The 144,179-nt window shown below is 42.3% G+C and overlaps 2 protein-coding genes across 2 annotated transcripts; one reads left to right on the top strand and one right to left on the bottom strand.

Annotated features, from left to right (window-relative positions):
• Positions 1-27,554: 27,554 nt before the first annotated feature.
• On the top strand, positions 27,555-103,485 carry GRIN3A (glutamate ionotropic receptor NMDA type subunit 3A; the record flags this gene model as incomplete). The annotated part of the gene is made up of 9 exons (XM_082013570.1): positions 27,555-28,184; positions 60,868-61,472; positions 66,915-67,962; positions 83,616-83,761; positions 85,135-85,250; positions 87,611-87,762; positions 98,607-98,771; positions 99,524-99,597; positions 103,149-103,485. Exons 1-9 carry the CDS (start codon positions 27,570-27,572, stop codon positions 103,483-103,485), a joined length of 3,258 nt encoding a protein of 1,085 aa, XP_081869696.1. The 5' UTR covers positions 27,555-27,569.
• Positions 103,486-108,773: 5,288 nt separating this feature from the next.
• On the bottom strand, positions 108,774-130,459 carry RNF20 (ring finger protein 20; the record flags this gene model as incomplete). The annotated part of the gene is made up of 19 exons (XM_082013812.1): positions 108,774-108,950; positions 109,189-109,290; positions 109,646-109,786; positions 110,858-110,983; positions 112,104-112,316; positions 113,270-113,419; positions 114,913-115,030; positions 115,615-116,012; positions 116,344-116,465; positions 117,146-117,281; positions 117,477-117,656; positions 118,933-119,052; positions 119,361-119,438; positions 119,626-119,772; positions 120,616-120,734; positions 129,434-129,616; positions 129,763-129,910; positions 130,029-130,196; positions 130,331-130,459. 19 exons carry the CDS (start codon positions 130,457-130,459, stop codon positions 108,774-108,776), a joined length of 2,955 nt encoding a protein of 984 aa, XP_081869938.1.
• Between the last annotated feature and the right edge of the window lie 13,720 nt (positions 130,460-144,179).

The following is a 144,179-nucleotide window of genomic DNA, read 5'->3' as shown; positions in this document are numbered from 1 at the left end:
ATTATTGGTTTGTTTGCTGGAGTGGTTGTCGTTTGTTTATTTGGTTATTTGGTTTATATGATTCATCTACGATCAGCTCATATTTTGCTGCTGTTGAATTCAAAAAACCAAAACATTCTTCTCTCCCGGGACTCAAAAGGAAAGCCCAAGACAAAACTGCAGGTAGGTCCCCAGGAGCCAGAATTTCAGTCATTATGGAACATCGTTCTTCCTCCTACTTCTGCAAAATCTTACTGTTGCTATCAGTAGCAACCTGTTGTTCATGTTGCTACTAGTACATCAAGTTCAGCTAGTATTTTTACACCTTTTGGTCACGTGTCCTTCCTATATTACCATGTGAGTGTATACACAGCCCTGTAAAACCAGAAAGTGAAGACAAAGTAGAGACAGGGAGAAAATGATCAAAGATATCCTTAACAAGTACAGCTTCCTGAATTATACCACTAACAAACAGTAAAAACTACCTTGCAAGTGTCCAGCCATTGCGTCTGAAACACCCTCCGGCCTGTAAATTCTCCTAGCAATTCTCCTAGGACGAGAATGAAAAAATCCACAGCACCTGAGAAATAACCTCCTGATCTTCCAACCACCAAGGTCAGCAAAAGAAGAGAAGCGTCTGGAGTATATTAGATAGGTTGATAGCATCACTTTCAGAGACAGGTAGTCAAACACTCGTCCTGCAGCCTCTATATGTTGCTCAAAGTGCAGGACAGAAAGGTAGATAAGCGTCCAATCCAGTGACTAGTATGAATCGGTGGTCTTTTACAGAGTGAGTGCTCCCGCGTTACAGAAACATAAAGATACTTGGTCTCCATCCCACACCTGCCCGAGAGGAAGTTTTCTGTTCATCCCTGTCTCCTCCCAGTCCTCTTGATTTCACACATTTTAGCACAGCCGCCAGCCTCAGCAGTCTCACAGCCACAGAAACGCAGTTGTCACACAAGTGTGTTTTTGTGCTTCTCTGTGGCTCCCATCATTTTGATTCAATTACACTTCGGTGCATAGATAAGAAGTATCAGCAAGAATTGGCTTCTAATTCTGTCACTTATGACAGAACTGCTATTTGCTGCATTGTGTGTGCCAAGCAGCCTTGCTTTATTGCAGTTCCTTTTTATGATGATCTAGGACAAGCTTTAGCAACAAAACAACTAAATTTCTGTTCTCATCTTTCTTTATGATCTGAAAGAAAATTGGCACTTGATATGTCTAAAATAAGTTCTATAATGGCAGAAAAATGGCTTAAATACATTCAGTGTGCTGAAAATATCAGATAAATGGCAGGCTTGGCTCGTGTCAACAAGCTTTGCGATTTTTGTGTTCTTTTCATCTGTGAAAAAATTCAGCATTTACCAGCCATTAAGGTTGCATTGTGCAAGTCAAAAATGCAGACAGATATTCTGAGAGAATTTTAATCACATAATCACTGTACAAGACATTCAGATACTGTGTGCTCAGATTTTTTTTCTCCTCCTAACAAAACATGCACATAGACAAAGTCAAGAAATCTAACAGAAACGATTTAATTTACGTGCATCAAAACAGCTGTTTTGAAGACAGCAGGATTGATGGCATTATCAGGGACCTCACCAACCAAAAAAGTCATGTCCCAAAGCAGTGAGAAAAGATACATGTGATGGGGTGTTTTCAACTCCAGAAATCTACAAATGATGCCAGCAGTGATTAGAGCAACTATATTATAGCAGTCTGCACAAGCAGGTGCTGGATATGCCACTCTTTAATTGCTGACATTCAGAACAAAACCTGCCTGAAATGAACAAACACAGCAGTTGTCCCCTCTTGCAGTTATTGTTTCTGGTTACCTGCCTATTCAGACTGTCAGCATGACAGTACATAGTACAGGCCCCTTCTTCCTATGGACCTGGGAGAACAAAACAGGACCTTCAGAAGAGCTCACCCAGTCTAAATACAAGAATAGAGCCCTGTCCAAAAAAGCAAAACCAAAGCGCTCTCAAAATCCAGAACTAAAAGTTTTTCTCCATAAGCAAAAAGAGCCAACACCAGAAAGCTCACAAGTTAGGCTGTTTTCATATCCTTTTCAGGTCAATGAAAAAGTGTAGATAAGCTTCAGAAAATTCTCGATTTCCAGAGCTCTCAATTTCTTCCCCTAAAGGAAGGAGCCCAGATATTAAAAAATTCTCAGGGAATAGGTAACTTTCAGCTTTTCTTCAGAGCACTTAAAAGGCCAGTCACTTTATCTAAATCAGGAGCACAGCTCCTCGCAAAGCTTTTCCAGCAAAGCTTTCACTGTTTGCTGAGCCCAAATATGTGGCTTTCGCAACCTGGTACCTGCAGCAAAAGCAAGAGCCAATATGTAATAAATGTAATGTGTGTAATATATTATTATGTAATAAAAGCGATGTTTATGAGACAAATACCTGCTAGGGATCAGAGGGACAGAAAACCAGAACCACTGGACCCCAGTTCTGGCTGTGAGTTTGCTGGGTTTCAGGATTATTATTCTGTAAGGGTGCTTTCCATCCTGAGATCTGAGAATTTATTAATCTTAACTGATCAGTCATTACAACATCCTAATACTATGACAGGCAAGTATTATGAGACTCTGAAAAATTACAGGTGAAGTAGAAGTGATGAGAATTTCCTTTTCTGCTATGATTTCAGAAGTTATCTTAGTTTCCTGGGTTAATATGAGCAGTAAGACAGAGAGACATACTTTGTCTTTCTTAGGAGTACATTTTTTTGGATCCCTGTCATAGCACTGCAGCCTGTCTTTATAGGACTGGTTTTAGCCAATGGCATGGGTTATATCAGGTGTTAGTTTCATCTTCATTTTCTTTAAACTGAATGATTTTTTACCATAAGGATTCCTAAGAAGTCTGTTCACATTACAACAAATGTCAGTGAACATCCATGAGTCACTGCTCATTTGCTCAGGCTATCGGCCTCTGGCTATCTCAGCTCCTGACATTTCATTAGCCACATGAAAATATATGCTCCCATTCCTAGTGCATTTCTAGAAACCCATCTCTGTCTGACTCTCCCGGTTAACAATCTCACACCTCATTCAGTAGCTTCATGAAAATCATGGGAATTACATAAGGAAGGTTTCTCTCATGGAGGGTATATTTAAACCCTCCTACTTTAATCCAGAACAAGCCCAAAGAAAGGACAAGATTTACAAAAACACACCTGAAATCAACATTCTGACTTTTTTGTGTCTATAGCAAGAAGGGTAAGAAAACGGATGGGATAAACCTATGTATTATCTTATAATTTCCTTCAAGATTCCATGTGCTCCAAAACAAGGGAAACAAGCTGTACCATGTTTTTTTTAATTCTGGTTTTGTCTGAAATTCCTGGTTTAAGAACCAGGTTGAAAGAATACATTAAATTCTAACTGCATGAAAAGCTGTGCTGTAAATTCATAGCCCAACTTTTCCACTTGTGTCAGCATGTGTGGGGCATTTATTTAAAGTAGACTCCAAAAAACTAAGAGTATTCTATTCTCTCTTTGCCTCAGCATGAAATCTGAATGAACCGGCACATCAGTGGTCAGAAGTTAATAAAACTTAACCAAAGCATCTGCCCTGAGAAGCTTCCAGCAGATACTGTCAGAAAGCTTCCTAAATCACCATGGCCTTAATAAGCTTTGCCAGTTGACCTGGGAAGACCAGGTCAATCACACTCTGTGCTTTTCTTGACTCTTCAGTGTCTTCAATTTGCCAGTTACAAAGGTGCATGGTCAGACTCTCCTCTCGGTTTCCTTCAAGTAATGCCACTGACCACAATCTCTGGCTCATGCCCAGTCTAAAATTTGACCTTTCACAATATGGAAAATGTAAAACACAGCTTTTGGTATTTTCCCTTTGAATGGCAGAATTTCATGTTTTCTCCTGTACTCTTTCTTGTATTGTTACCACACTTTATTTCGCATGATCATGACTGAGTATACCGAATTGCTGTTTTCCCATTAAATTTATAATGAACACAGAAAAGTCATCTTCAATCCCAGGCCACGTGGACAGACTAGGTGTAGGAAAATATTCTGAAGTGTAAGAAAGGCATATGATTCTAAGAATACATGTCCCAGAGAACCAGGATTTTTTGTTTTGTTTTGTTTTGTTTTACTGGGCTCACCATAAAGAAAAAAAGGGAAAAAAATATACACAAGTTTAAGTCCAAATCTAGATGTGAATTGAGGTTGGTTCCTAGTCAAATTTTGCTTTGATTTCTGGTTTCTAAGTAAAACTCTGTCACAAGTGCACTCTGTACACCAGCAGAAAATATGGCTCTGGATATCTGCTTCTACTAGTGGGTGCCATATGATAAGCCTTCACAAGACTGAGTCCTCTTCACAAATGAACGATTGAGTTTAGCTAACTTTATACATATGAGTTTCCTGTCTGTGACTTGAGTAACAGCCATGAATAATTCATGATGGAAAATTACAGATTTATGGTGCTTTTCCGTCATTTTACCACTAGGCTTGTACTCAGCACACTCAGATAAAATCATTCCTAGAGACTTAAGTCAGGCAAGGCAACATACTTCTCATGTAAGAAGTAGTTGTTTGGGTAACACCTGACATCTGCAATGCCTTTCTTCCAAATGCGCTCGTATCTGCTTGAATTTTGGCAACACAGTAATGGACAAAAGACTGAGAATGAAGACAAGGATGCCAGACCCAGCTGACTTTCGTAACATCTTTTGTGTGCATAGTTATTCAGTGAAGTACCTGCAGAGCCTTGAGTTGCAGCAGTAGTGCAGGCAGGTGTGAAGGAGGTCAATGCATGACCCCTCACCCAGACATCTACCAGTCTTGATGGAAGTTGAAGTAACAAAGCCCAGAGCCTGGTCAGAGTTCATGATCCCCTTGTTAAGCATGAAGAGACATGGCGTGTCAGCAGCAGAGACCCAGGACCAAATCTGCTGCGTCATCCCCACTGCTTTGTTCCATTCCATTCACACATGGCAGCCGTTAATCCACTGTAGGTGCAATTTGATTCACATGCAGTTTATGGCATGGTGAATACAACATATTATTGCCTAAATTATCTGAGCGACATGTTTCACCTGCCCTGTCTCACAGTCAAGATCACCTATGACACAGGGCAAACCACAGCACTTCCTAGAGGGCTTCCTCTTGCAAAAGAGTCATTTCTTTCACTCAGTTACTTGCAGTAGACAATACAATCCTTAGTGGACAGGCTTTTAGACAAAATGCACAAGTGATCCTCCTCCTCTTCAATAGCAGATCATGCCATTCCTCTGGTATCCATCACTTTTCCCTCTTTTGTACTGTTACCAGAGGCTATCCATAAACCCTGTCTCTCACTGCAAAAAGTCAGTATGCTTATTCTGAATTTTCAACTGCAGCCATTTTGCTGTTTGTGTGTTGGCAAAAATCTAGATATGCCAGTGTGCTATATAACTTCAGCATACAACACCAAGTTGGGTGGGAGTGCTGATCTGCTGGAGGGTAGGAGGGCTCTGCAGAGGGCTCTGCAGAGGGATCTGGACAGGCTGGATCGATGGGCTGAGATCAACTGTATGAGGTTTAATAAGGCCAAGTGCCGAGTCCTGCACTTTACTGAGAGAGTGTTCAAACATTGGAACAGGCTGCCCAGGGAGGTGGCGGAGTCACCATCACTGCAAGTGTTCAAAAAACATGTAGATGTGGCACTTCAGGACATGGTTTAGGGGGCTTGGTGGTGTTGGGTTGATGGTTGGACTTGATGATCTTAAAGGTGTTTTCCAACCTTAATTGTTCTGTGATTCTGTGATTCTGACACCTTTTGATTGTTTTGTTGGTTTTGTTGGGGCTTTTTCTCTCTCCTAAGATGTTGGCTTTTTCAGCAAAGCTCCAAATCTTCAAAATCAGTTAGTAATTTTGGAGTCCCCATTTTAGTGGGCATCCACATCAAATATATCAATACTACCTCCTTTTTTGAAAGAGCTCAGTATTCAGTCTTGGAAAACTGGACCTTCAGGATAATCAGTCACTAATCCTCAGTTCTTATTCAACTCCCTAGCCCCTCAGCCACAAATCTCTTATTGAGAGAGAGAGTGCCTGGATTTGTTTCTTTAATGACATATTAATTTACATATCAAAGAAAAAAAGAGGTGAATCAAGATAGGATCAAAAACAAGTAGCAGCAATGAACCGTGAGTCAGACTATACTGAGCCTGCAAGGAATGATTGTCTGGTATTGGGCTCTGCTACTAAATCTAATCCATCACAGATTGATGAAGAACACCCTCATTATTGCCTACAGGAATTTTTCTAAAAGGATTTCAATCCAGAATTCACGTTTGAGAAGGAGGAGGAAGTTGGTGAGTCATAAGGTTTTAATAAATCATCTTTTGTTGTGTATTTGCAGGATGATCTTACTTTCTCTTGCTTTGAATTAATGAAAGGAACTGAACTGTCCTTGACAAGAGCCCGTCAGGACTCTAAGTTACACCTTTATCATTGAAGATCTTTAAAAATTACCATCTATTTTGCATTATTTAAATAAATTAAACTAATGTGGACTATTACTTTTCAAAAATAACCTGCAGAGCCCTTTTTGTGTCTGGGTCTTGTCATGGTTTAACCCCAGCCAACAACTAAGCACCACACAGACGTTCACTCACTCCCCCAACAGCCAGATGGGGGAAAGAATCGGGAAAGTAGAAGTGAGAAAATTCGTGGGTTGATATAAAGACAGTTTAATAGGGAAAGAAAAAGCCACACATGCAAGCAAAGCAAAACACAGAATTAATTCACCACTTCCCATCAGCAGGCAGCAGGAGATCATGCATAACGGTTACTTGGGAAGACAAATGCCATCATTGCGAATGTCCCTCCTTTCTTTCTTCTTCCCCCAGGTTTATACACTGAGCATGACATCATATGGTATGGAATATGCCTTTGGTCAGCTGGAGTCAGCTCTCCTGGCTGTGTCCCCTCACAACTTTTTGTGCACCCCAGCCCACTCATTGGCAGGGCAGTGTGAGGAGCAGAAAAGGCCTTGACTCTGTGTAAGCACTGCTCAGCAATAAAGAAAACATCCCTGTGTTATCAACACTGATTCCAGCACAAATCCAAAATATAGCCACATACTAACTATTGTGAAAAAAAATTAACACTATCCCACCCAAAACTAGCACATACAGTATACTGGAGAGCCTGGAGTACCAACTGTCAGGAAAAGCAAGAGTGTCTGCCTGAGTCTGACCTTCAAGGAAAAGCTGATAGTCAGCCATCACCATCCTTTGCCTCTGGTTGCAAATGTTCCACAAGGCAAAATATCAGAGAGGAAAACAGGTGTCATGAGAAACGTGAATATTAGAAAAATTATGTGCAATAGCCGGGCGGATTTCAACCTCAACAAACAGACCTGATGTCCTTGTTTCAGCTGGGATAGATTTACTTTTTTTCCTAGTAGCTGGCATAGTGCTGTTTGGATTTAGCATGAGAACAATGTTGATAACACACTGATGTTTCAGTTGTTGCTGAGCAAATCTTACATTAAGTCAAGGACTTTTAAGTTTCTCATCCTGTCCTGCCAGCGAGGAGGCTGAGGGTGCACAAGAAGGTGGGAGAGGACACAGCCAGGACAGCTGCCCCAAACTCGCCAAAGGGTTATTCCATACCATATGACATCATGCTGAAAAAAAAAGGGGGAGGGTGTTGGCAGGGGGGTTGGTGGCTGCTGCTCAGGTATTGTCTGGGCATCAGTCAGCGGATGGTGAGCAATTACATCAAACATCACTTGTTTTGTATATTCTTCTATCATTATTACTATTTTCCCTTCCTTTTCTGTCCTATTAAACCATCTTTATCTCAGCCCACAAATTTTGCCTTTTTTTCTGATTCTCTCCCCGCATCCCACTGGGGAGGAGTGAACGAATCGCTGCCTGCCAGGTTAAACACATCATCTGGGAAATCACCAACTGGCAGTTCACCTCCAGAAAAATTACTAGGAAGCTGAGACTGTGTTTGAAGCAGACACTCTGAGTATTAATAGACAAACTCCTACTTGCAGCTGTCAAGTCAGGACCCAATATGGAAGAAACAAAGGTGCCCAAAAGAAACTCATACAAGACTTTTCAGAACAGGACAGCGTACAGAAAGCAAAGGGCCTGTGAAGGAAATGGAAAACAGGGAGAAGTGGAAGAGATTTGGATTTTGTCCTGCAAGCCAGAGTTGTTGCAAGAACAATAAAGGAATGAACTTTCTTCAAAATTTTGAAGCAAGAATGAAGGTGGTTATCCGTGAAGGCAGTATAACAGCTTATGGACCAACACTCATGGTGAATAATATACTTAAAACACTTTATGATTCTTTTTGAAGGACCTAGTCTGTCTTAGCTACCTTCATTAACCTAGTACTTCAAAAAGTTAATGCTGATGATAAATGTTCTCCTACAGGAGCTTCAGGTTTATAAGATCCAGGTAAAGCACAATTAAAGGACCCTTACAACATTGTATTTGCATCTTAGTATCAGAAGACCCTGACAAAATTAGATCTTCAGGTAATTATCACAGACCATGCCAAGAACTCTTTTTGACTACGAACATCCTAAGTAGCAAACTCCGTCTTTAAAACAAGTTCAGTTCTTCTTACAAAAATGCCTGGGTTAACACATCAAAAAGACTTTATGCATAGAAGCATAAACTGGTTTCTCTTATTCAGAAAGTTATATTCAGAAGGAAGTTATGTTCAGAATCTGTAATACCTGTTATATTATATATGTAAGTAGTTTATTAGTTTCCATCACCTGATAACTTCATAGTATTGAACTAGCAGAAGCCAAATAGAGCGTTACAATTGTTTCAATATGTACAGGTGGATGAAATTTCTACTGAGAATGATCCATCATCCCTGTTAAAGGGAGTAAATAGGAATCCATATCCTATTCATTCGCAATTCCCAAAAGAACTGAGCTCAGATAATAAAATAAAAGCCAAGTAGTTAGTCAAGGCTCTATGCAAATTATGACATAATAAATTTACAAACTCCCTTGTTTTATTGTTTAGAATAAAAAAATCGAGGAATCATTGCATAAAATCAGAAAGGAAATAAAAATCGATATAAACAAACTACATGAGTGTCTCTTCAAAAGTTCACCTCTGACTGGAAAAGAAATCTCACTTCAAAACTCATTATCATGATGGTTAAAGTAACTGAAACTATTTTAAAAGATGTCAAAACCCTATGCCCTGTACAGAGGAGAAGAAACAGACCATTACTCATGGCTTTTGAAGATCCTTCCTCTGAACATCTCCCCCTGTGTGGGATAAAAGGATGGTTGGATTGAAGTCAACAGGACTATTAATTTTCCCAGTTATGCACGTGGATAAGCTCCTGAGTGAACTGAGACTTCACAGTCTAGCCGGGATGAAATCAGCTCTGATTGGTAATTCTTGTCTATGAATTACACATAAACTTGTCTATTTCAGGTCCTTTAAAAGTTGAATTTACTCAAATAACAAAGGTGAACCTAACTTGCAAAAAAAGCCAAGCTTATACAGTATGTGTGTTTAGGAGATTTCTAATTCCAGTAGTGAGCAAGTCTAATCCACCTGTCAAACAATAGTTCTTCCAGGACTATCTCTGGATGTGGTTAGAAAAGGACTAAAGTATTAAGCAATCTCATATAGGTTGGGCAGAAATAGAACATTAAACAAATATATAGGTTTCATGTAAAAAACATGTCTTGAGAGTTTGCAGGTTTTCTCTTTTTTTCTTGAAAGTGGAATCAGACCCACCATCAGAGTCAGATGGGTAACATCTGCCCATCCTTTCTCAGGAACCTGCTTCCAGCCACCAGGGCCTTCCCAAACCAATGGAAAGCAACTGCACGAGGGTATCAATCAACTGCCTTGGTGCCTTTGGGTGCACCTTTCTGCTCCCATGGGCCAGGGTAGTAATTCCTTTCTTGGTTTTCCTCTCTTTCCCCAGAAGCTAAAAACTCTGGTCTTCTCATGGTCACTGTGACCAAGGCTGCCCTCCACCCGTACTTCCTTGCCTTGCTAAAGTCAAAGAATACAACATCCACAGCTCTTTCCTTGTCACCAGAGCCAAATACCTCAGCAAAAAAAGGCAGTCAGGTTGATTGGCCATGAGTTGCCTTGTATTTCCAAACTTGCTGTTGCCTACAAGTATCTGCTGTCCTGAAGCTTGGGGAAAAATATCAGTATTCCAGCTTTCTTGGATGGTAATGACCTTGCCTTTTTTTTCCTCATTTCTTTGTATTTCATTTCCTTTTTGATTATAAGCCAGTGTCTTTTTTTCACCTTGATTCTTTAACTTGTGTGGGGAATTCCATTTTTAGATTAGGTGCTGAATGCCATCCTTCACCTACGCTGAAGGTAACTCAGAGAGAAAATGCACAGGTCTGCTTCAAAAGTGAAATGTTCAGGTTTGGAAAGTAAAAAGGTAAAAAAAGTCTTCTAATATAAGACCACTACAGATCTTTCATGACTGGGAGCTCCTTCCATAAAGTGGCAGAAGTTAAATAGGAAACATTTTAGTAAAAAAAAAAAACTAAAACCCAAACTCTTTCTATCTCCCAACATATACACTCTTCTCAGTACTAAGTCCCAGAAGATGTAATGTTCTAAAATATCAATCTGTTATGAAATGTCAGAAGTTAATATCAACATTCTTCATCTGAATGTCTGAAAGTTGACTTTTAAGTAAAAATCTCTTAACTGCTGGAAGGGATTCTATCAATTTCAGAAGTTGTTGTGGAAAGATGTAAAGTCCTCTCAGGGTTAAGCACTTAACAGTAAATTCAAAGTGCTGCCTCTTCACACTCCCAGGTGTGTAAATTTTGACTCTAAACTCTAAGCTCAAGGTTTTCTTGTCTTACAACAAATCTTAAAAACATAAAGTAAGTGTAATGTGTAGATCAGTGTAACGTTAGCATTTGCAGCTCTTCTGTTTCTACTAAAGCAGTTATAAATCATACTACTGCAGAGCCATCATTCCTCTAATTAATTAGCCTATTAAATAGGCCTGCCCAGATTAAACAACCCAATATTCACTGTTGCCTCTCTAAAATGAGGCAGAATATCTTGGTAATGCCAATAATAACATGCCTGGCATTAGTCAGTGTCATGAAACAGAAATAAAAACAAAACATCTACTGAGGATACTGGAAAACTGTTATACAGAATCTCAGTTCAGTCCTTGTAATCATGCATGGGTGATAGTCACTCAGGATGTAAGAGCTGCATAAGCACCTCAGGCATCTTTGGGAATTTGATCTTCAGCCTCTTGAATTACCCAGCACAAGGAGTTCTCCCTCTAGCAGTCCCTCCTTGAAAATAACAATGGGTGGGAGAAACACATTTGACACACAAAATTTTTCCATTGCACAAAAGGCTGCTATGTGAAGATCATTAAAAAAAAAGAGAAACAGAGAGGCAATGAGAAAAAAAAGGAAAAAATTACTGGAGTCTTACAGACGTTGAGATAGCATGGGGAAAATTGCTTAGATAAGCCTAAGCATGTCCTAGAATAGGCTAGAAATAAATAATATTTACATCAGGAGTCCATTCTTTTGCCATTTTGTCAAATCAATAGGCTTGGGATTGATTTTGTTCATGTGTCTCTTACGTCTAATACAATGTGTTAGTGGACTAAAAATATATTTTGTATGGTGTATTTCAGACACAAAAATACTCCAGAATTTTTCAGGCATACTTCACACAGCTGCAAAAATTCAGTGAGCACATACTCATCTGTGCAACTTTGCTCTTGTGTCATTTGGAGTAGAATTACCAACTTGCTTAAGGTTTTCAGAGTGGTAGAAAGTTGATACATGAGTTCCAGACAAGATAGAAAAAGAAACATTATTGTCTGAGGGGTGACTACTGATGGTGCTCAGAGGGAGGAAGAAGATTTTAAGGCAAAGTGCTAAAAGATGTCGGGCTGTGGAGATGCAGACAATGACATAACAAATGCTGAATGAGAAAGAAACAGAAGAGAAAGAAAAAATAGGCTGCCAAGCTCAGCTGCAGCAAGTCTCTGTTGTGTTTTCAAAATACATGCAGACATACTTTCTCTTAAGTGAGAAAATATTTGACCACCACCCCCCCCCAAGGTGCTACTAAGTTCATCAGACCTGGAGTGTGTAAGGTGGTAGTAAGTAAGTGGTAGTAAGTAAGGTGGTATTCTGAAATGCCTATGAAACCGGTGTACTGTGATTGACTGACAGAAGGCAAGAGGCCAGCGTGGCAGAGTCGAGAGCTGCTGGGCAAACTAAAGGGCAAGAAGCAAATGCACAGGCAGTGGAAGCAGGGCCAGGTCTCCTGAGAAGAGTACTGCGACGCTGCCCGGTTGTCTAGGATGGGGTCAGGAAGGCCAAGGCACAGCTGGATCTGAGCTTGGCAAGGGATGCAAAGAATAATAAGAAGGGCTTCTACAGGTATGTCAACCAGCACAGGGATGTCAAAGAAAGTGTACCACTCTTGATGAGCAAGGCTGGCAAAGCGCTAACAACGGATGAGGAGAAGGCTGGGGTACTCAACAACTTCTTTGCCTCAGTCTTCCCTGGCAGTGTCTCTTCCCACACCTCTCAAGAGGGTGGAGCACAAGATGGGGACTTGAGAAGCAAAATCTCTCCCACTGTAAGAGAAGATCAGGTTCGAGACTGCCTGAGGAACCTGAACCTATGTAAGTTGATGCGACCTGATAAGATGCATCCCAGAGTCCTGAGGGAATTGGCTGATGGAGTTGCCAAGCCACTCTCCATGATAAGCCATGGCAGTCAGGTGAAGTTCCTGGAGACTGGAAAAAGGGAAACATTGCACCTGTTTTTAAAAAAGGTAGCAAGAAGGACCCAGGGTACTACCAGCCCATCAGCCTCACCTCTGTGCCTGGGAAGATCCTAGAGTAGATCCTCCTAGAAGGTCTGCTAAGGCACATGAAGGGCAGGGAGGGGATTCGAGACAGCCAGCATGGCTTCACCAAGGGCAAGTCCTGCCTGACCAAACTAATGGCCTTTTGTGGTGGAGTGACCACATCAGTGGAAAAGGGAAGAGCTATGGATGCCGTCTATGTGGACTTCTGTAAGGCCTTTGACACAGTCCCCCACAACTTCCTTCTCTCTAAATTGGAGAGAGAGGGAATTGATGGGTGGACTGTCCAGTGGATGAGGAATTGGTTGGACGGTCACACCCAGAGGGCAGTGGTCAACGGCTCAATGTCCAATGTCAGTGTCTCCAGACTGGAGATGAATGGTATACATCAGGGGTCTGTACAGGGACCAGTACTGCTTAATATCTTCATCAATGACTTAGTGGGATCGAGTGCACCCTCAGCAAGTTTGCAAATGACAAGCTGAGTGGTGTGGTTGACACGCCTGAGGGATGGGATGTCATCCAGAGGGAACTGGACAAGCTTGAGGAATAGGCCTGTGTGAACCTCATGAGGTTCAACAAGGCCAAGTGCAGGGTCCTGCACCTGGGTTGGGGCAACCCCCAGTATCAGTACAGACTGGGGCATGAAGAGATGGAGAGCAGCCCTGCTGAGGACTTGGGAGTCCTGGTGGGTGAAAAGCTGGCCATTGAGCCGGCAATGTGCACTCACAGCCCAGGCGGCCAACCGTCTCCTGGGCTGCATCCAAAGCAGCGTGGCCAGCAGGGTAAGGGAGGGGATTCTGCCCCTCTACTGCGCTCTGGTGAGACCCACCTGGAGTCCTGCATCCAGCTCTGCAACCCTCAGCACAGGAAAGACATGGACCTGTTGGAGTGGGTCCAGAGGAGGCCACCAAAATGACCAGAGGGATGGAACACCTCTCCTGTAAGGACAGGCTGCGAGAGTTGGGGTCGTTCAGCCTGGAGAAGAGAAGGCTCTGGGGAAACCTTACTGCAGCCTTCCAGTACTTAAGGGGGGCTTATAAGAAAGATGGGGACAGACTTTTTAGCAGGGCCTGTTGTGACAGGACAAGGGGTAATGGTTTTAAACTAAAAGAGGGCAGATTTAGACTAGATATAAGGAAGAAATTTTTCTCAATAGGGTGGTGAAACCCTGGCGCAGGTTGCCCAGAGAGGTGGTAGATTCCTCATCCATGAGAACATTCAAGGTCAGGTTGGATGGGGCTCTGAGCAACCTGATATAGTTAAAGATGTCCCTGCTCATTGCAAGGTGGTAGGACTGAATGACCTTAAAAGGTCCCTTCCAACCCAAGGATTCTATGATTCTATGATTGATTGATTATTTACTTACTTAGGTTCTATCACTGATCTTACTTCCATCACTGAACTCCAAAACCTACATGTCGTGTTCAAACACCTAGATGGAAAGAACTCTGTGAATCCAGAAGGCGGCCTTATCAGCAGGAGATAAAAGCATAACCACCAGCAGAGAGCAAAAACAATCTATTGTATTTCTATGTGAAGTGTACAAAAGCACATGGATCAGAGGATGAGTAGGATTTTTATTCTTTCAGGTTTTTGTCTTGCCTTCCTCTGAGGAAGTGTCATGTGGAACTCAATAAGGGTAAAACCAAAAAGATTCTACAGAGATTAAACAAGTTCTATAAACATGGCTTTAGACATATTTGTGGGATTTTAACATACGCCACATAAGCACATATCAAGATACCAGACTGATTCAGTGAGACAACTGTGCATTCACCAAGGAGTCACAGAATCAAAGAATCACTAAGGTTGGTTGGAAAGGACCTTCAAGATCATCAAGTCCAACTGTTAACCCAACGCCACCATGCCCCCCAAACCATGTCCCGAAGTAGCTGGTGAGTCAATACCAGCTACTCCATGGCACTCCCTTAAGGAAGCCATTCCTATTAGAAAATGTCCGGTCTAAGAGCCACTTTTCCTTCAACTGCCATAATAGTTTTGGTTCACACCACTCCCAAATGCTTGCCTTTTAATAAAATCTTTATCCACATCAGTGTGAATCTTCAAATGAGATAGCACTCTTCAGCAGAGTCAAAGAACGTTTAACCCTGCATGCCAACAAAAAGACATGGCAATTTGCTGTAGTCCTGCTTCCCTCTATCATCCAGGTCAGGCAGCCTCCCTGTGCACACCTTGGGTCCTCTCCTTCTCTCATGCCAGGGTTTCTTCAAGAGAATACACAGTGTGAGGCACAGTGAGCACCCAGCTCATCCTCAGCTGCAAGAGCCTTTCCCCAAAGTACCATCTGTGAATCATCATGATGTTACTGTCTGCCCTATGAAAACCCACAATAGGATCATATGCTGCTTCTAAAGTTTTTAAGAATCTTCTGCATCCCTAACAAAAGATTATCTTTTCTAAACTTCTGAACTTCACATGAACATAAAAAATAGCCCCATTTTATATATAACTGTTTACTTAATTAGAAAGCTTCCCTGGATCTAACACAAAGAAAAATGGCATTTAAAGCATTTCTAACTCATTTGGCTTTCTGTTCATTAGCCTTACACATTTTTCACCTGTATTTTTCATTACTCACAGTAAGTCTATTTTTACAAGAGTATTTTGACAACTTTTTAACTGCAAATGCTCACTGATTTTCTCGCAGTCCTCTGCAGAATTTTTCTCAGGATATGATTCCCTGGCATGGTACCAGTAGAACTCAATGTTTGCTCTTCCAGCAGTTTAACTCAGTGTATGAATATTTGGGGGGGGTGTTAATCTTTTAAACTACCCAGTCCTGTTACTTTGTGCTGTTACTTTGTACAACTACATTGGTTCAGTGGAACGACAGCAAATAACGTGTCATTGACTTTCCCCACTTCACTTACCATTCTACCATTCTACTGTTATTACTAGTTAGTTGGTTTGACCGCAAGGCCTTTGCCTGAGATAATGTGATGTGTTCAGCATGATTAAATCATCACCACACTCATACGCTTATTCCTCCCACAGCTGGTGACTTCTTGCTGTCAAAGTAGGGGGGGGCAATTTCTGTTGAGTGCCTATTGGCTTTAGACTCATAAATGCATTTAGGTCTAATATTATATCAACACATGATTCATCTGTATCCAACCTAACTGCAAACACAAGTTAACAAACTTAACCAAAGCATCTGTCCTGAGAAGCTTCCAGCAGATACTGTCAAAAAGCTTCCTAAATCACCATGGCCTTAAGCTTTGCCAGTTGACCTGGGAAGACCAGGTCAATCACACTCTGTGCTTTTCTTGACTCTTCAGTGTCTTCAATTTGCCGGTCACAAAGGTGCTGGTCTTACTCTCCTCTTGGTTTCCTTCAAGTAATGCCATTGACCACAATCTCTGGCTCATGACCAGTCTAGAATTTGACCTTTCCCAACACAGAAAATGCAACATGCAACTCATCTACAAATGTAGCTCGCTCTTGGCTTAACATACTGTCAACATGTACACTGTTTTATCTATTCACAGATGATTATTACGGTTCTACTCCTTAACGTAAGAGTAGTAACACAGACATCGCAATCTCAAGTTATGTAGATTAGCTGCTATTCCAAATTTTTCTACAATTTTCACAGAAAAATGAAAGGATTGAGCAAGGAACAAATAGCACTGCTTTAAATAAAAGTGTCATTTTAAAAATGACTTATTTCAACCAGTCTGGAGAACTGCATAAAAGCACACATTTTTTAGTCTGAATAGTGATTATTTTAGATTAAGATTGTTTCCCTTGGTTTTTAGCACCACTGTAACTAACAGTTACTATATTAGGCTAAAGAGATTCAACTTCTGTACACAGGTTTAGCCCCTTGACAAACTTGCAGTGTTCCATATCAGCTGTGGGTTGTTAACAATCACAGAAGAGAGGACATCTAGCCCAATAATTTTGACTGTTTTTTTATTATTATTAGTCATCAGTGAATAATTCATAGCAGCTTTAGTGAATCTCGTTTCTTTTTCTGTTCTGCAATCAGCCTATGCTTCTTTCCAGAATATTTTTTGCTCCCCAAATTATTTGTCAAATACAGTCTCAGATGGCAGATTTATCGAAAGCAGCTTCTTGCAAGTAGTTGATAGACAGAATTCAAATGCACGATAGGTTTCATCAGGCACACTGAGCTCAGGACAACTTTCTTATTCTATTAATTGCAAAACTATAACTGTAAGACATGGATTTCAGTTAGAACTCATTCAGTTAATTAATCAGGTGGGGATTTACTTCAGAGACTAAGGGAATTTTAGCTTCTTTCTTCTTCCCACTTTAACAACACATGATGCAATCATGCAGCTTCCAACCAATCAATATAGTTTAGCATTTTTATGAGCCCTGAAGTGATGAAATATTTATTTTTAACAAATCTATTCCAAGAAGTACATTGTCCTTATGGAATATCCTTTCCTAATTTCTTAGGATATCTGCAGAAACAAAGAAAACCCAGAACAAAATTATTCAACTTATATGTGTAAATAATTCTAGGGGACAAAAGACAGAGTTCACTCAGTTGGAGTAGCTGAATTCTGTTACACACAACTGAATCCGCTCCTGTAAACAAACCAGTGGCTTAATCAAAACCAGAAAAGTTTCCTCCAAATACTATCTGCAGAAAGCACCTACTATTTTTGGTAGACTCAGGTCATATTAATTTGTCATAAGGCTGTTCAGTACTGGATTTCCTTCACTCGCTTTTCTCCTGTACAAAATACTTGCAATCCCTTAACAGAGAGGAATTTTCTCTAAGTCACATTACATACTTTTTTTAGTTCAGTAGGTGCATTTCTAGTTTTATCTTCTCCTTTTGTTCCACTCCTACCCAAACCAAGTAGTTATGTACTCCCAACTTACAGTTCCACATGAGATATCCCCCATAGCTGGGTAATGCTTTGGGACATTTAAGTAATGCATGGGGCTTAGCTACAGCTCTGCTTTCCTCCCTATATATTTCAGTTCTGCTTTCCTTCCTAAATTATTTATTCAGGTTTAGTTCATGAACATTTTGTGTGCATGTGGAAAACAATTCAGTTTGCTATTGAAGATGAACTCTCCATGGCAAAAATGACTCAGACTTCAGAACATCCTTCTCGTTTATACTGAAATTCAAAAGCTAAAACAGTATCTTCCCAAGTGATACTCCCAACGAGTTTCCTATTGTCTGCAGAAAAAGTCTGAGGTAGGAGACACTGAGCACTTGAAATCTGATCTGCAGTCCAAACAGCCTCCAAAATTTTCATTTCTCATCAGCCTTTGTCAGACATAAAAATACTTCTGCCATTAAAGCTAGGAGCAGCCAATGCCCAGCTTGCCAGCTGTTAATGTCACTGACACACTATCAGAAATGCTCCGCTTGCTCCCTTTTCATAGTGCCTAACCACCAGTACTCCCACGGAGGTCCACGTGCCACAGGCAAGCAGTGCACAGATTCAGCATTTGGCTTTCAGTGGTGGGTCTGAATCTTATTATGAAAAATGAGCATAATTTTGCTTCTCTAGAAGCATGTGAGAGAAGCACCTAAGCTCAGGGTGCCAGTGAACTCTGCAATTTCTTCTTTATTCCTAGAGGCATGTGCTGTCTATAGCAGATTCCCCCTCTCTCTCCATCAGCTCACTTTACAGAGGCTCCTCTGCTGTGGAAATAACTAGGACAAGACAACGGCTTTCTTCTTGGAGGCTTCTCATCTAAACTGTCGATGGTCATATTAACCCAACCAACTTCTAACATAGAATTCCTTTTAAAATACAGAAGGCAAAAAGGCAAGCTATCTGAAAAGCCTTATTTAATAATTTACCTTTCCAATGCATCAGGTTGCTTTGCCTTCCTTTTCAGTACTTCTAATAAAAAACAAAAATGCATTTTTGCCATAGCTCTTTGTTGAGGGACAGGGATGCACAAGGCTTTAGTCACCAAAAAAACAGTAATTAATTCATGTTCAACATGTTATGATTATGTCTCCATTTTTGATGCTTTGGGGTCCTTCCTGGAGATTTACACATCAGTGGTTAGCCACAACATCTGTAAGGGTTACAGCTGACATTTGTTTATTCTCCAGGAATGCAAACAAAAGACAGAAAAAATTTACTTTCTTGCTTCTCATCACAGAGCTCTTAGGTGTTTAAAGCAGCTTGTCAAAAGGATGCTTCAAGAATCTCTGGTGGTACAAAAGTAGTGCTCTGTTTTCCCAAAGATGTTTCCTTCCCAGTCCCTTCTGTCTCCCTGTGAGGGGCCAGAGCTGTGCTGAAGTCTGTATTTGATAGCAAGAGATCAAAACTCAGTTAGGACTCATGGAGTGTATAACAGAGCTGGGAAGCACATCACAATTTTGAAGCCCAGGACTACATCATAAACTTTGAGCTATCTTTACTCTTTCTTTTCATAGGATATACCTATCCACTGCTATCCAGAACCATTTTAAAAATACTTGAGCTTGCTCCAAGACAGCCCATTTGTACAATGGGAATAATTTGACCCTGGCATTAGCGCTTGGGAATTTCATGAGTGTGTTGTTAAAGGGAACTTGTGTTTTTAAAAATAGCCTCTATAAATATCAGACTTCATTTTTATTCAGCAGGTGTGTAAATTCTTCAGTCCTTTGGTTGCTTCTAGACCATGATGAACCCTTTGTCATATGTACATGTCTGATTTAAATAGCGCTTCTTCTGTGCTACCTTACCAGGACAGTATCCAGCATCACATTATTTAAAGGCTCCCTGGAACAAAAGCCACACATACAGTTCATCTCTTTCCTTCTAAAACCACGACCTTGGGTGAATGCCATTCTCACTTGTACTTTATCTCATGTGTCAAGGTTTTGCAGACATTTCCCTTCTGCCAATGCAATCTCCTACGTGAGCCTAATCCTGCCAAATTTCAGTATTATTTAGCCTTCTAAGACATTTACTTGTTTTCCACATTTTTTCTGATATCATTTTGATGGGGGTTTAGTTGTTAATTTAGACTATATTGCAGCTTATACCCCTGCTGGGTAGCCTAGTCTTGAGCTTAGATGCATAGGAACAAACTGCTGAATGCCTCCTTGATACAGAAGAGTCTTACCTCCATTCATGCACACACCCTTATCAGGGCATTTGCCTCAGAAAGATAGATCGGATCGCACAGCTGACACCTAGGACATCTCCTACCGAAGCAAAGAGCGAGCGAGGTGTGCAACCTCTCCCAGGGCCTCCCCAAGTCATTAGCTCAGCACTACACCTCGGCACAACAGAGTGTGCGTGGGTTTGGTTTTTTTTGTCAGTAAGGCATGTCTTAAGGGCCATTTCAACAAGAAGCATCTTTAAAAGAATCAATTATTTGTTACACACGCACACCACACACACACATGCATGCCAGTGAGCTAATATTGTGCAGGAAAGGCAAGTTATTGGAAAGGCCAGCAAGCCGCTGCTCAATAATAGAGCCACGTAGGGCTCAGTCAACAGTTGTGGGCACCACACACCTGCCCAGGGGCTAGAAAACATTCTGTGCAAACACAGGACATTCTAGGAGGGAGCTCTGCATGAGGCCGGGATCCTCAGAGAGACTCACACCTCTTTCAGGGCAGCATCCCTCAGGTGTATCCCTGGCAAGCTGCATCTTCTGCCGTGCAGCTTCCGGCAGTGCCCAAAGGCACAAATGAGACCACAGACTTTCAGGAAGGCAGTTGTCATGGCCGCGGCTGGCAAGCCATATCCTGCCCAACTCAGTTTCACTTGGACCAGAAATCTTCATTAAAGCCAATAATATGAGTAAGGTCATCCCAACTGCTTTGAGTAAGGGTTTGCAAAACCAGTTCTTTGAACAGCAAACAGAAGGGTTAAACCCATGCTGCCTCTGTGCTTCTCGGAAGACATGAGGCAGTTTGCCAATTTTGAGGCCTCAGTAAACTTGACAGAATTGTTTAGCTGGATGAATTGGGTGAATTATCTCTTACACAGATGCTGTTGTGGCCTTTCCTTAGTTTGCTTATTCAGTCTTTTCCTGGTTTTTACACCATCTTTATAATTTAACTTTGATAAGCACCCATGATTTCTCACTCTTCCTCCTCCTCTTTTACCCCCAACTCTAAGTCAGAGGGAGCAGGAGGGAACAAATCGTAAAAGGCATGTGATCTTTCCAGGGTCGCACAATGTGGGGTGCCCTGCTACCCTTGTGGAAATTGAAGTCGTCACCTGCAAGTTAAACAGTCTTTTTTCATCTTTATTGAGCATTTACACCAAGTGGCCTTTTGAAGCCAACCAAAACAGTGCAAAGGTTGCACACAGCCTATAATAATTTTGTATTTGCCGCAGAAGCAAGGGGGAAATGGTATAATGCAGAGTGTACCATGATGCCAGCAAAGCAGTACTGAAATTTTTTTCAGAACTATGGGTTTTCTCTGTGAGAAGGTGCTTGTCTGACCTTGCTACTCATGACATTGATGTGGGCAACAATTTTGATACTGACTTCAAACAGTTTTTCTCTTTTTTTCTCTTCCCATCTCCCAAAATTTTCACAAGCGCTCAACTGTCATCATGGAATGAAGAAGCAAATACGTACAAGGAAAGCTGCATTAAATCCAGCTTGGTCCTACAAAGGTCCATGGAACTGCATCCTGTTTTCTTGGGGGATGGCCTGAGCAGGGCCATGATAGAGGACCTCTTACTACCTAGAAGAAAAACTGGGGAAGGGAGTACCTGCCTGCTGACAAAAAGTCAGAAAAAAAATCGATGTACTCACAGTAATGACATAAAAACACATGCACACATCACCCTAGGAACCAGTTCCACAGTCTCTGCTCAGGGCTTGCCAGCTCAGGGAAGCTGGCCCGCAGTGGGGATGACTTTTGTTCCTCAACAGCTCCCTGTGCACACTGGGATAACACATTTCTGGCATATAGCTGGTGCTTTTTCAGTAGAGATTAAAGACCCCTGGCCAGACCTCTCCTGTACCTTCAGGTCTGGAGTAGTCAGACAGCTCTTTCCTGTGCAGTTGGCTCTACCAGACTTGGACTCCAGGACTCAAGAGGGAGGCTTTACATTCAACCAACCCCTGGATTCCCAGATAACTATCAACCTAAACTGACGGTCTTCTAAAGGCTCTCTGTGGCACCCATCATGATGCTGTTAGCAGTGCTGGGACCATTCCTGTCTACTGGAGTTGTCTTCATCACTGTCATATTAACTATGAAGGAACAACACATGAGATGTGACAACAGAATGGAAAAGACTTAAAAATAAGAAACAAGTACAGGCAGTGGCAGAAACTTCAAGTAGCCTCAGTACGAGAGGCTTAGTACCCAACTGAGTCATTATGGTGCTTCTCTACTAGTTGTAGCCCTGCCCAGGATTAATATATCTCAAAGGTGAGAACAATGGGGAGCACTATAAAAGGAGCAGCAACGAGAAAAACATGACTAAGTGTCAAAATCAAAATATATGGCATGAACAAAACATGTGGCATGTGGGGATCTCATAAAGGTTTATAGCTACTTGTTTGGGAAGATATACACCACCGCCTCAGACAAGGAGCAATAAAAATGATCGATGGGATCGCTCACATTAACAGAGAGAACAGCACTTTCACCTGCAACTAAACTCTTCCTTACTCATTGTGGCAATGGAAGCAGGTCTCACAGTGAGAGTATATTCAGCCTACTTTAGGCACCTTTATACAGTTCCAGTGGTGGAAAGAAGCTGTGACTGAATACTAGTCACTTTTTTTTTTTTTATCTATAGGTACCTGGAATGTCCTGAGATCTTCCTGTGATAGCATCAGTTTCAGAGAGGAGACTACCAAAATCAGAGAGGTTGGTGGGCTGTGTGCCACTATCTGGCAATATTACATGATCTCCATTTCCAAAAGGGACCAAAGATTTAAAGTGGTTCACTGTATGTTTTCCTGACTCTTTGAGCATCCTCTGACAGTATCAGAGTTTGTCTGGATTTATGTTGCCAGAAGAAACAAAATGGGGGTTCTGTTTAGGGAGCAAGATCTGTCTCAGCCTCTTTTCTGAGGCAGGAAAGTAGCACATAGCCTTCACTGGTGAAAATCAATTTGACTTCAAAGCGATTGTTTGGATTCAACATCAGACCTGCCCACAGGAGGGTATTTGCAGGCACAAGCCTGGAGTAGTCAGTGCACTGTCAATTCACACCAGAGGAGCACTACAGTGATGTGAAATTATTCAAACATAATACCCTGCTTAACTTTCTTAATGCAGTTCAGTTTTAGGTATCTGAAAGCATTTGCAAATTTCTTCTGGTTGGGAAAAGAGTGTGGAGGACAGAAAGTAAGGAATATCCAGATGACATTTCCATCTCCTCTGTCCTTGAAATGGCAACACAAATGAAAAACATAGCATTTTGAAATGTTTGAAACTGCATTTAGGTAAACTGGGGCACCTAAATAGAAACAAAATAGTTTATTCCTAGTGAATGAAAGAATTAGTTTAACCTCAATGGTTTATTTTACACTAATTCTCATTTTTCAATGATGGTTATGAAAGGAAAAAAAAAAAATTCATTCCAGGCTGAGCCAAAATAAATCCCTTGCCCTCTCCAAGGCTAAAGAGACAGTGTGCGGTGCCCTGCATCTCAGCTAGTGACTTGGGCGTTGTGAAAACTGTAAGTGGATAAAAAAGGGGCAGATGAACATGCGCTTCAGCAATCTGGCTATCATGCTCTTGCAAGGCCAAGAAGCTTCTCCCTCAGAGCAAGGGGAGCAGAGCAACACAGACATGAACAGGAGCACAGCGATAACCTACTTCCAAATGAGCCAAGTTGCTCAGAGAGAACAACCTTTGCAGAAGCTTGCTGTGAAACACAATTGTTCTGCAGCCCAGAAAGCAAACAAACCAACCTTACTTCAAAGAAATGACAATGAGCCAAGCAAGCGGAAAGAGCAGCAAGAGAAATACGAGTGATTATTTTAATCACATTTCCCTACCACATTTTTCATTGCTGAAGGGTTTTCACCAGCTTTAACTGTGACGCTCCACCACTGATCAAGAATGAACAGTTTCTGTGGTCACCACTCCCCAGCAATCAATGCCACCTGTACTCATGGTTACCCAAGGTGACAACCAATTCAGAGGAGGTCCATCCACTTGCCTGGATCTGCCTGTCTTATTTCAGTTGAGTATTTAACTCAGAAGAGCAGAGTGGACATTCCAACTGCAGCAACCACCATGAGAAAGGGAAAGGGGGAGGAGAGAAGGCGGCAGCCAGACCTTTAGCTGAAGATGAAACAAGTCAACAAAAGTTTATTCTGCCAGCAGCCTTGGAAGAGGGACTGTAGTGTTGCTAAAAAGCAGAGTGCAGTTGGCACACACTCCAATTTCTTTATCAGACTAAAACAATCGTGCTCTTTTCCACATGCCTATTTATACAAATAAAGCAGATGATAGATAAATGACACAGCTTTCAAAATGTTACATGTGTACACTGTGGTGTGGTTTATATTCTTCTTCAGATCACTTTCTGAAAATACTCCAGTCTGTTACAGAGCAGCACTTAGGGATTTAAATGACTTCTTTAAAAAAGCCTGTGTGTAAGCACATACTGGTATATCAGGGGTATTGCAGAGAACTTTATCAACAGGAATGTTTGAGCAAAGATTAAAAATAAACACAAATTGCACAGAAGATAAATTCTTTATTTGGTTTTATAAGTAATCAAGCTGAAAAGATAGCATCAAGAGCTAGAGCCATTTGAGTCAAAATTTTTACATCACCTGGGGAGTTTGCCCACTCTGTACAGTTCAGGTTTCTAACTGTGATGACATGCTATGACTTGCTCAAAAATGAGCTCCAGACCAGGAATTATTTACAGCACTGGTCCCAAGAGTGATACTGCATGATCACCAAAAAAGAGCAGAGATTGCAGTCTGGTCATAGATTATCCACAAATAAAAAACCAAAAGATGGAGGTACTGAATGATTTCTCTTTATTGATCGATTTCTTGTGTAATTTTCAGAGCTGTTTCAATAACAAGTTCGATTACATTTTCTGAAACACTTGCTTTTTTAAACTAGTGTCACCTGTGCCCTAAAGCCAGAGAAAGATCCACTCCTATAATGAAGCTTCAAATGAATGACAATTTGGGGCTGTCAGTTAAGACACAGAAGAGTAACCGTTTCTGATAAAAGTAACTCCCACATGAAAACTACTAATTGCCTAAGGCACAGCAGAGAGGTTAGATGCTTACCAGGTTTTTCCAAACTTGAGAAAAAGGATGAAAATACAGACAATGCCTGTGGAGTTGTACAGATCTCAAGTGAGCTCATTCTCACAACCTGAAAGCTAACTCCTGTGGTTTTGGGAGAAAAAAAAAAATTTCTCTGCACTGTGTGAAATTTATTATATTCAAAGCCAGTTCTCCCAGCCAATAATTCCTTATTGCTAACAGAGAAGGCTTTCAATACCTGTGTTAATGTGATCAATTTCTTCAGAAGAAATGAGGAAAAAGAACAGGAGGAACCATGGTTGATCAGAGAAGAAGATACGAAGAAATAAAAATGTGACTAGAAGACTAGAAGAAAAAGGAAGAATAGGGGAAATAGGAAATTGTTATTAACTCTTAAACGTTAAACTCTTTACATGCAGCAGCTGGTATTGTCAGTCTTGGCCTACAGACCACCACTCTGCCATTCCCAGTTTTCCACCTAGGAACCAATTTTGCAACCACGTATCAATTTAGAGAGAGCGGTATGAAAGAAACACTGGCTTTGCATACCCTTTGGAAGAGTGGCCAGGTATGAATGATGAGGTGCTAATATGATGGAGATAAGGACATAAGAGACAGAGAAATATCAGAACAGCTACACAAGATCTTGGTGAGACCTCGCTTTGAAGACTGTGTACACCTCTGGTGACGTCCCCTCAAGAAAGGTTAATTTAAACCAGAAAACATGCAGTTCAGACCTGTTGGAGAGTAGTGACCACCTCTTTTATACAGCATGATGAAGTGTTTCCCTTCTACACAGATTTTGTGCATACCAAATGAAGAAAGAGAACATAAAATGTTTCTTCATAAGTAGCTCTGAAGATATACCTCTAAGAAAAGGGAAAGAAGATTAATATTCAGAGGAGAAGAGTTCTTCAAGTTAAAGAATAAGGCTAGCACTAGATCAGGGTAAGCTAAGAAGTTACCATAAGATTCTAACCACTGAAACTCTTTCCACGCAGGACAGCAGACAGCAGGAAATCGCACTGCACTCAGGCAGGGCCGAATCAGCCAGGGAAAGATGCCAGGAGTCCCACAGGCAGAAAATACATTCACGTCTCTGCGGGTCCCCCATGCCGGTAGGCAGCCTGCCCCTTGATGCGAGGCGAGGCCATGAGATGATTGCCCGTCGGATGGACAAAGATGGCTGTGGGAGAGGGTTTCCTCCAAGGATGAGGGCGCAGAGACACAACGCCGAGCCCGTCAGGGCCCCGATCAGCGTACTAAAGTCTCCCACCTAGCGTTAGCGCGGCTCCCGGCTGCCCAGGATTAAACCCATTGCCGGAATCCAGACAAAGGACGGGACTTTCCACAGCTCCGTGCAGACACTCACACAAACTCTGCTGTGCCCTATTTTCTCTTAGGAAAAGGATGGTCTATCATAAAAGCAATTTTAGAAAGTGTCTATGGTTTGCTGAGCAGGGATCTCGGGTCCCGCATGCCGAAAAATGATTCGGTTAATGAAGCAGCAGCGCCTGCGAAAGGCGTCGAGCACAGCCAGCGCCGGCCTTCTCCACGACAGCGCAGAGGCGGCAGGGGACGCCGATCCCCCCCAGCCGAGGGGGCGAGGGGACGCTCCCGCCTCGGCCCGCAGCCCCGCAAGCCGGGGCGTCTCTTCTCGGCGCCGGAAAACTGTTTCACTTCTCCGGCGTCGTGAAGCGGCGGGGTGGGAGACCCGCCACAAACAGCCGGCAGGAGCTTTCCGTCGGGGCTGTCCCGGGACAGCTTTCCCGGCGGAGCAGCAAGTGGGCGATCCCCAGAAAACCCTCCTTCCTGCCCCCGGGGCGGCCCGCGGGGGCGGTGGTGACTACAAGTCCCGGCTGCCCGGGGGGGAGCCGGCGCGGAGCTGCCGCCCGCCGTCCCTCCCGCCGGGAGCGCAGCGCAGCCCAGCGACCGCCCGCAGCCCCGCCGCGGCCGTCCGGCAACTTTTCTCGCCTCCGGAGCCGGGCAGGGGAGTGCGCCGAGGGCAGCCGGGCGGGCCGGAGGGCTGGAAGAGGGAGCCAGGCGTGCGGGCTGTGGAGCGGGAACCTTGCGAGGCAGCCGGGGACGGGAGCGCGGGGCTGCGGAGGGCAGGTGGGCTCGGACAGGGGAGGCGGGCTGGGCCGGGCCGCCTTGCAAGGGACCTGGGCTGCGGAGAGGAGCCGGGCTGCGGAGGGGAGCCGCGCCGCGCCGCCTCGCACCGAGGGGGGTGGTTCTCGCTCCGAGCAGGGCCGCGGAGCAGAGCGAGCGCCGGCCGGTGGCGGGGCCGGGCGGGGGGCGGTGCGGGGTTCCGCCCCGGGGCCGGGCCGCTCCAGCCCCGCCGGCCCGTGGGGGCGGGCCGGGGGCCGAGCCGCCCCTCTAGCTCCGGGGCGTGGGCGCGGCGGGCCCATGGGCGGCGGTGGGGGCGGCTCTGCGCGGGGTCCGCCTGCCGCGGCTGGTGCCGCTGCCGGCCGCCCGCGGGGCGGCTGAGGCGGGCGGCGGGGCCGGGACCAGGGGGAGGTGGCGGCGGGCGGCTCCCGGCCATGTGGCGGCCGGGGGTGCGCGGGCTCCTGGGCCGGGCGTGCCTGCTGCTGCTGCCGCTCTGCGCCCTGCTGCTGGCGGCGGTGCCCGGCTCCGCGTCCCACCCGCAGCCCTGCCAGATCCTGCGGCGCATCGGGCACACCGTCAGGCTGGGGGCCACCCACCTGCAGCCCCGCGCCGCCGCCTGGCCCGGGGGGGCGGCGGGCGGCAGCCCCGGGACAGGGAGCGCCGCGGGGCCGCGGGGCTGGCAGCCGGGGGGCGGCGGGGAGCGGCAGCCGCCCCCCTCGCCGCGGGACGCGCTGCTGTTGGCCGTGGCGAACCTCAACGGCGTGGCTGGGCTGCTGCCCTACAACCTGTCCCTGGAGGTGGTGATGGCGATCGAGGCGGGGCTGGGCGACCTTCCCCTCTTCACCTTCTCTTCCCCCAGCGCCTCCTGGAGCAACGACCCTGTCTCCTTCCTGCAGAGCCTCTGCCACACCGTGGTGGTGCAGGGGGTCTCCGCCATCCTCGCCTTCCCGCAAAGCCGCGGGGAGGTGCTGGAGCTGGACTTCATCTCGGCGGCGCTGCGCATCCCCGTGGTCAGCATCGTGCCGGGAGAGTTCCCCCGGCGGAGCCCGGTAAGGCGCCCGGGGGCGCGGGCCGCGCTCCCGCCGCCCGGGGCGAGCGGGAAAGGGCCGGGGTCCGGCCGGCTGCCGGCTGGGCACTGCCGTGGGAGCCGGGCGGCGGTCGGGCTCAGGAGGGACGCTGCCCGAGCCCTGCCCGGGGAGAAGTCGGCTCCGGGGCCGCCGGAATCGCTTCTCTGGTTTTCCCTCCTCTTGCATCCTCTCCCCTGTTGGCCCTTGCGCTCAGCCCTGGGCTGGAGGGAGACGAGTATCCTCTCTGTGGAAAGGCAGAGCGCGGTGGCAAAAACGAAATTGTGAGCCCGGAGTTGTATGCCGCGTTAAGTTGCAGAGTTGAGAGGACAAAAGAGGGTCCAGCACATCCCCCGGTGAGAATCTGCTCTTCTGGAGGTCCTTGGCTTGACTTCTGGGGAAGGCCACGCTTCCCTGACCAAAAGAAGGTTGTTAGCTTTTTTCTTTTTTTTTTTTTTTTTTTTGGCCAAAACCAGCGTTTGGGGTGTTTAGCTATTACTGGTCTCAATGCTGTGCACTGTTCGTGTGTAGGCACGGCAGGTTGTTCACCAAATGACACTTCCCGGGGAAGTTGTTCACTGTAAGTTGACCTAGCATCGAGCTATCTAAAGCATTAGGATTGTCGTTACTTGTAGTTCATGCATTGCTGCTAGATCAGATTTTTGCTATATCTAATTGCCTAACTAAAGTCTTGACTGCCTGTGTTTGATTGTGTAGCTAAAATAGTAGAAACCAAAGTTACTGTGTTTGACGCTTAGGCACGAATAGTAGTATCCAAGGAGAGCTAAATTTTATATTGTCCAGAGATGGCAACATAGTGTTACACACTGTGGAAAAGGTGATGGTTCAATATCGTGCAAATGTGTGTTTGATGCCAGTAATCATTTTCAGGCAGAAGAGTTGGAGGAAAATGCTCTGCATGGTCCATGCAAGGCAAGTCCTGAGTAAAATGGCAGAAGCTGCCATTTAAGTAGCCAGGAGAAATATTTTTTTTGTATAAAAAGAGATAGCTCAACTCTGCTTTCAAAATCTAACCAGAAAAAAAGATTGCCAACTGAATTTGCTTTGCAAAAGCAAATGTAAGACCCATCCTGGATCGCTGTTGGGCTTCTGTATTTTTTTGTGTTAGTTTGTAACTGAAAAGGTAGGAAAAGAAAGTCTGTGCTAGGCAGCTCCTATTCTGTAATGGAAGGTGTGACTGCTGTATGCTGCTCTGAACTCTGATAGTTTTCTCTACCTCAGCAAATCCCGCATAATTCAGGTTTCTCTAGATTTATGTAGAAACTCAAGAGTAATCAGTGCCACTGAATCCCACTGTTGATGCACATTTGGTGCCAATAACATACATACATTGTCTCAGTTACATCTACCAGCCTTGCAGCTACACTGGCAGTTGTGCTGGAGCCAACAGCCAAAGAACCCTGAAGACCAGAGCCTGAACCCAGCATGTCCTTGCTCTGTCTGTTAAAATCAGAATTATTTTCTCTTCCATCTTAGTCATGGGTTCATCCAAAGCTGCTGGAGGACACAAGGTGCGTTAAATGCATGCAGCACAGGGTTAGAGTCATTGCTTCTTTCTGCAGACATCAGTTGTAAAATTAAGCAGGAGCTTTGTTTTCATTGGGAGCCAACTGGATGAATTTGTCCAAATCGGGACTTCGTTCTTAAACAGGCAAATTTAAGTGTCACTGTCTTCAGTGACGGTGAAACCAATGCCTGACATTGAACCTGTGCTGAATAGAGCCTGTTGGTTTTTTTTTTTTTTAAGCTGAGCTAAAAAAAAAATCACTCTTCAAGGCTCTGTGGCTTTAAAAAAAACCCTCAGCCTTACTCAAAGGCCAGCAGATAATACATTAGTCTTTCAAGATTGGCTTGCTGGGCCTGACATCTTTCTGAACACTCTTTTATCATACCTTCACATAATAAATACCATTTTAAGGCTAACTCTGGAGGCAATGCTCCAGCAACCTTACCTCACACTCTCCCAGAGTTACAGGATCCAACAGCATCTTGGACCTGGGGGACCCTGGAGATGTTTGGCTCAGTAGCCTCTGTGTTTTCAAAAGTTTTGTGGTTGCTTGAGCACCTTTAGAAGTCTGTTTCTTATTAAATTCTACTCTCCTGAAGTTAAAAAAAAAAAAAGAGCAAAGAGTCTTCCAAGACAGCCACCATCACAAAATGTGGTACAGCATTCATTCTCTCACAAGCAACAGCTTTTGCTGGAGGTTCAGGATTTTTGTGGCAAAGTGCACACGTGGCTTCAAGGGGTGCTACTCGGAGTAAGAAGTGACATTTTTCATTTCATTTGTATGCGTGATTTAATGACTAACATATACTGACAGTAAATTCAGATGCTGTTGTGACCTGAAAAAAGCTGTTTACTTTTCAGAGTTTACTGTCACTCCAGTAAATTTTCACACTCTGGGTAAGCAAAAATAACAATTTATCACTACCATTCAGCAAGCAAAAAACCACTGGATATCTTTACTACTGACACGAATGCAAATTGCACCAAAGCTTTGACAGATCATTACTTTGGAGACAGCAGCTCACAAACACTGATGCCATTTAGGCAAGGCTTGTCACGTTACATATGTTTCGATGAAGAAACACACTTTATTTTTTCATTCCAAGACTGCCAACGTCATTAATAATTTTCCCAGGGATGGAACAGGGAACATGAACCATAAATAAATACAGTGATATCACTTCTGGTAGTATAGTTCTAGAGAGTAGAGCTCCTGAGACTTTGGAAAGAATAGCCTGTAATACCCATTTTATAGGCAAAACTATCAGAAACACGGGGGAGATAATGTTTGCAACAGCATCCTCTGAAATTCAGAACTTAGGGAGTATTTCCAGTAGGTCTCTGATAAATCAGTAGCTCTGATGTCTTTTAACGTGAAAAGGAATCTTCTCAGAGCAACGAAACAGAATAAAGTAAACCTGAATCACCAGTCCCTGCATAGCCAGTCTGTGCTTTATCTGGTTTCCAGAGGATCTGGAATTGCAGCACTGCTGATTACCGCTATGACTTCAGAGACGGTCAAAAGAATAAATAAATCAAGTTAGAGTTTTAGGTTAAACAGCGAATTTATTGGTGAAGTAGCAAGCTCAGCCTCAGAATGGATGCTGTAAAAAGAAACTGACCATTAATACTTAAATTTTTGTTTGTTTCTAAAGGAATTAAGCTTTATTTTGAAAACAGCTTTACAGTTTATATGTATCAAACCACCCTGGCTGGGGAATTATACATCTTCCCATTTTGGAAATAGCTAGGAATACTACTGTGTGTACAGTATCCCCAGAAGTCATACTGACCTGCAAGACACTGGCTATGCAGAGCACCAACAAGGGCAGGCAGAAATTACAGCAAGGGAATGGAGATGTGGAAAAGCTGCTCTCCAACTAAGTGCCCAAAGACAATTTTTTTCCTCCTTAAAGCCAGAATTGCATTTTTGCAGAAAAGTATTTTTGACTGGCAAAAGAAAAAATGAAAAGAAATTTTAAAATCTGATTTTCCAGGAGAGACTGTAAAACACATACTTAGCTGCAGGCTCTGGTAATTCAAACTGTCATTGCTAATCTGACTCAGACCAAATGTTAAAGTTTTTACTAGTTACTGTGTCGAGAAGGAATATGTATTCAGTCTTCGCTGCGACCACCAACCCTCCTCATCTCACACTACATAAATAGTATGGCATATACCTTTTGTGCCCTTCAAGAGGGTTTATGGGAGCTGCCTTAAGGGGAAAAAAGAATGACAATTGAAAGGACATGTAAAGGAACGTTGAGCCGCTTCTCTTTCAGTCAAAGGTCTCTGTGCAGTGAGCTTTTGAAACTTGCACAGTTTAGGCCACAGATCTGCTATAAAGCGAGAGTCCTTTTACATTGCCAGCGAATGTGAAAAAGCTTTGTGTAACTAACAGTTTTGCTCTGTAGCCGTGTATCCTGTAGAGACATTAATTCTTTTAAACACAGATTTTGGAGGCCTAACTGACGCTTTGCTGGCAGTGTTGTGGTCCTAGCATCACGCAAGAGGTCTCCTCATTTTAACAGTCCTCTCTTAGAAAGCAGTTATGCCGTATTTGCTCACTGAGCCAGTCTCCTGCCTCTCACATGCTTTTCCCCAATATCATACGTTGTCCTCAGGTTGTTAGTTTGAAAACAGTTTTACTTCTGTTCCTGTGCTGTGTTGAACACTGTCAGCTATAAGAGCAGCACAGTTTTCATAGCTCACTGTGTTGTCAGCTGAAGCCAATCTTTGTTACCTTTAAGTTGATAAATGATGTGTGTTGAAGGGAAATGAGTCCTTGTTTGTATTCTTGTCCATGGTCAGAAAGCCCTCAAGTTTTGTGAAAGTGGTGTTGGCATAATGTTTGGGAGTTGTATTGGCACCTTCTGTATTTTGATTTTTTTCACCTTGTTTAATGCTCAGGGTCTATTTTCTCTGCATGTTGCACATGGATGATATAAGTCATCTGTGTCCCCTAAACTGCCAGAGTTATAATAAACGCTATTTAAAACACCACAAAAGGCATCCAATCATGTAAAACAGAATATTGCAGCCTACCTACCCATGGGGACTAGTTAAGGATAGTTCCTCTATCAACAAGGTTTGCATGCTCAGAAGCATGGGACAATGAAAAGAAAATGAAAAGCTGTTACCGGAAAGGTCAGCAAGAAAACCCTCTATACACGTAGTTTGACGTTTTAGAAGGCAGGCATTCTTTATTGCAGCGCTGGATGCACGGGGGATCGCTCCACCTAACGTGCATGCCCTGAAACAAAAGTTCATCCTTTATATACACCTTAAAGACATGAATATTCACACATTTTCTGAGAATCTCCTACATTTACGTAATGCTGGCATTGCAAAACTACGCTACGCATGCGCGAGGGTCTCGGGTGGTCGTCGGTGGTCATTTGGAGAGTTAGCCCCCCACTCCTTTTTCCCTGTTATGATCATGGGTCTCTTGAGGATAATTTCTTCTCCCTGGATGTTTGCCCCTTCTGTTCTCCAGCCAAGCGATTCTTTCTTATCATCCTTGTTTGAGCACTCCTGCTAGGATGTTTCTATTCTCAAGGTTAAGATATCTTCTCTGTACTCATTAATTTCTCAATCCTTGCTCTTAACTCTTCTTTGCTTTGATTTCATGAGGCCTCTTGGTTAGCATTGAGGCAAGTATAGCCAAAGAACCATGAGAGTAGGCTGTTAGTCACACATTCATTAGGCTAAAGAAGTCTGTACAAAAGTTAAACTAATCATGTAATCGGTAACCCTCCAGAAAGTACATAAATGTATCAGAACTAGTCTCTTTGTTCCTATTACAGTGTTTAAGGAGGCTTCGGTTCATCATGACTGCAAAAGATCCTTTTTCAGAATGTGGAAAAGTGACGAGAATATTTTTACTTTCAGTTCTGTCCTCTGGATCCTTAATTTTAACATCCCATTGAGACAGAAGGAGCCAGACCTTTGCTGGGGTGAACTTTTCCAAGTAGCACCTTTCACTGCAATCTCCAACCCCTCTCCTTTGGAAGAAAGCCCCTCAGAAACCCATTGAATTTACTATCCTGCCACTGGGGCTTTTGAAATTAAGGGATCGTACAGCTTAAAATATTTTAGCTTGGTATATGGTAAATGTATATGACGCTTCAAGGTATGAGAATGTATTTTATTTTTCCATGTGTGTTGTTGCTTGTGGAGGAGCAAATTTTTGAGGTAAAGAAGTGTTTTCGAGCGTATTAGTTCAGGACTCGTAAGTTCTTTGTAATACTGGAAAGTTATTTAGTATTCCTTACCACGCAAGTCTTGGTGAACTCTTACAGCATGCTTCTGTTTTCAACTCCCCTGAGTTTCTTCAACACTTAGCTTAGCATAAAAGTGTTCTTTTTTATAGGGTTTGTAATTTGTAATGTAAGTCGTGAGGCTTGGTTTTGACAACCACCATTCACAGCGTCATTCAGCATCTATAATTTTGTATATATTCTTCTTTTCCTTTTCCTGGCAATTACTATTTAAAGAAATGTTGGACATGCCACAGTTTGATTGTCTGCTCATTTCCAAGTTAGGGCAATATAAGTACTACATATTGATCTAAGACTTTGAAAACTGGGTAGTGCAACATTATTTGAAATAGATACACCAGAGCAATCTATCTCAAATAGACCAAGGATTTATTAACCAGATTTAGAATGTTCACTGGGTCTATAATTATTTAAAGTATATGACTCTGGGAATCCTAAGATAAAATTATGCCAATGATCAGTTTGTTCTTGAAGTACATCCAGTTCTGCCAAGTTTTATCAAATCACTTAGCTTTATAAATTCTATTGTATGTTCATTTATATCAATTCCATTTGAAAAGGGTGGTGAAGAGTTAAGATTTGGGAAGGGGATGGAGGGAAGGTGATTCTTGTAGTTAAATACTATACCAGTAGGCATTTCCTACAGAAATGAAAAACAAATGTCTGTATTGAATTGATATGAAAACTCAGAATCAAAGATACCTGCTTTGTAGTTTGATTTATTAGTCTCCTGCCTTGCTGTACTCATGATATCATACTAGATTCTGGAGAAAATATCTGAGCTGGCTAGTAACCAGATTTTCTCATTCCTCATCCTGTGCTGCTTCTCCGATGCAGAAAAAGCTGAGTTAACGTTGAATTCAATAGCATACATGATGTTTTCTTCTGTGTTTTTTGCTATTCTGGGTATTCAGAAAACAATGTCTTCCTCATTGCATAGCCTAAAAGAGGTCTTTAGTAATACACTGCACAAACTCATGTTAATAATGAGCAATTAAACTATGACAGGGTTAAATCATTAACTATTACTTTACTGACATGCATTATTAGACAAAACACCAAAGAATACTTAGCTGTATTCACCAAGTAGAAATTAAAATTTGGCCAAAAAAGACAAATTCAAAGACACTTTGCTAGCAGATACTACAAGAATACAAAAGTTATGCTATCAAACAGATTATTAACAAAGAAAACACTCTCTCGAAGTGTAAGTTGGGATGTTCAGTATAACTTTCCCCAAGAATTTGTCCACAAAAGTCAGAGAAAGCACCCAGTCTTTCCACTAAAGCACATGGCAGACCTAGGTAAGCAGAGCTATGGAAATTAGAAAACAGCCAAGGATCTTGTCGTGCTATGTGTTACTCAATTCAATGCTCACAATTAAGTTAAAAGACTACTTAACAAATGTTCTCATCTAGGGTGTATTTAATGAGCTACTTATTGCTTAAACGTGTGAAATACTGAAAACTCAGAACATCAGAACTTTAGGCTAGGTTGGATTTAGTTACAGTTTTAAGTCATCAAAGAAAAATGTTGTATCTCATGTTCTGTTCTTTTCCACTGTGGATTTCCATGTAATTTTTTAATGTGAAAGAGATCCACGCATAGCATGGCTAGAATTTATCTATTTATTATAATTAGCAGAAAACTGGAAAAAGCACAGTTGGTTTTTTTAAATTCCAGATATGTCTTTCAAAGAAGAATCATGCTATAAATCTGTGTGTTTCTGTAGGTCTTACTGAAGAGCTTTTAAAGTGGGGAAGGATCATCTTCTCAATTTGGTTGAATAAGAGCCTCATTGCAATACCCGTAGCTATGCATTGGAGAATTTATTTTGAAGAGCTAAAAGGAGCCAGAGAAAAGGGGGGGGGGACACAAGAAGAAGAAGTAAAAAAACTAGATGCACAAATGTCAGTGAGCCAGGGAGAGAGAAGGAGAAAATAAACTGAATTGAGAAAAAAAGGAAAAGATGCCCTTCTCTGTCTTCTACTTTTTGTGATTGCAGAAGTGTAAAAACGAGGGAATAAAATTTTACATGAAAGCCCTGTAGAAAGAGCTGCGATCACTAAAGCGAAACCGCTTGCCCAAGTCAGGCTTGAATTAGCAGGGCTGTCTGGATCCCTAGCTAAGGACAGTTGCTTCCAGTGTGTAATGCTTTCCCAAAAAATGGTGCAGACCTCCCAGGGAACTGCTAAGCCAACATCTGGGAAGCAGTGAATGGAATAGGGATTAGATCAATGGTAGGTAGCAGGTTTTTGCTGCTCTGGGTGTGCTTCTTGCAAAGAGTGTGAGGTCTCCGTGTGGATGAGTGTAATTAGTGGAAACCCTTTTTTCTCCTTTGTGCTGAGAATTAGAAGGAGAGAGATGTACCTGGGTATCTCAGGACACAGCCCCACCTGATGCTCTGGTACCTGGGGTCAGACATCTTCTCGTCTGCATTTCAGAGTGCCAGGACACAGACCAAGGTCGCTTGGATACACCCAGTGTCATACCAATAGGTGCCCAAAAGGGATTTCCTAAGAAATGGGGGCAAGTTCGGGCACAGTGGCTTCAGGATTGCAGCTTTGGACTTCAGTGACTGTTCCCTGCTTCTGGTCTGGCCCTGAAGGTTTCCGTTTTCCCAAACACCCCATCCATCAGCAAAACTGGTTCTCGCCATCATGGGGAGAGGATGTGCAGATGGTGGAAGTAACAGCAGAACTGGGAGAAAGATTTAAGCTTGAGTAGGCAGCAATGATAGATGATTCATTTATTAAGGGAGCTACACTCAAGCAAAGCCATTTGTGCCAGAGACTCCTTGTCAGTGTGACGAAGAAGTTCACAATCTGGCCCTGAGTGCTTCACAGCTGTCACATCAAGGTACCAGCATTACTCGTGGTAATTAGGGACAACTACATGAAGAAGTGAGAAGGGACTTGACAGCGCGGCGCACCACAAACCACAGTAAACCACAGTAACTGTTGCGTGCTGCCTTCGCAGGGCATTGCAGCCAAGTGCTTATGTGCAGATGGCCTCGGGACTTGGTTTTGGCTGCAGACAGGTTTCAAAACATGTCTCTGTTCAGGCTTGATGTTCACCACCGGGTCCTGAGCTTACTGTATCCTTTCCCCACAGCGTAGTACAGTACAGCCATTCACGAGCGACTTGCATCCCTGCAGCATATATACACCCGGCTGGCGTAAGAGAGAGCGCGTGTACCGCTGCAGTGCCAGGCAGCCATCCCTGCCTCTGCCAGGTATGTCAGCATGTTATTGGCAAGTCGAGGGGTGATGCTGAACCTCTGGGATGCGTCCGGCTGCACGGCTCTCCCTTGCAACGGGCTGCACCAGTGGTCAGCTGGGGGAGCCCCGGGAGCAGGCTTGAAGGTTTCTACTCGGCAGCGGTTTGAGATCTGGTGTGCAGCGTGCTGGCTGAGGAGCTTCTGCCTGGAACGGTTCAGTCACCTGAAGCTGCGTGACGGCAGATGGAGAGGCAGAGAGGCAGCGGGGGAAGAGTGAACGTGAACACAGGTGCACCCTCAGCTGCCCCTAAAGCACAGTAAATGGGGAAATTATTGTGATGGTTTGATTGTTGTTATTATATAGGAGAAATCACAGGTTAGGGAATTCAGAAGCAGGCACCGTTTTGTCCTTTTCTTGCTACAGTATTTTTATTACTTTTTCTTCACCAGCTTTTATCTGTGATGATAGTTTCCAAAGCCTGTTTTACAATGTGGAAAGTATTTGAAATGCATTATAAAAAACTATGAATATGCTGCACAAGCATATTTTAAACTCTCAGTATTTCCCTAAAGGCATACTATTCCACTTCCAGCTTTTTTAAGACTGAAGGAAATGATTGCCCATGCTGTTCATAAGACATTTTACAAGGCTTTCTAACTTAAGACAGAGTTAAAAGGTGAGATAGATCTTCAAGCATAAACTGAGGTTTTAAAAATGAAGCTTTGCATTTGTTGCAAGGAAAGAACTATTAGACATAGCAATTACTAGCCAGAAAGAGCAGCTGTATTATGCACCAGGCTCTCTCAAGGATGCTACTGATAAAGCAGTTATATTACACTCATCTTAATAGCATACTCACTCAAGCCAGCTTAAAAAGAACTTTTTTTGCAAATCAGATGAAAAGTCAGTATTATGGCTTCACAGTTCAATAATTTTCCGGTGCTATTTTAGATGAAAGCATAATTATTTATCACTCTCTCAGCGTTTAAGACTCACATATCAGTAAAATAGCTCTCTGTAGGAGAACAGTTGTTTTTAAGAATTTACTGTATTCAATGTAAGCATCAGAATGTGGGAAAAACAGATGTAGCCTTTATTTGAGCAGAGAGCTGCCCTCTTTTGAGTGTGTAAGGGAACTGTTTTAGCTGTGGTTTACATTTTTAGTACACTAATACCGTAGAGTTGATTTTACTCCTACATTAGAAGGGCAGCAAGGTGAGAGTTATGTGCCTGGGCTTCCTCTGTTTAAATTGCATGTGATAGGCCATAAACTGTAGAGCTCTGAGGGGACAAATATATACTCAGTTAACAGCCTTGAAGCAAACACAGGTAAATAGTTAAAGGGAAAAAAGCATTGATTATTTTTGGTTTAAGCTTTGAGATGTGAAAACTTCAGATGTAACTGACTCATGTTTCACTTGTTGAACAGGAGTTTCCAGGAGCTTATTCTTATTTCCAGAGTACAAATTCAAGCAACACACTGAAGGAAGGCTCTGCTCTTCTGCCGTCTCTCTTTCCCCAGACGTCCAGCAAGCACGTAACCCACACCAGGAACATTTAGTGATGTTTCCTTGCTACGGGACCGCAGAAGGAGGTGGTGTGGTGGTCCGTGAGCCCCACGTCGCCTCCTCATTGCCAGTTCTGCAAAACCAGCTGCACTGCCTGGTGTGGCAGGCAAACAGTCTGCTGCTCTTACCAGCTACTGTCCAACCACAGAAGGGCAGCTCGGGCCAAAGTCCCCCTTGCATCTCTAAAATTGTCTACTGCAGAGATAATGGGGGGAATGATAAAACATGGCATCAGTGTTTCTTCCTCAGAGATTCCGGGGAGAAAAAAAAACAGGTATACATCACCTCTGTAAAAATTCGTATCACAATATATCAGTATAGAAATATGCTGGATAGGCTGGTATGGTTAACAATACTCTTGTGGCCTCTGATTAGGAATCTTGCATCAGCAGTCAATGATTATTCAGTCATCCTTATGATCATCTTTTTATATACATTAATTATTTACATAGTACAGGGTACTTACACTCTTGTTAATTAAAACCTCTTTTTTTAATTGAGTTATACCCCTAAGATCTCTTTAGAGCATGTAATCCATCTAATGGCATTTATTTCACGTTCATTATGCCATATTTTGTTTAATGTTATCTTTCATTGTATAAATAGAAAATCCTTCAGTGGAGAATACTTTTGGGATAGGATTCCTTCACACTGAGAATTTCTTTTGAGAGAGAGATGGGCAATCCATCTGTTTTGAATATTGATGCCCAGAATCCCCAGGAACCCTCAACTTTCATTCATCTACACCATTTTCTACCTACTTTTCTATTTTCAGTGTGGTATGCTCATTTCACCCTTTCTTAATCTTGCCCATTGGTCTTTGCTCTGAGGTCCTGTCTCCCACTGTAAGATAATACAGATCCTAAATTAACAGATTCTTGACTCCAGAAAAAGACCGCAAGGCTCTATTGTGATACAAATGATCAGCAACATAAATTGCTCATCACTCACTGTTCGTCATATTCTCTGAAGAGCACCAAAAATAAGACACTTATTTATAAATAGCTCAGCCTGCTAGATTCGAGTGAAACTGAATTTCGTATCTTCCCACCATTTTGACAGTGCATATAAATATGTAACATGTAGTTATGTGAAAGTTTGCTGTGCCACGATGTCCTCCTTGGGCATTCACAACCCTTACAGGTTTACAGCGAAAGAATAAATTGCGAATTGAGACTTGTGGTGGGATGCAGCATACCACCTGATTAGCATAAGAAAGGTGCTTTTCGTGACAGAGAATGAGAGCTTGTTGCCCAGATCATACTGCTCCTGTATTCCTCCCCAGAAGTGTACTTTAAGAGGAAAACAAAGTGAGAATTCACGGTGAATAATACATCTGATAATTAAAGATTTTTTTCCTGTCTGAAAACCACCTCAAATTTTTGGAACAAGCACAAGCAACCCAAGCATTAGGAATAACTGCATCCCAGAGCCTTCCAAAAAATGTATGAAAAAAGCGCTACATTTTCCTTCACCAGCTTTGCATAGGGGCCAGCTTGAGCTACAGTTTTGGTTGTTTGGCTAAGCAACATGATTTTTTTTTTTTCTTTTCCAATCTGATAAAGACAGGAATTGAAGATACACATGGAAGGTGGAACTTGCAAATACTGCAAGTGTTTGCTTTTGCTATTCATTTTCTATGAGCATTTGTCCTAGTGTAATTTGATTATGGGAATGTTCATGAAAAGCAAATGTTGAGGAGAACAAGAACAGCTGAAGCAAATAATTTCATTCATGTGAGTATCTGTGTTGTTTCTGATGTGATTACCATCATGAAAAAACCCAATATATTCAGACTTCCTGTTCACTTAAGTGTGCTGTGGCTTTGGTTAGGATGAGGAACGCATCCAACAGGGTGTGTGGCTTCTTGCTGCAGTATTAAAAATATAGTAATTGTTTTATGTGAATTAATTCACCTTTAATTTTACCTGACTTTACCTTTTTTTCACCAGAGAGTCCCCCTCACATAAAAATCTGTAGAAAGCCACTCACTGACTAAGATTAAGGATAATTCAGACAATTCATCTTTTCATGGATCTGTATTATGGCAGCACCATGTGAGCAAATGCATTTCTTCCGAGAGTCATACAAATATCTTACCATCTTACTAGAGAATAATAAGCAGAAAAATGCCTTATTACTGTCAATAAGAGAGGGACAAACGAGTATGCAGTCTGACCATTGAACAGGGGACTCAAACGGGAAATTCAGTCCTCTCCAACACACTTGAAATCATATGGGAAAATACGTATGAGCTGAGTGCTGTTACTGGTCTTGCAGAGGACTTCATTTGACCTGAGCGGTGCTTCCAGTTGCACGGTGTGCGCCAGGAGACCGACGCTGCCTTCCTGGTGGGGTAATTCCCCTTGGAATTAAAGCTTGGATTCCAGCAGCCTTTGCACCTCTTTGCCTAGTCGTTCCCCGCCCTGAGTTTAACGGTCCACATGTGTGTAAATCAGTATGCTAAAGCATGTATAAAGTCTTCAGTCATTTCAAGACTGATCCCTTAAACAAATGTTGCTTACCTTTCAGAAAAGAAAAGCAAACCTTCCACAGAAGATGCTGCTTTCTGTGAGTGTCTGTCTCTCCCTTTTATTCGCACAGCTGGCTGGCAGTTTCACTCAGATTTATTAATGATACATCCTGGTGTTCTGTGTGGTACCACCAAGGGTTTTAAGCTGGGCATTTTACAGAGTATTTTAATTCCCTTGCTCGGATGGGGCAGTGCAGTCTCCATGTCGATGCAAAATATCAAAGCAATATGACAACAAAATTCAGAGCTTAGGGTTTTTTACCTTCCTTAATTCCATCCCAGGTCACTGAAGTGTGTTGAAGTATAATTCATGTTTTGGAAAACCAACCAAGACTTGCATTCAAGTGCTAGCATCATGTAAACAGAGAAAAACTGAAATGGGGAAAGAAAAAAAAGTACATTCCTATTTTTTCAAGGAATATAGATTTTTTGTGATTTTTTTTATTTTAGGTTCTTCCTGAAGCAGTACTGTTTCCTGCAGAGAGAGACCGCAGCTTTGATCGTATGCTCTCACCAAACTCCTAGGAGTGGTGGTCTGTTATCCCTTTCTTTCAAGTTGTCTGGGGGAATTAGATACTCCTCTACTTCTCCTTTTTCAGAGAGTTAAAAAGAATCACGGCACCAAAAATAGTGAATGTGAATTCCTCGTCCCCAGGCTTGGTTCACCAGACTCTGCAGAGTCATTGCGGATTATTTGCATGGAGATGGATAGACACAAACATCTTGCTGCGATCAGTGAGACATGACGCTTTCGTGTTTTATCACAAGCGTTTATCCATGTTAAACTCCCAGGGCGTGCTTCATTTTTGCTGGTTCTTACCCTCTCCTTTAGGAGGATACAATCACCCACTCAAGAAGCAGAAATAGTGCATGACTAACTATGTCATGGAACAAGTGATTAACACTAAGTAGTTTGTGCTAGCTGTTTGCAAACAATCCACGTGCCGACAATTATGCTGAAGCAATTTTGTGAATACCTAACTGGGTGTATTTTGCATAACTCAAGACTGGCTCCCAGATCATTAAATTAATAACTTCTGTCTTGTTGGTTAAAATCATAAATGTCATTACTTATTCTAGTCTGTAGAGCTGTTAGTGCTAGACTCGGCTGTGATATTAGCCTGTGACGCTAGACTGGTGAAGGTTGTAGGCAGTGTGGTGGCTCCGATGGTGCCGTTCAAAATGAGTTACAGCTGCTGTGCTTTAAGAGTTTATAAGCCACAAAGTGCAGAGGAGGGCAGTCATACGCGGCCAGATCGGTTAATACATGTGATGCTTTCGGACTTCGCGGTTATGCAAATAAAGATGCTCTTTGCCACAGCTGCACCGAGCCTACTGCAGACAGCTTGTTCTGGCTGCCCAAGTGCGTCAAAAAGCTTGTAGAGTTCATTTTCAGGAGCTGAGGGCCTCTGCCTCAGCTGCGGTCACTCATCGGCCACCTGCTGACGTCATGGTTAAAGAGCTGACCTGGAGAGCGCATAGCATCCTTACGCCTCATTACATGGTGAAGGCAGGAAGAGCTGAGCTGTGAGGAATAAAATGTCTTGTATGTCAGTAGGAAGCTCAAGCACAGATAAGAGTTTATTGATTTATTTGAGAGCCTTTGGCTCTCAGAAATATGCAGCCTTACCAGATCCTAAAGTACAAAGCTCCTAAAATAAAATACCCAACGTACTTGGGTGGTTGGTGCTTTGCAGTGAGTGTAGTGGTTTTCAGTGGTCACAGAGTTTGCGCAAACCCTACATAACTTTAAGGAGGACATAATTATTTTATAGGAGCAGGGTACAGACACAGTAGAAATTGAAAGGAATTGCAGCAAAGAAAGTAGAGCCAGTATCGGAAAGAAAACTAGACTCGTAGAGGCCTTTCCCCTCATTTGCATGCTGCAAAGCATAACATCCAGCCTGTTAAATTGTTGCTGATACTTTCATTACCTTCTCATAAACGAAGCCAACCCTTATTAACCTGCCACAATAGTTTTTCCCTTTTCCCCTCAAGAAATATCAAGTAGCGGTACAGATAAGTTTTTGCATAAATAAGTAGGATGAAGAACTTTATTTACAATGAGCAAATTTGGTATTTAATTCCATCACAACAGTTTATCCAGCTACTCCTTACTTGTTTTTTCCACAAGGATAAAAAGTATATTAAGCTTCCCCACCACCAAAGATTTTGCTGGTAAGAGCAGTACGCTGAGTTATTTTTGTCCATACGCTATTGAGTTTCTCATTAACAAAAGAAGATGGTGTATTTCTTTGATGCAGTATGGATTTCCAGGTTTTTTTTCAATGCCGTGCTGTTTATGGAGCTCTCCAGCCTCGCCAGTGGCTGCGGTGCTGCCCTCTGCTGCAGAGCGTGCCCCCGGGCCGTGCATTGAGCACCGGCGGCACAGCAAAAAGGGAGGGGAGGCTGTAAGGCAAAAAGCTCTCTTTTCACCGTAGAGCTGCTGCAGCCAGGCAGTTGTTGGGGTCTGTTGTCACCAGTAGTGATTTGTCCCTATGGTTCTTTTGTGCAGTTGCAGCAGGAAAGGGACCTAGAGGGGAAGGCTGACGAGCTTCTCTTGGTGGTGTGATACTGGGACCAACCACACTTGCCACAGGCAGAACCGAAGGAAAAGAGAATTACATGTATTTGGCCAGCGCCAGTGCCTTGTGATTAGTGCTAGCTTCTGGTGAGCGATGGTGCCAGCAATATGAACCTTTGGAACGGCCAAATGGTCCCATCAAGTATGGCATGCTGTTTTTCCCAGTATGTGAGGTCACATATTTATCTTCAGCCCGTGCCCACTATCACATACTATATTACATACGGATGGACGCATTGCTTGAAGCCTACGAAGTATGAATTGCCACTGTTCCACTGAGTCCAAACTCAGTGGCCAATAAAAAGGAGGGGTAAAGTAAGTATCGTTCATATTTTATAGTCATTGACAAGCTCTGCAATCACTTTGTTGTTGGTCTAAATGTCCATGCTAGGTACAGAGTAAAAGAAAAGCTGGTAGCACTAATTATGCAAATATTTGTGAATAGTAGAGAGGTGATGATATTGTGTACTTTCTGTCAAGTATTTAGATGAGAGCAGAAAATTGAGTCAAAACTAGGAGCTGTACATGTTCACTTGACGGTCTTGCACATGTAAATCAAAGGATGAATCATGGGTGGTGATTTTTGATATTTTCTCCCAACTCTCACCACAATACTTGCTGTAAACCACTTTCTGCTCTGTGAAGTACCTACTACAGTAAGGTGTCATTTCATGACTCTGTACCCAGGACTCTTTTGGAATACAATGGATAATTAGCAAGTTGCTTATCCACTTAAGACTAATTAGGAAATTACAGTATCCAAATGCTTGCAGACATGGGGTCCTGATGAGGCAAGTATCAGTGGGATGGGTAACACTTCCAGGTGAAGAACAGGCCAGTGTGCTGTGAGTAGTGTAGTGGTATAAATGCCCAAATAAATTAACAATAACCCATAAAATAAATGTCTGCTTGTTACTTTGCACATTCTTTTATCTATTGAGGCAGTTATGTCTAGCACGGGAAGGAACAGGAGATCTGAGCCCTAGATTCTGCTTCTGGCAAAATCTTGGTATATTCTCCAAGAGGTGTGACTTAACCTTTTTTTTTTTTCCCTCCCCCACCCCTTCCCTCCCTTTGTAAAAGGGTATGAAATATTTATCTTGCTGTAAGCCTTAAGACAGTCAGAGCCATTTCACAAAGGAGAGAGAAGCTTGGCCCTGCCTCGGTGATGATCTGTACCCCACAGGGCACTGCAGAGCAGAGGTTTTCCCCATTTTACAGAGAGGGGTTTGCTTGCAAAAGGAGCACAAGATGAGGCAGGGATTTCAAACTGGATCACTCAGTTTCTATATTTGACAGCCAGCCAGGGCCCCTTCCTCCTCCTCCTCCTCCTCCTCTCCCTGTGTGCCTTGGTAACGGGCTCTGCGCAGTCACACACTTTTGTGGGTAGTTGCGACATGCTTTATTGAAAACTCAAATGCTTCTGCCTTTGGGGGCGGCTGGTAGGCGCCTCCTGATTGCAGGATCATGCCTTATTTTGTGTTTTGCATGCCCAGAAAAGCAATTTGCAAACATTGCCACAAAACTTCTAAACTGTATAGTTGATTTTGGGGTTCATTTTGGGGTTTTTTTGCTTCGTTGTTTTTTTTTGTTTTTTTATGACAATTGATTCAGTGTTGTGAAGAAAAATAGGGAGGAGTGATTAAAAATTTACAATGAATATAAGTCACTAGGCTTTGCTGCATTTTCAAAAGTCAAATTCTTCTATTGAATGATAGTAAATCTGCAGCCGACGAGCTAGCAAACATCACACCTCCCAGTTTATTTATTTTTTCCTCATGCGGCAGCTGCTGGTGTTGAGCCACACTTGCCCTTGAGCTATTTCTTAGGCAAACAAACTGCATCCTGCTGAGGAAGGTAGCTTCAGCGCGTGGTGCAGTTAGCGAAAGGTGCCCAGCAGAGTGAGGATGGCCGTGCAGGAGGAGACCGTCCTGCCGCGGCTGGTGGCGCAGCATCGCGGACTTTGGGTGGGCAGAAAGTGGCATTTCGTGGCCACTCAGGATGGTGTGCCATGGCGGCCAGTCCCCTCTGTCAGCTCCCTGCCCCACCGCACACAGAGTGTATGTGTTTTAAAAAGATTTTTTTTTTCCCCCTGCTAACCCCCTGCCCTGAGAACCAATTATAACTCTTCTTTCTAATTTCCCATCTTTCTAATTAAATCCTTGGTGTATTAAATGAGAAACCTCAAGAGGAGATGTTTAAATTCTGTTCCTGATTTTAAGCCAAGCAAGTACATACAAGAATTCACCTTAGAGCCATGATTTAAATGTCTAGCCTCCAAAAGATGAACCACTAACTTAATCTACCCTGGCCTCATTTACTAGAGTTAAGATATCAGTCTTTGCAAGCTTAATTCTCGGCTTTCTTTCATACGAAAAATCAATATAGAGCAAAATGCACCTGTAGGTAAAATTAATCCTGTGGAACATGCCTGGAGCAAGGCCCAGCAGAAGAGGATGTGGTGACGAGCTGGTGCTGGCTTTCTGAGGAACGGGACGTGGATCGAAACTGATTTCTCCCGCTGTATTTACCACATGCAGCTATCATTTCAGGGACTGCTCCGTGCGCAGCTGCACGCAGCACAACCCGTGGGTATCTCTCCGACAGGCAGGCACCCGTAGCGACAAAGAAGCTAATTTGGACGCTGGTCATAGTCCTCGAGGAGCACCCAGTGCCCAGCAAGGAGTGCGGGGAGTCCCACAGCGGCCGGGGCTGTCCTGTGCCACGAGGTGCTGCCTGCAGCAGGACAGCCCTGCACACCCCATCCTGAACGTCGTTGCACAGCCTTGGCTCAGGATGCACGGGAAGGTTTTTTTGTTGAGTTACCACCTCCTTCCCCATTTGTCTCCAAGATCAAATGACCTGGTTTCACTCTGCTGAGCTACAAACACCAGGCAAGCTTGCACAGCCTGTTGGTAGGCACAGAATCACACAGAATCACAGAATGACTAAGGTTGGGAAGGACCTACAAGATCATCAAGTCCAACCATTAATCCAGTGCCACCGTGTCCCCTAAACCATGACCTGAAGCTCCACATCCACACGTTTTTTGAACACTTCCAGAGATGGTGACTCCAGCTCCACCAGCTCCCTGGGCAGCCTGTTCCAATGCTTGACCACCCTCTCGGTGAAGAAATTTTTCCTAATATCCAATATAAACCTCCCCTGGCACAACTTGAGGCCATTTCCTCTCGTCCTATCACTAGTTACTTAGGAGAAGAGACCAACACCCACGTTGCCCCAACCCCCTTTCAGGTAGTTGCAGAGAGCGATAAGGTCTCCCCTCAGCCTCCTTTTCTCCAGACTGAAAAACCCCCCAGTTCTCTCAGCTGCACCTCATAAGACTTGTGCTCCAGACCCCTCACCAGCTTTGTTGCCCTTCTCTGGACACGCTTAAGCACCTCAATGTCCTTCTTGGAATGAGGGGCCCAAAACTAAACACAGGATTCGAGGTGTGGCCTCACCAGTGCCGAGTACAGAGGCACAATCACTTCCCTACTCCTGCTGGCCACACTATTGCTGATACAGGCCAGGATGCTGTTGGCCTTCTTGGCCACCTGGGCACACTGCAGGCTCATATTCAGCCGGCTGTCAAACAGCACCCCCAGGTCCCTTTCCGCCGGGCTGCTCTCCAGCCACTCCTCCCCAAGCCTGTAGCGTTGCATGGGGTTGTTGTGACCCAAGTGCAGGACCCAGCGCTTGGCCTTATTAAACCTCATACAGTTGATCTCAGCCCATCGATCCAGCCTGTCCAGATCCCTCTGCAGAGCCCTCCTACCCTCCAGCAGATCAACACTCCCACCCAACTTGGTGTCATCTGCAAACTTACTGAGGGAGCACTCAATCCCCTCATCCAGATCATCGACCAGCCCCAGAACTGAGCCCTGGGGAACACCGCTTGTGACCGGCCGCCAGTGGGATTTAACACCATTCACCACAACTCTCTGGGCTCGGCCATCCAACCAGTTCTTTACCCAGCGAAGAGTAAACCCGTCCAAGCCACGAGCCGCCAGTTTCTCCAGGAGAATGCTGTGGGAGACGCTGTCGAAGGCTTTACTAAAGTCCAGGTAGACAACGACCACAGTCTTTCCCTCATCCACTAGGCGGGTCACCTGGTCATAGAAGGAAATCAGGTTGGTCAAGCAGAACCTGCCTTTCATGAACCCATGCTGGCTGGGCCTGTTCCCTTGGTTGTCCTGCACGTGCTCTGTGAGCACTCTCAAGATGAACCGCTCCATGATCTTCCCCGGTACCGAGGTCAGGCTGACAGGCCTGTAGTTCCCAGAATCCTCCTTCCGGCCTTTCTTGTAGATGGGTGTCACACTGGCAAGCCTCCAGTCTTCTGGGACCTCCCCTGTTAACCAGGACTGCTGATAAATGAAGGAGAGTGGCTTGGCAAGCTCTTCCGCCACCTCTCTCAGTACTTTCGGGTGGATCCCATCAGGCCCCATAGACTTGCGGGTGTCCAGGTGGCTTAACAGGTCCTTAACTGTTTCCTCCTGGATTATGGGTGGGTTATTGTGCTCTCCATCCCCGTCTTCCAGCTCAGGGGGCTGAATACCCTGTGGATACCTGGACTGGCTATTAAAGACTGAGACGAAGAAGGCATTAAGTACCTCAACCTTGTCCTCATCCTTGGAGACAATGTTCCCCGCCATATCCAGTAAGGGATGGAGATTCTCCTTGCCTCTCTTTTTGTTGTTAATATATTTGTAGAAGCATTTTTTATTATCCTTTACGACTGTGGCCAGACTGAGCTCTAGCTGGGATTTTGCCTTTCTAATTTTGTCCCTGCTTGACCTAATGAGATCCTTGTACTCTTCATGAGCTGCCTGCCCCTTCTTCCAGATGTGATAAACTCTCCTTTTTCTCCTGAGTCCCAGCAAAATCTCCCTGTTCAGCCAGGCCGGTCGCCTTCCCCGCCAGCTCTTCTTACAGCACATGGGGACCGTCTGCTCCTGCACCTCTAAGGTTTCCTTCTTGAAGACTGTCCAGCCTTCCTGGACCCCTTTGCCCTGCAGGACTGTCTCCCAAGGGACTCTCTCAACCACTGACCTGAACAGGCCAAAGTCTGCCCTCCGGAAGTCCATGGTAGCAGTTTTGCTGACCCCTCTCCTTACTTCGCTCACAACTGAGAATTCTATCATGTCGTGGTCACTAAGCCCAAGACGGCCTCCGACCACCACATCTCCCACCAGTCCTTCTCTGTTTCTAAACAGCCTGTCCAGTAAGGCACCTCCCCTGGTGGGCTCACTCACCAGCTGTGTCAGGAAGTTATCCTCCACACACTCCAGGAACCTCCCAGATTGTTTCCTCTCTGCCGTGTTATACTTCCAGCAGATATCCGGTAGGTTGAAGTCCCCACCAAGAACAAGGGCCAGCGAATGCGAGACTTCTGCCAGTCCCTTATAGAATGTCTCATCTGTCTCTTCGTCCTGGTTGGGTGGTCTGTAACAGACTCCCAGCAAGATGTCTGCCTCATTGGCCTTCCCCCTCATCCTTACCCGTAAGCACTCAACTTGGTCTTCACAATCATTGATTTCTATACAATCAAAACACTCCCTAACATACAGAGCCACCCCACCACCTCTCCTTCCCTGCCTATCCCTTCGGAAGAGCTTATAGCCATGCATTGCAGCACTCCAGTCATGAGAAGCATCCCACCATGTTTCTGTGATGGCAACTACATCATAGCTGTCGCGCTGCACAATGGCTTCCAGCTCCTCCTGTTTGGTGCCCATGATGCATGCATTTGTGTAGATGCACTTGAGCTAGGCTGTCAAGTTCAACTCTGGCACGCCACCCCTAGGCTCATCTCTAGTGAGCCTGGTTTTATCCTCTTCCCCCTTCAAATCTAGTTTAAAGCCCTCTCGATGAGGCCTGCCAGCTCGTAAGTGAGAATCCTTTTGCCCCTGCTGCCAGGAGGCCCGGTGCCGTGTAAACCGCCCCGTGGTCCAAAAACCCAAATTCTGCCAACGGCACCAGCCCCTGAGCCATGTGTTGATCCGGTGTGCTTTCCTGTTCCTTTCAGGGTTCTTCCTGTCACTAAAGGGATTGATGAAAACACTGCCTGTGCTCCTACTCCATCGACCAGTCGCCCCAGTGCTCTCAAGTCCTTTTTGACTGCCTTTGGGCTTCTTAGTGCAACCTCAACCTCATCGTTGCCAACCTGCATGACCAACAGTGGGTAGTAATCAGAGGGCCAAACCAGGCCAGGGAGTTTCCTGGTGACAACTCTCATCCGGGCCCTGGGGATGCAGCAGACTTTCCTGTGGGTTGGGTCTGGTCGACATATTGGGCCCTCTGTACCCCTCAGAAGGGAGTCGCCCACGACAATCACCCTCCTTTTTTTTTTTAGTAATTTGTAAAAATAGTGAGACACGGGGGCAGAACTGCAGAGGGTATGGGGATGCCAGAAATGCCACCTGGGTACCCCAGGTGCATACCGGAAAGGGCAATAAGCTGCTTCTGTGAAATGGGATCAAACTTCTTTTACCTACATAACATGAATCAGTCTTCTCCGTACTCCATCTCCTTATAGTCTATGTTTTCTTCCAGAATTAATTTTTTTGTTGGGCCAGGATTTTGCTTTTGCCTAAAAGCTTGGTCATACAGAAAGTGTGCTCACAGCCTGTTGTGCTTGTGAAAAAGTAGCATTTTCTAGTGATACACTGCAGCATGTCCATCTTGCTGACGGAAAGGTGGAAGCTGCTGTAATGGGGCAAGGAAGGGACTGCCATTGCAAGAGCTCTTTACACTGAGGAGCCTGGCAGGGATGACATGCCAAGGAGCCCACTGTGGTGTCGTGCCTGGCAATGTGCATTGTAATGACAACCTCGGCTGCCAAAATTTTCTGTCAACTCTTGCCCTGTGTTAATGGTAGTCCTCAAAAGCAAGGCATCAGAGCAAACACAGCATGCAATTTACATGAGCTTTAGAAACCGATACTATATGCAAAGCAAATAATTTATTGTTAGTCTAATTAAAGTCCTAGTGGTCTAATCAAAGTAGTATTATTGGTCCCAATGATGCTAACACTTACAGGCAAATTATGCAAGTACCACAGCTCACGCTCAGTAATGATACGGTTCAAATTGTCATACATGCACTTCCTGTATCTCTTTTCTCAGGTGTTGAGCTCACCCTTCCGTGAACATCTGGATCTTGAGGTTGGCATCACAAATCTTCCTTAGTGAGACAGAGCAAGTGTGTATGTGTTTTCAGGGGGTGGGAATTTGCTAGTGGCAAGTCATCTGTGTCCCAAGATCTCTAAAGGGAAGATTATTATGTTAATGGTGGGAGTTTTTTTCTCCTCTGGGTTTGCTTTTGGTCACGTTTATATGTTCGTTAATGCTGTCTGCATCTCTGCTGCATTTACTTGCCCATTCCTCACTCATTTGCAGTTCCACCTTATATCCACATTTGCAGTATCTGGTACATATTACATATGGGATATTTGTTCTTTGCCCTCCCTAAACCCAGTTTTACTCATCTCCAAAGGTTGAAATCTAGTGATGAGTAACTGACCATTGGTGAGTTGTGATTTTTAGCCATGGCACCTCTGGTGCCATACTGTGCTTGCAGTGTCAAGGCTTCTGCTGTCATCTTGTGATAGCATTTCTGGGGATCCTTGATACCTCCCCATTTGTTTTTTTCAGTAGCCTTTGAACTGTGATTTCTTGATAATCCAAATAACATTTTACTACTGCAGCCTGATCACACCTATATCCTTGATCTAGGGTTGTTGGTAATCACTCTAAAAGATTAATGAGAGATCTTCCATTAGCAGACACACACACAGAGTGCTCTGGTAGCTACTTAAATAATTTTCTTCAAGTTAAAACAGCACCACTGATGTGTTACCAGAATTTCTTGACACCAATAGGGTTGTTCCGCATCGCACCTCAGACAAGAGGAGTGCCAGGACCAAGGAGGCAGATCTCAGCAAGCCCAGAGTGCATCCACTCTCCGCTCCCAGGTGCTGCCATGGTTTTGGCTCTTGTGCAGTCAAAAGTTCAAGAGGGCTACCTGCCCTCATGAACCAAAAACGGAGGGGGGAAAAGCCCTTCCCCTGTGCATGGCAAAACTCAGACCGCCTTTTTTTTTTACCACTTTAAAACAGAGCCCTTCTGACCAATAGCCAGGATGTAAAAAGCATCAATGTTTATGAGGTGCTTCTCAACAGAAAAGCACACAAACGCCCTAGGCAGTCTGCTGAAGAGCTTTGAGTTAGTTGAATGCTGCATCTCCTTAAGGGAAGAATTGAATTCTGCTAAATGCTATTATCCAACCATTAAGGCTTATAATGGGATTCAGAAGAACCCTGAGAAGCTCTGCTAAGGCACATGGAGGGCGGGGAGGGGATTCAAGACAGCCAGCATGGCTTCACCAAGGGCAAGTCCTGCCTGACCAACGTAGTGGCCTTCTAGGATGGAGTGACTGCATCAGTGGACAAGGGAAGAGCTACTGATATCTATCTGGACTTCTTGAAGAATAGGGCCGTGTGAACCTCATGAGATTCAACAAGGCCAAGAGCATGGTCCTGCACCTGGGTCAGGGCAACTCCCAGTATCGGTACAGATTGGGGGATGAAGGGATTGAGAGCAGCCCTCCCAAGAAGGACTTGGGGGTACTGGTGGATGAAAAGCTGGACATGAGCTGGCAATGTGCGCTCGAAGCGCAGGCAGCCAACCATGTCCTGGGCTGCATCCAAAGCAGCGTGGTCAGCAGGTGGAGGGAGGGTATTCTGCCCATCTGCTCCGCTCTGGTGAGACCCCACCTGGAGTCCTGCGTCCAGCTCTGGAGCCCTCAGCACAGAAAAGACATGGGCCTGTTGGAGAGGGTCCAGAGGAGGCCACTAAAATCATCAGAGGGATGGAGCACCTCTCCTCTAAAGAAAGGCTGAGAGAGTTGAGGTTGTTCAGCCTGGAGAAGAGAAGGCAGAAGGCTCCAGAGAGACCTTATTGCAGCCTTCCAGTACTTGAAGGCTTATAAGAAAGATGTGGACAGACTTTTTAGCAGGGCCTGTAGTGATAAGACAAGGGGTAATGGTTTTAAACTAAAAGAGAACAGATTTAGACTAGATGTAAGAAAAAATTTTTTCACAATGAGGGTGGTGAAACACTGGAGCAGGATGCCCAGAGAGGTGGCAGATGCTGCATCCCTGGAAATATTCAGGGTCAGGTTGGACGGGGCTCTGAAATGAAGATGTCCCTGCTCATTGTAGGGGCATTGGACTAGATGACCTTAAAAGGTGCCTTCCAAGCCAAAGATTCTGTGAAGATATGCCTTTGTGGACAAGTGTGGGAAGATTTGTAATGGGGTAGCTACAGCACAAATGCCACATGAGAAATCCTGCTCACAAACATGACTGTCTAGAGGAAGCTGTCATTAAGGAAATGTGTTACTGGGAAGTGCAATAGAAAGGAAGCCTGGGGTAGAGCTAGCCAAGATCCCCTTGCACCTGCTGGCAAGTGCTCATTTACTTGTGACAACCTGATTTCATAATGGTGTTGAGCTTCTAGAAAATAATACCATGCAATAACAAAACTGTCCATTATGGCTAATATTTACACCCCCTATCTGCTGGCATCTTTTACCAAACATTTTCAAGGGCTTTGCAGACATTGATTACAATACAGTAGTATCTGGGAGCAAGATTCACAGACATGGGCCTGGCCACCTCTTTCTCCCATTCTAAGTGTACCACAGAGCAGAGGCGTTTCTCTAGGGTGTTGCATTGGTATTTTAATGATGGAGGAACGCCTATAATGGAGAAATAAGGTAGTCCCCCCTGATCTATTTGTATTACAATCATCTGTCTTTTTTTAACTATAATGACACATTTTAGGCAAGGAAAAACTATTTTGGCTGTTGGTATCTGTATGAATTACTCTTTGTCAAACTTCAAATGTTGGGGTTTTTTTTCCCCTCCTGGAGCAAAGAAGACCTTGAAGTTTTTGAAGTAGTACTACTTAGGATAATTTATAAGTGGCTATGAAGATAAATAATGTGTCTTACTTTCCAAGAACAGCTGAAAGTTCACATTTTATATTGCCTGTTTGACCTGGCAGAGAGCTGTTCATATTCAGATCAGTTTGGAGTATTTGCATGTAGACACCAGAGATGCTGAGCAACCTCAAGTCATGACTGGTCTAATGACAGAAATTATTTTCAGGACAAACTAAGTAAAGACTTAAATTAATCTAACTCTTACAGTTTTGTGGTTTTTGAAGTTAACAGTCAGTGTCTTTTTAGGGTCTGCTTTTAAGCCTTGCCTGGACAGATGCCAGGCTTCTTTTGGTGTATGAATCAACGTCTCTGTCCAGTGTAAGCTAGCTTTTCTCTCTCAGAAGCTTTTAAATCATCTGCAAAAAATAGCCTTTAGTGTGGGGACTTACCCTGTTTCAAACTGGGGTCTGGGTCAAACAGGCGTGTATGTGGAGACAGATGCACAAGACAAGAAAAAGAGGAATTCATGAAGCCTTCCTCCTCTTTTTGTCTGGGATTTTCTTCCCCTGAGAACCAAAAGTCCAAAGAGCAGAAGAAACGTACTACTCGTATTTTTAATCATACTGATGATGCTGCTTAAAGAGATGCTTAGGTGTTTTGCTGGGTGAAGGCCTAGAAGCCAAATCTAACACTTACTGACGTCCATGACAAGACTCTGAGGGTTTAACTGGGACCAGGAGAGAGCCCAGGAGCAGCACAACACCCAGGCCCAGCTCCCGGTGCTCTTCACCGAGGAGCAGAGGGGTGCGTGCCTGCCCTGCACACCACTTGCATCTCTGCGGAAGCTGCAGAAATCGATTTTGAGAAGAAAAGCTGGACACGGTCGCCCTCCGCTGTGGGAACCTGTGGGTGCATGGCCTCTTGCCACAGCCTTCCCCCGTGGGCAGAGCAGGTTTCTCGCTGCAGCTGGAGGTGGACGTGCTGGAGGGACCGCGCAGCAACGGGGGTGCAGTACGGTGGTCAGCTCAGCGGCTGGTGGGGCAGGCTGGCAGGTCCTCTCCATCCGACACCCGCCCCGCGGTCTGTCAGCTGCCAATGCAAAATCCTCCTTGAGGCATTGCAGTTTCAGCAGTAAGGCAGATATTAAAAAAATAGCATTTCATAGCATCTTTTTTCGTGGCATGAAAGAAGCAATAGGTGTGTCCGTAGCCTTTAGGGAACTGGGTTTTAAGTCTACATTTTGTAATTTCAACCATGGAAGAAAATGCTTCCCTGTGTTTGAGGCTGCAGCATCAGCTTGCTCATAGCTACCATTTAACTCTGTTTGTAAAGCTGTGAGTCCCCACAGTTGCGCTGTAAGCCAGAAGGCTTTTTTATTTTCCTTTGGTGGAGTTTTCTCTGATGTAGTTATATAGCCTGTTTCCTCTTCTGTGTTTCTTACCATAAGTATATATTTGAGCACTGACTTTGCCCCCAAGAGTCAGAGGGGAATAATATTTTCTGTGTATTATTTACTTTTACATGGTTAGCAAAAGAATATTCACATACATGCTTTTAACTCTGCTAATGAAGCTATCATAATGTCAAATAATATGTCACTGTGACCATGCCTAATTAGCATTACAAATTTGGTTGATGAGATAAATGGTCAGATCCTTCAGGGTGTAAGTCAGTCCAGCTCCAGGCATTTGTGCTCCCAAGATTTACAAGGGCTAAGTGTAGGTCCAGAGACTACTGAAACAGAGACTTGAAAAATACTGCATTGATGAAATGCAAATCATGTTTCGGCTGTTAAAGGAACCTGCTATCATCTGAGGTGTCTCAGGTGATAAAACTGTAAAACTGCTCTGGTTGGGCTACAAAAAGCAAATAAGTAGTTACAGTCTCTGCTGATGTACTGGAATGAAACATGTTAGACCATGTAAAGCTTAATATTCCATGAATAGTCCAAAGCCCACTGAAAGTCAGTGGAAAGACTGCTGGTACCTGATTCGAAGGCAATTAGTCAGAAATTAAGGATTCTAGGCCTGTTCTTTGCTCAGTAAAAACTTAGGTCAGTTGATCATGGCTGGTTTATAAAACAGTAGCTTATGATGTGAGATAACATATTAAGTTCTTATAGACACAGAAAATGTTTTTGCTGGTGACACTATGTAAATGCAAACACATTATTAAAAATAGATCACAACGTTATTCAAAAGAGGTTTAATTTTCTGTTTGTGTAATTTGAAGAAAAAATGATGCAAGTTATATAATCTTTGATGGCAGGTTAAAGATAAATTTAAACAAAGCAACTGAATTTCCATATGAGCTTTAATTGACAGTTTAACTGAAATAGTCAACCTTTACTAATTTCCAAAGTGAGGTAATGAGGAGTTTGCCTAAGAAGTTTAATAAGGATGGATGGGCACAGTTCAATACACTGATACGATCTCATGAATTTCTGTTCCATGACAAGTACAAAGTTATACACGTCTAGAACTATCATTTAAGTTGTCAAAAGCCTTTGCTATGAAATTCTGCAGTCTCAGTGATTGCTACTGAATGACTGAATAAACAGTTTTTGGAAGTTCTTTATTAAAAAGCAGTAATGGTTTGTTTTAAAGAAAGACAAATCAATACAAACATATAAAAGCATTAAGGACACTACAATATCAAAGGAGGTATACTGATATGACGTCTATGTGATATTTTTCCGGGCTTATATGTTCAATTGCATCCTACAAATGACAAATAAACCTTTAAAAATAAAATTAAGAAGGCATTAAATCCAAACTTCTCTAAACATCGCCACATCCTGTCCTAGAAGGATGTTATTTTGCATATAAAACCACAGAACTCAACTAACCACTCACTAGAATGGGCCAGAGAGAGTTCTTGATTGGGCTGTGAAATACTGTGGCTCATCAAGTATCCCCTTCCGTGAGTCCCAGTACAAAGCAAACATTAATTGCTGTTCCTTCCCAACATCTACAGGGATGTTTGCATGGCGGACTGAGAATTAGCTGAAAGTTAAGCGGAAGACAAACGCCTAGTGACTGAACATTATTGTATCAAAAAAATTCTGAAGACAGGTTTGCAGTCCCAATACACTTAATTAAAAAAAAGAGACTGCGTTTGCTACTTTTTCAGGGTTGAACGTTTACCTTTGAAGCACATTAAGAGGGAATGTAGCAACTAATAAATCACAGTGGTGGTAAGCGCTCACCTAGATGCATCTGTGGGCTTTGAAAGTGACAGCTGAAGCACAGATTGTTCCACACCGAGAAGCACTTTTAAACACAGGCTCAGGTTATGCCAGGTTACCCCAAAACCATCTCCATTCAGTGAAGGAGTAGTGTCTCGATACGAGAACAGCCTGTTGGATCACACGGACACATCCAAGTATACTGCATGTAAGACAGGGACCAACGCTAGAGCTCCTGAGGACTAAGCCTGTAGCTGCACTGCTACAGGAGAGTCTAGCCCCGCACCTGAGAATACCAAGTCAGATGGAAATTGCCTTCACCTGCACTGCTGAGTAAAATTATGTCCAGTTTTCTGGCCCTGAGGCAAGAGTTGCACTTTCTCAGGACTATCTGTGCTTGGTGCTACGTTTGCTCTGGGCCTAGTGTAATGCCCAGTGGCCCTGAGGTGTAATTTCTACCTTTTGTGTATCTTTATTAGTTCAGAGTGTTTTCATACTGGAAGGACTATGCTGTAGACAAGCAAAAGCAGTCTTGCATATGTGAAACTGCATATGCACTGGGTTTAGCATGAGAGCATAGAGGTCTTCAAAGATCTAAACCTGCTGGGTAAGATGGAGAGTCAGTTCTCATTCCAGTCTTGTCCATACTGCCTACTAGGAGTGGTCCCCAAAATGTGCTAGGACCCAAACTGCCAGCGCATGGTATGAGAAAGCTAATTGGCATGCACCAAAACCAGACCAGGGACAAACTAAGCCATACAAGTGCTCAAGTTTGTTTCCTGGGGCTGTTTTATTGGACAACTGTTACCGATTCTGCCCCTCTGCTCCGCTCTGGTGAGACTCCCCCTGCAGTCCCGTGTCCAGCTCTGGAGCCCTTGGCACAGGAGAGACATGGACCTGTTGGAGTGGGGCCAGAGGAGGCCACTGAAATGCTCCGAGGACTGGAACAGCTCTGCTGGGAGGACAGGCTGGGAGAGCTGGGGGGGCTCAGCCTGGAGCAGAGAAGGCTCCGGGGAGACCTTAGTGCAGCTGCCAGGGCTGACATGAGAAAGATGAGGACAGACTTTTTAGCAGGGCTTGCTGCAATAGGACAAGGAGTAACATTTTTAAACTAAAAGAGGGTAGATTTAGACTAGATAAAATGTAGAAATTTTTCATGATGAGGGTGGTGAAACAATCTGAACACAGGTTGCCCAGAGAGGTGGCAGATGCCCCATCCCTGGGAACATTCCAGGTCAGGTTGGATGGGGCTCTGAGCGACCTGATCTAGTTGAAGATGTTCCTGCTCATTGTGAGGGGGTTGGACTAGGCGGCCTTAAAAAGGTGCCTTCCAACCCAAACTGTTTTATGAGTCTCTGATTCTGTGATGATTGCTAACTTCAATCACTCATCAGCACACGGTTGTTTTTCTTCATCCAAGAAGTATTTTTTTATACCTGTGCATATACTGTAATAGATAGACTACTATGCTTGGGCTGTTACACTTTGAATATACTGAAGACATTTGCTCTTCCTCGCACAGGTATGGTCAGGTTGTGTGCTTTCACTTGTATATGCAAAATGTTCTATATATACTGAATAACTCACTTATTTTCTAACACTCAAATTAACTAACCCAACAGGCTTGCAAAGTTTTGCTGGTTGGAGATTCATGTAGAAAGTGTTCATACTTTTACTTGATCTTGGACAGAGAGAACACAAGTAAAATCCTTCCTACTCCCCTCTATTTGCAGTAAGAGACAAACTAGAGTTAATTTACCTGATCATCTTATAACCTCAGAAAAAAAGTTCATTGTGATTCAGTTTGCAGACTGATTTATTCAAATCAGCTTCCCAAACCTAGATATTATGCACAATGCTTTTTTTTTCCCTGAACTAATCAGGTATTTTAATTAGTAGGCAATGTTTTCCAGCATGGAACTCGCAGAGTCTGCACAGCTTAGCTTATTGTGTGTTCAGTAACTTGTCCTTTATCAAAGAGTCAATCCTCTTTGTGTCCTATTGGCAGTACATGATGTGCATCGATTGTGGACAGTGATCTATTAGCTTATTCATGTATCTGTGTAAAAGAAGGCCACTGGTACCAAAATCAAGAGATAACAAAAATTCCTGAGAGCATCTTCAATTATAGTATTCTCTTTATCAAGCTCTGAATTTAAATGGTCTGATCTGGAAAACAGAGGATGAGTCCATGTAACTGCAAATTAACACAATGAAAGCTTGCTGCTTATAAATGGTGTTTAGCTCTTCAGTTGTTTTTTTTTTTTCTCATTCCACCCCTTACATCTGTATTGGAGAGCCCAGGGTTTTACTTTAGTAAAACTAGTGCAAACTGAGCAATGATTGTATTATTTCAAATTCAGAATGACATTTCTAAGACCACACAAACTGGAGCCTATAATGCGTATTAAAATACTATTAAAAGCAAAATGACAGCTTTTTATACCAGCTTTAAACACAGGAAAGGTTTGATCCTTCTCATAAATAATACATGTTCACTACTGAAAATTTAAGAGATTAAAGAACAGACCGTAAGTGTTTGGTAACTTAATGAATAGAAAGATAAAATTCAGGCACCTGTGTAGGACAAGATATAATTTGAGGGGGAATGAATGCTGACAAATGTTGACATAAAGTCACAACAAAGATCTCACAAACTGAAAGATGCACTGAAACAGGCATCATAATCCACATTTTTTGAACAATTTCATGGCTGGAATCAAATGCCAGTATAAAGTATAATAACTTTTTTAAACAAAGCTCCACTGAAGACTGTCAAGTTCTTAGATGAAACCAAAAGTTGGAACGGTATATAATGTGTGAGCTGAAGGCCTGATAGAAACATTTTGGTAGAGCAGAAAATTATTTTGAAGCAAAATGCCAGAAATTGCTTGGATTCTTTGATCTTTTTTTCTTCCTTACTAAATCTGTAGATAAAATTTAACTTTATTTTTGGGACCAGGGAAGGGGAAGGAATAAGAGTAAAGGAAGAGTATTTATGGATTAAATAATAAAGAAGGAAGAAATATTTACCTTAAGAGAACAGATGAATTAGCTTCACAGCCTTCCTTTTCTGGAAAAGAGAAAGCCAAGGGCAATGGTGTTGGGAAATGCAATGGGTTAAGTCCTGTTATATCATCGGTGACATAGAAAAAATGAATATGGAATTTTTATTTAAATACCATAAATTTATGGAATATTTTCCAGCTCAGAAATCATAGTCTGCATATCTTAGCTTCTTGTGTGTTCAGTAACTTGTCCTTTACCAAAGAATCAATTTTCTCATGTTTTACTGGCAGTACGTGATGTGCAGTGATTGTAGACTGTGATCTGTTTCATTAGCTTACTCATCTGTCTGTGTAAAAAAAGCACCCAAATACCAAAGAGATAATAAAAAGAACTGAGAGCTCTTCTTTATTTTTCTTACCGTTTACCAAAGAACCTGTCAGCATCCATTGAATTTGAACATTAGCACTAGGGTTGAACCTGAACAGTAAGGCCACACCTTCTCATACCCTGCTAGGAGAGCAGGGAAATTTTTGCTCAAGAATGCCAAGAAATCCAAAAGTACAAATGCATTGAAAGAAATACAAATTCTTGGAAACAGATTCATTAGTGACTGTTGAAGCTGATTGAAAATCTGGCTGAGGAAGTCCATTTAAGCTGGATGGGTATAAGTTCCCCTGTTTCTCACACAGTTCTTTTGGTTGACAGGTGATTACTTTGAACTAAATGAGTGAATAAAAATTAAACAAACTCATTAACTTTGGGTCCAGCATATTTCTGATCAGTTGTCTTTCATATTTTTAACTACAGAATCCCCTTCACCTGCAGATGAGTGTAGAAAACTCACTGAGTTTTGATGCTGATGTCACTTTCTCAATCCTTGCGATGAACAACTGGTATAATTTCAGCCTGATGCTATGCCAGGAGGAGTGGAACATCACAGATTTTCTCTTCCTCACACAACAGAGCTCCAAGTTCCATCTGGGATCTATTATAAACATCACGGCAAACCTCACTTCAACGAGTGACCTTCTGAACTACTTACAGTTTTACCTGGAGACCATCAAAGACACAACGTCTACCATGGTGATGTTTGGATGTGACATGGAAAAAACGCGGAAGATTTTTGAAATAACCACTCAGTATGGTGTGATGCCACCAGAACTTCACTGGATTATTGGGGATTCACAGAACGTGGAAGAACTGAGGACAGAAGGTTTGCCACTCGGTCTCATTGCTCATGGCAAGACAACACAGTCAGTCTTTGAGCATTACGTACAGGATGCAATGGAGCTGGTAGCAAGGGCTGTAGCAGCAGCCACCATGATTCAACCTGAACTTGCTCTTATTCCAAGTACAATGAATTGCATGGACACAGATGAAAGGAATATCACTTCAGGGCAGTATTTGTCAAAGTAAGTTTTTCTTTTTTTTTTTTTTTTGTAGCTAATATTTGTGGTATACAAGAAAAACAATTTTCCTCCCTCTCCCCACCATTCTCAGTGGCTTGGCTATCACACTGTTAGCCCTCTGTAATACACATATTTGTTTCAGTATTTCCTCCTGCTTCATTACTTCTGAGCAAATAAGGAAACTTAAACTTGGTCACAGGGGGAGATTAAGACATTTGTAGAAGACGACATTGTTCCACAGCAGCAGAGACCACATAGTAAACACAGGCTAGCTCTGAAAGTATCATGTATTTATGTTCCTACATGTAAAAGGGAAAAGTCAGAGCTATTGTCAAATTCTCTGAGGTTTTGAGACACCTGAGAGAATACAAAACACAATAAGAATATTTGTGCTACCAAAGCAGTCGGAGAGTATAAAAGCAGATGTGTAACCCTTGCTAGTATGCTTCCATGGAAAAGAATGGAGTCTCTCTTGCTTAGTGTGGGAGGCTCCTCTTTCAGCTTCTGCTAAAACTTTTGCTGTAGACCACTACACATCACTAATACTGAAATTACTGCCAAAACTGCTTGGGGATTCACATCTAGAAATATTCTGGGGTTTAGTATATGAGAGGAAAAATGGCATGGTTCTTTTTAAAAACAAACAAAAAGGTCCTTGCTAAGTGTGTGAATTCATCAGCTAGTTACAGGCACTGACTGTTGCATGTTTTCCCACTATTACAGCTGCTTTTCAGCCTACAGTTTTTGTTGAATTGAGTTAGGATAAAAGTTCTTGAAGCTTTTTGTATGTTTGCAGCCATTTTTGAAATTATATCTGAGGTGTGTCTTCACAATAATGTGGTAACAGCACTGCTCAAAACACAACCATCTGATACCCTAACAGTTCCTTAGTCAGCACTCACTGATAACTTAGGGGTCAAAACACCCCTGTTTCCAGTGAGTGAAACAAAGCTTGGGAATAAATATTGCACTGGCTTGCAATATCACCACTGATTTGGGATATTAATTTGTCTCATTATTCTGGGTATTTTAACTAGACCTAAGTCATTGAAAAGTAAAACTCAGCAAGATGCTTCTTAAAGTAGCAAATATTTGGGGACAGTAGTTTTTCAAACAGACTTTTTGAGGGTCAAGGGAGGGACAAAGAAAAAGGAAAGCAAAATTAAAGCTCTTAAAAGTAGTCATGCAAAATATTTCTTCATTATTGCTTTCTACAGAAAACTATTAGCTCTCTCATGAACAGTGACCACTGTAACTTTTGTTATATTTTGGGACAAAATGTGCAATTTTACATCTATGAAATTCCTTGTCCCTTCATCTCAGTAAAGATATTGTGGAAAAGAAAAAAGGATCATATGCTTAGCCCTTTTTTCGCTAGGCATCTGCTTGTGGATCCTGTTAAAGACAAAGTTAACAGGTTAGATAAACCCTTGTCCTGGATCACTGCAGCTGGTTTTATAGTGTATATGTGAGACAGATACCTGATGGCCAGTACTGATGTATGTGAGTTAGCAGCATAACTATTAACTCTGAGTGGTACCAATAATTTCTCAGGCATGAGGCACCGATGGGTGGCTTAACTGTGTCCAACCTTGGTCCATTGCACAAGTGCTTTTAGGCAAATGGTGTGTGCCTCCAAAGATGAAACTTTTATCTGGATCCTTAACTGACTGCTTACTAATGTGGGCATTATTCTGTCTGAATCCCCCGCAGTGGCAGTGGCACAGACCTTCGTCTCCCATTACTGCAGTGTGTAGTTAAACAGCAGTCCCACAAACTGCCACAGCTGTCTGCTAAGCCTTCATTGCTGACACTGCACTCATACATTGGCTGTGCAGACATTTAAATGCCACCCAAGAGCAGGATACTGACTGTGAACAAGACCAAGATCTGGTCCATGGCAAAGCATGTTTTATCTCTATGGATATGCGTATAGATGTACAAACCCCTGAAGATTATATTGTTGTAAGTCTCCATCCTTCATTCTTCTGGATGAATGGAATGACATGACATTGACTCCCTGATCTATTCCTGCCCTCATGGGAGCGTAGTATGCTCCATGTTGACAGAACAAGGCACTAAAATTTCAAAGCATCATCTTGTCCTACAGCTTTAATTAGTTTTACAGCTTTAACTAGTCTTACCACTTCAACTCTGCTTCTTGGGTAATTTCAGAAGCCTGCTATTTGCTTTCTCATTCTAGTTCTTGCCTCCAGTAGCCTTTCCAAGAAAGATCTGGAACAACCAAGCCATCAAACTTGAAAGAAAATTAAATCATTTAATTAAATCATTCTTAAAAGTACTACAAAGATATCACTGCTGGAGTGTGGTGGTACTGCTAACACTCTAATGAGCAGTTCTTACAACAAAGCACATTAAAAACAAAGCTGAAACAAGCAAATTACACACTTTGGACTCACTGGTCAAACTGCAGATGCTAGTAAACCTTTGATACAGCTATCACAGCCTATCGGTGTGATCATCAGCTCACACATACTGACATAACATCAAGGAGGTTCATTCAGCTATCAGATTTGAGGATCTGGCCGTTCATGTTCTGAAATTTGTACACATCGTTTTCCCATACAAATCTGTCAGTAGCCCTACCGAAAAGATATTGCTTAGATATTGCCAATATGTCTATGCAATACTCAAGACTTGTAATTCCCGAAGATTCACACTAGAGATTGCTGACTTAAATAAAGTAGTCAGATCCTCTTATCTGACTTTTCTTTATCCTAAAGTTATTGAGTAAGGGAGTTTTCATCTGAAGTCCCTGGCATGAGTTTCACTAGTGCTGCGTACAGCGTATGCAAATGATTAGCAGCCATAGCCACTTGCATATAAAACAAAGTGTTGTTACAATATATGTCCCACATGGTTCCCCTCATTTATTTCGATTAATGTTCTGTCATTAACAAAAATATAGAACATGCAAATCAGCTGCAAAAGTAAGCCACTAATTCGATGAGGTAGCGAAGTCGTACATTTAGATGCTACTAAATCTCTCAGGTAACTGCTTCCAACACTATTCAACCACAGGACAGGTACACAGGGCTTGATTCACCCTCATGGGCACACTTATTTCTACAGTGAAAGTCAGAGAACACTGTGCATGAATTCCACTGTTCTCATTCTACCTGCAGAAAATAAATCATCTAATGCATTATTCCAATAGCTTCATCTACTCCCAAAGCACCTGGTCTGCAGCATTCTGATATCCAAGTCATACTATAGTAGCAACATGGGGCCAAATTCATCAGAACTTTGCTAGCTCATTCCATCTGAGGACTTGCCTCCTTCAAGTTTAGTATTTTGTGAACTGTTAACACTATTCTTCCCACTTAAACAATTTTTTCAAAACTTTATATATAGACCCATGCAATGGTTTTACTGTCATTGTCATAGTGATGGCTTCAGCATATAAGCCCAGCAAGGCTTCTAAGGAAGAAGTTGCACAACTTTTTACAAAAACTGAGGAGGAGAGAGAAAAACCAGATAAGTTTGTGGTCACATAAAGCTTTCATTAGTGCTTAAGATTGCCTTCCCCAATAAACTTTGCCTTGGTAGTGTTTACATACACAAACATGCAAGTACCCCATCAAATATGAAACACAGGGTAGGAGGAAAGGACACAGTGGCAGACACCACTGATTAATGAAGTTACGGTATCATTTAGCTAACACGAGGCTGAGTGGTAAAGGATTTTAAAAATGAGAACCACATTTATGCATCTGTCCTATTTAAAAATACCTATGTGCATTTTTAGGCATAATTTTCAGGCCCAGATTAACACATGTAGAGATCAATTGCTTTTGACAGTATTGGCTGTACCATCTTTCTCCAAACTCAACCTACTCAAAATAGACTGCATGAGAAGAATTTTGAAGCCGTCTCAGAGAAGGCTGTCACACACACAACCACAATCAAAACTATATTATTTAGTTTTGTAAATTTACCCTTTGCTGAGGACAAAAACTGATATGTTCTTGAGACATACGCAGTCCAGAGTTTTAACTACTGAAACTCAATCAAAAATAATCAAAAGTCATCAAAACAAAGGGTAGAGACCAGGCAGAAGTAAGCATGCACACACACTTGCTGTGGATTTATCCTTTTCAAATCAATTTAAGGTTATTTTTTATCCACGCTAACTATTGATAAACAATTAACACTACTTAAAGTTTATGTCTTGCTTATTGAGGCTGGAATGACAGCTATAGCCTTTATACTTCTTTCAATATGTGCTTTCATCCAATTCCCAGAACTAATGTGAGGTGTTATATTCTATTATGACAGCTAAATAGTCTGTCTTCTGAATGCCTTTACTGAAAAATATGTGCCTTACATACCTTACACCATATTAGCGGCAATTTAACTCAGTTGTTTTTAATGGAATCACCATCCTAAGACTTGGACAGTCTCAGCAGGATCCCTCTACAGCCCCTGCAAAATGCATAGCAGTTCTCTTATTGACAGAGTGCAGTTCGGCTGGTCATGGTGTTTACATTAAAAAGGATTTTCTCCTTATTTTCTCCTCAGTTTCCTGCTCCTGTATCCATGTAATTTTAGCCTGTTTGCTAATGACTCACCAGAAGCTGAATTCAATGTACGGGGAGGACAATTACTAGCAAATATTGCCACACAATACAAAGGAAATACTTAACCTTATTGTGAATAGCTGGAATAGTAAAAGCCCAAAAATCCCAATGTAAAATGTGCAGTGCAAAACTGGCACAGTTCATGAGATCTGCTACAATGTCAAAATTGCACTTTGAAGAACATTACTTTTGCAGATATTTTAAGAAATGGTTTTTATTTGTGAGAACTAAAACTGACTGTCCTAGGGCAACCATCTTTCAGTCAGTCCCTTTCTTCATTGTGAAGTGGCTAACAGTGATTTACCAATGCTAAGTTTGCATTTTCAAGTCCAGATTGGTTCACTTCAGAGTGCTTGAAAGCTGTTGACAGCACTTCAGTAGCCTCTCTTATGTAAGCTAGATCTTACTGAGATTATAGGAGTTTTCTTGGAAGGACATTTCATACATAATTTCCACTCTTCCATTTTCATACATATTTTTATCTAGGAAACTGACTATAGATCTGGTGAGTTCAGCTTAGAACTAACCTATGTTTCAATAATTTATGAGGCAAAGGTAACTGAAAAAATTGGTGTTCTCTCACTTATTTTTTCTAATAAGTAAAAAGAGTATCTTTCCTGAAGAGTTTTCATTTACATTAGGTAAGATATGTAGGAGAGCATTCCCAAGTATTTTAGTCATAAATTCAGTGGCTTGTTCATCATGCCATAGGAAAGCTATGTCCAGGTGTTCAGCAACATGCTCAATCTATTCTCTTAAACATAAATTCATGGTGTCTGCACATGCTGTAGCATGATGACTTCAGCTGTCTGCTTCTGATTACTCTACTTTCTACCTCCAACAGGTTTTTAGCCAACACAACTTTTGATGGTCTCAGTGGCCACATTAAGGTGAAAGGCTCCTCCATTATCAGCTCAGAAAACAACTTCTTCATCTGGAATCTGCAGCACGACCCTGTTGGGAACCCAATGTGGACTCGTCTGGGGAGCTGGCAAGAAGGAAAGATAATCATGGACTATGGCATATGGCCAGAACAGGCCCAGAGACATAAAAATCACATGCAACACCCTAGCCGGCTGCACCTCAGAGTGGTAACTCTCATTGAGCATCCATTTGTCTTTACAAGAGATGTAGATGATGAAGGTCTTTGCCCAGCAGGGCAGCTGTGCCTGGATCCTTTGACCAATGATTCAGCCATGCTGGATAACCTGTTTGAAACCCTTCAAGGAGGGAATGATACCGTTCCCATTGAGCTGAAAAAGTGCTGCTATGGCTACTGCATTGACCTGCTGGAGAAGCTAGCTGAGGATATGAATTTTGATTTTGACTTGTACATTGTTGGTGATGGAAAATATGGAGCCTGGAAGAACGGACACTGGACAGGGCTGGTGGGAGACCTTCTTGCTGGCACAGCTCACATGGCAGTGACATCATTTAGCATTAACACTGCCCGCAGCCAAGTGATTGATTTCACCAGCCCTTTCTTTTCAACCAGCTTGGGCATCCTGGTGAGGACCAGAGATACAGCAGCTCCTATTGGAGCCTTTATGTGGCCACTTCACTGGACTATGTGGCTGGGGATATTTGTTGCTCTCCACATCACAGCCATATTCCTCACCTTATATGAGTGGAAAAGTCCTTTTGGGATGACACCCAAGGGAAGAAATAGGAACAAAGTCTTCTCATTCTCCTCTGCCCTGAACGTCTGCTATGCGATCTTGTTTGGAAGAACAGCTGCCATCAAACCCCCCAAGTGCTGGACTGGAAGATTTTTAATGAATCTCTGGGCTATTTTCTGTCTGTTTTGTTTGTCCACATACACAGCTAACCTAGCTGCTGTCATGGTAGGAGAGAAGATCTATGAAGAGCTTTCTGGAATACATGACCCAAAGGTAAAGCATGTCTGTTGTTATTAACTCAGCCTTTTCTTCTTCCCATTCAAAATTCACCACTGCTTAATTTGTGGTTTCTAATAAAATCAGAAAGCAATCTGTGTGCAAAACAGCAGTTGCACTGCCATTAGTTAGAACCCGATTGGCACTTCAGTAGGAAAGTTCAGTGAGAGAGAATTTTAAACAACCACAGAAGTGTAGGGGGGGATTTCAAAGATGGCAGGTGAGGAGGAAGGTGAAGGATTTTGGTGTTGCCCACTGCAGAGGAGCAAAGTGGTGTCTACATGCAGATTAAGGGTTAGGTTTCAGTCCTGAAGTCCCTTTGGCTGTAGTTGTTTTGATCAATTGGATGATTTGGGTCATCTGAAGATCTACTCAAACAAAACAACCACACAGCATGAAGACAAAACCACTGATGTTCTACATAGGATTTTGCAAGTATTTCACAGGCTGTAACGTACTTACAAAGGTGTTACTGGCAAAATTCTCCATGAATGCTAAATCAAATGGAGCAGAACTGAAATCTTTTGAAAAATCCTACCCTCTGCATCAAAACAGTGGAATTCACAAGTAGTCAGACATTTGATTTGCAATGTTGTTTCTGCTGGGAAACATGGGAGGAGATGAATTACGTTGTAGTCAACCCATCTGCAAATAGCTCAGACTTCCTAGTGCTTTTTGGTAAGGCAAGGAAAAATGTAGATGCGGGGCTGCCTCCACCCACTCTCTCCCCCACTCCTAAGGGAGGATGAAGGAATCTTCAGCTGGAATTTAAATGCAGTCATTTTATAAGACTATTCTGATTTTATTTGCCACTAAGTAATGATCATAAAAACATGCATTCAGAATGGTTTGTAGAGAGAATACATGGCTGCAGGTGATGCAAGAGCAGGCATCCTCTTCACTTGGCAGTCACTGTACAGAACAGGGTGGCAACAGCAAATTTCCCTTGTTTGTTTGGCACTTTCTCCAGTGAAGGTGTGATTGTATTGTCCACAGTTTGATACTTGTGACCTAACTGCTAGTACACAGCTTTGAAACCATCCACCATTAATTTGTCTCAGGTGACTGAATTGATACAACATTATAGACTGGAAAAAGCAATTTTAAGAACTCAAGAACTGAATATTTAATTTGCTCTTGTAAATTGTGTAAACAAAGGTTACATATGTCCCTCCAGACAGCAAAGGCCAAGCTCCATCTGTTCCGTTAGTAAAACCTTGCATTCAGACTAATGACCATACAGTTTTGACTTTGTGAGTACAACTTCTGACTCACTTCCTCCAACATTGTCTAGATTGTTTCTACCAAAATTATTTCAGAGAGAGAACGATGCATTTTATGGTTGGCTTGAGGCATTCTAAAATTGATTTACAACTTAAAGCAAATTGCTACTAATAATCTGCCCTTCCCCTCCCCCCAAAAATATCGTAAATACTGCATCAATAACCTCATGAATTTAAGCAGCAAAAATCCAGGAATCATGTATTTGTTTTATTCAAAGCATTCTGAATAAGCAAATGAGAGCTTTCAGCTGAATTTCCCCAGCTCCAGGCATATCTCTGTTACAGTCATTGTTGTGTGAGCCATAACATTGGCTTGAAAATGAGGTTAGTCCTCTACTCTTTGCGTGGGCATTACCTAATCCATCAAATCAAATCGCATCAGATTACATCCTATTTTTCTGCATCATTATTGTGACCACACATGGAGTTCCTAAGACAGGTATCGGGAAATTTCTGCAATTGCAAGAAAATGAAGTTGTTCTGAAGATGCGCGGTAAAGCTTGGCTGTTGAGTTACAATATGGAGCGCAGAGTATTGAAGCATATCAGGTGCTGCAAACACAGCTCTTAGTCCTGAAGAGAAACACCAATGACTCATCGTTAGTAACCTCAGTGAGCCCATTAAATCAGTGGCATTGCTGGCCTTTCCTAGACAGGCACTTCTCTGCTTCATAGACTAGATCTAAGCTTCTGAGCAGTTACCAGTTTCCAATGTGGGAATAAAACAAGGTAAATTTTATGAAAGAAGATTGCCTGCCATTATGTGAACTGCAAAATAGTTTCATATATTTCATTCATGCATTTGCCTCCAAAGTCTTAGTCTGTAAGAGTAGTTATAATCAAAAATGTACTGATGTAACCTTTTCTCACACAAAGCCTGAGCTGTGCCCTTTCAAAATTCTCTCTAAGACTTAAAGATGAGCTTTAGGAAATGTTTGGGGCATGACAGTTGCAGAGGTACATGCACCACTTTTTAGTTGGTTATTTAAAGCATTTTTAATGTGATAGATTTTATATTTCTTTTCCAGATCTGCTCACCTTTTTCTTTTCAGTGGTGGAGACTCATTTCAGGAAGAAGGCAGAAGGACGCAAAAATAATCTTTTTATTTTTAATATACTTTTAAACATTCTCCTGCTGCTTTCAGGATACATATGCCCTTGTACACTGCTTTTCAAATGTATTTAAAAAACAAAGCCCAAAATAGAGAAAAAACCTTCTTGAGGCGATGTAAGACGTATCATTTCTTCAGGCTGGCAGCCACAAACAGCAAATCCTATCTGAGATTGCAAACGGTCGGGAAGGAAGGCAAGTTGAGAAAAATGAAAATGTTTTTTTCAAGATTAGAAACCTGGTCTCTAAAGTCAGTATTGCCAGGAATATCTATGCTCTCTCTTCTGGTTAAAAAAATGGGCAAGGTTAGATACAACCTGAATAAATAGCATCTGCCTTTCTAGAAAAAATCATGTTACAACAGTGATGTTTAATTGACCAAGCAGTACAGTGTTTTAGCAGTTGCTACTGCAGCTCAGCGAAGGAAACATGGTCCTCCCATGTACCTGAAGTCTTGAAGATACAACATTTTAATCACAAGTCAAAAGAAAATTAGTTGAGGTACACCCACTAACCACAAGGTAAAGTGGAAATACAGAATTAGGGATACCTCAGTTTTAATGCAGTAATGATGTAGAAGTAGGACTAAGGGAATATAGAAATATCATCATGCTGTGGAAAGGAGCAACGGCCAGTGAAGCAAGACAAGCCAGAGCAGAAGGCAAACAATGGGAGGCAGGAGAAATAAATTCCTGGAATATGTCTTGAGTTTTGGAAACTTAGTATGCATTTTCCATGTAAGTATCTTAACAAGGGTTGGTCACTAAAGCCAAAGGTCTGGAGTATCCATCAAAGCCGGCTACCCCCTTTACTAGGTCACATTTCAGGTGACTTTTTATGGTAGGAGCTACAACATAGCCAGTAAGTTGCAGGAGTATTAAAGCAATGTCCTGTCACCTTAAAATCTTACTCTTCTAACAGAATGGGCAATTTGGGGCCACAGCTGCCTCCTCTCCCTCACTTCCTAATCTTACACGTTTCAGACCATCATCTTTTGACAGCAGAAACTGGAAAACACAGCTTTTGGGGAAGAAACTCACTTGAACATGTTGTCTGCTGTTTCAGGACAAGATAGCTACAGGATGAACGTGCCGTTTACGCAGATGAAAATTGCAGCAGTGTCCTGATTCCCCCTTAGAAAGCTCTTTACAGTACTTGGCAAAGAAGTTTAAAAGCTTGTTTGCAGATAGAGGAGATAGAGACAGAGGAAAAACATTGTATTTGGATAATTTTGTACTGCTTTTATCCCTTCTCTCCTCTGAACCCCAGAGGCTTATTTCAGTTTTTCTCCTAGTGTCAGATCTTTGGATGCACAAAAAGTTACAACGTTCTTCCTCATCAGAGTGCTTGGCAGGCCAGTTACGCTGTTGTATGAGGTGATTTGTTGTTGTGGTTTAGCCCCAGCCGGCAACTAAGCCCCACGCAGCCACTCACTCACTCCCCCACGGTGGGATGGGGAGAGAATCGGAAGAGTAAAAGTGAGAAAACTCAGGGGTTGAGACAAAGGCTGTTTAACAGGGAAAGCAAAAGCCGCGCACACAAGCAAAGCAACACAAGGAATCCATTCCCGACTCCCCAAGTCGATGGCAGGGGTTCAGCCATCTCCAGGACAGCAGGGCTCCATCACGCGTAATGGTTTCTTGGGAAGACAGACGCCATCACTCCAAATGTTCCCCCACTCCTTCCTTCTTCTTCGCCCCAGTTTATATACTGAGCCTGACGTTGTATGGAGTGGAATACCTCTCTGGCCAGCCTGGGTCAGCTGTCCTGGCTGTGCCCCCTCCCAGCTCCCCGTGCACCCCCAGCCTGCTCGCTGGCAGGGCAGAGCACGGGAAGCTGGACTGTCCTTGACTAAGCAATAACTGAAAACATCAGGACATTACCAACATTTTCCCATGACAAATCCAAAACATACCCTCACAGTAGCTTCTGTGAAGAAAATTGACTCTGTCCTGGCTGAAACCAGGACACTTGTTTATAAGGTCAGTTATTCAGCCGACATCCATGCATACCAGCAGGCTGCCTTTGAGCTGGTCTGATCATTTGTCCTACCTACTTGTAATGGCCTGGAGGCAGCTGGCTTGATTCCTGACATCTCCCAAACCTGCTTATCACCTCTTTGATTGTACAGCTCCTTGTCCCCTTGGTGATGACATTATACTCAGTTGCAGTTGGAAAAGCCACCACCCAAAGTTTTTATTCTTCTCTGCGACCAATGCACATTTTCACAGTGGCAAGACTAGGTTGCAATAGATAACTAACTCCTTAAAAGAGAGCTGGTGATAGAGGAGCACGTAGGTACACAGATGGGGACAGATAAGTCTGGGACAGGTGCCCACTGTTGCCTTTTTCCTGTTTGAGAGGAGGTGACTGCATTACAGATCTACAGAAGCAAGCTGAGCACACAGCCTTGCAGGCGCAGGCTGAGCAGCGAAGGGGCACATGGATAAGTAAGAGGCTTTGGGTACAAAAATGAGAATTTGCTGCCATTCTACTTGAGAAGCATGTATCTTTATGGCTGCTGTCTCTTTTAGCCAGTCTTGAGACAAATACAGATATTTAATGTTTCAGTTTCCACTATGGTTTCTATAAAGCAGCACTATCAGCATGTAAGTAATCTAGGTCTCAGTGGCACAGACAGGGAAAAAAAGAAATTATCTGTAAATACACAGCAGTGTCAGTTCATTCCTTTGCTCAGCAAGCCTGCAACTAAGGCCCAGATACAGTAAAAATCTTCATTACCAAATCCAAAAATAGGGTCTTGTATTACAGGATCTCCCCCGGGAGTGGATTTTTTTAGTGCCAAGGGGACTTGAAGCAGGGACTTTGCTTTCAGTCTTCTAATGCAAGGGCACATGTTGGAGATGCAGCATAAAGTCAGGAGCGTGTTGAGTAGTTCAGATTATCTGAGGCAAAATAATTGTGGAAGTCCAGAGGACAGAAGCAACATTTCAAACATGCCAACAAGAAAGCATACAACAACAGAAACTGAGGAGCTGGACAGATTTTCCATAAGGTGGCCCAACGCCTGGCCTTTCTTTCTGCTAAAAGTGTCATTCTTTCAACAATATAATGAGCTTTTCAGGTGCTATCCGACCATTGTCACTTCTGTGACAGCTGTCAACGTTTCTTTGCCATCTTTAGGATACACTTGAGTAGCTATGCCTATTTTTAATTCTCTGGATCACTTTACCTTCAAAACACTGCCTTTGACAATGGCAAAGTTCCTTTCCATTGTATTTTGACAGAAAATATCAAACCTACTGAGATTCATTTAACAAAAATGGCTACACCTGTGAATCCCACTATCAGCAATTTCACCGTGGTATCTCACCTAACTTTACATGTCTGCATGTCAGAGACATGATGTATGATTTACTCAGTCTAATATTTTCCCTCAAGTTCAGCAAGCTTTAGAGTGAGGCCATACCTGTTGTTTATTGATAAATTTTCTTCCTGAAAAAAGGAAGTCTTGTAAGAATTACACTGAAGAAAATGCTCTTAAAGACTGCCATGGTCTTTCCCTGCATCAACCTAAGATTAATCATTATAAGGAGCACCACTTGCATTGCTAGGTATTAAATATATAAAGAAATACTGTGTATTTAAATATGCATTAAATGTATTAAATTTTATAGCAAAAAACAAAGCAACAAACTCAGTGGAGTTGACAGAAATCTTATTGCTCCCATTGGGCTTTAGTATCTGAACAGGACTGCAGGATTCTTTTCTTTTTACAATTAAATGTTGGCTGCAAAATCTATAGAGCATACATTTCTATGCAGGAAGTCATTGGACACAGGATGGTCATGACTCACAGCATCACAGCCTGCTAATTAATACATGGTGCTTTTCTGAGTATTAATGAGTCAGTGAAGGATTTGAACTCAAGAGGAATTGAAGTGTTACAGAGACCAAAGTGAAAAAATCTCAGACAAAGGAGAAATTAAGTCTCAAACTCCAGTCAGAATAAAGAACAGGCATTGCAGAGCAATCTCATATAGGAATGAAAGACACCTGCAATTTATGGAGGTGAAATCTTGGCTTCTTTAGCTTCCCGAAGCAATTTATGGTGGTGAACACTTGACTTGTTTAGCTTCCCCATTACCTCATTAAAACTTTCTTGTAAAATTATGGCTTTGGAGGCTCAGAATGTGTCTAGTTTGGATTTTTATCATGCTGATACACAGTTTATCAGACAATAGACTGCATTGTTCTCCAAATCAAGTTTGCTTTCCCATCAAGACCTGATTTTTATTCCTTCTTGCCAACAATTATTCTTTTGGTATCTATCTTTGCATATTAACCCCTATTGCTCCAGGTCTTCACCTACGTAGAATGCCTTGTACTGTCACCTACTGTCTCAGCCACTCTTTACCTCACCATGCTAATTGTTTGAGCCAAAGAATGTAGGGGTAGGGCTGGAAGGAAGGAAGTCCTGCTGTCTTGATTCCACATAGTGTAGGTCATGAAGGTTGTTCTTTCATCGCCAGAAAGAATTAATGTTTTAGCATTTTCCCAGCTGTCTTCACGTCAGTTTCTCACTCTCAAGATGCAGTATATCTATATGTCATGTTGTTTTAAAAAAAATGAAAGCGAGCCCACCACCAGAAATAGGAACTGCATCATAGGTGGGGCTCAGACCCTTGCAAGAAATAATGCAAGCAGAGAAATATGAGAAGATGTTCCTGCAGTAACTGGCAAAGAGGAGCAGAGAACAGAGAAAATGAGTAAGGTTCATCTTATCGCCTGGCAGATGAAAGGTCATTGTACAGCTGTCTTAGCAGCACTGAAGATATTTATTATTGTTCACAAAAGTCACAGCCATTGTGATCTATAAACAGAGACCTGGATACTAGCCTGGGTCACCTTGCTAGTGATAGAAGTCCTTAGTCAGCTCCTGCACTGATGCCCTGGATTTAGGGATGCCAAGGGGTCAAGCCCTCGGGGGAAAAAAAGCAGTTTTCTCTGAGTACAGTAGAATTTGACTGAACACCAGGTAAAGTCAAATACAACATGTTTCACTGTGCCAGAGGTCAAAGCATCCAAATGAGCCCATCATTTTTCTATTACACTTCGTGCTTAACACATGCCTCACTGTTCCAAATGGACTCCAAGAAGAAAAAAAATAACATTTAGTTCCAGTGTTGTATCTGTCAGTAACAAAGGACTCCTTCTGATCTACATTCATTTGACACTTTTGAACCAAAAGCCAATAGCAGATAAGATATTTAAGAAATTAGAGCTGCACTGGTAGACAGTTCCAGGATCTGCAATTGGAAACCTCTTTGTCCTAGTAACTGGTGATCTATTTGCAACACAAAGCTGTTGTCCGTTCCCTTCCTGGAAACTAAAGAGCAGTAGACTTGTATAAAGACAGTGTCAACACAGAGGACTGTGTTCAGTCCTGGTACCTGGGGGACAATTGCAGAGGGCAGGAGGACCTACAGTGTTGCCCTAATAAACCAGCAACAGCTAGAGTGGAAGAAATTCGTAAGAAAAGAGTTTGAAAGATGATCGTTTTAAAGGCGAGAAAGCTACCTACACTTTAAGCTACTGTCACATTAGGTTTCCCCCTCCAGCCCTCAGTTCATTGGAGATAACTGTGATAGCTTTTCAGCTGCAGACCTGAGACTCTGGATAGAAAGACAGGAGGGATTATTTAACCAGAAGTCTCCCATGTTTCTGTGGTAGTTTGAGCATGTATTCAGCCAAACGGCTGTCCTGCCCTTGCTTCTAATTTGAAAAGGACTTAGAGCAGCACTAGCCTTATTTTACAGGTGGGAAGCAGAAGAACATCATCGATGAAGTGACTCAGTCTAGAGCATTTTTATGGCTGCTTTGTGCTGCTGAAGTACAACATTCCTGTTGGGAATTATATCTTTTTTTTTTTCCTCAGTCAACCCATTTTTTCTACAGTGATTTACACTTACTATCTTACAGTTCTCCGCTCTCCTGGAATAAATTCCAGCTCAAAGATCCCTCCAGAAAACTCTTTAAGTGCTATTAAGAAACAGGGATAAACACACAATTAAGTTCATATTCATCAGAGTTCTGTTCTTGTGGAGTTTTTGTACTAAGACACTCAATCAGCAGGGCAATTTTCAGAAATTAACTTACCTACCACAGACTAGAGTCCCCAGTGTCATCCCTTAGCTGTACAGCTTCTGCAGCACAGAGGAGTAGAGCAGATCTTATAATTAAATATTAGCACTCACATGAGGAGCATCAATACAGAAGCTTTACATTTTTAAACAGAGACCTAAGTCACAATTTCTTTTCATGTATGCTCTTATTGCAATGCAGGAGAATAAACTGTCAGTACTGGACTGTGCATTTGTTTCTAGATTGAAACTTATTGACTTCAATGCAGCTATAAAGATTTATGTCAACTAATGACCTAGCTGAATTGGATTCAAAGTGACAGGATTCTAAAAAAATCTTACATTATCCTGGCAAGCCAAGAATCAGCTCCACTGACACTTCTTACAATAGAGAAGGGAAAGTGAGCTTTCAAATGTATTCTGCATACACCATCTCCTGGAGGCCCTGGGAACTTCTCTGTTTCCCAACCCTGAACACATGGGACAGTTTCTGAACAAAGCCTCCACTTCCAGAAGCTCAGCTGTGAATTTTCATCTGCTAAAATTTTAAATTCATGTACTTCACTGTGAATAATTTTATTTTCTTTCATCTCCCTCTGCACCCCATAAATATTCACTAGTTAGTGTTCAAAAACTCTTGCAGATGAACAGAATTCTACATTGTTTTGGGGTTTTTTTGTTCTTTTTCCCTTGAAACTTTGCTTAGTACTAGCAATTACATTTCTTTTATCAGTAGGTCATGAGAAATCTATTAGCAGCTAGACAACGACTTAACTGTATTAGTTGCATAAAGCAAGATAAAATGCTATTCCTTCCTACACTGACGATAGAAGACTCCTTGCAAAACAGCAGATCTCTAAAAGCATGTCAGCTCTTCACAATAGAACAGACCACTTAATGCTACACCTTTCAAGCAATTAGCAACTGAAACTGAACAGTTTTTCAAGATTCTGCAGCAATTCTCTAGCAGAGACCCTGCTGGCACTAACAGCAATTCTGCTGATACACGAGATGTCCATTAAACACTGTACTTGGTGTTACACCGGGTAACCAGCACTATCATAGGGCAGAGCTACTGAAACCTTTTCATAATAATTTTTCTTCAGAAGTTTTTGGAAAAGTTAAGAAATTGTGTTCACCAATGTTCCCCCTTCTATACCCTATTAAATTAAAAGTATTGTAGGTGGTGGTAAAAGTTGAATCCATCTTAACTCTGCAGGGTGCAGTCACTGGCACTGCACTCCACTGTGTACTGAGTTGCCCTTTTCTGATTTCGCTCAAAGAATAATTCATGGACTGGAATTTTGGAAAGGAGAGGCTAACTGAATGAATGATTAAATAATTTTAATGGTTTGATATGCCAACTAGAAATTGGGTTCCTGAAGCATTTTTCCTCCAGCCAGCTGTCAAGATGCACAGAAGAGTCTTGAATCAGAGTCAGTGAGGTAGTTAGTGCACACCATCAATCAAGTACTGAAAAGCATTTCCTAGATTTCAGTCATTAGGGGTTCAACGCATATAGAAAATAGCCATAATTTCAATTCCCAATAGTTGCTCTGTTTAGACCTTCCATGTCTCTTCACAGCTCCCAGCAAGCTCAAACGCCACAGGATCGGAAGTAAATATTATATTACCTGCTTTTTTGGAGCTGAGACCATCTTTTCACCATATTTGTACTGTGAACCCGGGTTTCCTACACACTGCAGAAATACGTGACAACCAAGTGTGATGCAAACCTCAAAATGACAGTAGACATTACAAGCAGGGCACCAAGGGGGCAAAAGTAATTTGAGCTAAATCTTCTAGCTTTGCAGCACTGAAAGGCATACAGAAGCCAGAACCTGCTAGAAAGACCTCAAAACCCAACAGCCCAACTTTGGAGTAAGTCAAGGTTAACTGCTGGCAGCAACTCATCCATTTCCAGTTTTAAATCCCAACTTGTGTAGAATATTTCTATGCTTGAGTCTTTTCAAGTCTGAGTCTAGGTGTTCTCAGCCTAGCTGACTGCACTGAATGCAATGACACTGTATTACATAAACTGGAATGTGCCAAGTAATGCAAGATCCCTGACATTTAGGATTGTATTTTCCTGTTTCTGCTCCTGTGGTTTTATCACATTGGTACTTTCATGCATAATTGGCACCCCAAGCCGTAGATGTATGCACATGCCCAATTCTTCTCAACATCTTCCCAAAGAAAACGAGTTCTCCACTTCCCACTCAGCAGATGTTGTAACAACAGAAGACAGAAACTAATACCTAGAAGTAAGATACCAAGCCAAAGGAACTGGTAGCTGCAGTATTTGCTTTTGGCAGTAGGCAGCACAAACATCACTTGTCTAGTAGCACAATGCTATACAAGATACAGAAGACCCTGAGCAGTCCCAAAGCTTTTCCTGGTGCTGTCAGAGAAGCAGGATGTTTTGTAGAGCTCTTGACTTTCCTTAAGCACTACATGACCTCCTGTCTCAGTGCTCAAGTGACCCAACAAACATTTTACCTCTTCAGCACTTGGAAGCATTCACATTACCCCTTCTTTTACAGAAGGTTTGTTTTTTTTTTCTTTATACAATGTAAGAAAACATTACCTCAGTGTAATGTTTTCTCACCCATGGTATGTTTTCCTAAAAGGTGAGACTTGTTCTTGGAAATATGGGCACAGCCCATGCATCCCATAGTAGATATTGTCCTTAGAGGTCACAGGCACAGCATCAATACCCCAGTTCCAGAAAGCAAACTTCCAAAGTTCTTTAGCCTGTCTCCTGCACCTTCATCCTGCACTTCCCAGCAGCATTTCCTAGTCCTCCCTCCCAAGAGCTCTGTCTTCACAGAAGGTGGGTCATCTTCCAGAACCATCTGTCCCTGACCTATGCAGCAAGATCCTCTGGTCTTGGCATTCCATATAGCTGAATTTGTGGAATCAGAGTACTGATTCAAGACATGTGCTCAGCTCCCTCTGGCACTACATCCCTCCGCTGCGAGGGATCTCATGACCATCTCTTGAGTTCGCCACATGTACTAACCCAGAGCCAAATGGGAGTTCACCATGTGTCTCACAAATTCATGTGCAACAGCCTTCTCACAGTAGACTGGGGAGATGGTTCTAAAAATTTGGGATGCACCTAAGTAGTATGGCCATTCATGGTATACACCAGTGCTTCAGATATAAAACTCAGTTCACCAATACGAAATCCCTGATCTCCAGTATTAGACCTGCAAAAAGGATACCGTTAGCTGCTAGAGCCTTCCCCTTTTTTGGGAGAGACACTAACCAGCAACACTAAACAGCGTTTTAAACCCTGAAAAACATTGGCTTTTAACTACTCCATTGATATATTCATATACACACTGTTACATTGCCCCCATTGGCACTCCCCTACTTCTCCCACTCAGCAGCTTGGCCAGTGCAGTTTGCAGTTCACTGTGGTGCTGCAGTGGCCTTGCTAGCTGACGTTCAAAGGCCTGGTTACCCATGAAACACTAACAAGTCCCACGTGCGACAGCAATGCTTTGCTCCCGTGCACTGCATGGGAGAGGCTGCTTGGGAATACAGTTAGCCTACTGGTGAGGAGCAATTATATTCAGGAGCAATGACCCTTTTAAAAAAACTAGTGATTTCCTTTGCTCCCAGGTCTTCTAAAGGGAGGTCTGGCAGTTAAGAGACAAATAAAGAGGGATATATCACCTGTACCCATAAGTATATTTACATCTTGTTCAATGACTTGTCAAACAGGAACTTCATTGTCCCCTGAAAGCCTCTCTCTAGATCAAAACAAACCTTGTTCTTTTGATTTCTTACAGCCATAGATGTTACATTTTGGAGGGACCTTGTAAGGTTATCTGAGTGCCAAGAAAGCTCAGGTCTGGAGACAGATCTGCAGCTATTGCATTAATATATTCTTAATCAGACTCAAATCACCAGCAAATCTCCAGGTACTCTACAGATACAAAAAGTAGCAACAGTTCCTAGTGCCCATTACCTGCTTTGTGATGGTTATTCACCTTTCACACTGACGGAGCTTTGAATGAAAATACACAGTAAAGTATATACAGAAGTGTAGTCTCCACATACTAGAAATACCTATAATTTGGACAGCTATTTCTTCTCAATAAAATAGCTTTTATATTTGCTGTTACTGATAAAAAAGCAAGTAACTGTCTCTCTCAAATCACCAGTTAAAAAAAATCATCCGTTCTTGATTCTTAAAGTTATGATTCTTCAAATGCTGATTTTTTAGAGTTCATGATTTCTCTGAAGCCCTAGGCATTAGGATTCTATTACTGGTTTAAAGAAAACAGAAAGACTCTTTCAGTGTAGGACTCTTACAATATAAGAAACACCAAAAAAAACAGAGCATGAGAAACAGAAAAGAGAAATATAAAAAGAGATAACTAATAAGGCAAGACTTACAAGAAGACTGTAACATTTACTTATCATTTTGGGACACAGATACTTGTGCTTTTCCATCTCATCACAGAATCTTCCCAGGAGAGGACTACAGAAAGCAAGAAAGCAGCAGTGACAATTGATGAGTCTTGTTCCCATCCTGAGGTTTTATCTTCTGTTGAAGCAAGTAACCCTTAACAGTCTTGGTAGATTAGCAGTGAAGGTAGTGCAGGTAGTCCATTATCTGCTTTTGGCAGCATGCTGCATCATAAATCCACTATTCATATAGCTGCAAGCAAACCTTTTCCTCATGGGGATAAGTAGCAGTAAAAAGAAAATCACATCCCAAAAGACGTAGAGGGTTAAAACACTATTAAGATTTATCCTTCACAAAAGGAGTCAAGAGTCATCAGATAGTTGCAGACACATAATTATGCTTAAGAAAAAGCATAGATTACCAGAAGTAGGAAGAGCATAGGATGCAAAGGATCACTACATAACTTCCCTACATAGACTTTCCAAGGCTTCCCACCAGACATATGGTATTGCTAGAAACAGGATATTAAGCTAGACAGACTTTTGATCTAATACACATTCCAATGTTGTCATCATTTGTGGTGAAATTTGATGATGTGCCCAATACAAAGCAAAGTATAGACAGTCCTCAGTGAAGTATTTGGAACAGAAAACTGCATGGAGGTGCAGTTTACTCTCACTTTTGTACTAGTCTTTCTCTTAAAGCCTAAAATATTTAGCTAGATGTAGACATTAGTGATAGTCTGAGTGAGGGATACCTTCCAGTGAAGTCAGGTATCTGCAGATCAGATGTTGCACTGCAATTGACATCACTAGTTGTGCCACAAATATCATAACAAACGTCTAAGTTGACTTGGAAGGTGGCAGTATGGTTCAGTGGTGAGACTTGATGGTTTTTTATGTCTCTTCACTGAAACAGGCAAGAAATAAAACCCCCAAAAATAGTACTGACTGTGGCAATTGGCTTCTTGGGACATAGAGTGCATGGAGCCCACTACAAGCTCATTCTTTAAGCAAGTAATCTTCAATGTCTCAAGACTAGACCTAGATTTGTGTTGACATCATTGTGCTGGAAGTCTCCATGATGAATTGTCACAGCACCACTCTCTATTTATGTCTTCTGGCACTTGAATGCTGCTTCCACACTTCCAGGCAAGAAAATATCCCTCTGTGCCCACAGTCCTTCTGTCATAGCATGCACTATGGCCAGCTCTGGATGGAGGCACACCCTGCATTGCTTGTCCCGTGATCATCCAGACCAGAACACCACAAAAAATATGCCAAGACTCCCTCCGTGTTCACAGTCTTGCATTTACCTACAGGTCTGATTTTTGGGTTGCAACACAGGGACCAGATCAGAAGAGCACAATGTGGAAAGCACCTGACCACTTCGCAGATAAAAATTACCAGAAATACAGTATATTCATAGTTTCCAAGATATCAAAATACCATCCAAAAGGCCCTTTTCTGTTCCTTTTCAGACTTAACTAGATGACTGTGCATTCACAGCCTACTTCTGTTATTCTTTAAAAAGCTAGCAATATTCTTTTATCCATGGGGTTATTGAAGAGGAGAGTGGGAAAGGTCTTTTGTATGGCTTTATGTTACCCTACACTCTGTTTTACATAGATAATGCAGAGAGCCAGATGGACTGACAGAACGCCTCTTTGCTTGGTCTTTGCAAAGCAGAGCATGGTCATGGTGAGATCATCTTTGCAAGCTGCTGTGAAGACCATGAGCTTCCTGGGAAGCAAATGGAGCATGACTACTTCAGCCTTAGCTTTATTTGGCTTCCTGTGCTCTGAAAGTTTGACCATTTAGAGGCTGGTACATTGCTAAAGGCTTTCCAGTTAGCATGGTCTTGGCAACAGTCAGCCATCCCAAGGAAGAGGACACTGCCTGACACCCCCACTGCAATTTGAGAATTTCCCTATGAGTCATTAAATGCTCCAATGACAAACAGGATACTTCAGAAACAGAGGTCTGTGAAACTTGAGAACATCCAAACTACTTGGGGCTTTAATATAGAAGGTGAAGACAGTTGTGACAAGGAAAGGACACAGAACCACAAAAATTGGCTGTATGTATATAGCCTGGTAATCAAGCTTACAGCTTGGGTTATGCTGAGTAATATTCTTCCTCCTCCTCACTGTCGGGGGAGACTTGTTGGTGTCCACAACACATCAGTCCTTAGTTTCTCTGTGGAGAACAGCAGCAAAGACAGCTGTGGTCTGTGGTATGGTGTTTAGGCTTCTAGAAACGAAATGGTGGTGCTACCCTTCTGCGGAAGACAAAATGTCATCCTTAAGGAGTCAATAAAAGACATTCTGCCAAAACAAATCCAGACTGTGGGTCCTTCACTGGCTACCCGAAGTCCCAGAAAGTGGATCCTAGCAAGCCTAGCAGCTTCTCATGACACTGGCTGAAACATTGACTGGTTTAAAGACAAATAATACAAGGAAACAACTAGATTTGGGGATTCAGGGTGTCTCAAGGGAAAAGTTTTTCACATTTGAAGAAAATCCTGAGGGTACACAAAAAAACAGGCTAATCAGTCACCCGCTAAGTCTTTTCAAATTTTTTCTGTGATATGGAAAGCTGACTGGAAGAAAACATCAGAGGCAGGTCTATGAATGCTGAGAATTTCTGACAAACTGTTCACACATAAGACCAAGATATTAGATATGAAGGAAGCAAATGACACTGCTGATCTATAATTTCATCTCCTCAGCTCCACCACCCATCCCAAGGCTTTCGGTTTGGAACCGTGCGAGAAAGCAGCGCAGAAGACTATGTGAGGCAAAGCTTCCCAGAGATGCATGAGTACATGCGACGGTACAATGTCCCTGCAACCCCGGATGGAGTAGCATATCTAAAGTAAGCCTCTGCCTGCAACAGCAGATCTGGTCCCTTGACCAGAATACACAGCAGTGAGATGGTGATGGGTTTCCCACTTTCAGTGTCACTTATCCCACAAAACAGTCATTGAAGGGAGTATGGCAGGTAGAGAAGAAAGCACATAATCATGTTGAGGGAGTGACATTTGGAGAGCAAGCTAGCGCAGCACCAGCTGGAGCGTTTCCAAGGGAAGCAGTTCTTCACACTAACTGCTAGGGCCATCAAGCATGGGCAATGTATAAATGCTGGCAGGTTTTTGTGCTTGGGAGCCCTTCAACAGGCAGTGAGAAACATTCAGAAAAAACATCACAGTCCAAGCAAAAGCTGCAAATGAGGTTCCTCAGCATCTTCAGCATGCTGGGAGAAGGTTCTCAGAGAGAAACCTTAAAGCATTTATCATTAAAATGAATAAAAGAAGCATTAGACTCGTAAAAAGTAATAAACACCAAATCTTCTTGTTTTAGGGAATCATGGCATCACTGTGTTTCAGAGACATTTGTGCCTAACAAACTGGGGTCACACAATTGATTCACTCTGCCAGGAAACAGAAGACATGATAATAAGCCTGAAATAATTCATTCATTTTACACATGGAAGTTGCAAAACAGATGGCCTGAGAATTTTTCACCAGAAGTTGTTTCCTGTTTACATATTTTTCCCAGACCTATCCTAATGATAATTAAGATACATGGCAGTTCCTTTGGGTTAAACTGGAATCAATCCATCGAAATCAATGAAGTAATATAACTTCACATCAGGAAAACACCCAGAGCTTTAAAGTGACAAGAATGGAGGGTGCAGTCCTTGCATCAGATGAGAACAGGCACTGCAATTGTTCTTTTATATCATCATTTTATGCAAGCATGCTATTCATAAATTGTTATGTTAGTAAAATTCAGTCCTCTGTGTTCATGAAGTGTGAAGGAATTTAATTTACCTCATATCCAAGGAGAAAGGAGGAGAAACACCTTCATATGAGTTATCCTCCTGCATTTTTGCTATAAGGAAAAACCAAGACAGCACTAGTATTTTAGTAAATTTTTCCAGTAAAGCTTTGTGCTACTAATTGAGTCAAAGTCTAACATATTGTAGTACTTTCCGTCAGTCAGATCAGTAGTACTTCATGGGAGTAAAATAAATCTTACACCCACTGTCCTGCTCTAGATGCACAAAGTTTGTATTTCATGCACAATTCCTTTCTTCAAAATGTAAATCAGTTTTGCATTTAAAATAGCAGTTCCTCATCTCTGTTTTCAGATCTTTCAGAGAACTACATAGGTAAATGTTCAGTGAGTATCACTGAGTCTTAGACTGTGAAGTGATTCTGTTTCTGACTTTGGTGTTGAATACAGGCATGATCCAGAGAAACTTGATGCCTTCATCATGGACAAAGCACTTTTAGATTATGAAGTATCAATAGATGCCGACTGCAAGCTTCTAACTGTGGGAAAACCCTTTGCCATTGAAGGTAATAATCAGTTTTGTTACATACTGCTCTATTTCTCATATGTTGCATTTGCTTCATTGTGATTTGGTATTCTCAATGAAAGTAAGCAGGTGGAACTGTGGACCCCTTGAAGATTATGGTAAAATTCTCAGGGATTAAGCTGAACCAAGGTTTCACCCTTTTTTGAGATTTTTGAACTTTCAGATCACTTGTACCATCCGTTGCCATGCTCTACACAGGAATTATTCAAAGCACTGAGATGGTCTGTCTCCAAACAAGTAGGAGGCACCATCCACTTCACTGCTCACAATGAAATAAAGTCGATCCTGAAATGAGGCTTGCTTTTTTTAGGCTGACTTTCATTACACATGTTCAAAACTCAGTGGAATATGTTCAAAACGTTGTTCTACAGTTTCACTCTCATCTGATAAATATGAGAACATAAATACTGTTCCCATTTTAAAGGTCAGCTTAAGATTCCTGCTGAATCTGTAGCTAAGTGAAGCTAAAGAAGGGAGCCTACCCTGGTACGCAGCCTCCTGCAGCCCTGGTGTATTAGCAAGGACAGATCGGAAGGCAGCCTGGAAGCAAGGCTTGTCTGAAGCTGCCTCCAGCACGGGTGAGCAAATTAGCAGCTATTAGACTTCAGGAATCACTTTTGTGATAGATGACCAATGAAATCAATGAAAATGATTGAAGCTCCCTCTTTCCTCCCCTCCAAGGGCAATCATTCCGGTCGCTCCCGTTGCACATTAAGACATCCTCCTTCAGAAATGTTCAAACCTGACTGAGGAAGGCACTATGCTAAATGAAGGCCAGAGGGAGCTGAGCATTTTAATCATTTCAGCTACAAGTCACCACTACTAGGCATTTTGTAGAATGCTTCTTTTTGCTATACCTCATCAGTGTCTCCCATTTGAATTCACACCAGAGACCTGAAAGCAATCCATTTTCTTTTCTTTTTGTTATCAGGGAGGATAGATGCACAGAGAGCTGTTTAGGCTGTAGCAGGATTTGTGTTTGTGCAGCTGCACATTTCACCATGCGTGTGCAACTTGATAAATCTTCCATTTCAGAAAGGTCAGCTCAACTGAAGCACACTGTCAGCTTCCACAACTTTGAATCAAGTAAAGCAAATTTCAATACGGAAGAAACAAATAAACCCCAAACCATATGGTTTTACATAACTGGACTTCATATCACCTAATTATGAAACACTTAAATATACTGAAAATGTGGTATTCACGAACCCTAGCTATGCCTTCTCTGAAACCATTCCTTCACTGTTAGCAAATATATTCAGGTGGGAATATAGGCAAATTGTACAAAAATCAGCAGCAAGGGAGACTATTGCATTGCAGGTATGCATATCACCACATGACTCTGCATCATTGAGAAGCAAGCCACTGTGTTGACAAATTTACCGCTTGTAACATTACGGGGCTTTTTTTCTTTCTTCATGTGTTGTTTTTTATTTTAAAGGAGACAGTCTGAAATTCTGAATTCTGAACTGAAAACCAAAAATCCACAGCGGACTAGAAAGGAATCTCTGCAGGCAACTGACAGGACATCTCTGCATGCAACTGCATGTCTTCCAGTCATGAAATGTATTTGTTTTTCTAAAGTCAAAACCCAGATTCTGCAAATTGAAAGACCATATTTAGAGTTACTGAATCCATTTTCACTTACACTAAGTCCTTTACCAACACTTTAACATGTTAAAAGATGACACAGTGGCTAAAAACTTTGTTTATTACTATCCGAAGGTCCATGTCCTTGCCAGAGCAGAACTGCACAAATGGAAAGCATAGCCCTTGGGCAAGAACAATATAGACTGCTTCCGTATACATATACATGCACACAGCTTTTCATCAGAAAATACCTAGGAAGAAAAGAAAATGTCACATCTGACACCACAGTCACACCCACTGATCTAAAAATATAAACAGATCACAGAATGGTTTACTTGACATTAAGGCCCTTTTGCATTGCTAGAATGAGGTAAAAAAGAGGAACCCATGGTAAGGGCATGCAAAAGGCTGTGTTTCTAGAGATAAGACATATATATTCATCTATGTGTACCTCCATCTTAAGTTTTTGAACCTCCAGTGTTACATATTATTTTTGTGGCCTTAATAATTTTGAATTTGCATATCCTGTTGTATTAGGATATAAAGTATATCCTGCAAAATAAAGTACAAACAAAAAGTCTCATCTTGGCATTTTCAGTCCACAGTAAGCCAGCATCCAGGTTTGAACTGGCTTGCTGAAACAAAATGCCAACTCGATATGCCACGCTGGTAGGTGATAGCTGAAATGAACATACTTTAGTAAGAACCAAACAAGTAAGCAAGAGATGATTGTACTGGTTTTCCTTCTAGGATATGGTATTGGTCTTCCTCCCAACTCTCCGCTCACCTCAAACATCTCTGAACTGATAAGCCAATACAAGTCCCATGGCTTCATGGATGTTCTGCATGACAAATGGTACAAGGTTGTTCCATGTGGGAAAAGAAGCTTTGCTGTCACGGAGGTAAGTGATGAACTTGGGTCACATAAATGAGGATTTGCTCAAGTTGCCAATTATTTCCCCTCATTCACAATGTGCAGTAGATATACAGACATGACAGAGATGGGCTGCAGCTGAAGGGAAGCATTAGGTTTCAAAAGCAAGAGATGCTAAGCCCAGCAGCACTCAGATCAGCACAAGAAAAACATCGGTACTGTGCTGCTAAGTTAGGCATGCAGTGCATGCACCAGAGGGCACTTCTGGAGACAAACAGGGCGTGTAACATAGCATTAAAAAAGTGATCTGGCATACTGCACAACAAATCTATCTGATTGCATCCAATTATGTGTATCACCATCTACAGGATCTGTCAGTGATTCTGACACACACGGGAGCAATAGCTAAAATAGCTAACACAGACCAACGAGAGCAAAAGAAGCAGAGAGTGTGGGAATTTAGTATATCCCAAATTTCTAGTATAACCCTGATCGCTTCCTAGTACAGGTGCAGCTACTTGTACCAAAGATAGGACTTCAGCCTTGAAACAGTCAACTAAGATCTCATGCTAAGAACAGAAGAGAAGCAGGTCTCATGTCTAAGTAGAACTACAGTAAATGGAAGTAAATCTCTATTGTTTTATGTCCTGGTATCAAATCAGAGGAGTTATGACAGCTTGTGGCAGCTGAAGATGTAGGTCATTATTTATGAGAAAAAGACTGCTCTTATCAGAATAGTTTTTTGTCAAGTTCCCTAGACTGTCAAGTAAAAAAAGATAAAGTGCTGAGGAATTAAAAGATCCAGCATGCCTGAAACTTACAGCATACACTTTCAGCTCAAGGTGTTCCAAAAGATATAGGTTACATATTCTCACTGGCATAAAATGCATAGCTAGAAGTATGCTATCTCCTCCTCAGACATTCAGCCAATATCAAGCCAACCCTACGTGTTCCCTGAGGAAGTGGTAGCATGGACATTCTCCCCTAAAATAGAAGCCCAGTTTCCTAGGGTTCTGATTCCTGCCCTTCAGTGGTCACCTGAGCATCCTGTCCGCAAACCTCTCACTGCTGACTAACTCACTAGAAAACTAACATTTTTAGGTATCAGACAAAAAAACCCCTTTTGACTCCTTTAATACATAGATTATAGGGGTATTTCTGCATCTCTTATTACATTTTTAACTTCTCTATTCAGATTGTGTCAATATGAAATAAATTATATTTTAACATCACACATTCATAGAAGAACTAAATTCAATTTATTTTTATTCAAATTAATTATTCTGTGATTCTGTGAACCTGTTCAATTAATTTTTTTCTTTTTTGTGTAATTAATTCAACACAAGAAAGGACATTTTAAAAAAAGACTGTATTCACTGCTATTTCTGATCTGGCTCGTTTGAAGATGGTATTATCATCTAATAAGACAGGTATCTGGGGAATTTTCTTTGTAATGTAGCTGACATATTTGTTCCTGACAAGCACTTCATTCAATGACCTCTTGTTACTCTACATTTTAACACAACCTTTTGAATTAAACCTCAGGAAAATTACCAGACAGTAATGGTATTAATTACCACAACTGCCTTAAAACTGAAAACTCTTGTAGCAGAGACAAACTTACCTTCTTAGTAATTCCACAGTGATGAAACATAAGGAGCTTCCTCTGGACATGAGAATCTTACTCCAATAGTCATATCCAGTGCTGTATTCTGTGTACTCCTCGAGGAATAGCTAAGACACAGAATCAATTCTGAACATTTTCCAGTTAATACATACAGTTTTATTTACTACTGTTTTTCTCCTAGAGTATATATTTGCTCCTTTAAGCCAGTGGTCTCTAGAGTAGGGTGCATACAGCCCCTGGGGGTGCGTGAGACAATCCACTGTGTTGCAGGAAGAAAAAATTAGAACTTCCATTACATATATTTTTTTTTAATATAAAAAATATAATTAAATTGACATATATGGGGCTCACACTCAAGAAGTAACTGATAACACGTGTGCGATCAAAAAAAGTTTGGAGGCTACTGCTCTAAGCTTTACAATCTCAAGACTGTCTCTAGAAACAGGAACTTTTTTTTCTGCCATAGCAAATATAGTAATAGAGGAAATAAGCCCTGGCTGGGCAAACTGCAGAAGGCATATTATAAAACCAATTGGATTTGTATTTTTGTGAAGAAAAGCAAACATGAGCAAAGATAGAATAAACCTTGCATTCAAAATGGAGCGAAAAAAATCTGACAGGAAGCATGTCATTTTTACAGTTATTCTTCTGAAAGTCCTTTGCAATTTAAAAACACGAGCAAGGACCGTACCATTTTCCTACAGAGCTACCACTAGCACATTATCTCTGAGGCAAACCCAGTTCTTTCGCTTCCCTAGATTTTCATTAACTCCTTCATGTTCAGTGATGCAATACTGACAGTCACTGGTTTCCAGGTAGGCCTTAAACTTCCCTGTGTTCATGGCATGAAAAAGCAATGGCATGGTTTAAGTATTCAAAGATTCCTCAAGGATGGCCAACAAAGGGAGAGGAGGTGGGAAAAAAGCTCCCATGGACTTCATTTTTTTCTGTGTTGAACAGATTTTAAGGGAGGTTTTAATCTTGGGGCCAGAGCTGGAAGACTTCCTGTGCTTTAAAGTACTTCCGTCATTTGACTGTAACCTCCATGGGATGGCCAGAAAGGAAGGCAGGTCTAGCTGCTCTGGGGCTGGTTATCTGACTGTAGTCCTTATTTGATCTTCAGTTGTGCTAACCCAACATGCATAATTGAGTTTTTCTCCAGAGGCCAAGGTCCAACAAGCTGGTTCGGGTGACAGAGCTGAAGGACTCTAAAAAGTCACTCAAGACTTTTTCTTTTCACAAATCCTTACATACTCAAAGGCCTTATGCCATCAGAAGGAACGAGCAAAAACAAAAGACAATGTTGTGGGGTAAGCTCTGCTAAGTCCAGACCTTCTCTTTCCTGAACTCTTCTACCACATCTCCCATGAGCATTCCCTCCTCTTAATTCACTCCTCTTGGCCAAGAACTTGCAGATTTTAGAAATTAAAGTTTCAGAGCTGGGACAAATTTACTAAATTAAACATGGCCAAGCAGCAGACACTCTAAAGTATAGCTTCCCCATCATTACATCAAGGAGCATGGAAATTATTCTTAGTCTTATCTTTACGTCAGTTTGTATCCTTTACTTCTGTATAGCCCAGAAATCTCTGTTATTTAACTCCCTGCGGTCAGTCACAGTAGCATTCAACAGATTCACTGACGTGTGGACAATACTGAACACAAAAGCATGCAATTCATTTTTTAAAAAGTCTCAGCTTCTAAGCGGGTAGTCATTCACATGGATTAAATACCAAACTAAGCCACAGCAATTGCCTTTTGATAGCTAGAGTAAGGCTTTTTATTTTTCTACATCTTTTGGTATGTGACATGCTGCACCTGTTGACCAAGAGTAATGATCCAAAAAAGGAAATATACGTAGGCGAAATATTGATCAATAGAGCCTTTAAATGGGTGAAATATCCATCATCCTTTTTTGTCATTACCTCTTTAGGTTGTACCTGATTCTTACCTACCTGCCACTCCTGCCCGCTGAGGTTAATTTTTCTTTAGATTCATTTTGAGTTTCATCTTCCGACTCATGACTTTTTTCTAATCTTACACTGGAAAATTCTATTTCCTGTCGTAGAACTCACTGCTAGCTCTTTCTATGTCTCTACCTGGCAGCACTTTGCTGATTCTAAATTGCATTTGAACACAAAGCTGTCTTGGAAAGTCATGATTCAGACTGGGGCTAGAAAATTTGCAGTGACTCCTCAAGCTGAGAAACCAAATAAAGATGAGTTTGAAAGCACAGAGGTCAGTAGGGCTTGACTCCACTGTTTTGTATGAACCTTTTCAGCAAAAGCACTTGCCCAAGGAATCCTACTCTGGCCGGCATCCATGGAATCCTTCATGGGGGATGCAGCTAACTCAGACTTGGAATGAATTGCTGCAGTGAATTGCATCTTACCCTCTCCACCACAAGTAATTGTCGATAGCAATGGCTATTTTGTTGATAGCACTGATGGCTACTCACTAGCAATATAGCTTGAGTACTCTTGATTTAGTACTCTTCATTAGTACTCTTGAGACTGTAATCTCAAAGGAATTTCTTTGTTATTGCTAAGTTCCTACTTAGAGCAGCACATAGTGCAGGAAGGAAGTGGGGCTGGCAGAGCTATATTTGCACATATTACATCTGGACATAATCAGTGTCATTCATGTTCAATTTGCACACAATGCACTTATCCCTTCCTCTGCCCTACTGTTATTCTCATTAATGTCACTTCAGCAGGAGCCAGGCTCATAGGACTTTCCCCTCCAGTGCATTAGCTCCACCACAGCTCAGGACAGTCTGCAAATTCTTTCTTTCTGTGGCATTTTTGGGAACCAAAATTCAGTGAATTGGCAGCTTTGCAACTTTCTGCTCATGGTAGCAAAACAGCTGCGGTACTAAGCCACTATGACAGCAGGCAGGGTGGATAGCCCGAATAGGCAAGTTGCCTGTCAATTAGCCGCAGTTTTGACTGTTCAGACCAGGCAGTAATGATCAGGACAGGTTGTATAGGAGATGAGCTGGCATATCACCTCTTAAGACAGTATGAAAGAGAAGGGCCATTCCTGCTCCAGGGAGTAGTCAGGCTTTGGGAAAAATGAACTATGCCTAAAGACTGTTTCATAGCTTTTAAACTATTTTAAAATATGTGTTACTGTTGAAACTATCTTCTATTTCACTTGAAAGTCTTGTATATTCTCCCTTTGCAATTGTCACAGGACAACTGAAGCTCTAGGATGTAGAGACTGATTTGCACGTAGACTGGCAATTCAGTCAGATAACAACAAATACACGCAATAAAAAATTGTATACTGTTACATAACACTATCCCAACTTTTAATACCAACAACTTACTGATGCTTCACACAAACAGTATCTAACTTGACATGTACAATAAGAATATATGCGAGCACACAAACAACACCAGACCAAACTGACCCCGTTACTACAGATCCACCACTTTCCATGGGCGGTGACACTGGGGAAGGCAGAGTGCCGTGCATCTCCTGCCAGTGCTTGAGGGAGAGGTCCACGCTGGTAATGGTGGGGATTAGTCATTGTCCGTGGGCTTCAGTCTGATGCAAACCAGGCACACAGAGAAGACAATGTCCTTTCATCCTCCCCTCTTATCACTGGTGGGATCCACTGATGGCTCTGAAATTCTACCGGCTGTGGCTTGTACCTGAACTGGTGATCCTTGGCTTTGGCATCACCCGGAGTGCACAATCACACAGTACCTCATTCATCTTGACATGATTTCATACAGTTGTCATCCCGCAAATTGTGCCTTTCTGCTCTAAGTTTTGCCTAGTCTCCTGAAAGGTCAAAAGTTTGTTTCCTTTATTGTTGTATCAATCACCTGACAACTCAACAGTAGGTTTTCTAGCCATTACCTTGAAGCTGTGGATTATATGCTTGTCTCTGGTGCACCACGGTGTCAAGGGAAGGCCATGCAGTCCCCTCAAAGGGGACAACTGCCTTGTGGTCATAAATAAAAGCTGCCCGTCAGTAACCTTTCACGGTACCTTGTTACCAGTGCGTGAAAACCAAACAAGAAGAAGGAAAAAAGATTTTGCTGCCAAGACAATTTGCTCAGTCTGCTCGTATGCTCTCTGGGGAGGAGGCCTGGCCCTTGTCTGCTGGACGACTGGGAATGTTGTGAAGAAGGCTGTCACAAAATTACAAACATTGAGACGACCCCTTTACAATGCAATGTGGGAAGAAGCAGTGGCATCTGGACTTGCCCTGGGGAGAAAAATACTTTCTACAGTGGTCCTGGAGAAAGGAATGTATGAGTATTGAATCTGACAAGAGTCTGGAGAAGCACATTTTGAGTCTCCTGGAAATGAGTAACAGATTTAGGTTCACCTGTCAAAACTGGGAAAAGAGTAAGTTCACTATCTGAGGAGACAAAGCTGTTATTCCCAATTCACCAGCCTGGGATATCACAGAAGCAAACATCTCCTCAGTACCTAGTTCGGATGATATGTGTATTTTTTTTCTTCCCACTACAGATAGGGCTTGGAAAATGGATGAGTTGAAAGAAAAAGATTTATTACAAAAAAGAGTATTTTTCCAGATCTGTGCAAAACTCCTCACAAGAAGAGAGGAGAGGAACTTGTCTTGCTAATGCAAGACAATGATTTACAGTATCTTAAAATTTGGCACTTCAAACCCTAAAGCCATGGTCACTGGTCTTTGCTAAGGATAATCTCCCTAGAGAGTAAATATATGTTACTTCAATGCTGCCACTTCTTTGAGAGCACAGAAAGCTGTAAGAATGAATAATAAATAAATAAATAACAGTCTGCAGCTACAAGAAATGACACAATCTGGAGAGAGGGACGGGGTTTAATACTGCTTAGTTACCTAAGTACAAGCATCAGCATCAGTAGGGTTTTGCAAACCTACTGGGATGCCCAAATGAGTTTAGAAATCTGCCCTTCGTATCGATTTATCCCTAGTAAAGCTGGAAATAATTCCTTCTTCACAGAGCTGCTGCAAAATTTAACTTCCTGATATCCACAAAGCTTTTTAAAAACCTTGCAGGGAAAATGCTATCAAAAAGAATAGCTTCTTATTATAGCTAATACACACATGATATCCCTACTTAGTGTTTGGGTTCAGCAGTGTGTAGCATCAATACCTGTGCTGTGCTGCCAGCCTGCAAAGTATTGAAAAAAATATTTAAAGGCTTCTAATTAGTCAAAGCTAGACCACAGGAATATTTGATGGCTTATTCAATGCTCTCGGTACAACCAGGGAGAGTAAAGCATTTACAACCTGTTGTAGAATGGAGTAAAGCAGGATTTTTGCCCATGAAATCCAATAATGAAATCACTGAGTGCTGTTTTTTGTCTCTGCTCCCCCCTTTAAAGAGAACGCAAATATCAAACTCTTCTCTGCACCCCCTTCCTTCTCTTCAGGCCCCAAAGGAAAAGCATGTAACTACAGAGGAGGCAGCAGGAAATGTTTAGGTAGCAGTTGCAGGTATATGTTTATAAACCAGAAGTCTCTCCAAGGATATATAAAAACGCAGATAACTCCACTTCTGTTCTTGTATTTGTTGGTTTTCAGAAACTGCCTATTTCCCAGTTTGGAAGTGGCAAATAATTAGAGGCTGTTGCCAGTGTAGTGCTTAGCACCCATTAGCCGTAATCATCACAGGATTGACTATGGTTGCTTATTGCTTCAGGACCACCACATGGACATAATTGAGTTCCTTATCCTAAAACGCACGGAGCTACCTCCTGAATTTATGATTACAAAGTTGGACCAAGGACTGTATTTTTATCCTGGGTTAATAGAGAATGCACCACACTATCATTCCTTAAGACAATAAATTAAAAAAAAAAAAAAGAAAGAAAAGAAGATACTACAATAGAGAAAGTAATCAGTTGGTCTTCTGTTGCCAGCAAAGACCTAACACACACACACCTGACCCCTGCCACTTCACCAGAGAGGAAAGCAGTGACACAGAGAATCCAGTTTATCGCTGCTCTTTCCAAATATAGTCCATATATGCACCTGCAAATACATACACAAACTACAAAATAAGTAGTAGAGCTCACTGCTCTGATACCAGTCAAGCATGAAGCTATGAAATGCTGAGGTGCCTCTACTACATGGTTTCCTTTATTATTTAGAGGTGCCTCTACTACATGGTTTCCTTTATTATTTAACGTGTGTGTCTACAGTAATTATGAACAGCTGATAAATTGCCTTTTACAATGGTATGTAAATGTGCTGATATTGCTGTAAGTAATCACTCCATACACTGTAAGACACACTGTGCTAATTATTTATCCCCTTCCTTGTTTCCCAACATAATTTAGTCTCAAAAATTTCCCTCCACTGTGCAGCCTTTATCCGGCAGCTCTTTCAGTGCATTATCTTCCTTATTGCTAGATGAAATATTATTGATGCTTTGTTTTGGTATTTCTTTTCCTAGGAAAAGGTATCTTGTTTGGGACAATTTCAAAAGCTATCATTACAAGTGAAAAATGCACCTGAGATGCCAGTACTGGAATTTCTTTCACTTGTTTCCAGGGAAGGTAGAAAACTGTTCTGCAGAGCTAACAGGAACAGTGAGCCAGACCCTCATCAGCATAAATCAGAGCAGCTTTACTGAAGACAAGGGAGTTATTTTTCTTGTCTGGAGCTGGCAAGGTGTTCATTCTGCAGCAGTACTGGAGTGGCATCGAACACCAACTTCAGCTGGAGGAGACATCTCACGCATGCAGGAATCCCCACTGCAATTGCCACTGTGTCTCTTTTTTTGAATTATTGTTTTGAATGGCTAGAGTTTTATCATATTCCATTAAACCTAGTTCCTATTCTCAGAGCAGTATCAATGCTCCCTACTGTACAGCAACCTAACCCTAGCAGATCAGGCCTCCTTACTGATCTCCCCTGCCTTTGGGGACTTCTGTGTTACTTCTCAAGTAGCTAAGCAAAAGGACGTTCACCCAGCTGGTTAATTGGTTCCTGCCACCAAGGGAGTTTATGGCAATGCACACCCGTAGACTGTTATTCTGTATGCCACCAAACAGCAGTAGCCTGGGAGCATATATAGATAGGTCCGTTTTTCAGATGACTGAGCAAATCTGTTCCTTTTTAATTATTATTGTATTTCTCATTCAATTTATTCTTATATCTACTGTTAACTCTAGATCTCCAAGGAAGTTGTTTCATACTTGCCCTTGAACATCCTTTTTGGGAGGCAAGTGATTTGCATTAATGCTTCTTAGAGAATTAGCAAAAGCACATTTAACTGGTATGTTCAGCTAGTACAGATAGTAGTCTTTTCGCTTCCTACAGATATATGCTGAATTTAGAGATGGGCCATACTGAGGTCCTGGCTCTAAAGACCTCTGAGAAAAAGGTCCATCATGGGTCCTCATTCTTCTTTTATGCTACCTGGGCTAAAAGTTGGGCTTCGCTGCTAATTGAAAGAAACAGGCCAGGTAACACAGACCTCCAGTCAAACACTTTGGTTTTTGAGTGGTTTAAAGTGTTACGACCCGTGATTTTTGTGTCACACTCCTGTTCCTCTAACTGGAAGGACAAAGTATGGGACAACAGACTCTTGCCAACAGGAAATTCTGATGCTGAGGGGAAATATTTGCTTTTAGGTTGAACTGATGCACTTTCAGCATCAGAAAACCCTTGTGCCAAGACTGTGACACCCTTCTATCCTAGAATCACTCTATTGTGGCTTTCCACTTTTCTTTGCAGGCTGCATTAAGTTTCTTTAGAAATTGCTTTTATACCCCCGTTATTACCCTTCAACACCCTTGAAGTGTTTATTCACTGGTACAAAAATTCTCTTCCCAGAAACTCTGCTCAGTGCATTTCAGGGCAAGCAGGATGATTTTGGCAGAGAACCCCTGAAATAAGAGTTCACTGCCAGTGCCACATGCAAAAGTTCTCACTCTGCCAGATTGCTGAAGCTCTGTTCTTGTTAAAACTCAGTGATATGCTATCTCATATCATTGTGTTTTAAGGAACAGAAATCAAATACAAAAACCAGAAGACAGAAATACTGTTCACAATCGCCCAACAAAAGTACCAAAGGGACTTTCAAGCCTTCAACTTCAAAGGACTCATTGGCTTAAAATGACCTCATTAACAAGATTCTCCAAACATTCTGTGATCTGTCTTTCAACTAAATCCAGTTTATTTTCTGGATTATACAGCTGTAGTCATAACAAAGCACAATCCCCATCACCACCCACCCATCAAACTAACAATAAAACTGAAGGAACACAGAGGGCAATTATTCAGGATGACAGCATCCCAGGTATCATCTCCCAACGCACAACCCTACACAAGCAATTTTCTGCTCCTTTTTTTTCTGACATGAGGAATAACATTCTTTAATAGAAAGGTACAAGCAGAACTTGTATGCTTAGAAATATTTCCCAAGTAGTCCATGGGCAGTAATTATTAGCAAGAGTTTTTAGTTATTGATAAACTCATAACTGAGTTATGGAGGCATGAGAATAAAGGTACTAAGATTATACATAACATGCAAACCTGACCCACCCATTGGACCGCAGGTGTTTGTGGCACAGATTTCTGCTGTACGTGGTTTCTTGGTCTTCAAACATGATTAACACCAATAAAATACTCAAATTAATTAAAGGCTTCCTAACCTATATGAAAAGGGTGGGTCAGCAGAACAAAGTGAGAGTGTTCCTGTTTTCCATAATTGCAGTCAGGGTTCCCAACAAACAAAATTTCAGTCCTGTTAATGTAGGGAGTGCAGAGGTGCCATGTTTGTGCTACCACTTCAAAATATTTTCTCCATGACCTTCCATCAAGAGTAAAGCACTAAAAGGGGAAGTTAATTATCAGTTCCCAGAAAATATAAACAGTTGGTCCTAGCTCACTGCTGATGAAGGGCTTGCTCTACAGTTCATTGACTGCATTCTGTCAAGCAATGTTTACTTTTACAAATGCAAAGCCACCACAAATACTGAGTTCTCATACGTGTTCAACACTTAACCTCATTAGGGAAACAGCACAAGGAAAAAAATTCCCTGGTCATTGGCTGATTCTCACTCCCATGACAGATCCTTTGCTCTGACAGAACCCAAGCTTTCTGCAGCACAGAAAGGCTTTGTTGTGAACAGTATCCAGACTATTCTGCAGTAGTTCAGCACTCTCTATTCAGTCAGACCACATTTCCAAATGAGAAAACAGAAGCAGATGTTAAAATACATTGGCCTACGTCATTAACTCCCCCTTTTGATTTTATTCACAGACACTGCAAATGGGCATCAAGCATTTTTCTGGGCTCTTTGTGATGTTGTGCATTGGGTTTGGCTTGTCCATTCTTACTACCATTGGGGAACACATCATGTACAGACTGGTCCTACCACGAATCAAGAAGAAATCCAAGATGAAGTATTGGCTCCACACAAGTCAGGTACTTATTCAGAAGTAACCTTGTGAAAGTCATGTGGCTGATTAAGAAAGCCAGGATGAGAACAAAGTATAAAAGGTTGTGAGAGCACTGATGATTGGCATTTGAACTGTGACAATGGAATTCTGGAATTTGAAGTGTCTTACTTAATGATGGAATGAGAAGCACAGGGGAAAGAGTTCAAATATTCACAATCGCAAAGACTACATAAAGGACCTTTCCACTTGCAACCTTAGAACTCTTTTGGACACCAGAAGTAACAGTGTTGTTATGCTGAACTGGCTAACCAGAATTTTTATCTCACTGTTACAGGTGCATGCAGAAAGTGCTGGGTAACTTCCTTCATTATTCTAGGGAAATAATGGAAGAAAATTGCTCTAGGCATTTGCTGTAAAGGAAGAGGTTACTTTGCAGCAAAAGACAGAAAAAGGAAGAGCTTCTGTTGCTTTAAAGCACCACAGTGAAGGAGATCTTTTAGAAAATAACGAAGCTTGTCAAGATCCACTTTTTTCCTGAGAAACTCTAACACGAAGGATTCTTCACAAACTATTTATCAACCTTTCAGATTGCACTTCCTTGGGAAACTATGGGAAAATAAATCTGTTGTAATGACACAGCACAGACATTGCTTATATCCTTGAAAATGCAAAATAATTTATGCTCAAATGCATCACACAAAGCCCAAATTGTTTACCTATTTATGGAGCAATTCTTAATCTTGCTTTTACTAATTTATTTTCTTCTTTTCCCTCTAGAGATTACATCGTGCTCTGAACAGTTCATTTATTGAGGACAAATGTCAGCCTAAGACAAAACGAGTAGAAAAGAGGTAGGAATGTCTTAAAACACAAACTACAAAAATTACTTTGAAATTAAATACATTGTGTCTGGATATCTTATTGATCTAACACAGCCCAAAGATAATAGAACCAAAAAAAAGGAAACAAGATAGAAGTGACAAGGGAGGAAGGCAGAAATTAATTGTTTCCAATTGAAAGTATCAAATCTAGAAATTTTGTTCTTTCATGATTTTGCATACAGCTAATAAAAGCACCCCCATTCTAAAGACAGGCTTTGCAGTTTTTTAAGTCTGTTGTTCTAGTCTTTAGGTAATTACTCACATACTAAAGCACTGGCAGATAACTAGGGCCCTGTGAGATAGCTTCACAGTGAATGAGAGAACAGGTAGTATATATGTTAGAAAATTTTTCAGCTTTCGTATTTTTTAGAATGAGAAATAACAAAGCAGAGAAGAGGAAAATGCAGTCATTTCAGAAGCCTTTGTCTCAAACACTCTTTCTGGAGAGAAAAAGTAGGTAACAACCTTGCCTTGTTTTTATAACCTATGTCTTCTGAAGAGGAGACAATCTTATCTCTAGTTACCAGGAACACAAGGCATTTCATTAAAACTATATACATTTGCTCAGTAACTCAAAACTATTAGTGCACTGTTTAAAGACACAGGCAACAGTACTGGTTTTCTACAGATAAGTTCAGACACAGACTACAGAAAATAAGTGTCTTCCAGGCTGTTGCTAAACATTTGGCACCACTGAAACCCACATATGTAAATGTATGTTGTATTTAGTTTGTCACTCCTGCACTAATGGCAGAAAATGTAAGAAGTAAACATCTACAAGCTTCTAGACTGCCTATATACAAAGTATTTAAAATAGCATGCAGTTAATTTCCTTTGTTCATTCCTTCATCTTATTGCTCCACAAGACCCCATAGTGTGGTACCTCTTTGCACACACCAGCTCCTCGCTTTTGACCTTTGAGCAGCAGTACCAGGAGCTCACTGGTGCAAAACACTTCCTCCTCCTACACCCTCTTCACTGGGTGGTAGTGTTCACACTCCCACAACCTGAGGCACTAACTCAGCCAGAGGGAGAGTATTCCAGAGGAGGGGGCTCTCTGTATCTTTGGTGATACAAAAAGCCCCAGCTGAACTATTTGCCAGATATTGAGCAGAGCAACAATTTCATAACACGAGGAGATGGCCATAAGCCTCACAGAGAATAGTTCAGAAAAACAACCACACAAATATTCTTTCAACATTGGGAGTGAAGATGTGCTGCTGCCCAAAAACTTCTGCCTACACAGCATCCAGCCCATGTGTGTATGCATGCACACACACACACTGGCCTTGCTCTTCTCATGGTCTGAGTGCCTGTTTGCACAGGATTATGGTGAATTAAACCAAAGACACCTAGTAACGTGGTGCCCAGCTCGTCATGAATACTGATGTGGAAAGGTATGACCCAGGGCTCTCAAATCAGTTGTATTATTACATTTTCTTCTATTCTTGCTGACGACTGTGGAATTATTAAAAACACCAAGATACAGAAAAGAGGTGGTGGAAAGAATTTATATTACGCTACTGCTATTCCCCTCAGGGAAGGAAATCCACTGTTTTTTACAGGTCATAACTTTCCATCAGTCATCAAATTGTGAAGGGTTTCATTTACTTGACAAAACTTGAGTGTTAACTGTGGACTCTGTCATTTGTTAAAACCATCTGCCCAGACCCGCAGCCAAAAGCACCACCGCCAGCAGCAGCAGAAGCTATGTCAGTTACTAACACTTACCAAAAAGCTGTGTTCTGATCTGTGAGAAGCAAGAAAAATGCATCAGAAATTAGGGATTAATGATATGATTCTGAGAAATATTTACCAAAAAATAGGGCTGCATCTTCTTTGAGATGTGTACTTCTGCTCCAAGGCAAGCTGGTCGCACTGACTGCCCAGGACCCTGGGGACGATGGGCTTTGGAGAGCTACACACCAGGTATGCATCTCCAGACACCATAGCCCTTGTCAGTAGTTCTGCTCTTTGCTGGGTGACCTTTTTTGTCTAGACCACTGTGTGGAAATGCAGCATGGTGGCCTTCTGCTCTTGGCCCTGAAAATGCTTTGCCAGTTTCTATTTTCCCAGGTTAATCCTATTCCCCATCAGAAACATGCTTAGGAGGTATTTGTTTGTTTTCATCTCTTCAGGGGATTAACATCATTGCATCAAAAAACAAACATCCAGTTTAGCACAAGACTTGAGAATCTTCCTATCTTTTGAGATATGAGAAAATCACTGATGTACACAAAAACAACCAAACCTACATACATGTTCCTGCTGGGGTCCCCTGAACTCTTCAGAGCATGATCCAGGCTGGGGCTGCCACTCCTGCCTAAAGCCTCCCCTCCTCTCTCATTGCCATCCCATCTTTTTGAAAACACCGCTGATCACCACCTCCTCTAAAGCAATTTCCACTTTCCAACTTCCTTCTCTGCAGGCAGGTGAGAAAAGTACCTACTCCCAGCTCTGGACTCCTCCTGAAACCAGCTGTTCTCAGAAATCCCAATCCTGAAATGTTAATCCTCTTCCCTAACCTGCTAATTGGTAGCTCACACTAACAGGTGTTTGGTCCAAAGATACCCACAGAAGACCTCTATGATGAAGCAGTTTTAGGAGTAACTCCTTCAGAGTTTGAGCCTCAATTTATAAAATGAATGCACACAGATCTATTCAAAAGGTAAAGCAGGTAGGAAAGTGAAGCTCCTCTCCCACAACAGCAAACTCTGCTTCCTTATGTTCCACTTGGAGAGCAGAGGCCACAGGGTGCTCCTCTATTTGGGAAGAAACTCTGGGAAACACCCTGATTTCGGAGGGCTGCAGAGTGAAGCTCCCAAGAAAGAGGGAGAAGATTCTCTGGAATAAAAATATTTTTGAAAGACTTTTCTGCAGGAAAACATTGAAGCATTTGAAAAAATTCCCAAATGGGAATTTCTGCTCCAACACAAAAACTTCAAATTCTATTTACTCTGTCAGGAAGCTCCTGTCTGTACACTGCTAGGTTTGGACGCACCACAGCATTGTGTCCATCCCCCAAAGGGCAACATCCAACTCCAAAAGGCACACTTTCCCCTTATTCTCTCCACACCAACTCTAGGCAGCCTCCTTCCTCCTCCATGGGAGCAAGTGCTCAAGGTAGCACAGAGTACTAACACGCAAAGGACTAATGCTGTAATGAACTTAGGACATTGCAACCACAAAAGCTTTCAGAAAGCTTTGGAGGAGGACTCATATTTTCATGAGTTGGAGTTGAGAGGACTGTAATTTCATAATTAACAAAAAATAGTTTGGGGGAAGATGAATTTTAGGATTCTGTTCTAGTCTCTGCCATGGTTTAATCACAAACATTTGGCCATTTACATTCACGATTTGTGCTTCTCAAGAAAAATAATTCCAAGGATAAAGGAATAATATTTCTATGTAATTAGTAACAGCAGCATTATATTTTTTCCAGCAGGATGGCTCACAGGGGAGGGCTGTATACACACAAGAGCAGGCTCTGATTTCATACTAATTCTCATATCTTTGTTCAGGTCCCATGTAGGGAACAGCCAGCATGCTGTGTGGAATACAGACAATCTGGGAAACTGTCAGGGGAAAAAATATATCTGCACCGATGAAGGACAAAATGAGGTGACCATCCGAGAGCACCAGGACATCTCCCTGCCACAGGTGAGGAGAGAGACTCCAGCTTCTTTAACAACCAACGGGAAAGCAGAGTCCCTCAATATTGCTCGGACCTCAGTGATGCAAGAGCTTATGGAGCTGGAGAAGCAGATCGAAATCATCAAGCGGGAGCTGCAACTTGCCATGGACAGGAAATCAGAGCTGGAAGAGTATCAGAGGACAAACAGGACTGCAGAGCCCTAGACCAGCATAGCTGGGCCCTTTCCCCTTTCCTTCCTTTCTCCCCTTCCTCTGTAAAATTTTTAACACAGTTTTGTAATGCCAGAAAGAGGTGCAAAAATAAAGCAGGCAATATGCTCTTCACGAGAGCAGAATTGCAGCAGCCCACATCCACTGCCACCCTCCTGAGTCCTCCTCCTTTCATAACAAGTTTCCCATTCTCCTGGCAAACATCAGCCCTTCCCAAGAGACTGGAGAAACAAGGAGCATCTGAACAGTGAGAGTTCCTGGTTCCTCCATTTGACAGTACAGTGAGGTTCCCACTTTTTTAGCCCTTTCTGTGCATTAATTCAAAAAAAGGAAAAAAAAAAAAGAAAGGAAATTTAAAATGCTCATTGGAAGCATGTCCCTTGTTGGTATGTTTTTGTTGTGGTATCTATGGGTCTAGTCTCTTGTTCATGCTAAGGCTCCTTATGGTCGCCTCATTATGCCAGGTGTTGGCAACCCCTTCCCTCCTGGCACAGGCTGTAGTTTCACCAGACAAATTCTTGGTGGCAATCCCAGCACACACCATTCCCTCAGGTCTGTCAGCACAAATGCAGATGTGGCTGCTCTGTGACTGTGATAAAGGAACTCGCCCAGCTTAAAAACAACTTGGCAAAAAACAACTACCACCTCCTGTCTGCCTCTGAGCCACGGTTGGCTTCCACTCCCACCCAGAGAGAAGCCATGCAAACAGCTGCACCGGCAGATGTGAGGAGATGAGTTCATGATGGCACAGAGCAAAATATGAGAGGAAGAGAGGGGTAGCAGTACTGTAAATCAGAATTCACCACCAAAGATGAAGTATTTACCAATGTGAAACTACTCCCCTAATATTCTCTGTCTTCAAGTTGACAATAAGGTTCTTTCTCACAGTCCAAGTGACATAAAGGGACTCTGGTCCATGATTTATTCTGACACCAAGCTCCCACCAAAGTCAAAGGGAGTCACCAAAGCCTCCCCGTGGACCAGGGCTCACTGTAAAGATGAATGACAGTTGCAGTTTCAAAGGCAATGTACTAAGTGGAGCTCTCTCCCACCTGGATGACAAGTAGAGGGGAAGGAAGGGTAAGCTGTTCAGCATCTGAATAAATACTGCATCAACCAAACTGACTGTGTTATTTATACAGGATTTCTATGAATTTTTAAACACCACTTCCCAACACATCTCATATCACAGAGAAAAAGAATGTTTGTAACACTGTCAGAATTAACTCTCGTCTCCCAGATATGTCACCAAAGTAATTTTTACCCTCCTTGTATCTCCAGACAACTGTGTGAACATTGCCAGGGGTGTTGTTCTCACCAGGCATCGCCTAAAGGCTACAGGCAGATCTGAAACTGTATTTTGGGGTTTGAAAAAGGCATTCTACCTTTTTGCACCTTTAACCTTTGAAAAACACTTGCAAATGAAAAGCTCTGCATGGACCACTGAAAGCTGATACCCAGACTAATAAGCCTCATCAAGCAGAGTTCATATTCTGTTCCCTGCTCAGTCCTTGGCCTCCACTTTTGGGCAGCAAGTGTGTCTGCTTCCTTCAATACAGTCAGTAACACAGGAAAGAGTAATTAGGACATAAAACAGAAAGTGGGATCCAGGGCCCTCCCCATCTGAAAGATATATCTTTCCTCGCTCCCGACAAGCTAGATGACATGGCACAAGTCACTTGGTTTGCTTCTGTTGCCTTCCCTTGTGCTCCCTACCTCATTTAGATAATGAGCTTTTTAGGAAGAGCTTTTTGTTTGTGTAGCATCCAGTACCTTAAAACCTCCAATATCATTTGTGTAGAAGGGATAACACTGCCCTTTTCATTATTATGAGACAAATGCTAGAAAAGAAATATTTCAGCCTCATTTTACCCATATGTTTATCAACAGTTTATATCCTTATCTCTACATACATGAACCCAGAAAAAGATTAATTTTTAAAAAAAGTAATTGAAAATGCTAATGATATCTTAAACAAAAATGTGTATGTTTTAGTTCAAAGTTACAATCCAAACACCTAGTCTTTCAACAAATCACTCTTCATTTAAAAACAAAAATGTAAGTGAAAAAATGTCAAACACCTAATAATTAATGTTAAGCAAAAATCTGTATTTCTGGTGGGTGCCTAGTGTCAAATGCTGAATAGGGATTGCTCCAAATTATTGCAGCACCAGCTAGAAGCCTTTGGGGAGATCCAAATTATCACTGACACACACACATTTTGGCATGTTATTTTCTTATTCAACTATTGCTCCAGCCCTATTCCATAGCAGACAGAAAAAAAAAAAAGATTGCTGTAGCTTTCTATGGGATTGGGAGTATCACACAATCAATGCCTGCAGACTGCATAAACCAGGGGGAGGACTGGCTATGACATGAAGATGCACTGGAGACTGTAGATGGTTCTGGCCTGTCCATATTCTTGGGCCTCACATTTTATTCCTCCCTCCTCAGACACAGGGAGGAACTTGAATTCCTCAACGATTTCATCCTGTCCAGATTCCACAAAGCCCTGGACACATCTAGCATCATGTAAGGAACCAAAGCCTGCAGGGGAGAAAGCAAAAGAGGCCATTGCTTACCAACAGGTCACAGCCAGTGGACTGGAAACACCACACTATCCTTAGGACTAGCTTGATCTTATAGAAGAGGAGGGCAGGAGATTTACAGGACAGCAGTCAGTTCAAACACTTTTCCAACTTCAGTTACCACAAGAAGAAAGTAACTTCACCTGACGGATTTGAAGAACAACTGATGCGTTCTGGATCAAATAAGAACACAGGAAGTGACTCTCGCGCTTGACACAGGGTCATGCTACTGACATCAACTGGCCTGGGCTAGTCCTGAGATTCTTACATCCTGTACAAGATGGGTAGCAAGAAGGAAAATCAAAGAAAAAAATCAGACTTTGCAGCTTTATTTCAGCCTGACCCGTCTGCTATTTTGGATAAAAAGAAAAAAAAAAACAAAACGAAGAAACACACACCCCTCCCCCAAACCAAAAAGACTACACCCCTACCTTTGAGGTCATCATTCCACATTAATTTATTCTGCCCATGATACACAACTGTGATGCTTACAGGCTGCTTTGTGATAACAGTGCTCTTTCAAAATCCTACTGATTTTGAAAAGATAAAGAGTTCAGCATAAAGATTTAAGCTGAACTCTTGCAAAACCACTATTCTTTTTACATATATATATGTACGTATGCACATATTGTTAAGGCTAGAGAGGCTTTTTACACTTAATTACTCTGGCTTGGACACTGAACTTAGATGGATTTTTGATAATGAGTACTTGTCACCAGTTCCCTTCTTTCAACCCCAAAATACTTCTAGTCTTGATAAACTTTTAATTATTTCCACTCAATTCTGGCACAGCAAAACAGACTATGTAAACTTTTCACTTCTTCTCAATGTTTGAATTGTAAGCATAGAGAGAAATTCAGCCTCTTCCAAAATGAGCTTCAAAGACTTCCTGAGCTTAAACTAAAATATTACTTTAGAATAAAGAATACTTTTTTCTCGATGAGGGGAAAGAAAATAGGAAATTCCAAGCCTCATCTGGGAAACAAATTTGGACTGTTTCAAGTCTTTGTTTCCTACTGTGACCAGAGTGGACCCAACACTGCCAGTATATACACACAAAAGTTTCAAGCTTGATTTTCAGTAGAAAGGTGATGTGACTTCATGACTGGGAGGGGCTTTGCACCTCCTCAAGGACTGTTTAATTCAGATTGTTGTTCACAGCTGTAAAAGGAAGCCTACTGTTATAGCAAAGCTGTTTGAAAATTCAACAATTCAATGTTTTTCAACAATTGTGATGACAAGGTCAAGTGCTTATGGGTAAGGATGAGGGGGAAGGCAAACAAGGTAGATATCCTGCTGGGTGTCTGTTATAAACCACCCAACCAGGATGACAAGGCAGACAAAGGATTCTACAAGGGGCTGGCAGAATTCTCACAATTGCTAGCCCTTGTTCTCGTGGGGGACTTAAACTTACCAGCCATCTGCTGGAAATACAACACAGAAGAGAGGAAACAGCCTAGGAGGTTCCTGGAGTGTGTGGAAGATAACTTGCTCTCTACAGTTACCTGAAAGGGGGTTGTAGTGAGGTGGGTGTTGGTCTCTTCTCCCAAGTAACTAGCAATAGGATGATAACACTGTGCCCTACGAAGGAATGCTGTAAATAAATTACTTTGCATTTTAACTTTAGGAGATTTCGAATACAGCTTTGCGCAACAGGGAGCCTAGAGACTGTAACTAAATAATCCAGCATCTTGGTCCTTCTGCTGTGTCAGGACTAAGGTAGTGAAGATAAAGCCAAAAGGAAAATGGTGTGTTTTGTTAACCATTTTTTGAAAACAGAGGAAGGAAGGAAGTAATCTCTCTACTTTAGAAGTTTAAAGCTTGTGAAAAGTGTTTCCAATAAGTGGACAAAGGACAGCAGCACAAATAAGATAGTAACAGAGGCAAGAAAAACAGAAAAATAACCCAGACAACAGCTTTTATTAGATTTTGTGCATTACAAGATTAATCTTTGTGGCAAAGTTGCAACAAAGTAACCCCTACAAATTCCTTTCTGGAAACTAAGGACAATGACAGCAATGCCTCGACCTAGGGGAAGATGTCCACAGCAACCAGGGCGCATCAGTGGAATGCTATGTTCAAACGTTCTCCAACATCTTATCTTTCTTCTCTCTTGGATACTAAGATGTGCATTTCCTTTTGGGGGTAGGGAGGATGTTTACTAATGCACCAGCCTTCACAGATTCTTGCCTAAGTCAGGAAGATACATGTCTAAGGAGTCACTCCACTGAAGTCTACAGATGTACCTGTTCATTCATTATTTGGCCCTTTAACTGGGAAATTATTCACTCTCAGAAACACTACCATAACTTGATGGGATTTAATAATTAACATCCAAAGCAAACTCCTCAAATAAAGGCTTCATTTGTCTCTGCTGCATCACAGACAGTTTCCATCCCACCAAGGCAGGACTTTGGTTAGATGTTCCCAACTGGGCAGTGTGGAAGTGATAGACGGGAAATGTCCTCTCAGGCATGAAGAATCCACAAAAATTGCGGGCAAGAATAAAAGAAAAGAGACAAGAAAGGAACCAAGATCCAGAATCTGTTTCTTTCCATACCCTAACCACACTTCCCAGAAGAGACTGCAGATCAGCTGGCAGCACTGACTGCCCCAAAAGTGACAATCACAGAAAGTGAGGGAGGCTAGGTGGTCAGCATAAGCAGCAACTTTCCATCACTCCAGTGCAAAGAATCAACCGATGTAGATCCTATGGAAGTCATTGGCACCAAAGGCAGCATTGCACTTGGGGCACTTACGCTGCCGGGTGTCATAGCGTGTTTTCACACACTCAAAACAGAAGACATGAAAGCACTTTGTAAGCACAGCATCCTTTTTGCGCATGTTGCAGCACGGGCAGGTCAGGCGGGCCTGCAAGACAGAAATATTATAGTAAGGGCCCACTGCATTGTACTAGGTGTGCTAAAAGATGACTGAAGATGAAGGTCCTTCCATTCCTCAAAAGGAGAAGGTACTTACTTCAATGCAAGATATGTCTACAGTGTCAGAGGGCAGACAAGAGATGTAAAATACTAAAAGCATGACTACACAGCCTTTTCACGAAAATAGAGTTAGAGGAAAGTTGACAGAGACAACTACTTGTTGCTACCTTGTAATCCTTGATTTCTTCCATCAGTATCTCATCACAGTTAGGAACCATGTCAGGCTTCTTAGTGGTCTCCAGCTTTCTGCGTAACCTAGAAATATCTTCCTGTATAAAAACAAGAGACCAAATAAATGAGCAATATATTCACTGTCACAGTTTCTTCAGGGATCAAAGAGAACTAGCACCTGGCCAACAGTACAGCTAGCTAAATCACTCCACCCATACTTTCATCCCTGACAGTCCAACAGACTTGAAACAGGCTACATTATCATCTGGTGCCACATGTATTGTCAGTTATCAGTGGATAAAACATGAAAGAGCCAAGACCTGATGAAGGTGAAATCAAAGTGAAACTGGACCCCAGAAAAAAGTAATGTAGTTACAACCCACTCCAAGCTCAATGCACAAGGAGACAGACACCACAGCAGACAGATAGTGAAGGATTCAATGAGGTGTGTACCTCAGCCCTTTTGAAGTTGAACATCTCTTTCTCTCTAGTTACTCTGTTTTCAACGATTTCATCCTGGAAGTCATGTAACTTCTTCTGAGCCAACTCTAGCTGGGCTTTCAGATCATCCGCAAGCTGGGCTGCATCCATGGCCTGAAAAAGAAAACCACTATGGCAAAAAAACCAAATATGGCAAAAGAGCTCTAGTGATTTCTAGGCCCTCTGCCCAGCAATCCAAGACTGCTCAGAGAATACTCCTCAGGCTGCTGGAGATTTATTTTTTTCAATCTAATCTTGGTACTTGCGAATGGAATAACTGGAATTACTTGCTAAACATTATTTCAACAGCAAAATATCTTAATATTAACAAGTTCTAACCATTCAGCTTCAACATTCCTCTTCAGAAGAGCCAACCCCTGTCACACTGCAATGCATGTCACTTAGGAAAATACTAATGACCACATAATTCTCTTCTCGTTCAAGTATTTTCAGCCTTCCACATTTTCTCTACTAAATTGTTCACAGGCAGTTCTACAGCTGAACTAGACAGAACTGCAAGTGTTTTTTTCAACTATTTTCTCTCTTCACCAGTTCTACCACTCTGTAACTCTCCCTGCACCAATGTATCTATTATCCAAGTTCCCTCAATACCAGATTGTGATATTAAGCACAAGTGATTGTGCTGAACTCCCGCACTAACTCCTCCTCACAGTGATATTTCCACTTTTCTTTGTTTTAATGTCATTCCTGCATTTCTACTACAGATTTAACAAAAGCAGTGTCAACCACGAGACTTCGTCTTACTTTACTTGTAACAGACCTCCTTTATTGATCTTAGACATTTGTTAAAGCTCTTAACATTCCCCAGATGTATTTTCCTTTTACTTACACCATCTTTTCTATGAAAGCTTTGGCCCCAGTTAACTTTCATCTGACTGCTGCCTCGTCTTTCATGATAGGCTTCCTTTTAAAGGCACCTTACTTCAGCTTCCTAATCAGACTTTCACAGAAACACCTATAACCTGCTCCTTTTTATCAAAGTAAACATCAGCCTACAATACTTTAATTAGAACTCTCTTCAGGAATCCTCAGCCTTCTGGTATACTAGTCCAAAACCTGGAATATCGGGTTCCATAACACCAGTAAGAGCTAGGAGCCTTCTATGTTTCCCACAAGACAACAACTCCATCTTACGACCCCAGAGGAAATCAAGTAATCACTCACTTTGCGTTTGTTCATTTCCAGGGCCTGTGTTCGGAGACCTAGTTCTTTCTCGCCTGTTCCAATACTGCTTTGCAGTAAGTGTTCCTTCTCCTCCAGCTTACGTACAACCTGCAGCTGGGCATCCACCTTCGAAAGGGAGAGAGGAGGTACAGAAGGACTGAAATACATACTCTGCAGGTCTTCAGAGTTGTCATTAAAGCTGCATGCTAGAACTATTCCTGCCTCCCCATCACCAAGGAGTACCTCTTCAGCTTGCCTTTTTCTCCCTGAACACAGACACGCTAGCAGCCTAAGAGCTGTATCCAGACCCCTCTGGTGAACACTTTAAAACATAGCAGTCAAATACTCACAACAAAGATGTCTTACTTTTGGGAAGGTAGCTTAGAGAACTGCTGCAAGGCAGTGAACAATTCCACCTTGGTTCCAAGGATGGCAGAATATATACATAGAAGTACCATTAGCACAGGAAAGTGACTTCCCACTTCCCTTCTCCCTCCTGCCCTCCATAGCAATGAACCTGTAGGACATTTTATACTCATACAGCAGTGTCTGTTTCTTACTAAGACAGGTCCCTTTGAAGTCTAATGCAGCGTACCTAGGCTGATTAGGGGAACATTCCCTGCTGTACTGATTTTGGCAGGGATACAGTTAATTCTCTTCATAGCAGCTCATATGCTGCTATACTTTGAAACCAAAACACCATCAATAACATGCTACAATTTTAGCTATTCCTGTATAGTACTTACACAGCATCAAGACCTTCTGTTTCAGGCTGCCCACCAGCAAGAAGGCGGAGGGTGCACAAGAAGCTGGGAGGGGACATAGCTGGGACAGCTGACCCCAACTGACCAAAGGGATATTCCATACAATATGATGTTGTGCTCAACAATAGAAGCTGGTGGAAAGCAGGGAGTACTCAGAGTGATGGCGTTTGTCTTCCCAAGTAACCATTATGCATGATGAAGCCCTGCTTTCCTGGAAATGGCTGAACACCTGCCTGCCATGGGAAGTAGTAAAGGAATTCCTTGTTTTGCTTTGCTTGTGTGCACAGCTTTCCTTTAACTACTGAACCGCCTTTATCTCAACCCACCAGTTTTCTCACTTTTGCCCTTCTGATTTTCTGCCCCATCCCACTGTGGGGGAGCAAGCAAGGGGTTGCATGGAGCTTAGCTGCCTACCAGAGTTAACCCACAACACTTCCACCTTCCCCTAAGTTCTGTTGTTCTCTCCCCTTCCCTCAGGTTACCTGTGTCTTCAGTGTCAAAACTTGGTCTGCCAGCTCCTCCTTCTCCTCTTTCAGCAGCTTGTGGATCTGGTTGGACTTGATGCGTTCTGACATCAGCTTGAAGTTGGCATCATCCTTCTCCCGCAGCTGCTGCATCAGACGGATGTTCTGCTCCTGCATGTCTTCAAAGGCTTGGCCAGTGACATCCATTTCTGACAGCAGGGCCTCCTCCTCCTGCAAAAGAATCACAGGCTCTGGCAAAAAAGTCTCCTGTACCCCCTACAATGACCCTGAACATTTACTCAGAGACACCAAACAAAGCACAGATGAAGGAAGATGTCTCAGTATTGGAGACCAGTATCTTCCCAGCAACCAGAAAAAAGTGCTCCCTAGAAGTCTGCACCACAGCAGAGATGCCTCAAATTAGAAGGTGTAGAAAGGAGATGGTCATCTCCACAAGTACTCACAGACTGTGGCTTGTCTGCTGGCAAAATCAGCTGTGAGCTGGACAGAAATTGCCTCCCAATTTCAGGCTGAACAGCTGCCATAATACACCAGGCCAAGAATTCTACACATGGACAACTCAGCAGCTTCCAACTAACAGGCTGTCAAGCCCCTTAAACTCACTTAGGCCACTTCAACATTAAAGGAGTAAGTGGTAAGATATAACAGTTCTGTACTTAGAAGGAGAAGAATCTGAATTCTCAAGAAGTACATGTCAAGTTTCTGGCTTGCCTCTCCCCTACTGAGGCAGTCCTGCGCTCTTATCATGAGATTAAGCCCTTTTCTCTGGAAGAGGATGTATCACAGTACCATGCATGTGTATTAGTTGTACGAACTATGCAGACAATACTCTTAAAATGAAATTGCAACCTCTCCCCCAGAGGCTGATCCAGCCATCTCTCCTCTGTGCTTTTCACCTAGGCCACAAAAAATTAAACATTTCCTCATCACTCCTGCCAGGAGCTTTGTGACACCCTAGTGTTGCGGGGCTTTTTGTTTGTTGTCCTTTTTTTTTGGCTGGTTGGGTTTTTTCTCCCTCTTTTGATAAACAGGGACAAAACTCTCATCTCTGGCACATACAGAGACAGAAATTCCTTCTCTCAGTTAATCTTCCTGACTGTAACCTGAAGGCAGTCCCTTCCCACCTGCTCCAGCCAAGACAGAACTCATAAGAAACTTCTCACCTGCTTAGCCATGGCTAGTTTCTTCTGTAAGTATTCAATTTGTTCCTCCACTGCTCGGATCTTGCGAAGAGCATCCTCATCAGCCATCTTTTTACTCTCCTTTTTCTCCTTGTCTTCCAATTCTTTCACCCTCTGCCTCAGTTCTTCCAGCTATAGTGACGATAAAACAGAAGTGACACTAAACACAAGAATGTGGCCTGGTCTCCCCACAATTTTCTGAAACATTGGAGAAACTGCCTTCAAAGCATGGGAAAAGAAAACCCATCTCATCTTAACAGGACAGCGTATTCTGGCAGATGGACCATTAAGATGGGCTGTAAGCCTAAGGTCTTAATTTCAAAACCTTTGAAAATTCCATAGCATCTTTTATCAGAGTAGAAACATTAGTGTCTTGCACTTGTACATGTATGTGTATGTGGACAGAGAGCACTGGCTCCTTTAAGGATGTCTGGTGAAGGACCTTTTTCAATGCAAAAAAGGATAATAAGGAGCAAGGCATGAACAAAACATACAGAGACACAAACCTGACGGACAAATGATAAGAGAGGCAGTAAGGTTACCTGACTGTGGACCCTGTCAATTGGGAAACTAAGTGGTGGAGCAGGGGGAAATCTAAAACAAAATACAGAGACACAGACCTGACAAAACAAACATGAAGACAAAGATAAGAAACAAACCTCCCCAGTCACAATAGTTGATAGGTTACCAAGAAACTACAGGCACTCCTTCCAGGAAGATCAACCTGCACTTTGCAACTGATAACCCCCTGTAAACTAGGGGTAGGTCCTGGACTGGGAGGGCTGTGCGAATGGATAAAGCTATATAAACCATGGAGGGACATACAGGGCAAGGGAGAACAAAGATGAACAAACTGGGGTTAGACAGAGCAGCATATAAAAGAAGCCGGTCACATGTAAAATGAGGACAGTCCATACACACTTGTCTGGCTCAGTTCTGTGCATGATGACCACAGACTGTCCTATCTTCATGTATCTTATTAAATATTTTCTTAACTATCTCTGTGTAATCTCTTTATCCCATGTGTATGCATACTGCATGGAATAAGTGCTAGCTACAGGTGAGACCTGTAATGTGAAGAACACAGTAGGGCCTGGGATCATAGATGTACCAGAGAGCCAGAGGGGCCGTGCTGGTACTTGAGGGATCTGCAAATGTGTGTGTGCTTGTGAACCTAGAGAGTGTTGTGCATGTGCCTACACTAGTGACCTTTTACCTCCACCAGCTGAAGAGAAGGAAGGGGACTTGCCTGTCTATGCTTACACTTTGAGTCCTCTATGTACATGCTGTTGAAGACAGCACCTTGCCTGTGGCAGTCTGGCTGGCATGTCAGTGTCCTCTCTGTGTGTCTTCCTCTGGGACGTGTGCTCAATGTAGCTACTGGTTGAATATGCAACTTGGAAAGCAGCAGCCATGTCCCTCAACCTGGGCAAAGGGATCATCCCTTCCCAGAGGAGAATAGCCCAAAGTCTCCCTTTCCAGAACATTCCAATCTCTCTAAGTGACTAAGATGAGAAGAGGAACAATCTCCCCTTTTTCAAAGAAAACACCACAATTCAGGTGCAGACTCTCCGAAAAGAAGTTTTAAGTAACATGCTAAAGAAAGAAAGAGAAATGAGGTTTACCTCAGCTTTTGCCTTCTTTTCAGCTGCCATCAGCTGCACTTTGTCTCTCTGCTCTTTAGGGGCAGAGCGGTACATATCTAGCAACAGTTTCATCTCTTTCTGGCTCTCCTGGGCCTTCCTGGAGACAGGGAGATAGACAACTGTAAGAACAGTGCAGGAAATCTATGCTGCTACATATCCAGCATGAGGATCAGAGCAATATTCTTTCCATCTCCTATATGGCATGCATATAGAGTCATCCTTGGCTCATCTTACTCTGGTAATATAAAATAGCCAAGGAGTACAGGCTGGAGGCTGAAAAGAAACATGTTCATGTTCTCAGCCAAGAGAAGTGGGGTGGGGAGGAAACATGTACCCTAATAGTAAGCAACAAACCACCCATCTTTGCTTTGGTACTGGTCTGGAAGATCTTGGAAGACTACTGTGCCCTTTATTAATAATGTGCTGCTGTAAAGCTTTATGCAATTGTTATGACAGCAACAAACAAAAATTACTTGACCCACACTATGACGTACTGGCTTTGGTAATTCATGCTTTGGGCTGTTGTAGGAGAAATGTTACTACATTGTCCAAATCACAATCAGGTATTAAGGGTGCCAGAAACCTCTAACTTCAGTGAAGCTAGTCTCATTAAGAGCGAGCTACAAGTCATCTCACACAAACACGTACTCAAGCAGAAAAGGGAGGGACAACAACTCTTACTTGAGCTCAGCCTTCAGCTGCTTGATCACTTCAGCCTCCTTCTTTCTTCCATCTTCATGTTTCCCTTTCTCCTTCTCTTTGGACTCTCTCTCCTTCTCAGATTCCTTCTGCTTCTGCTTTTCCCGCTCTCGTTCCTTTTCCTTTTCTTTCTCTTTCTCTCTCTCTCTCTCTTTCTCCTTTTCCTTCTCTCGTTCTCTCTCCCTCTCCCGTCTCTCTCGCTCCCGTTCCTCTTCATCTCTCCTGGCCTTCATTTCATTAATATCTTCAGAAGCAGCCTTGGGGACAGACACTTGGGCAGAAGGATCGTCAGGTTCCTGCTTGATCTCCGGAGGTTCCTCCTTTGTGTCTTCAGTGCTGGACTGGGACTGTAAGAGAGCACTACCACTGCGAGAGCGGATCTGTTGTGGAACAGCAAGAAAGACGACACAGAAGAAAACAAACCATTAAGTTCTTAGCCAGAAATCTACTTTATTACCCTTCCCTGGTCTTCCCAGATCCATGCTTGCATCCCCCTTCCATAATGGCTACTACTTTTCATGGAGCACTATACAGCTACAAAAGACCACCATTCATTTGGTAAGTGGAAGCAGTAGTGTGTAGAGCTCCATCAAAAATTACATTGCATCCTCCATGCCATAACAGAAAGGTTGATATTGCAGGGAAGGGTGACAGTATTCCCCCTTCTCCTAAGTACTTTCTGCTCTTTTCTGCCATTTCCTGCTTTGATACCTTGCTCAAGTCAGATTGGGCCTCTCTCAGTTTGCGCTTATATCTTAACACCTCTCCCTTCAGCTGGTGGTTGTGATTTTGGAGGCTGCTGATGAGATGACGCATCTCCCGATTAATTGGGCCTATAAAAACAGAAACAGAACTGTAACTAACCACACCTTTGCCAACCTTCTGTGAGGACTTTCATGGAGATGAAGAACAAGCTAAGTGACAATGACAAAGAACCAAAATAAGACTATTATCATTCTGCCACACAACAAAGCAACACAACACATTTGCAGAAAAAAGTCGTGCTGGTTTTACATTCAACTGTAAGTCCTTGCAAATTCCCAGTCCTTATTTCCCCTTAATATTACTTTTTTGCCATGTGCCTAGGGGAAATGTGTCATGCTACAAAAAAATCTCTATGATTTAAATGCTACTTTAGAAAGAACTTCCTTATTTCCTCTGATGAAATTTGAAAATTACTGGTTTCCTATCCAGGTTGTCATTCCAGACTTGTAAATGAATGCCCCTAAAAGCAATTTTTAATAATGCAAAATACTCTGTCATAAACCAAATTATTAGCAATATGTATGTATTTTGCAACACCTAAAAGGAAGTCAGGTAACATGGAACTGGCCTCATAAAACACGTGAAGAGCTTTGTTTTTTTGAGCTAGAGACCTGCCAGAACAAGTATTTTACAATAATGAAGAATCAAACCAGGTGTTTTACTGTAATGCAGCTTCTAACGGGCATGGGGCTTGGGGGTGAGGGGGGAAGACTTGTTTGTTTTTAAGCACAGCAGAAAAACTCCATACCTGCTTGTTCATTGGCAGCAAGTGTCTGTTCAAACTCTATCCTCAACATCTCATATTCTTTGCGGACTTGTGCCAGGGTGTCCTCTAGCTGAATCACCTCTGTGCGTAATTTCTTGTGAAGGCTGACCTCGTCCCTCTGAAGAGTAAGAAGGGGACAGAACTTGTTGCTGTGACCCTGAAGCATCTCTCACCTCATCAACATGAGGTACCAGAACAGATGAATTATTGCCAGAAAGATAAATTTCCTGAGAATTCACAGAGCCACCCAGACCCAGCAGTCATGGTCAATGGGGTAACAACGTTCCCTAGTCTGATGGAGCAGAGGTGCTACCTCGATTAGTTCCACCTGGCGCTGGTGTGTGGTGCGAGTGCCATGAAGCAGAGTGCGGGCCTCATCAAGATGAGCCTTCAGCTGGAGACTCTCATTATACAATACAGAAAACTGGGACTGCATGCAGCGATATTCTGGGGTCTCCTTCACAGCCTCTTCCACTGCTCGTCTCAGCTCAACCTAGTCATGACACAAGAAAATGCCAGAGCACGAAAAATTATGTCCTTTTCTTTGGCATCTATTTTGCAAAGTAGGAGAACAGTGAATCAAGCTGCCACAAGCGAAGACAAAAGTAGAACTTTAATAGCATTGCTGTGAAGTAGGTGCAAGTGATATGCTTCAGATCAATTAACAAAGTCTGTGCTTTCTCTATAGGCACTGAGCTGTTTCTCTTGCATAGCCACATGACAAGAGTTCTTGATTCTCAGATTCTGCAATAGTTTCTCTCAAAGATATAAGCTTGCAAAACATAACATACCTTTTCAATGGGTTTACTGTAAAACTATAATCACCTAAATGAATAAAGATGGACACATAGAAAAGTATGACAAAACTAGAGAAAGTCTATGAGGAAGTAGGCATTATGTTAACTCTCTACCAATAAAAGACGTAATGACTGAAAGGAAGAGAAATGAAAGAAAGCAGAAGTACAGAATCTGAATTTTCCTTCCAAAACAAGTTAGCAAATGATTGTGATTACCAGCAGTGAAACAGACACATATATTCACATACAGCTTAACACTAATTAAGAGAAAAGCAAAGTTGAAAGCCAAATGGTCTTTCTCTCAAACCAAACTCAGGTGGATAAACAGAATAAATCTGCTTAGAGGTGTTTCAAGACAGTTTCTGGAATCTCATCTCTGAAACTTAGGTTATCAGCTCAGACGTTTCTTATAACAGGCTTACACACCTACTGATCACTAAGGTAAGTATATGACACAGAGAATAATCTAAATTTTATCTACTATAGATTGATAGGTTAGCACCATTAAGACATATGAAAATCGTACTCTGTTGCCTATCTATCCATTCTACCACACTGGGAAAGATTTAAGTTCATCAACACTTTGAGGAGCCTAGCTCTCCTACACAAGTTCATGATTTTTTTCAGTTCTCTCATTCCACTTGCACAGGGAAGGTGGAAGAGGGGCCAATACGTGTAAAGACTTGAAATTAGTTTTAATTAGACATGATTAACATGTACTGAATAGATCAGAATGGAAAACAGGAAATAAGAAACCACTAGTTTCCAATGATGACCACATGGTGTCACCAATGCACTGAACTGCATGTGTAAGTCACACAAACTTGCTGAACTATATCCTGTACAAAATGTAACATAGCTAAAGAGCAAACACAAAATAGAATAATGACGTTTTTCCAGAGACACAGTACAGCAAGACAGAGGGGAACCAACCACACAGAACACCTTAATCCTCAGATACAGACGTCTCACCTTGAGTTTTTCATTTTGAGTTGTTACTTCCTCAAGATCCTGGCGTAGTTCCTCCAACTCACTGAGGCGATTCCCAGCAAGCTCTTTATTCTCTTCCAGCTCTGCATTCATCTCCTCAAACTGTTGGGAAGAAACTGCTTGTAAATCCCACTGTTAATGTATCTACTGAGGGTACTAATTAAGTAACTGTTTATACAGTAACAGAAATTACAGACTTAACAGGTAACATTACCAAGTGAGACAAAGTCTACTTCCACCAGGTCTGTTTGGTAAGCAGGAAACTTGCACACAGACAAAATGGCTTGCCCAGAGTCATCCAGATTTGTGGCAAAGGAAGTATCCAAATTCTGTTCCAATCTATGACCCTACGCACAAGCTCTCTTTGATTTCATTCTTCCCCTTGCACACAAGCAAGCTGCTGACATTACCTTGCGGGCATTAATGGTGATCGTGCCCCCATAGAGGCTGCTCCCAGCTCCATATACCTTGTAGCCTTTGGAATTTACCTGCAAAAAAGGCAACAGATTTCATCAATACCTAATTAAATGCCAAGACTTCTGATATAGCATATTCAAGACCAAAGATTGCACGCTATAGATTCTCACTTCTCACAGCAAAGTATCATCAGATGATGTCACATATCTCAAAACTACACTCATTTCTCTGTTTCCTGGCAAAAAGGACAGTGCTTACTCGTTCCAGAACATCTGCTAAGTGTCGGTTGAGTCTCTGCTCTCTCTTACGTATCTTGTCAATATCCCACTGAAGGTCATCAATCATAGTCTCCAGTACAGACACACGAGATTCTGCTGTCTCTACTCTCTCCTGCAGCTTGGAGAACTGCAATCAAAAGAGTGTTTCAGCCAGCATATTGAATAGAATCAACATTTTCTGAGACTGCTCAGTATTAATTTTTCTCTTATTCATCATATCCTGGATTCATGTGCTTTCCACCCGTCTTTTGCTGTGGTGACAGACTATTCAATGAACTGTCCTGAATTTTACACTGCCTGAATCCCAACACAGTAATGAAAATAAGAAAAACTGAAAATAGAAAAAGAGCAAGAAGCTGGTAATACCTGGCAGAGTACAGAGGCAGCCACCTCAGCTTATTCAAAGGTTTATTTTAAAAGTCTTTTCAATCCATATGTTCACCTACTCTACAGGCCACTGAAGTGCTTGGTGGTCTAACACTGAGCAAGGCCAGCGTTAACACAGTTTTTAAAGGAACTGAAACCTATGAAACAAATACTGACAATAATGTGAATCCTTTAATGACTGGGATCAACTTGTAATTAATGCTGTTACACTTTCATACCTGATCCAGAGAAACCAAGGAATGTTAAATGGGAGGGATATCACATCAGTGTCTCAGATGTTTACACAATCACCTTAGCATAATCTTACCACTTCCTCTGCATTTTTTTCTTTTAAATCTATTCAACTCACTGGCTTGGTTATAGTCCTTCATTCAGTCATGTAACAAGCAAATCAACCCAAACGATAGAAAATGTATGTACAGTTCTCCACAACAACCCTTTCCATAACCTTTGTTCAGAAGGCAACTTTCAAACTTTGTTGCTCCTGTCCCTCTCAAAGGCAATAACCTTTCCAAACTATGGTAAACACAAATTATTCTAAGCAGGACCCCAAAGCAGATTTCCTTCTCTCTCCTTTTTATACCTCCTGAGACATGATTCGGTGCTTCTCCTGAAGAACATCAGCCAGCTCCTGCAGCCGTCCATTTTCATGTGAGAGGTAAGTATTAAGCTCTAGGACCGCTTCCTCCATCAACAAAATATCTGAAAGGTGAATAATGAAAAGGAAGTTAACAGAAATCAAATACGATTGTTTTTCATTCTTAAACAGCAGAGAGAAAAAAGAAAACAGAAGTTTCTGGTTTTAATTCTTGCATACTGTATCTGTGATCGTGCCCCTGTACTCGGCACTGAATCCTGTGTTCAGTTTTGGGCTCCTCACTACAGGAAGGGCATTGAGGTGCTCGAGCATGTCCAGAGAAGGACAACAAAGCTGGTGAGGGGTCTGGAGAACAAGTCTTATGAGGAACGGCTCAGCGGACTGGAGTTGTTTAGTCTGGAGAAGAGGAGGCTGAGGGAAGACCTTATCACTCTCTACAACTACGTGAAAGGGGGTTGTGGTGAGGTGGGTCTTGGTCTCTTCTCCCAAGTAACTAGCCATAGGATGAAAGGGAATGGCCTTAAGTTGCGCCAGGGTAGGTTTAGACTCGATATTATACTGGAAGAGTGGTCAAGCATTGGAACTGGCTGCCCAGGGAGGTGGTGGAGTCACCATCACATGTAGACGTAGCCCTTCGGGACATGGTTTAGTGGGCATGGAGACGTTGGGTTGATGGTTGGTCTTGATCTTAGAGGTCTTTTCCAACCGTAAGGATTCTATAATTCTATGATGCTATCTCTCCAGCAGGTGCTTCCCCAAGGGTCTGATCTCCAGCCACACAGAGCTTTGACTTGCATTCACTAAGCAAAAGGTTCTGCAGTTTAATGTACTACACACTTTTCATTGTCAGTTACCATCCACCAATGTCGGAGATCATTCTAATTGTGTATCAGCAACAGAGAACATGCCCTTGTAACCCAGTGACACCTTAACACAGATCAAATTCATGCATATACCTGTTACAACAGGTGGCGTTAACTAATATACCAGATGACAGCTACAGCAACTGAGTACAGGCTCGCATTGCACTAATGACAATGCTACTACAGAGTTTAAGACTGCCAACTAAGGACAGCAATACTTCGCTACACCAATGCTGGATTTGCCACAGCTCTTTGATAAGAGCATATACAACACTCTGGACAGAAGGCAAATCAAGGATGAGGCAATATTCCACCAAAATTTTCATTCAAAAGATTAAAACTCTAACCTTAAGCTAATGAAGTTTGTCAGAGAGTCATCTGAGCGTAAACTGAATCGGCTACATTAATTTTCAGAAGCTGGTCATTCGGCTTTCTTCTGCAGAACTCTGCTTTGTGTTCAAAACTGACAGCTACACTAGGTATACCAAGACATTAGATGGCTACCATTTTGCTCAAAACTCAGTGGAAACTGAGGAGCTCATTATTCCTACACCTTTTACTAAACTGCAGTCAAGGAGACCAACATCAGTTTGCAATACTGATTTTGCTTCTTCATTTGGAAGTATGAAGCCTTTTACGCAGTGGCTGAGGACAGCTGGGTGATAAAAATTCAACTGTCATCTGTAACTTCACAGGTGCATGAACATGCTACTGACAGAAACAAGTCTTTTGAAACAAGGATCTAACACAATTATAAGGTTTTAGCATGTGTCACTAATCAACTGTAAGTTTTCCAAATTTCTTAACATATGGAAGGTTATTGATTACATGATTAGTTTAACTTTAGTATAGAATTCTTTAGCCTAATAACTATGTGATTATGTTTAACGGCCTAGTCTCACAAGTCCTTAGGCTGTATTTGCCTCAATGCTAACATTGTAACTACGTGTAAACTGTTAATAACGAGGAAAGCAGGCCTCATGAAAATTAAAACAAAGAAGAGTTAAGAGCAAGGACTGAGAGATTAAAAGAGAACAGAGAAGATATCTTAACCTTGAGCATACAGACAGACTGGCAGGAATGCTCTAACAAGGATGATAAGAAGGAACCGCTTGTCTGGACAACACAAAGGGCAAACATCCAAGGAGAAGAAATTATCCTCAAGAGATCCATGACCATAAAAGCGAAAAAGGAGTAGGGGGTTAACTCCCCAAACGACCACCGACGACCACCACGCATGCGTAGTGTAGTTTTGCAACGCCAGCATTACGTAAATGTAGTAGATAAGCAAGGAGGCGGTGATTTCTTGGAAAATGTGTGAATATTCATGTCTTTAAGGTATATAAAGGACGAACTTTTGTTTCAGTGCACGCGTGTTAGGAGGAGTTATCCCCCATGTGTCCAGCGCTGCAATAAAGATGTCTGCTTAACAGCACTTTGATGTTACTGAGTTTAAATTTCTTAAGTTTGGATTTCTTTGAATCATTTGGCGACTCTGGTGGGACATCCTCTACTCAGCTGCGGGACCCAATCAGTCTGGGACTCTCTTGGGTACACCCGGAGATCTTTTCTGAAGAGACTCCCGTTCTCAGTCGGATCACCGCAGGAACAGACAAAGACCCTCTGGTAAGAAGACATCTTTAAATCTTGAATTTGGTAACGATCGATTGATTTGGGACCGTATATTAAGACATGCAGACTTGTACGCAGGTCGGCGTACACGGGGTTGCTAGCACCTTACAGGTATACATTTGGGGGACTTATGTCCCATTTGGTAGGGAATTACAACCCAATTGGAGGGGCCTAGTCCCCATTTGGTAGGGGATTACATCTCCATTTGGGGGATTTATGTCCCATTTGGCAGGGGATTATATCCCCATTTGGAGGGGCTCAGTCCCCATTTGGTAGAGGATTACATCCCCATTTGGAAACAGGATTGGTTGGTTAACTGTTATCTGACTTTTGGCTAATGCATTTCAGGTATTGATCACTGGTTTGTCATTTATCAGATTTTGGTTATTAACGGTAAAATTTACGTTAGATATGGAGGGGGTCACAGAGTAGCGGAATTCTAAAGAAAAGTCCATTGGGATGTGTTTTACAGCATTGGAAAGATCTGGGGGGAGTGCCGGGAGGAAGAGTCAATAGAAAAGCTTTAATTAAGTATTGTAATAAGTGGTGGCCTCTCTATAAGTTAGATGATGGAGAAAAATGGCCCTTTAATGGAACATTAAAATATAATACATTGTTACAACTAATGTTGTTCCTTCGGAAAGAGGGGAAAATGGGATGAAGTGGTTTATGCAGATAGGTTTTTCACATTGCGAAATCATCTGGAATGGCAGAGAGATTGTAGAATCAATATAGCCCCTTCAGAGCCCTTTGTCCTGGCTCTGGAGAAGGAAAAAGGGAAAGAACTGGGAAAACTGAAACAATGCTGTTCAGTGTGTAGTATAGGACAAAGATGCCTTAGGTTAAAAGAAAAGGGAGAGTCAGAGGAAAGACTAGAAGATTATATTACACCACCGCAGGCTTCAGTGCCGGTCTCTCCCTCCCCTGTAAGGAATGCAGACACTTCTAATGAAGAATCTGCTTCTGCCTCTGGGAGTGCTGCTTTGGGTTCTGTAACCCAAGGTATAGTCCAACCGAGGATACAAGCCCCTGTCAGACAAGCTATGGGGCTGGAAGGACCAACTAGAATTAAGGTCCCTTTTTCAATGAGTGATTTGGACATGTGGAAGGAGGTACTGAGAAATTGTAGGGACAACCCAATAGGGGTGGCGAAGAGAATTGAACTGACTGGAAAGATATAGATTTAATGTTAGATGCAATGACAGAAACAGAGAAACAGCTAGTGGTTAAAACTGCTTGAACAAATATAGAAGCCCTTATCGCTGCAGGAACGTATCCTGGTGGAGTACATAATCATGTTCCTCTCATCAATCCGAACTGTGATCCTAATGATCATATGAAATATAAGCAATTGAAGTCATATCAAAAGTGGATAAAATTTGGACTCGAAAATGGAATCCCAAAATCAGTAAACTGGTCAAAATTGTATGAGGTAAAGTCAGGATGAAACTCCCTCAGACTTTTTGAAAGGCTAAGGGAAGCCATGCATAAAAGTACAACCTTAGATCCTCCCTCAGATGTGGGATGACAATTAGTTTCATTGTTTTTAGGACAGTCATCAGAGGAGATAATAAGGAGAAAGCTTCAAAAATTAAAAGTGCAAGGAACAGATGTGAGAAATTTAGAGAAATTGCTGGAGACTGCTTAGCAAGTGTATCAGAATAGAGATAGTCAGAAGGAGAGAATAATGGGCAAAACAATTGCCAATGCTACAGCAGCTGCTTTGCGCACCACAGGGGGCCAGGTAACCTCTGGGAACCCACCAGGAAACACTAATAAGAGGAGAGGAGCCATGAGAAGTAGCCTAAGTGCCCCATTTAGGGGAAATCAACCCTTCCCGAAAGATCAGTGTGCTTATTGTAAGCAAAGGGGACTTACTGGAACAATTGAATGCTGAAATAGGATTTAGAGATGGAGAAATTTAATTTAAAATACTAGAAGAGAACAATGTTGAAATTTTAAGTTTGGCTCTTATAGTGAACCCCAAATTAGGGAAGAAGAAATTATACAAGAAATAAAAGGCCAGGTATACCCAGGAGTATGGGGTTCAGAACTACCTGGAAAGGCTAAAAATGCAGAATTGGTTGTTGTTAAACTCAAAAAAGGAGCACGACCTGTTAGGGTAAAGCAATATCCTCTGAAATTGGAAGACAGGCGAAGAGTGAAAAGCATTATAGAAGAATTTATAAAATTCAGATTATTAATCGAATGCTCTTGAGAGTGTAACACTCATGCCTTTCAAAAAAAAAAAACCCAAAAAACAAAAAAAAAAAAACAAAAAAAACCCACCCCACCCAAACAAACAAACAAAAAAGGGCCTGATGGCAAAGCCTACAGATTGGCACAAGACACGCAGGCAATAAGATAGTTGAAGATTTACACCCGGTAGTGGCAAAACCATACACCTTATTGACTAATTTAAAAGAAACCAATGAATTTTTCACAGTATTAGATCTGAAAGATGCATTCTTTTGCCTCACCTTGGCCCCTGAAAGCTGCAATCCTGGTTCAGGATGAAAAACCCAGCTATCCTGGACAGTGCTACCCCAAGGATTTAAAGACAGTCCCACGATCTTTGGAAATCAATTAGCTAAAGAATTAGAGGCCTGGGAAAGACCTCTGGGAAATGGGATTCTTTTGCAGTATGTAGATGATATTTTCATAGCCACAGAAAAGGATGAAGAATGTAAAGAATGGACTGCGAGTTTGTTGAATTTTCTTGGACTAAGTAGTTACCGAGTCTCATTACAGAGATGCCCAGATCTTGAAGAAAGAAGTAATATACCTGGGATTTGTGATTTCTAAGGGACAGAGGCAGCTCGGGAATGACCAAAAGAAGCTATGTGCAGGACTCCAGAACCGACCATGGTAAAAAAGCTTTGAATCTTTCTGGAAATGACAGGTTGGTGCCGGTTATAGATCTGTAATTATGAACTTCTGGTTGAACATCTGTATGAACTACTGAAAATAGCCAGACACAATTAATAAGGGCTGATGAAGCCAAGAGGGTGTTCAAAAAACTGAAATTGGAGCTAACGAGGGCTCCAACTCTGGGTCTGCCTGATATAACAAAGCCCTTCTGGCTGTTCTCCTATGAAAGGCACGGAGTGGTTTTTGGAATTCTAGCCCAGAGGCTGGGTCCTCATAAGCAAGCAGTAGCATACTTTACCAGACAACTGGATGAAGTCAGAAAAGGATGGCCAGGACGCCTTCGGGCAGTGGCTGCCGTTGTTTTGATTATTCAAGAAGCCTGAAAATTCTCTTTGGGGCAAAAGATGATTGTGCACACTTCCCATGCTGTAACTTCCGTTTTGGAACAAAAAAGAGGACATTAGCTCTCACTATCAAGGTTCCTGAAATATCAAGCAGTCCTGATGGAACAGGATGGCATAGAAATTGTCACATCTACTGTTAGAAAACCCTGCTTCTTCTCTACAGTGATACGCAGGAAATGTAGACTGTTGTGCATGACTGCATAGAAACCATTGAGACCGTGTATGTAAGCAGGCCTGACTTGAAAGAGGAGCCGCTGGAGGAAGCTGAACACACTTGGTACACCGATGGGAGTAGTTTTGTAAAGGATGGAGCTTGAATGGTGGGGTATGCCATGACCACCACAGACCAAGTGGTGGAAGCAAAGTCACTCCCTAAGGGTACATCTGCACAAAGAGCTGAATTATTTGCTTTAAGGAGAGCATTAGAGCTTGTTGAAGGACTGTAAGTGAATACCCAGGCAGATTCAAAATATGCCTTTGGTGTATGTAGTTCATGCCCATGGGGCTATCTGGAAGGAACAGGGACTTTTGACAGCCCAAGGAAAACATAATAAGCATGCTGACATGATCCTAAGGCTCTTGGATGTGCTACAATTGCTTTCAGTGGTTGCAGTTATGCATTGCAAGGGGCACCAAAAGGGTAACACTGCTCAGGAAAGGGGGAATAGGTCGGCAGATTATGAGGCAAAAAGAGCTGCGGAACAAGGTGAGGTATTAAGTTTGATTCCTGAAAAAGCTTTGCCGCTACCAGACTTGGTTGATTATGACGAGAAGGATCTTAGATTAAAGATTTGGAAGCAGAAGCTGAATCATCAGGTTGGGCAAAATTAAAAGGTAACATAATAATAGTTCCCTTTAGAATATTATGGAAACTGGTAAAAGCAGAACACGACAAAACTCATTGGGGAACTGAAGCCTTGTATAATTCCCTTATGAAGCAAATAGTAGCCAGGAATTTGTTTTAAACTGTAAAAACCATGGTTAATAAATGTGAAAAATGCTTAAAGAATAATAAAAAAAAAATTGTGTAAAATTTGAAAGTATTGATAAAGAGAAAGTTCCAGGTCAAAATTGGCAAATAAGATTTTTCTGAACTCCCAAGAAAAGGGGGGTTTCTGTATTTGTCAGTACTAACAGATACCTCTTTGGGCTGGACAGCAGCTTTCCCTTGTAGGACTAATAAGGCTAGGGAAGTGACACGAGTACTTTTAAATGAAATTATTCTTAGGTTCAGGCTACCAGCTGTGATGTCCTCAGATAAGGGTACTCATTTTTATGCGCAAATAGTGCAACAAGTTAGTAAAATTTTAAGAACAGACTGGCAACTACACACCCCATATCGGCCACAGGCAAGTGGACAAGCTGAGAAAATTAATCAATTAAACAACAGCTAGCTAAAATCAGTCAAGAAGCAAATCCACATTGGTACCAAGCGCTCCCACTAGCTGTATTACAAATCAGAGTAAAACCAAGTATTAAAGAGAATTTAAGTCCATTTGAAATTTTGTTTGGACAACCGTACCAATCCCAATACCAAGGGGAAGATCTCACCCAGTTAGGCGAAAATAATCTACAGAAATACACAATAATATTAGGAAATTCTAAACAAGACATTACCTCTAATAGGAGTTCCACTTCCGGTTAACATCTCTCTACTTAACAACCCCCACTACAGAGTAGGTCATGATAAGAATAACTTTAGATGACACCTCTTGGGGATTTGAAGAAGTTTGGAACAAATTAACCTGTTGGTTACCAAATTTTAAATGGATCGAAGAGCTGTTTGTACTCATATTAGTTAACAGCTTACTTGTTTTATGTACTTGTTGTATGATTCGATGTTCAATATGGTGTTGTCAGAAGAATGTGGATGATTATGTTATGAGGAAAAAGAGTAAGATCAAACATGAAGTCACAACAGGGAGGTATTTTAATCAATGGACAAAGGATAATGGTATGTTACAAGGGATTGCGAAAGAATTCGCAAGGATAATAGAAAAGGGGGGAATGAAACAAGGATTTAAAACAATTATAAGGTTTTAGCATGTGTCACTAATCAACTGTAAGTTTTCCAAATTTCTTAACATATGGAAGGTTATTGATTACATGATTAGTTTAACTTTGGTATAGAATTCTTTAGCCTAATAACTGTGTGATTATGTTTAACGGCCTAGTCTCACAAGTCCTTAGGCTGTATTTGCCTCAATGCTAACATTGTAACTACGTGTAAACTGTTAATAACGAGGAAAGCAGGCCTCATGAAAATTAAAACAAAGAAGAGTTAAGAGCAAGGACTGAGAGATTAAAAGAGAACAGAGATGATATCTTAACCTTGAGGGTAGCGACAGACTGGCAGGAATGCTCTAACAAAGATGGTAAGAAGGAACCGCTTGGCTGGAGAACAGAAGGGGCAAACATCCAAGGAGAAGAAATTATCCTCAAGAGATCCATGACCATAAAAGGGAAAAAGGAGTAGGGGGTTAACTCCCCAAACGACCACTGATGACCACCCGAGACCCCTGCGCATGCGTAGTGTAGTTTTGCAACGCCAGCATTATGTAAATGTAGTAGATAAGCAAGGAGGCGGTGATTTCTTGGAAAATGTGTGAATATTCATGTCTTTAAGGTATATAAAGGACGAACCTTTGTTTCAGCACGTGCATGTTAGGAGGAGTTATCCCCCATGCGTCCAGCACTGCAGTAAGGATGTCTGCTTAATAGCACTTTGATGTTACTGAGTTTAAATTTCTTAAGTTTGGATTTCTTTGAATCACTTTGCTTACCCCAACAAAATGGGCAGAGTTTTCAGCATTTGAATTTAGAGGCAGTTGTAATACACTTCTGGCATGTAGTACTAGCCTTTATTAGAGGTTTTGATTATTGATAGTTTGGAAAGCTAAGCCAATTTACTTTGGAAAATAAATAAGCATGAGAAGGACTAGGCCTGAGTGCTTACAAGGCAGAATCATGTCTAAACTGGGGGTAGATGAGGATTCTCAAGCATCAGACAGGGATCAGCCACTTTGGTCATACCTCCACTATTCAGTTTGTGGGACAGCACATCTACTTTCTCCTGCAGCTTGTCGTACATCGTCACAATCTGGGCAACAGCACGGCGGGATGACTCTACACGCTCCTGCAGCTGAGATTCTATCTCTTCACTAGTGCTGCTGGCTAGAGTGGCTAGGAAGGAGAATGCTGGCTCCAGTCCTTCACCTGGGAACACAAAGAGGTCCAAAAAAAAAAATGTGCTCTGGCAGGCAACATATCACTAGTCTTCACAATCAGAAAGCCCCTGTCACCCTTTAGAAAGGGACATCAACATTATCCCCAGCTGAAATACATCTAGCCAGGTGCCTCACCTCGTTCCCTCTCATCTTTGCGCTCCTGATTACTGTCCGAGTCTGGTTCAGGTTCTGGTACCACCAGAGCTTTTCTTTCAGACAAAAGGTCACCAAGACCTTGGTCCAGGTCAAAGCGTTTAAGGATGATGCGGATATTTTCATCAAACTGAATGATGTGACATGCAAGACAAGACAAAGAATAGATGTGAATAAAAGGAGTGCTGGGAAACAAAAGTAGAAACAAGAGAACAGTGTTTATAAAAATCACAAAGCAAGTTACTAACCTGATTCCAGTATCGATTGATAATCAGCAGAGAGGCATCATCAGTGGCCTGCCGACGCTCCAGCTTCTCAATGTGCTCCCGCAGTTCATCTTCAATTGCTTGCCGCTGGTCCAGCATCTCTGCTAGTTTCCGGTTCTTGGTCTGTAGGGTTCGGATGTCCATCTCCTCCTGTGCAGAAGCACAAGTCAAGGCACGTTCCACACAAGCCAGATCACTGGGCTCATACAGAAGGCAAAGAGACATTTATGTTTACAGATATAAAAAAGCAAGAGGTTGAGCGGGGGTGTGGAAGGAAGACGTACCGTTGAAGAAACGCCACCAAGCTTAATGGTCTCCACTGTGGTCCCCGAGTCTTCAACCCCTGCCTTCTTCTCTGGAGGTGCAGAAGGGCCAGGCTCTCCAGCTGCGCGTTTATTGCCAACTCCAGACATGGTGGCCGAACCATATAGACTCGTGCCTTCTCTAAGTTCTTCCTGAACGTTGAAGAACACTACTAAAAAAAAACACCAGCAAACACACACATTCAACTCAATTTAGGGTTTTTAGCATACTGATGCATCATGGTAACAAGATGCACAACACAGTGCAGACCATATAACTCAAAAGGTTCTGGAAAATACTGGTCAAACATTAAGTCTTAAAAGACACCACTAGGATTAGCAGTTCAAACAGCAAATTGATGGGGAAAAAAAATCCATTGCTGTATAATATTAGAATGGAAGTACTGTACCTTACCACTCTCTTTGGAAAAAAGGTCTTCCTGCAGGTTCAGTCTCTGCTTTTTTGATCTCTCCCTCTGTATCAACAAAAATGATCTGGGTTAGATTTTAACAACCAACTGAAACTCTGTATATGTGGCACCAGTTCACTCCATACTAACCAAACTGTTCTTATTACATTCAAAGTCAGTTAAAGCTGAGGGCAGCAACATCTTGAAGATGAGCCCTATAAGAGCTTACACAGAGCTCTTACAAATCCTATGTAACTGAACAGCAATTCCGAGCCAAGTAAACACCCATTTGAAATTTCTTCCTGTGTATCAGGAGAGACACAGACACATTTGAACAGTATTTATCCCCAAGTTGATATAATCTGAAAAGCTCTGGACTACTAGTTACAGAATCAAAGGATAGTTGAGGCTGTTAGGGATCTCTGGAGATCACCTGCTCAGTGCTCCTGAACAAAGCAGGGCTGGCCAGCCAGCACAGGTTGTCAAGGGCCTTGTCCAGTCAGCTTTTGAGTATCTCCAGAGATAAAATTCTGCAATGTCTCTGGGCAACCTATCCCAGTACTTGATGACCCTCAGCATTAAAAGAGGTTTTTCTTATATTTGAACAGTATTTCTTGTAGTTCCCTAAATTATTATTTAGTAAAATAACAAGTATCTCCTTAAAGGGTTTTCAAAACAAATATAGCAGCTGGTGCTGGAAAACAAAACCAATTAGATATTCATTAGACATAAGCAGCATTCTTCTCCCATATTCACTGATGCTGTGCCAACTCAATCCACAGCTCACTCTCTATCTCTAAACTAAATGAAACCCAGAAGTAAATGAAATGCAGACAATACGAGTAAGATTTGTGTTGTTCCATTTAAATCTATAATAGCATTTACAATTAAACTGAAGGTTACAAACTGAGCCTGCCAGTTCTTACGTATTTGCTTTACTTGAGCAGTTCTAGCGAAAGTAATAAGGCTACTGTATTTTTAAGATTAAGGTGGTACACTACTTTGCCAAATCTTACCATTTAACAAGCATTTTAGCTCGGCATTGCTCTTTACCATAGGCAAAATAATATAAAGATTATTTCTAAATGAGTTACTGAAACAGCACATATAGTGTTCCTGTAACCCGTATTTTAACATAAGTATTAAACACATCTCAAAATTAAAAAATAAGCAAAGACAACTTCCACTTAGCCATTTTTCTCCTTTAGCAAGGCAATTCACTGGGCATTGATTTCAACTAGAATGACTAGGCCATTGGGGGGTGGAGGGAGCAGCTGTCACTAAAAACATCTGCTACCTATCAGTCCAGTGAGCCACCAATGACTACTGCCTTTCAGTCCACAGACAAAATATTTCTTCCCTTGCCTCCTGACACCATCCCTCACAGCTCTATCTCCCCCTCTCCCCACTACTCATTTCTTCATATACTGTATGCCAGCACCTGCCCCACTAGACTCTCTTTCCTTTAGGAACTCAACCTTACCCTCAGTCCCAGGCTATTCACATTCTTCTCTCCCCAAACAGATCACACTGATTCAAAAATTGACTGCACTGCTCTACCAGGGACTCAGCTTCATCTTAATCGTGCTCTTATGGTTAAAACTCTCTTACATGGAGACCAAAATACAGCTGGCACTCCGCACACCTACCAGTGGCCAAAAGGCATCTACCTCGACCACCATCAATCAACTGCAGAAAGCAAACTTCCCCAGGCCCAATACTTAGCCACTCGTCAACAATCCAAGCCCACCAACCGATTGAGCCTTTTCACACGCTCATGGTACCCCTCGTCAAGAAACCTTTCAAAGTTCACCATTCAGCTTCCTACACACACCAGCCTCTCCCCACACTTTAATGTTTTATTCATAAAAACCACACCGTTCAGGGTGCCCCAAAAACCCGTCCCATTCAAATCCCAGAGAAACCACATTAAGCTCCACAGCGCCCACCACAAACCCCTCTCCACACAGAGCAAGGAACCCACTCCAAACCACCACTGACTCCCCAGGCACATGTACGCATCCACTTCAACTGCTGCCCACAAACACCCAGGGACATGCCCTAACATCTCTTCCTGGCTTCCACGCCCAATGGGGACCCCAAGTACCTGCCGCTGACCCCACGCACACTCGGGAGCCTCCCACACCACCAACCAGTGCCCGCGCCCACCACCCGGACACCGCTCCTGCGTACGCCCGGGCGCTCCGGCACTGCTCCCCGGGCACCGAGAGCTCCGAACCCGCCGCTGCCTCGCACATACTTCTGGGCAGCCCCACACCGACAGCTGTCCCGCACGGCACACCCACATCTACTGCCCTTTAGGCCCATCCCTTCCTCCACAGGTGTACAGTGCCTCCACCCCCGAACGCCCCCTTCCCGCGCACTCCCACGTCCCAGACCGCCCCGCCCCAAACACCGGCCCAGCCCAGCCACCCCATAGACCCCCATACGCGCCCCAAAATCGGCTGCCGCTGCCGCCTGCGCCGCCACCTTCCTCCGGCTCACCGGAAGTCATCGCCGCCTCCGGCGGCCCAATCCCGTGTGTGGCTCAGTAAACGTCCCGCAGCACCGCCCCTCGGCTGCCGCTGATGGGCGGCCGCCCCTTCCGGCGGCCATTTCGCCCTCACCCATCATGGAAGTTCCTTGCCTTGCCGCTTGCCCTCGCTCGACATGGCCGCCGTTGCCATGGTGCCGCGGAGGCGCCTGACGCCAGCGCCCTTACCCGCACGAGAGATGGCTGTTGCTGTGCCGGCAGCCGCCGGAGGCGATGCCGCCTCGCCACATGATCTTCCGGGCCCCGGGGGGACGCCGTGGGCTGGACCTCCCTCCGCGGACGGGCAGCGGGGAGGGGTCGCCTAATGGCGGCAGGCCCGTCTCCCGGAGTGGGCGTCTCCCACCAACACCCGCCTGCCCGTGTTCCCGCGGGGTGCTGTGTGGGTGTCTATGAAGTGTATGTAAAGTTTTGTAATCATTTGCATATGTAAAATACATTAAAATACATACACCGCACAGGCCTAGCTTGAACGAAGATTGAAGTAGTATTTTAGGTAAAGCAAATTTAAAGTATAATTTTAGTATTTTAGATTTTATATCTTATCTCCACCCGTCTTCCTAGACAAACGTGGAAACACATACAAACATCATCAGACTGACAGGGTTCCTGCTTTATTTATCAGTTTAAAGTAGATTGGTATCTCTTAAGCAGCTGCAAGCTTTTTGTGCAGGTGCTGGGCTTCTCTTTTTTGCCAGCTCTGCAGCAGCTGTTTCCACTGGGAAATGTCAAAAAAGGTACAGTCCTCATGTTGCCAATCACAACATAACTGGCTTCTATGCCCAAGAGCAATAGACTAGCCTGGTGGTACACTACAAGACTTCAGGCTGTGTGGACATCTCAGTTCCTGAAGAAAAAACAAAGCTTTCCCTATGTTTGTTTTTTTTTTTTCTTTCCCTGCAGCTGCCAGAACAAACTTGGCAAGCCAGTGTGCCACTGCAGCTTTGTGAGCAACTGTGAGAGCAGCTGGGATGGGGAAGTTAACCAGCTTGGTTGGAGTCTCTATCTACACAGTACTGCAGTGTAAAATAAACTTCATGTAGCTGAACTAGAAAGGTAAGTATCTAGGGGGGGGATTTTAAAAATGCAAAACAAACCAAACCAAACATTTCCTAATGCATTTGCTACCCACAGCATTTCATTTGCAGCTGGAGACCCCTTAGCTGAGTAAAAAACAGTTGGTAAGTCATTGATTCTTAGTGCACCCAGGCCTTGACCAAAATTTTTGAAACCAAAAGGAGCTTTTTCATTTAATCAAACATACCCTAAATCAACTCTTCAAGTCAGCATAGATTTCAGTCCTTGTGTTTTCCCTCCCTTTGCTTTATAGTTGGTTTTTTTCCCTTCTACATATTTTTTCTTGGGTGTTGATCCCATGCAGACTAGCTTGACATAATCACAGCAAATCTGTAACTGAAATGGGGACAGTCACAACCTTTTACTTCATTTCATGTTGGTGTCTTTTGATCTCTATGCATCTTGGCATTTCCTTCACAGGGAAAGAAAAGCCCATTTTCTGCCAAGCACTCTCCTACTCTGTACTTTCTTTTCCATATCTGTGTTAATTACCATGCTTTAGACGAGCATTCACACTAATCTTTGAGCTGCTCTTTTATATACTGCATACTGTACAGTGTTTGGGCCTGCCCTAAAACAGGGTTTAAAAAGGAAAGTTCTTGCAGACAGCAATGTTGTAGTGCTAAAAAGAGAGATGGCTGTGCTTTAGGATACCTGTGTGGCTTTCCACACAGCCTGCAAGCTCAAGACCAAGATTGCCCTCCTTCTCCTCTCCATTACCACTCTGATTTTACGTAACTCCTGACAGTCATTTCCTCTGAGCACTGAAGCGGTTGGTCGCTTCCAGTAGAAGGAATGTGCCATTCCCCTTAGTGTTGTTCATGGATTAACTGTCACATCCTTGTGAATTGTTATACATAGACAATACATCAAATAGGGAAAAAAATACAAGCGTAAATATGAGCGCTAAGGAGAGAAAGAGAGGAAGTGTTAATACTTGAGATACTTTTGTGAAGAAACTGAGAGAGCCAATCGGTCTAATGTCAGTGAAGAGGAACTGCAGAGGATGTACTGCAGCAATTTGCAATTACTTAGAGTCTACTAGGAATATGACAGGTAAGGTTGCTTTTTCTTGAAATTTGCAGGTTCAACCACAGTCTTTCACTTGCAGTTGCTGTGAGAGAATTAAGCACATACTTCATGCAAACCTACAGCTCCTTCAGAATTTGAATGACTGAAGCAGAGTTTCTTGGAAAGGATGTGCACTTGTTTTAGCATGAACAGAGGGGAAACTGGTGAGAAGAAACACACCAAAGACCCAGAGATGAACTGAGTAAATAAAGGAACAGCCCACAGAAGAGACAATTTTGAGCTTGTAGTGTAGGCAGTGACTGCAAAAGGACACTCGGATTGACTGATTCTTCTTGTGTAAACAGGACTTGCACAGCCTAGTGACCAGGGTTGTGCCGAGCATCACCCATTACCAGTGAATCTCTATTCCAAATCAAAAGGACCTACAAAACCTCAAATATTGGCTCTCCTTCAAGTTGTAAGAGTAGTATCATATGCCAAAGTTTGTTATGAAAGCCCAACACATTGGCTTGAAATGCGTCCTCTTCAGCAAGGCAGAATGTTGAGACACAGTGTTGGGAACTGTTCACACATGACCCAGATGTGTCTGGACAGGCAGCATGCAGATACGTAGTTAAATTTGGAAGTTTGGCACACCCAGGACGGTAGCTCAAATCATCTTTCATCCAGCAGAACTGTGCTGCTTCTACCATATGGGAGATGGTGTGATAGCTGATCTTTCTAAAACCTGTTAGTGAAACTCGCTCTGAGATAATAACTACGGAAGGCTCTGCCCTGCAGGGCAGAGAGAAATCTGCTGTTTTGCCAGAAAGGTTACTTGCCCTGGAAGTCTGCTGAGGAAATACCAGAACACAGATTTATTCCAAAGATGGGAACAGAAGAACTTTGGCCAGTCAACTCCTGATGCTGTCAGTGGCAGATGGAGAAGGGGATTGCAAGTTGCATACAAAGGAAAGAGGCTGGACAAACGGACTGGAGGACTTGGGCCTCACAAGAAGCAGCTAATGTAAGATAATAAGCTAGAAAAATGCCACCTTCAGGCAACCACTGTGAATAAAGCAAAATAGTATCCACAACACTCACAGCAGGCTAACTGACCTAGAAGAGCTAACCACATGCCAAAATTAAATGGAGCAAAGCCCTTGCTGTAAATAATTTTGTGGAAAAAGTATCTTTGTTTGTGTCAGCACCCAAGTCAGTCTTCCATTTGCTAGGTTGTAAACTGGAACCAGAGCAGCTACTTCATGATAACCCAGTGCCAGTTACCATAGAAGAGCAGGTATGAAAGACAACCCTTGGAGTGTCTTGACATACACTCAGAGCCTACTAGATCAGATGACACAGTTGACAGGATAGGTAGGGAAAGTCTCGAAAAGGAAAAGGAAAACGCCTGTTAGTGGAACGTACTTCGAAGTAAAAGTGCCAGATCCTGTCATACGTGTGTGCAGATCTTTGGCTTCAAAGGAAATGTAGCTCTTTCCTTGGAGAAAAAACTGCACTAAATAAATAAATAGGATGCAGAGTCTAGACTGAACTTCCTAACCCCCTTAATTTCCTGGCTACAGACTCCAAGATGATTCTATCTTATTCTGCTAGTTTGATCATTGGTGCTTTGAAGTAAAAACAGAAACACCAGTGTCTTAAAAGACATCCCTTTCTTATGGCTAATTTGTGTAAGAGGCACTTTCATGTTGCCAAAGTGTGATAAGCAATAGGAAAATTAATTTTTAAATTTGACCTTTGAAGCACAAAGCTTCAGTCCTTGTTCAAAGTTTGGTTCTTTAAGGTTTGTTCTAGTATTCCACCATCTTGGCATGACTTTGTCTTTACCTCACTGTGGCTAAGGATGTGCTATGAAAATAGGCTAATTTTTGTTTTTCTCTTACAAATGTTGTGAAGTAGCTAATGTTGTTGCTGTGGGCACAAAATGGAATGAAAAGGCGATGCTGCAGTGTGCTGTGCTACATACACATTTAGTAGGGATGCCAGTGGAACTGTATTTAACAACATTGGAGTTCTATACCTAATAATATCCACCCAATGGTGTATGTACCTCAGATCACACAAAAACATACCACTCTACAGCATCCCTGATCTATCCAACAATTGCTGTTCATATTATTTGAGATGGTATCATTTTTTTGACAGACAAGCTGAATAAAGAAAATGAACACACATAAAATTGTAGCCAATGCACTTGAACTAAGTGGGGTCTTGCTTTACTGTAAAAAGAAATTGTACTAATTTTTTGTTTTATACTAAAATTAGATAAATATTGCTCATCCAAGTTCACCCTAGAGCATACTAGAATTCTTCAGACACACATCTGGGAAGGGAGATACAACTTGTATTTTGCCTGGGTGTAGGAATTAAAATTCCATTGTCATCTGACCAGAACTGACTTGGACAGAAATGTTGAAGTTGCTTTTATATTCTGCACAGAAATTCGCACTGACTTTTGTTTTGTCATGTTACTTCCTTAATTGTCTTCCTCTTGTAGAGAGACACTTGATGCTATAAACTAAATGGAGAACATAGATGTGAATGCAAAAGATGTTTTTGTGGTTTTATTTTATGGAAATAATGAGGTCTGTAAAACATGCCTTACCTACTTGCCCTTCCTGTTTGGTAACTCAGAAGGATGGATCCCCTTCCTTTTTCCAAGTATCAGCTTTGCATATGATCTGACTATATAGTCACAACAGTAGCTTTTGCACAGGTCAGTAAGTCATAAATATGATCTGCTATAATAAGCCAAAGACTGTTTGCCAGCACGACTTACACTGGAAGTGCCTGAAGAACCAGACAGCCCTGGAGATAGAAAAAAGTAAATACTGGAAGCAGCTCAATTAAAAGTCAAGATCAGAGAGAAAAGATGTGCTCTCTCACTCTCTTTCTCACTCTCTTGACACCCAGAACATCCTGCCAGGCAATCTAAAGAAAGAAGCAATGAAAGACTCCAGTCAGTGAGTAACCCAGACTGAGAAGTCTCAACAGGGATTACTAGCCACTGCCTTGCTACCTCACTGTCCAGGTGCAATAACAATTATGAGAAATAAAAAGCCCAGCAAATGGAGCCGGAGCTTGAGTGTTTGCTTTCTATTTCTGTTTCTGTTCTTACCCCCTTAATTTGCTCTCTGTGCGTGGAGGATTCCTGTGTGCAAATGGTGCTGGCAAAAGTGCTATGAAGAGTTTCCTCAAAATGAGCCTATGTCCACTATCTATACTAGTAGATGTGCTTAGATTTTAAAGAGCTGCTATTCAGAAATTGCTTTCTATCTTGCTAAGTTCTTGTTGCACTATGGTCTTGTCTAAACTTGAACATTCAAAAAAATTAGTCTGCCTGAATTAAAAGTACAAACTAAAAGTGAACTATTTAGTCCCTGTGTTACCTCCTATACAGACACTATCAGTGATGAGTGGTGTCCCTCAGAGGTCCATACCGGGACCAGCACTCTTTAATATCTTCATCAATGACATAGTGGGATCGAGTGCACCCTCAGCAAGTTTGCAAACGACACCAAGCTGAGTGGTGCAGTTGACACGCCTAAGGGATGGGATGCCATCCAGAGGGACCTGGACAAGCTTGAGGAATAGGCCCATGTGAACCTCATGAGGTTCAACAAGGGCAAGTGCAGGGTCCTGCACCTGGGTCAGGGCAACCCCTGGTATCAATACAGCCTGGGGACTGAACGGATGGAGAGCAGCTCTGCCGAGAAGGACTTGGGTGTAGTGGTGGATGAAAAGCTGGATGTGAGCCGGCAATGTGCCCTCGTAGCTCAGAAGGCCAACCGTGTCCTGGGCTGCATCCAAAGCAGTGTGGCCAGCAGGTGGAGGGAGGGGATTCTGCCCCTCTACTCCACTCTGGTGAGACCCCACCTGGAGTCCTGTGTCCAGCTCTGGAGCCCTCAGCACAGGAAAGCCATGGACCTGTTGGAGCAGGTCCTGAGGAGGCCACAAAAATGCTCAGAGGGGTGGAACAGCTCCGCTGTGAGGACAGGCTGCAAGAGTTGGGTTTGTTCAGCCTGGAGAAGATAAGACTCTGGGCAGACCTTATTGCAGCCTTCCAGTACTTAAAGGGGGCTTATAAGAAAGATGGGGAAAGTCTTTTTAGCAGGCCTGTAACGATAGGGCAAGGGGTAACGGCTTTAACCTAAAAGAGAGTAGACATAAGGAAGAAGCTTTTGACAATGATGGTGGTGAAACACTGGCACAAGTTACCCAGAGAGGTGGCAGATGCCTCATCCCTGGGAACATTCAAGGTCCGGTTGGATGGGGCTCTGAGCAACCTGATGCAGTTGAAGATGTCCCTGCTTATTGCAGGGATGTTGGACTAGATGGCCTTTAAAGGTCCCTTCCAGCCCAAACCATTCCACGATTCTGTGATTCCATGTATAGTGAAAAAAGATTAAAAATTCTTTTGCTTCTTTCACTTCGAAAAACCATTCAGCTAAAACGACTTAAAACCTCTCAATTTTCAAATAGTGCTGTCCCTTAGAGATTTGAAGCAGTTTTAAAATAGTCATAATTTGATACAATTTTCCTGAGCGTCTTTGAGTGGTTAAAACTTTGTATAAATGGTACTCAAACTTTCCACCTAGACAGGTCATTTCTCTCAAGCCAGTAGCAGACCTTTAGTTCCAGAAATGCACACCTAAAATTTGCAGTGAAAGAGAGCAGAGAAATTCGTAATGCTCTGTGCTTCTCACACAGGCACAGAATTTGTTAGTGAAACATGCCCAGTGACCATACAAAATAGCTTTATGCCATTCTGCAAGGGAAAATTAAAAGCTTTCCAGCAGTCCCTGGGGAATAACTCCTAGCTGACTCTCAGTTTGGAAATCTTGAGTTTTGCCTCTTTACTCCATTCTTTTTTGGCATCTGCAAAAAATACACTGTTCCAGACTACTCTTCTATATGGTAAAGCAGAGCAAGTAACTGAGAGCCAAAGTATCTTAACAGATAGTTTGGAGAGCCACTTGACTCTATTTCTAAATTTAAAACTTTGTCCCTCTCTCTGAAATACTCAGTTCGTGCTCTGCAAGAGTCAGAATGTTGGAGCAAGACAGGTGCGAAGTTGGATCACCAGAGCACATACAACTAAACTGATTAAGATACAACCATTTGTCTGAGTGCGATCACACTTGTGGTCCTTCTGAAATTCTGCCATGATTTAACACATCGCCATGTTAGCTTGCACAGCATTTTTTTGCTATGAACAGCCCCACCTAATGATTTGATCAGGGAAGCAAAGGAAGCGTAGAAGAGCTTTACGTGTGTGTCTGTGTGCAGTACTCTGTAAAAAGAACTGGACTACAATTAGCAATAAGTGTGTTTCTGTCATCTTCAGATGTGTGCAGCTCAGGTAGAAGAGATTACAGGAATAGTGTTTAATAATCTATCTACAAGATGAATTAGTTGTTGATATAATCCTGAAAAGTCAGGAATGCAGTTGTATATAGGAGGCTGCCCAGAGGGAAGGCCTGGGAAATGCACAAAGAGTGCTTAGTTCTGAACAGATAGCCAAATGCACAGACCAGGATGAAAAGGAGATAAAAGTATTTCAGCCATTTCAGAGAACATTAATGTACCCTAGACAGCTAAGCCAGCATGAATGCAACGCCTTTGGAGCTGTATTTCATCTCACTACTGTTGTCTAAAGTCAAACAATAGATCTGACATATGAGCTCAGTAAACAACAAAGGACTTTGAACACTTTTTGTCCCTGGTGATCAACACCAAGTCTAAAAGAAAAACAGAGATAGCCACTGTATGTAATTTGGTTATCATCAGTATTGCATTCCTATTCAAAACAGCCATCAGAAATGCCTCTGCTTCTTAAAAAGCAGAATGTAAGCAGGAGGTATTTATTGACTTACTCTGTGGATTTTTTCCTATAAGTACTTAGCAAGGGAATAAAATTATTTTAAGAGTTAACTTTTGAAGTGAACAGCAGATACCTACAAGGAAAAGATACCTGTTGTGCAGCTGACAGTAACCAGCTAATTATTATCATCTGGTAGCCAAACGTAAAGGAATAATAACCATCACTGCACTGGAGAACTTCCCAAAGTGTTTGTAGAAGAGGCACATCCTTTACAACTGGCCAGGTTATACACATAGTGGTACAACATGTCGTACTAAACATTTTTTCCTATGGACACCAGGCTTACAAAATCTTTTTTTTTTCCCCTCCTTCTTCCTTTTTGTCTTTTTTTTCCCCCTTCTTTTTTTTCTGGCTTTTCACAGCTTCCTCCATGTCCTAATAAATTTTGAACACACTTGTCAAATTTCATTGCAACTGGCTGAAGGAGGCAAGCCTCGAGTGTGTTCGCTGCTATTTACTTCATGCAGTCTTCTGTAGAGCAGAGACCCACATGTCCATCCCAGTGAATGAAGGCCTTCAATATACAGGAACCTGTATGTTTGACTTGGTGGCTGGATAACCAGCACATGTAGTTCAAAATCAGCTAGAGTACGCACACACTCACGCCCTTGCCTTCTGGTGAAAACGTGAAGCCGTAATACTACCGCGTGGGCGGAAAGCTAAGGAATCGGGGAGGGGGGACAAGGAACATGAGGCAGGAGCTAAGGATATTTTGGCAGTGATGCACAGGGCACAAATAACACAACTCCATAAGAAACCAGGCTTCTCAATTCAGCAGCCCCCAAGACCATGAATTTCTGCTCTGCTGCTTTCCACATTGTGCAAGCATGTAAACATCACCGCACTAGCCATTCCCTTGCATAAACACTCAGTGCTGTGAAAGCTGTTACAGCGGATGGCAGAGGGGAAGGCTGCTTTGGCAACAGAAAATACTCGGATCTGAATGACTGGTCTGAATCATAGAATCATAGAATCACAGAATGATGGAATGGTTTGGGCTGGAAGGGACCTTTAAAGGTCATCTAGCCTAACCTCCCCTACAACGAGCAGGGACATCTTCAACGAGATCAGGTTCCTCAGAGCCACATACAACCTGACCTGGAATGTTTCCAGGGATGGGGCATCTGCCACCTCTCTGAGCAACCCGTGACAGTGTTTCACCACCCTCCTCATGAAAAATTTCTTCCTTACATCTAGTCTAAATCTCCCCTACTTGGATACAATTCTTACCACATAATTTTTTCCCAATTATAAGGTATTGTCCTATTATTGGACAGGCTGAGTCCTTTCAGAAGTAACTATTTCTTCTGAGCATTTCAGGTTGCAGTTAGGTTACTACATGAGCGGTCATTTCCCCAAATGTTCGTGGAGATGAACTTCTCTGGACCCCTCCCTACTGTGCTGACATAGTCATTTGGTGCGGGGAACTGAAGAGATTAAGTAATCCGGATAAGAAATACTCCATCATAAGAAAAGGTTTATTTTTGACCCAGATTAGGTCTCCCTTATGCTAGCGCAAAGCAGGACACAGCACTGTCATAAGAATGAGTAGTCACAGATGACAGGCTGTTATATAAACTGTGCCACTGCCCCAAAATCACTTGTGACTTTTCTCTCTCAGTCTTTCAGGTCTAACAGAAGTCATTTTAAAGAAGTTAGTCTTTAAAGATGAAAGTCAAGTGTTGCAAGCAAGTAAGCAAAGTGGGAGCAGAGAAGACTATACAGAAAGGCTCCTCACGAAATTACAATTACCTAAATATTTATTCCTGAAGAAAAGGCCTTCTGGCCAATTCATTTTAATTTATTACCACCAAATTGTTCTGCTGGCTGAAGCCCATCTGAAATGTCATACAGGGTGCAATGTGACACGTGTTTCTGCTGATGTCACTTTGCAGTAGTCACTCTCCCACACACATACTGACACAGAAGAGGAAAAATAAATATTTTTTGTTTCTTACAAATTCTGCAACTCTAATCCTGTGAAGGACATGCTAATGGACCCCCTAGGAATGTATAATCTCTTTCCCACCTCCAGCGCCCTCATATACCCTTTTGCCTCTGTTCTGTTCCAGGATCCGTTGTGTTTCCAGTGCATCAATATTTGCAGGCGTGAGAACATTTAAGTGGGAGGTAGAGTATGAATTACTGTCATTAAAAACTGGTAGAAAAAGAGGTAGAGGTGGTCAGCAAAGAAGGATTTTGGAAAGCAAGTCACCTGAGAAGCTATGCTTTCTTCTAGTGTCTTTCCTTATTTTCAGAGAGTAACATGCATCTAGGTAAATCTATGGACCTTCCAGCGTGCCCCACTTTTTCCCAGGAGAGCAAGTCACTGTAGGAACCCAAATGTGATGCTTGATTGTGTTATTGTTATGAGCCTTACTGTTCCTCTGGCTTTTTCACCTTTCATCCACATTGTCTCCACAATAAGAAGCCTTAGCTGAGGGACGGCTTTTGCCAGTCGTGAGAAGTGAGAAGGATCACAGGCACACATAACTGAGTTCCTTTGTTCATAATGCTTGTTAGACAGAATAATATAAATTGATATGTTAAAATTAAAAAACAAAAGCATGCATCATGCTAGAAGCTTCTGATCTCAGGACTGGGCTCTAGCAAAATTCTAGCTGGGCTTAACAGAACAAGAGCGTTTTACTGAAACAGCATAAGAGATTTTTTTCTTTTTTTTTCTTTATGCTTCCCCCGCCCCGATTTTCCCTAGAAGTAAGAGAGGTCAGAGCCTGAAAATAATTTAGCCTAAATATATTAGCACTCACTTTTTCTGGAGCTGCAGGCACAAAACTAAGGAGTTCTTACAATTCCTTACAATGAAAGACAGAAAACTTTGGTCACAAAGTTTTGTGACCACCAGAAAACTGT

Source organism: Phaethon aethereus (genome assembly GCF_964289735.1).
Source record: "Phaethon aethereus genome assembly, chromosome: Z".
In the NCBI taxonomy this organism is placed as follows: Eukaryota; Metazoa; Chordata; class Aves; order Phaethontiformes; family Phaethontidae; genus Phaethon; species Phaethon aethereus.
The sequence above is the reverse complement of the archived record's forward strand: the minus strand, read 5'-3'. Positions and strand labels throughout refer to the sequence as shown.